The following is a 144,179-nucleotide window of genomic DNA, read 5'->3' as shown; positions in this document are numbered from 1 at the left end:
TTGGCATCTGCTAAAAAAGTGGGTTTAAAATCCTAGTCATTAGCTTCATTCTGAAAATGAACAGTGGTATTAAGTGGACTGAATTATTATCATTACTTAAAAGAAATCTTTTTCATTTTCCACTTTAAATGTACCTAATTTGGCTTCATTAGAAGGCCTAACTCTGGGAACAGGGTACATCAGGGCCCTCCACATCAGTGTCCACTCAATGCTCTCGGCTGTTTTTGAACATTATAATGTTGATCTCAGCACATGCCTGCTGGGCAGTGGAGCGAACAGGTGAGAGAGAAAGAGACGAGTGTGTACGAGTGTGGTGATATAGTGTGTGTATGTGTGAATGCGTGAGTGTGAGGGGAGTGAGAGAAAGAGTGTGAGAGCAAGAGAGTGAGAGAGTTTGCTTACACTGTGCATGCCAGGTTCATAGCGGCCAGTTAGATGACTAAATTGAAAGGGCTTGTAAATTACCTGAGCTTTGAAGCATCTCTGTAAGGTTTACTTTTTAGGTTGTAAATCTGAGAAGCTTTGTGTGGTACTTCTCTTGTTTTCATTATTTGTTTGTTTGCTTTTCTAAATGACGACTGTTTGATCAGAGCTTGGTAACGGGATTTTCCGCAGAGCCGTGAAATGCTGTGTGAGTTGTGTAAGATGAGTGTATTTTACATGTATTATCATAACTAGTGCAGTTTAAATCTCTCAAAACTGCGGATCAAGGCAGGTACAACCATTTTGAACTGTTGTGTTGGTAATGTTCCAAACATCTGTTGCTCACTGTGTTCTGTTGGTAGTTTTTTCACAAGATCTCTGATCATATCATATAATTTTCCCTAACCTTTTTCTTTCTTTTTCTGGCTCTGTGCTCCTCCAGACTGTACTTTCTCCCTAGGCTAGAAATCGTGAAGCATGGGTGACTGGAGCTTTCTTGGGCGGCTGCTGGAGAATGCACAGGAACACTCGACAGTGATCGGCAAAGTCTGGCTGACTGTGGTCTTCATCTTTAGGATCCTGGTGTTGGGAGCAGCGGCGGAGGAAGTGTGGGGCGATGAGCAGTCGGACTTCACCTGCAACACGCAGCAGCCCGGTTGTGAGAATGTCTGCTACGACGAGGCTTTCCCCATCTCACACATCCGCTTCTGGGTCCTGCAGATCATCTTTGTGTCCACGCCCACCCTCATTTACCTGGGTCATGTACTGCATATTGTCCGCATGGAGGAGAAGCGCAAAGAGAGGGAGGAGGAGCTGCGAAAGGCCAGCAGACTTCAGGAGGAGAAAGAACTCCTGTATAGAAATGGAGGGGGAGGGGCCGCAGGTGGAGGAGGAGGAGCAGGAGGAAGAGGAGGAGGTGGGGGAGGAGGTGGCAAAAAGGAAAAACCGCCAATCAGAGACGAGCACGGAAAAATTCGTATCAGGGGAGCCCTGTTGCGCACCTACGTGTTTAACATCATTTTCAAGACCATCTTTGAGGTGGGTTTCATTTTAGGCCAGTATTTTCTCTATGGCTTTCAGCTCAGGCCGCTGTACAAGTGTGCACGGTGGCCCTGTCCCAATACAGTGGACTGCTTCATTTCCAGGCCCACAGAAAAGACCATCTTCATCATATTTATGCTTGTGGTGGCTTGCGTGTCTCTTTTGCTGAACCTGTTAGAGATCTATCATCTTGGATGGAAGAAGGTCAAGCAGGGCATGACCAACGAATGTGTCCCTGACCAAGAGTCGCTAGACCGCACTGAGGAGGTGGAGACAGAGGCTATGACCACTGCACCCAGAACTGTCCCTCCCACCCTTAGCTACCCACCCAACTACAGCGAGGCCACGGCCGAGTTCAAGATGGATCCACTGCATCAGGAGCTTCAGGAGCCCTCCCCTTTCTACATTAGCAACAACAACAACCACAGGCTGGCTGCGGAACAGAACTGGGCCAACCTGGCCACCGAGCAGCAGACTCGGGAGATGAAAGCCACCGCTCCCACTCCCTCCTCTTCCTCATCTTCTTCCTCCTCTTCCTCCTCCTCTCCTTCCTCTGATAACGAGCAGCAGCCCAGAGATGCTGCTCCCCCCACCAGTGTTCCCAGCTCGAGCGGAGTCAGCTTGAATGGCAGAAAAAGCGAGTTGGAGGAAAGGAACGTGACCACTGTGGAGATGCACGAGCCGCCCAACACGCTCACTGACCTCCGGCGGCTGAGCAGGTCTAGCAAAGCAAGCAGCGTAAGAGCAAGGCACAATGATCTGGCTGTCTAGTCACTGACAGCTCAGATTTTTATATATATTTAAAAAATACCAAAAATATAAGAGAGTATATTGAAGGAAATGAGAGGCAGGTTTCTGGATGTACTTGGGCAATTAACAAATACAAAACAATACACTGACAGCTGTGCAATCGGTGAGTTGTAGTGTAGAATTACAGCACTTAACTGATTCAAAGCTGATTGGCTGAATACACAGAACTAATTAAATTGTTACATGTTTGAATGTAATTCACAGTATAACTTATTTATAGTATTTATTTAATATATATATATATATATATATATATATATATATATATACAGTGATGGTATAGTTACTTTGAAAAAGTAATCCGATTACTGATTACTCCTTTAAAAAGTAACTTAGTTACTTTATGGATTACTTGATTTTAAAAGTAACTAAGTTACTTTACAAGTTACTTTATTAGTTACTTTCAGCAGCTGCAGACACCACCTCCCGCCGCCTTAACATAAACATTATAACCAGTTTTGCCAATACTCCCTTTATTGGAAAATGCATTTTTAACAGCAACAATTTATCTCTATTAAGTTGAACTATTTCCTAAAAAAATATTTTTTTTTATAAAAATAAAAAAATTAACTTAACATAAATATTTTTTTATAAAAAATAAAATATGGTCTTTCTTGATTTTACTAAACATAAATACTTGTTTTTATAAAAAATATATAAAATAAAGAAAGTCTTTCTTGACCTGACATATTTAACACTGTAAAACTGAACATTGAACTTGTTGTTCTCTGCAGGGCAGCAAGGACTGGTTTTATAAAACAGAACCGTGTATATGGTCTAGACCAGGGATCACATATTTGCAGACTGCGGTCCGGGTCTGGACCCAGACGTTGTCCAATACGGACCCATACCGGACCCAACTACTGAGAAGGATTTAATTCTGACAGTGTTAATTTAAAGCACCGGAAATTTTCTTGTCTTTACGGTATACGCGCTCTGCGCCACAGTGAACTTCCAATCACGTGTTGTGTAAAATCTTCAAACGCTCTCCTCTGCCAATCAAATTTGTGGCAGACCGCTGCCCTGGCTAGTGAATTGGGACGCGGCCGCAAAAAAACGCCTTTATAAAGAGAAAAACGAAAACGGGCGGAAACGCGAGAGAGAGAGAGAGAGAGACAGGGGAGAAAGCGAGACGCGTCTGATTGGGGAAAAGCGGAGGGGGAATGGGTAAGGGAGCGGTGTGTGTGTGTGTGTGTGTGTGTGGAGGAGATGAGGTGGAGAGAGAGAGAGAGTAACGCACAGTGACTTAAATAAGTAACTTTAATCTGATTACTGGATTAGAATTAGTAACGCGTTAGATTACTCGTTACTGAAAAAAAGGGTCAGATTAGAGTAACGCGTTAATAAGTAACGCGTTACTGACATCACTGTATATATATTAAGTGCCAGAGGGAGTTACCAAATCAAATGAACTAATATGAATCAGTGCTGTTTCAAAAGTTACTAAAAAAGTATCAGTTACAAGTCACACGATAATCAGAGCAAGCTAAAATCCTAATTTGTGTGTCCTGAGAGTGTATTGTCCTACTACTGGTTGTCAGTAGTGCTTATCAGGGTAAGTTGTGTCAGATACAATTTCATGGTACTAAACCATCTATAAAAGGTGCAGTGTTTACATTATGTGCTCGACAATACAAAAGAAAACTCCTGAAAAAATGGTACTGATACACAACTGAATTAATGAAACACAGTTGTATATGTTTTATATCTTTTCAAACATTGTTTAGATTAATATAACTACAAATGATGTGGTTGTAACTTTTGTTAAAGGGTACTCATACTGGAACTACAACTCACTGATTCATAGTTTATTCCTTCAGTTTTGGTTACCCACTGCTAAAAAAACTGAAGCTTTTCAGTTGTAAATTGTAAACACTGTAATTTAAATCTCTTCGAAAAAATTGTAATACATGGCTATTTGGGGTGAGAAAATGGAACAAAAGAGATATTTTATTTTGAAGTAGAGAAGTAGTAAAGTAGCCTTGTTGACACTGTCTGTAGCATTCAGAATTATCTAGGCCTTCTTTAATCAAATTAGATTAAATTATGTTAAACTACTGTTAATTCTAACAGTTGGCATGATTCCAGATCCTGCCTCTATGTTTGAGTAACCCAAGGTGAAAATGGGGAAAATTGCAAAGAGGAAGAACAGTGAAAGGGTTTTTCAACTCAAGTTTACAGCACATTACCAAAGCAGCAACTTCAACATGAAGTATATGGAATTCTCAGAAATAGAGAAACCTAAAAACCTTTTTAATCTCACAGCTTGGCTGATGTAGAGCTTTGTCCATAATCAGAACCTGTTTCCACAGGCCCCTTGATTTAAACTTTTTATGTTCCTAGATTAGAGTTGAGAGTTTTTAATATATGACCATGTTTCATTTTGCCATCAGATACACATGAACACTTTTTAATCAATTTCATGTAGACAGTAATGTGTATAGGGACATACTGACTCTCCTTAAATGTGCTATTTGACAGTTCTATTGGTTGGTTTTATTTCTAAAAGGGCTATTTATTTTTTAAAGAATTGGTTGATGCCAAAAAAATATTGCTTTAATGTTTGTGATTGCCAAAATAATGTATTTGCTTTAAATACATTACAGATGCTACAAATTTCGATATGCCAATTTAATGTCTATCCCATCTTTCCTTCTTGTCCACTTTCAGGTAATTGCTGAAGCCCTTAATAGTTGCTGACTACAGCAGCTGCAATAAGCATTACAATATTCAGACCTCTGTTATAAATTCAACAGAGAATGCCTTATAAATCATACAAAATCAATGCAAAACCCTTAATCCTTTATGGAACCCCTGCACTCCAAAATTGTAAATTAACGCACAGACCAAACAAAAGACACAAGCTTTCCCCTTAAGGCTGAGCAGACTTTTGCTTGTGACAGCACTAAACTTTTATTAAAACACAGTATTTACAGATGTATGTTATTTATTTTCTGCTATTTTAATGTACTCAAACAAAAGTGTGTTGTCATTTTTGGTTCTTAAAGTTTACATTTTAGTAAATAGATAAAGATTTGCACATTTAGGCAAAACATGCTGTTCAGTTATAATTACATATCGGTAGCAAGGAGGAAAAAAAGACTCTGCTTTCATATTTTTGATCCTTAAAGGAATATGTCTTAATGATAAAACAGTGACTCTTTGTGTTAAAGACAGTATTATTTGAATAAATGACATTAAATGTGATTTGTAAACCCACCTTTTAAGGGGTACATGAATAGGCTTCCCATGTTTGGATTTTAAGACTGTTAACTTTTAAGCCTGAAAGAAATGCAGAAAGGTTGTACAAGAATATTTCATCAGTGTTGAAATTATTTTACTTCTAGACCCGTAAGTAATGTTCTCAGTTGCAGACTGTTACTTTACTATAACACTCATCTCTTTAACTACTGATTTATCTCATGCAGAGCAAGACTACTCTGACCAATCAGGGAAACGATCCATCTACATATGCTCAGAACAGCAGCCTGTTTAAATGCTGTCTTAAGAGAAGTGCCTTGTGTATTAAATTTTGTAAGAACACGTTGATGTAAATGTTCATTTACCTCAAATGTTTACAAAACTGTTACTAAATAAACTTTTTGTACCATAAAATGTCTTTTGGTTCTGTCTAAAAGGTTTCTGTTGAATAAAGAAGCATTGCTACCTAGATTATTGCTTTTTCGCACAGAGCTGCGAAGTTCAGGCCGGCTAAAAACCCACTGTCACAGCGAGATAGAACATATCAGCTAACATTTCAGTACATGCAATGTGTGAGATGAACCAAGCCAGGAGAGTCCAAAAAGCACTTGGAGTGGACAAGCAGACAGTTGGCACAATAGATACAAAATTGTTTGAGATATTTTCCATTTTCTCATTGCTATACATATATCAGAAACAACAACACACAGAGACTTGTCAGAATATTTATCCAAAGAGCATTCACTTATTGACCTACAACCTTTAAACTTATCACTCCCTGACACCAAATTCCACAATGAGTTGTGAGGATGTGATAGTGAGTTAGGAGGCCCCAAAAATGACACATCACTTTTACACTCCTCACCTGCAACTCATCACACATAAGCAAATGATAAAACAAAACCAAACAGTGATACTTGCATTCTATTACGATCCCTCATTCAATGCCAAATTTACAGCATCAGTTACTTAATTTGTGTTAACTAAAGTGCACACATATAATGAAGGAAATAATTATTTAATCCCTTACTGATTTTGTAGGTTAGCCCACTGACATGACATGAACAGTCTTTAATTTTAAGAGTAGGTTAATTAGAACAGTGAGAGATAGAATATCAAAAATAAAATTCAGAAAATCTAATTTTATAAATTATATATATTTACATTTTGCAGAGAGAAATAAGTATTTGGTCCCCTACCAACCATTATGAGTTTTGGCTCCTACAGACCAGATCAGGGGTGTCCAAACTTTTTTTGTTGGGGGCCAGAAGGAGAAATATACTTGAAGTCACGGGCCAAAGACTCTGTAATAAAACAAATAATGAAATATACCACTTTAAATAATACTTTTTTCCTGATTATTTCATTTACACACCATTTTACTTGACTTACTATCTGTATCTTTGACAGTGTTGTGTAAACTAAGATTTTTAAAATTGATATTTAATTTCATGATGTCTCTTAATATTAAACTCCTTAATTACGGCAACTTTTAGACTCTTTGGCCCGTTTTTCTGCGCTATAACAGCACACCCTCTCCGCTTTTAGACTCTTTGGCCCGTTTTTCTGCACTAAAACTGCACACCCTCTCCACTTTTAGAATCTTTGCCCCGTTTTTCTGCGCTAGAAATGAGCACTCTCTCCGCTTTTAGACTCTTTGGCCCGTTGTTCTGCGCTAGAAATGCGCACCCTCTCCGCTTTTAGAATCTTTGCCCCGTTTTTCTGCGCTAGAAATGAGCACTCTCTCCGCTTTTAGACTCTCTTGCCCCGTTTTTCTGCGCTAGAAATGCGCACCCTCTCCGCTTTTAGACTCTTTGGCCCATTTTTCTGCACTAAAACTGCGCACCCTCTCCGCTTTTAGAATCTTTGCCCCGTTTTTCTGCCCTAGAAATGCGCACCCTCTCTGCTTTTAGACTCTTTTGCCCCGTTTTTCTGCGCTAGAAATGAGCACTCTCTCCGCTTTTAGACTCTCTTGCCCCGTTTTTCTGCGCTAGAAATGCGCACCCTCTCCACTTTTAGACTCTTTTGGCCCGTTTCTGACACCTAGCGTTCAAACTTTGAATTTCACATTATAAAAAAAAGCGGGCCAACTTTCATTCTATTTCTAAAATACCTCGCGGGCCGCTCCAAAAAAGGAAACGGGCCGCAAATGGCCCGCGGGTCGTAGTTTGAACACCCCTGAGTTAGATGTTCCTACTCAACTTGTTACCTGCATTACAAACAGCTGTCTTAAATTCTCACCTGTAATAAACATTCCGTTCCCAGACTCAATTAATCAAACAGACTCTAAACTCTACAACATGAGCAAGACCAAAGAGATTTCTAAGAATCAGGGACAAGATCATAGACCTGCACAAGGCTGGAATGGACTACAAAACTATAAACCATGACAGTCTACAAGACTGTCAATCCACACCGATCTGGGGCTCCATGCAAAATCTAACCTTGTGGGGTATCATTGATCATGAGGAAGGCGAGAGATCAGTCTTAAACTACACAGAAGGAACTTGTTAATGATCTCAATGCAGCTGGGACCACAGTCAGCAAGAAAAACACATATGTGGTAACAGATGACACTGTAATGGATTTAAATCCTGCAGTGCCTGCAAGGTACCCCTGCTCAGGAAGACACATATGCAGGTCTGTCTAAAATCTGCCAACAAATACCTGGATAATTCTGAAAGTGATTGGGAGAAGGTGCTGTGGTCTGATGAGAAACAAATTAAGCTCTTTGGCATTAACTAAACTCCCCGTGTTTGGAGGAAGAGAAATGCTGGCTTTGACCCCAAAAAACACCGTCCCCACTGTCAAGCATGGAGGTGGGAACATTACGTTTTGGTGGTGTTTCTCTGCTAAGGGCAAAAGACTACTTTACCGCATCAATAGGAGAATGGATGGCGCCATGCACCGTAAATTCCTGAAATTTCAAAATCAGCAAGGGATCAAATAATTATTTTCTTCACTGTATGTAATCTAGTAGAACATATAGTAGTTTTAATTTGAGCTGTAATTTTCTTTTGTATTAATGTTCATTCGTAGGCAGTTATGCCCAGTTATGTCTTCATTTGTAGCTGGTTTGTGGCTCTTTCTGCCTTCAGTTTTGTCTTATGCAGTTGAAATGCTGATGGATCAGGATCAGATGTAGTGATTGACTCAGCCACTACAGAACTGTTCACTTCCCTTGCCTTAAGAACTCCTGGGTTGCTTTCGCAGTATGTTTTGGGTCACTGTTAATTTCTGCTGTAAAGTGAAATACAAATCTACCTTGCTGCATTTGGTTGAATCTGAGCAGAAATTAAATCCCTGTACACTTAAGAATTAATCCTTTTGCTTCTGTCACATCTTTAATAAATACTAGTGACCCAGTGCCACTAAAAAAAGCCATGCACACCCATACAATAAAATACAATAAAATCTGAAAATTTATAGTTTATAATTTATCCCTGAAATAGCATTGATATTTTACTAAAAAATCACATTAACTAGCATTAATATGAAGACAAACTTACAGTAAATATACCATGGATTGGCATAAACATTTTATTTCTATTTGGAAAATAGCAGATAATAACCTTAAAAATGTAAAGTTTTTTTGTAACAATTCAGATTGGTTTTGCTACAGATTGGAACCATGGAATAGGCATAATCTGTGTGCAGGAAACTAGCAGCTATAAAGCAAACCCATGTTTCAAATGGCCTGTGTCTAGACATCTAGGAAAGGACAAGGGTTATTTTCGGAGTGAGGGATTAGGAGAACAATGTCTCTGTGAATCAGGCAAACTTCCTGTTTTACTTACAAATGTTTGCTCTCCTGAAACTCTTCTTGTTTTGAATTCCAGCATTTCACAACAAAAAAGGGAATAGAAGAAAGGATAACTAAAGAAGCAAGGAAGGCAAAAAATGGACATCATTGAAACAAAAGAGGTCAGTGTGGAGGAGAGCTGTGGAGCAGGAAGTGTGGAGGGTGGGTGGTAGTGAAGAGAAGAGCTGTGGAGAGGAGATGATAGGAACTGATAGAAGATGATAGGGAGTTGGTGTTGGATCCACTGGCTGCTGTGTGTCATGAGATGGCCTGTCTCTTGGCACAGGGATTTAGTGCTAGCTGTGAAGGGCATGGTCTGTGTGGGGCCCAGCACCACCGGCTCAGAGAGGAAAATACACAAGCAGTTATTTATAGCCTTTAATCACCTAGCAAATTCACTCTGGCCCCTGAATACCTCTGTCTCCAACAGTATAGTTCAGGGCAGTCTTTCAATATATTTAACCCATTTCCTAATGTATATCAGCAACTTATGGTCAATTCTAATCAAATATGGACAGCTTATTATAGCCTTACGCTTGTTTTATAAAGGAAATGGTCTAATGATTAAGGCGGCCTACATCAGACAGAGGTGGAAAGATTAAATTATGGTAAAAATAGCCGTAAAAATCAATCAAGCTGGGGTAGAGAAAAAAAAAACAATCTTGTGTTTACGACAAGTTCAGCATATCTTCACTGAGTCACTATGGGCAGTAAGTGTCTGTGACAAAAAGGAAAGTCATGTGAGTGAATTGGGTGTGTACCACAGTGACACCAACAGGTCTGGTGGACAGTGTTGCATCTGGTCATGTTCACTAAATATGTCTAATGAACATTTGATGAAATCAGTGTATATACTGTAAAAACATTTGCCATTTGATTAAATACAAAGCAGTCAGTTGTTTAAACACTGTTTAAACATGTTATTTAATGTAACATCTGCCATAAAAGAGCCCAAATGTGTGTTGAAACAAACAAAAATGTAAGAAATGCAGTTGTCATCCATTCTAGTACCTTTCCGTGCTGTGCAGCTGGACACACTGCTCCCCCATGGAACACACACACTGGCACTGGCTCTCCCCCTCCCCCTCCCTCACCCAGCTCACTGTTGTTTTATAATTAAATGGTGACATTAGTTCATATCATGTGATGCTGAAAGGATTCATCAGACATTAGAGAGCCTAATCGCCACCTATAGTCTGCCCCTCGCCTCTGCCACGGCTCGATCCCAGATGACCCTGCTGAGGGCAGCTCTTTCTTTATGTGCCCTGAAAGGCCTGGGGATTGAGCCCAAACAAAAAAAAACCACGAGGGTGAAAAAATGTTTTTACGTCCGCCTGCCCCTCTCGCTAGGCCTGCTGTGTGTGTGCTCAGGGTCGTTTTAGCTTTAGATCAATGGGGCAAGTTATTGGAGTCTGGCCAACTTTAACAGATAGAAAAGAAAGAAAAAAGCTGCCTCTTCAAAAAAAAAGGGTTGTCATACTTTGTACAAATGCCCATAAAACAACCTGCGAATTTCCCCCTCCTAACACCAATTTCAACTTTTTCTACTGTAAATCCTCCAACTTTACAACACCAGAGCAGACAAAATACAAACACATACAGTGAGGTCTAAAGGCACTCTGACACATAGCGAGGTGGGCTCAGCTCTGTGTGCATGTTCGTCAGTCACACTCACACATCCGCACACACACATACATACAGGAAAAACACCCAAGCCACTATCCTGCTCTCCACACCTGCAGTGTGCAGCCCAGCCGTGGTGGGAATGATGGGTAGTTATCATAAGACAGACAAGCAAGCATAAATGTTAATGAATTTAATACCACTGTCCAACCCCAGTCCCACCCCTAGATAATCACAGTGCCCTCTACCACACCCATCAAACAGCTCCCTCTTACGGACACGCTGTGATACAGATTTTGTATTTTCTACGAATGTCGTTCTGAGTCTATGTGGACAATTGATTATGTACAAACTGTTTTATGAGATCTGGGCCAATATTTTTGTACAATACATATCTCACTTATTTTTCTTCTTTTTGCCCATCTTTTTGTAGTTTTTAGAACTCTCTACTAATAACTTCTAGGAAACAAAAAACTAAAGATTAGTTTTAAGGAATGCACTTAATTTTAGTATTTTATACCAGATAGAAATATTTCACTATTTAGTAGTAACTAAATAGTAACTATACTAACCAGTATAGAAAACACTTCAAGTACACATGAATTTATTTATTATTATGATGCTGTATAAATTTACATTATGATTAGAATGAATGTTCTTACCACACTGAGGCTTACCCTCATTTTCCAGATATTGACATAAGCAATGGTGCCTTTAAACAGGGGTCAGAGTGTTTTGGCCACAATTATGTTTTCCTGTATTTACTGTACAAATATTGTTGCATTTTTTTAAAAGCTGTATACAAGCATGCTATCGTAGATCAGGACTGCTGTGCCAGCAATTTGTCAATACTTTAAAAAACGTTTCCAATTTTAGGGAACTGAAAATGAGTGGACAGTTGGATGCTCACTTGTCTCTTGGCCAGCTACAATGTTACATAATGTTTTTAATTAAAAAAAAGACAAAAAAAAGGTTTGCAGTTGATTTAAGGTTGTCTGCTGGGAGCAGTTAATGTTGTCAGTGTCAGAAAAGCAGGTCTAAATGTCACTCAAAGGCTTCTCTAAAACAGAAGGACCCAGTGGTCAAGACAGGGGTTAATCAATCTTGAACTACATATCCTCTTTAATAGATTCTCTATTCGAAATGATGTTGTATGTTAAGTAGTCCAAGCTTAATCCTTGTCTTGGAAACCAACCCTATATGTCAAAATCATATTTGCTGCTTTGTTATTAAAATCAAGAATGCACTGACTATATTTGGAAAAACAAAACTCTGGTACACCATGAACCATCATAGCAACATAGAAGTGAATTAGTATTTTCAGATCAGAAATTTCAATTTTTCATGTTACCTATTACCAGACTGATGGATAGAGAAAAGTGTGGTGAATGTGGAGGTAGTTTCCTAGACATGTCAAACTGCCCAGGAAACAGGATCTCTTTGCCTATTGGTGGTGTGATGGTATAATAAATCAGTAAGACATATTCAGACAGAGTAGGAAGTGAAAGCTCTTAAAACAAACAGGAACTTGTGAAAACTGAAAAGTGAAAACTCTCAAAACAAGGAACTTACAGCAGGATTCTGTCACAGGGTGCCAGTCATAAATTGTAGACTTTCAAGCAGTGTGTTTTTGTGGAATATTTCATTTTGAATATACATTGTTAGCTAAATCCTCCTAAATACTTTATTATTTTTGTTTCTTAAATAATCTAAAAAGGCAGCAGCCCTGGTCATTGCCCCAATAGAAAACCTGCATAAACAAGCAGAGACTAAGAGGACTTACAGCAAGTATCTGCCACCAACTGCTGTTCATGGATGTTGGACTTCCAAGCAGGAACCAAGCACTGAACATCATTTTTTTTCCTCACAACTTGTGCTTTCCAAAATAGTGAATATGTTTTTTTAAATACTTAACAGGTAGAAATTAGGGTTGGGTAATATGTCCCTAAAATAATATCACAATATTTAATTGTATTTTTGCGATAACAATGATATTGTGGTGATATGACAAAACATTGAATTTAAATTTCTTTTTGAAGAATACTCTACTGCAACAAAATGAAAATTCGATTTTATTATTGCATAAGACATTGTATGCCACACCCCTGAGATATTAAAAATACAATAATTTTATCAGATTTGTAACAGAAGTCAATGATCAAGAATGTCATGATACTAATAATGCACTCCAAATATCTCCATATATCCAGGATTAAAGTAAAATTAATGATACTGGACAGATATAATGTCTTTAGTAAATACATGTATATGGGGAATGTACAGAACAGTGTGCATTTTTATTTTTCTGATGCATCATTATACAGGAAGTAGCCATTAGAAGATAAGAAGAATGCCTAAAGAAACACACACACACACACATATATAAATATTATATATATATATAAACAGATTTTCTTACTTTGTGCCGTTTAGCTGAGCCTGTGGTCACTGCGGTCTCAGCTTTCGGTTCTTGGCTGACAGAATTGTTATATAGTTACTTAGGCAGCGGCTGCTAGCGGGCTAGCTAGCGCTGTTGTTCAAATGATTCTTTCTGTTGCTAAATGAGTTTGCAGGTGTGTTTCTGTGGATTATTTTATGAGTAATATTATTATATAACAATATCTTGTGAGCTGTATAAATGGTAATAATGCTGAATAAATGTACTTTATGATTAGGATGCATTAGAATGGTACCTTTAAATCATGGGTGGAAGACAAGGTAGCAAGTAGCAATTAGTTTTTCTTACTTTGTACTGTTTCTGTGAGCCTGTGGTCAGTTTTCTGTTCTTGTCTAGCGAGAAGTGGAAAGATTGGTCTTCTTCTGCTGTAGCTCCTTAACCTCAATGTTTCATGCTGTGTACTCTGATATGCTTTTGTGCTCATCACAGCTGAACATTTTCTGAAAGTCCTAAATATAACAAACCAATAAACACAGTAACTAACATGAAAAAAAGGATCAATTCAACGAGAGCTTGCTAACATTAGTCCAAAATTTAGGGAAAAAGTTAAAAATAGCAGCTACATTTAACTATGAGTTAACTACATTTAACAGTAGTTAACTATGCTTTAGCTATATAAACAGGATACACAAAACCAGCTGTTTCAGTGAAAAATCAAGTCATTAAGTTATATTTTAAATCTATAGTGATTACTAGCTAGGTTTACATTACACTCTAGAAGCTAGCTAGCTTAGCATTTTGGGAGCTGCTGCAGCTGTTTGTGATTCTTGCTCTGTTTTAATGACTTTTAGGACTAACTGAGTGATACCGGCGCCTCCAGGTGAAGAATTAAGATTTCTTCTTTTTTACAAGCGAAAAGGGCCTGTCTAACTTTTATTAGTTTAATTTTTCATTCAAGTTATTTGCAGCTGAAAAACGAATTTATATATTTTTTTTCCCATTGTTTGAAGTAAATAATAATCTGGTTTTGTCCATTTGTCTAGTTTTCAATTTGAACCATTTCTGCATCTAAAAACCTGGAAAAATAAATAAATAAAAACACATGATTGAGTTTTCCATTTTTGCATCTTCTAACAAAACTGATTGTATAATATATCCTACTTTTTTTAAAAGATGTAAAAATACAAAAAAATCTAGTAAAGATTAATTTATCCTGTTTCTTTTAATTTTTCTAAGTTTATGCTTAGTCAGAAAATTAAACTGAATATTTAAAGCCCAGTGTAAATTAGGCCTTCCAGCAGCAATTACAACAGACAACAAACAACAAAATCACCACTGAATAGTTAATTAGCTAGAGAACTGCTAGTTAGCTAGCACTACTGTTCAAATCTTCTTTTCTGTGGCTTAATGTTTTCCGGTTTGTTTTTCTGGAAAATATTTACTACTAATATGTACTAATGTATCACACGTTATAAGCTAAATCTTCCCAAATACTCCATTTTAATGTTTTAGTTTTATATTATCTAAAAAGGAAGCTAGGATAGCCAACAGCCCTTGACACTGCCCTGATAGAAATCCAAAATAAACCAGTTTAAATAAACATTAAATGAATGCTGGTCTAAAATTCAGTCAAGTTTCAGTTGGATGTTTGAACGTTCCATCAATTAAAAGCTTTAATATTTTTTTATACATTGCTTTTGGAAATGCATTTTTTTAGAGTTAAAAAAACAACTAACTAACCCTAGAGTTGTTATCAGAGTTATCGTAGCCTCAATGTGTCACAGACCCTTTTAAAAGATGTGTAAAGTTACTTACAGCACTCTGTCGTTCATTTTAACTCATGAATTCTCTAAATAACATAACCTACTGAACATACTAAAAGTTTTAAGAGTTCAGAAATCAATATTTGGTGGAATAACCCTGGTTGTTAATCACAGTTTTCCTGCATCTTGGTATGTTCTCTCTGAGTCTTACACACTGCTTTTGGATAACTTTATGCCACCCTGGTGCAAAGAAATTAAGCAGTTGAGCTTAGTTTGATGGCTTGTGATCATCCATCTTCCTCTCGATTATAATCCAGAAGGTTTCCAGTTAGGTAAAATCAGACACGCATCATTTTTAAATGGTCTCGTAATTTTTTCAGAGCTGTAGGTTTTAGTGGGGGTTAGTGTTTGAGATAAAACTAGCTCCTTTTAAAAAGGGGGTTCTAGCTTCTACAGATCTGTTCCAGCTAAGAATTTACATGCTTTAAATGTTTTTTGCTGACCTGACTTCTAAAACTAAGTGCTAAAATACAACTTGTATTGTTGTTGTCATACATGTTACATCAGGATTGTAACCTTAAAATATTTAGTCATGTTCCCTCAATAAGAAAAACATGAATGAGCTGCTCAATGAATTTATCCAAATAAATTTGAATTTGGCATTAATTTTTAAAAATGAGTCTGGGCTCTTATGACTTAACAAGGTGCTATTTTCTGCTTAACTACAGATTACTGTAGTGTTTATGACATATTTCTGAGTAAACTCCAGAGATACCGGTGCTGAAAATCACCAACAATCATGACACTCCAAATTAGAGACTGCAGGATTTTAGCTCACAGCTCTCTGACGTGAGTTTTCCAGATGACAGAAGACTTATGTTGGCTTCTACTCATTAAAGAGGCAAAAGTCAAGAGGGACACCAAGGTTACAGACACAGGCAAAACTCCTGTGAAATAAAGAATGGCAGTTGGAAAAGCAACAGAACCAAATTAGGAATCAAGGTGTTCTTACCCTAAAAGATCTGCTTTCTTTTAACAAACAGCTTCAGAGTTCATACAGGTTATAAACAAAGTGAAACAGCTTGCCTTGCTTATTGAACGTACACACGCTAGCCACATTGTTCTTTCAGTGAAGACAGTAAAGTGATAAACTCTTACAATGAGTCTCAAAAGTCACTTACACCACATCAGGGTCACATACCAGCAAAAGCGCTTGCACACCTGCTCCTTTTTCTCACACACACTTCAGCAGACCATGGGGATCTATAAATAACTCAAATATCATAGCACATACATAAACCAATGAGGTGCTGCTAACACTACCCAGAACAATTAATTATAAAACAAAGTCTGAAAAGACAAGTAACAATGATCTCAGAACACAATCCAAATTCCAATTCCAAAGTAAGAAAAGCATTTGCACTCCCTATACCGGCTATAAAACATTAATAATTGTGCTTATGGAAAATAGTGACCAAACATCAGTGAACTCCCAGAAGGTGGACTTTATAAGATGATGAATTTAGCTTTGCATTTATTGGTACAAAAGACAAGATAAAAACAACCAAAAAGAACATGAAAAACAACATAGTCATAAATAAAGCTTCTCCTACTTTGCATAATGCTATTCATACTCAAGTCAGACTGTTTTTCACAGCCACATGATTTTACTTGAAATCATTTCAAATCTGATGTGCTCAAGCAAAATGTAATCGTGGAATCAACAGTGCACTTTTTGAAAAGTGCCTGGTTTATTTTAACTGAAATAAAAAGAAAAGAAAAACAGACAAAACAAAAAGGTAGGAGGGTGACATAAACCAACAAAAAAGTTTTTCCTTAACTGATTGTTCAAAGAAATAGCTTAACACTAGGAAGTTCAATACGAACAATAAACCTGCTTCTTATACGCCACTTCTGCCAGTCACCCAACACCCAAACTTCAAATGTCCAAGAGAGTGAGAGAGACGGACACAAAAGGGCGATCCAGGTCTGCAGCAGGTTTTAATGCTCTTCAAGAGGTGAGAGAAATGGCACAAGGTCCACACACACACACATCCACACACATACATGCGCTCATTGTCCTGTCATAAAAAGAACGCTGACGCAATCACAAACTGCAATAAATAAATATTTTATCTTAAGAAGGCTTTCTTGGGTTCATGGTGAGCAGGATTTTTTTGTTTATTTATAGTATTTCAGCTTGTTTTAAACACACACGCACACAATACTCACTCACTCACTCACTCATACGCGCACACTCACACACTCATACTCTATACACTCACTCACTCAGGCACACACCACTGCTCTCTAACCCACTACTTTCAGAAATATTTACAGACCACAGCAGCCCAATCTGGGCATCGTAAGTAATGCTACATCACATACACACACTTCCTAACAAGTGAAAGAAAGAAAAAGAAAAAAAAAGAAAAAAAGAAAGCAGCAGTCTGTGGGACGCTTTCACGTAAAGCACCACTTTCATCACCCTAGGACTTCTTCTGGAAACACTGGAGTAGAAACCAGCATTGCACAGTCAACCTCTTGAGTCCTGGCGTAGACAGTATTTCTCTTTGCTTATAGCTGTACTGGGATCTGTGTGTTTAAAGGGTCAGTGAATGTATGCAATGCAGAGGGTGCTATGGTGGTGTAGGAGTCCTCAGTTTATCTAGGCTTAAATGCCTTCCTCCTCACGCCCGCTTTCTCGGTAGATGTCTTTCACTAAGAGGACTTGAGTTAGGAGGCTTTCAAGGACGTGCTTTTCTAGAGGAGTTGAGCTGAACCATAGCGGACCATCGGATGTGGAGACCTCTGGCTTCACATAGAAAAAATCTGTCCTCTCCCTCACCGACTCCGGGCTGAAGAAGAAAAGAATAGGAAATGTATTACTTAATAATACAGATATTTTCCTACAGCAAAAAAAAAACTAAAATGTACTTTTCTTCCCACGAAGACAGGAGACTCACCATTTAGACAGGTACAACTCATACAAGCGGCACTCGCGTTTCTTAACAGGACAGCGATCTGAGCCTCCTGAACATTCATCCAGCTCAAAGTTTGAATTACTACCATCCTTACGTCTCCTCTTACTTGCTGTTGGTTCTTTTGAGAGATGGGGATAAAGAGAGAGGGGAGGGGTTACCATGGCAGTGCAATCTTGTAGGGGTGGGAATCGATTACTATCTCACGATTCGATTCGATTCCGATTTTGGGGGCCACGATTCGATTCAAAATCGATTTTTGATTCAAAACGATTTGAATTATAAAAATTTCTGCTTCTGGCTTATGAATCTTATTGAAAAAAAAACCCTCCATAATATACACTGGTCCTGGAGCAAGTAATGTGTTACAAAAACAATAAAATGTGCAGGAATGTGGGTCCTCAGTGACAGAGGAATCACTGGGATATCACAATGTTAATGACGTTAATGAACAATAAATACATAAATAAATAACACTGCTTTATTACCAGGCTACTAGCGGTGGTGTGTAGGTGACGCTGCTGGGCTGATGTGATGATAGCAGTGGAGCGCTAAAGTTCAGGAGCAGCTGCTGATTAACTAGTTAATTTAAGGTGGTTGTATTTCTTCAGAAAGGGGGCAGGAGGTGGAGAAATTAATTCATATTGTCCATTCCTTAATTCCTCTGTGATGAGGAGCTGAAATTAGCTCTGATTAGCTTATTGTTATTTTTCCGTTCCGCCTTAAATGCTGCAGCCCGCTGCCACCTGTAGCGTTATTTAAGGTGGAACTGGAAAGTTAGCTAGTTAGCTAGCTAACAGTTACTGAAACTAACTACTAGCGATCTTTTTTATGCTTGTTATGAAGCATTCTGCCATAAAACATTGAAACTACACGTTAATCTAAGGTAATATAGTGCTTGTTCTGCCATCTTACCGGTGATTCTCAAACACCTACGCTCTGTGTGTGTCTGGAAGATCTCCAAAGGGACAAGCGCTATCCCCAGGGTTGCCAGGTCCAACAAAAATACCCAGCCCAAAATCAGTCTAAAACCCGCCCCTCAGAATCGATTTTGGGACATTTTAAATCGATTCTGAATCGTAGTAAATGAGAATCAAGATTCTTATGTGAATCGATTTTTTGGCACACCTCTACAATCTTGTGTTTTTCAGGTTAAAAATATTTAAATATTTCAACATATATCAACAAATGGTCATTTTAGAAAATAAGCAAGTTTAAAAGCAACTGAACCCTTTTTGTTCCATTTACTTCCAGAGAAACACAAAAAGTAGAGCAGAGTTTTTTTTTTTTTATAAAATATCTAGAACTGGTAATAAAATATTTGATAATACAAATCAGTTTACATGATCAAATTAAGAATGTTAATTGGATAAAGAAAACATACCATGCTGATCCTGCGAGATGGAGGGGATGCGTATACAAACGGTGGTCTCATGGTTGTGAGGTTTGGAAGTGCTGGGGCCATAGACATTGCCAAAAGAGAGGCGCAAGTGCTGCTCAACAGTGCGCAGGCCAAAGTATTTAGTGTTGAGATAGACGAGAGAGCGCAGGAGAACGGAAGGGGAGTGCTCTCCCAGCTGCTTACTACTCCACAGACACAGCTCCTCCACACGGCCCCAAAGAGAACCTACAAGCCGAATGACAAACAATGGCATTTTTGATTATGTGGTCAATTCGCAATCAGCTGGGATTTAGGATTTTGTAATTCTTTAAAAGGCAAGACAAAGAAACAAAATGTTGTGGATGCAATGATGAAAAGTGGAAAAATTTAAACCAAATGTTACATTTTGTTCAGTTTGTCAAAACCACACTTTCTGGTACATTTCTTAATTACCTTGGTGTAACAGACATTAACATTATTAGCAAAAAATGACATCAGATCTCTCTCAGGTCTTTACAAGAAGTTTAAAAATGTCCTCATAATTTTATTAAATCATCACCTTTTGTTCAGGATGTGAACAGCAATAATTATAATCATTGGACACTTTCATAGAAGTACATCAAGTGCAACACTACAACTATAAAACACAAAGCTTTTTACCATCAGGAAGAACACTGGGTTGCCAGTCTTTAAGAATCTTGTTAAGCTCTTCTCCAAACATTTGGTAGGCAGGTTCATTGAAGAGGTCATCTGTTCTTCCTTTGTCCTGCAAATGCTTAAAAACCAAAGCAGTAAAACATTAGTGGGGGGGGTCAGCCCAAGAGGGTGGGTCAGCCCAACCAAAAACTTAACTAAATAATAATAATAATAATAATTTAACTGTGAGTAATCACACTTTTTGGAACGAATACAATTTCACTAGCCATAACCAGGCATGATTACTTTCACACCTGTAGAATCAAGAAATCCCTTAAATAGAACCCATTTTTGGAAGGTTTGTGTCTTAATTCATCTGGCGTGAAACCAACATTGTACTAAAGTAAAACATGGTGTTGGTAGTGTGATGGTCAGGGGCTGCTTTGCTGCTTCAGGAGCTGGAAAACTCAGTTATATATGAAACCAGCAATTCTGATGTTTACGACTTCAAGCTAAGGTGTACTTGGGTTATGCAGCAGGACAATGATCCAAAGCCCATCTCTGAATGGCTTAAACAAGACAAAATAAAGGTTTCTGAGTGGCCTAATCAATTCTGATTAAGATGCTTGAAAACTCTCCCACAAACAAACAAAGAAAACAAAATTTTACTGATCTGATTGGAAAGAAAAAAAAGTGTCCTCATAACTTTGTGGTCAACAACACGTTTCAGGATGTGAACAGCAGTAAGTTATAATCATTGGACACATGCATTTCTGAAAACAAAATCCTCATATTCGTCTCAATCAAATAAACAAAAGTTTTATCTCAATTGACCATTTAAATCTGTCTTTTTTTTCTTTACTTCAGAGTCAACTTGGAGGAATTAATTCTGCTCTTGCACAGGCTAGCTTTCAACTTTCCCAAGTATAGAAGTAAAATCATGTCTATTTGTTATGATAAAATTAATGGTAAAACAGTTTAGGGTAAAAAATTTAATGTTTAAAATGGATGTGAACATCTGCAATGTGTAAAACACAAACACTCAAAACTGACTAACCTTCTGAATGCCAAGGCAAATGTAGAGAACGCTGTCTGGAGCATAGCGCTCCCCATTGGGCCGGCGCACTTCTTTGACGAATCTAGCCAAAGCCTGGTTAAGCTCTGCTGAGCTCAGAGAGAGAAGGCTGCCTTTCAAGCGAGCTGGAGTCACTACATAGGCACACAAAAAAGAAATTACACTGGCAGTTCAAAACACTCCAAAACAATAAGCGTACCATGTCCCATATCAATAATAAAGCACATAACACTAGAAATTAACAAACACATTGTTAAAGGAGCATTTAGCAGGAAATGAGAGTGAGCATGTGAAATAGCTACAGCAGTCCAATTTCAAACCACCACAGAAAGTTATCTGCCCCGCCCACCCGTTCCAGACACGAAGCTCCCTCAGGTTGCCAAGTTGAGGAGGCTGAATCTACACAGTCCAGTGTAAAAAGAGTTTAGTAACTTCTACCATGGCAAGCAACAACGAGTCATCTTCTGAAAGTTAATCAGCTAATGAGTAGGTTTGGAGTGTTTTTAATTGTTTTCACATTATAAACCGGCTCATGTGAACTTTATCCGTAGTTAGCTAACCTAGCTTTATGCACCGCTATCTGTGTTAACCTAAGCCTGTTATACCGGAAAAATCCCACTGCTCCAAAAATACACACCCTAGAGTTGGAGTTACTATATTACAGGTCCTAGAAATAAACTGCTTAGTTTAGCAAATTACATACATCTATATTTGAGTAGCCTACAATTGTATCTTGTTGCCACCTGATCTAGACCTCAGTTTTGACCTGCCCTCACTGCTGTCAAGTGAAGCCAGTGAATACTGGGCAGGTACCACTGGTAGGAGAGGCAGAGAAACTTTCAAACAAACCACCAATATTTACACTTATTTTAGTCTTTTTTTTGGTCACTGAGCTTTTTTGTGACATGCCGAGGATTTTTAGGCTGTGAAGCAGCTAGAATTTGTGTGCTAGCTTCCATGCTGTAGCACCGCTTGCTATTGTGTATTGGCCACCTCGGGGGTGGAGTTACCGTTGGGGAACGAGCAGCAGGTGAAATCAGAGCACAAAATAACCACAAATACCGTAACACACTGCACACTCCAATAGGAATATACTGGCTAAAGCGCTGCTGACAAGAGCTGCCAGTGCTTTAACACAGCATGTTTTCTTAATATCTGATGATACACCCTGATCATTTTATCATTTACTATTGAAAATAGTAAATAATAGTCCCCCACTGGATAACTGTGATAGAATATTGGGGGGCAGAAAGCACAGGGGGAGAAAAGGGACTTTCACTAGGAGTAAAGCCACGTTTATTTGAGCAAATAAGAAAATAAGAAAAATGTGTCCTCATAACTTCATGTGATCAACACTTTTTTTCAGGATGTGAACAGCAGATAAGTTATAATCATTGGACACATACATTTAATACTGAAATCTTCTGAAAAATTATGTACACTCCTATGCTCATTTAATGAACAATCTTATATATATATATATATATATATATATAAAAACAATAAAAAAATAATAAAAAAAAAAACACTTGATCAGAGAAGCTTTTCTTACCTTGTTTAAGCAGATCTTTTTCTTCTGAATCCGTGGGTTGTGTAGATGAAGATACTGTCCAGCTCCTCCATGCATTAAGGCCATACCTCGAAGTGAGCAGGAAAGAGCCATCGGCTGCAGTGGGGTCTGTTGATGAGGAAGAGGCTGGAGAGGACTCCTCTTCCACTGCCCGTCTCTTGTTGCCCTAAACAAAAACATCAAATGCTACAGTTAATAGGACAGAAGGTATATTAAAAAAAGATCACAGTTCGAACTTTTTAAATTTTGTTTTAAGTGCAGCAACCATGACTATTCTTGTGATGTCCTCATATAAATCCTTAGCAATCATGCTGCATCAGAATGTGAACAGCAAGGTGTTTATAATCACAGGACAGATTCTAAGATTGAGGTTTATAAGAATTTACATAATTTTGAGTACCCTTCTTCTGGTTCGAGGCCGGGGAGTCTCCTCTTTCTCCTCAGTCAGGACAGGGGGTAGTGAGAACCCCATCTCTGCATCCAGTCCCTCCAAAACAGGCACAGGTTCAGAGGCTGTAGGCACACATGCAACACAAAAAAGCAGCCCATGCTTAAAAGAGATGACAATTCCTGGCTTGCTATTTAACATATAAATTGAGGAGTAATTGCTCACTGGTTCCTCAAAGGGTATTAATGATGCTTATATAAGCTTGTTTGAAACCCTAATTACATAAGAATACCACTCTCCTCACCACTTACACACACTTCCCTATGCCCGACAGACAAAGTAACAACTGGAAATAGCCAAAGAAGAATTTTAATCTGAGCTGCTATGCTCTGTAGTTCTCAATATACACTACATGTCAGGACGTGATCAAAACACATTATGCAACATTTAGCAATGAACAAAAAAAATAAAAAATAGCAACAGAAGCTACACGAGTGAAGAAGACACCAATCCAAAATGGAATGGAAACAGCTACCCAACTCGACAGTAATCCTTCATACTAAGTTACAGGTCTGTCAGTGAGGACATGATGAGAATGTCACACGCCTGCCTTTTATATTGATTATGCTCAATGTTTGGTCTGGTTTTATTTTCTGACAAATATATCAAGCAAACATGAAAAGAAAGTGTTTGTACATTGAAAATATGGGTCCAATGCAAATTTAGGGTCATCTAACCCCTATGCCTACAGTTACCGCATGCCTACAGTACTATAAAATAGAAAGCAAAATTATATTTACTGTCTGTGGCATTTTAAGACCTTTGGGTGATTGATTTAAGACCTAAAGAATAAAGAAGGCCTTATTTTTTAGATAAACAAAGACTTTAGATTAATGATCTACAGATAGCCCATACATGCAAAAATGTGTCCTCATAACTTCATGTGGTCAACAACACTTGGTTCAGGATGTGAACAGCAGATAGGTTATAATCATTGGACACATGCACTATGATTATATGCTCAATGATTGAATTGCTTACAGTACCTAGAGGCAAGTCGATTTCCAGGTCAAGCTCTGGCTCATATTTATCTTCCTCCTCTTCCTCCTCTTCTGAACTGCTAGCACTGCTCTCACTCTTTACTCTCTCCGTTTTCACTGCACCAATCTTCTTTTCACATTTAATAGCTGAAATGAAAAAAAGAGAAAAAAGTTACAGTCGTCAAATAAAAGAGTGAAACTGACACACTAAACTATACCAACATTCCAAGGAAGTAAAAAAAAAAAAAAAAACACAAACAAAACATATAGATGTATTACACACAGTGATCCATTTTAAGTGTTCATTTCTTTTACTGTTGTTGATTATGGTTTACAGCTAATAAAAACCCCAAAAATAGTATGCAGTATATTAGAATATTCTAAAAGATTATTTGGTGCTTTTGTCAGTGTGGGCAGTGTACCAAGTCCTGCTGGAAAATGGAATTCATTTCATTTTCCAGCAGAACTTGGCACACTGCCAAAAGTACCAACCGGTCTTATAAAATATACACATTTACTCTTTAATTATATTCTAATATTTTTAATCATTATTATCATTATCCAACAAAAATGTATATATATATGTGACACACACACACACACACACACACAAAACACAAATATATATATATATATATATATATATATATATATATATATATATTAAATGTGTCCTCATAACTTCATGTCAACATTTAGTTCAGGATGTGAACAGCAGTTAAGTTATAATCACTGGACACATTTTTTGTTCATACAGGGTCACAAGGTTTGTTCATTTTTTTTAAGTAAACATGAAAGAAAGACCTATAGGCAAAAGGATGTTCGCACCAGAGCAGTCAGGTTTCTTCTCGTCCTCTGTGCTCGTTTCAGCCATAGACAACAGGTCAACCTCGAGAGGTATATCAGGAATCTTGGATTTGAGCTCTTCAATGGCCTTGACAATCTGCTCAGCATTCTGCAGTGTAGTGGGCAGGAACACTGGCACAGGTACCTAAAAACCACAGAGGGGTGACAAAGTTCCTCTTCCTTTAATCAGCCATCATAGCATAGCAAGTACTGTCAGGAATCCCACTATGACAGTACTAAACAAGTGAATTTTAAAAAGGCTTCACCAGCAGTTGTAGTACTGACTGAAACAGATATAGAGAGAACCTCTTACTGGTACAGGTATTGCAACAGGTGAGGGTGTGGCCTGAGCATAGAGGTTCATCGGCATTGGGACATACACAGGAACAGGTATTGGGACTGGGACATATTCCTTGACCAAGCCCTCCAAGCCTTCCTCTTCTGTAAACACAAAATGAAGAACCCGTGCATTAGTCAGATTCTGTCACCGATACACATTACAGGTCTCAGTTTAGATTTACCAACTACTAGCTGCAGATCATTTGTATTTCTCTCAGTAAATGCTTTTTTTTACCTGTCTGCAGTAGTTTGCTCTGCATATGAGGTTTGCAATAGGTAGCCTTGGTCATGGTGAGGGGTTTACAAAGCACAGCTTTGTTCTTCACATCCTTAAGGACTCCTCCTCCTCCAGCATATGACACAGGACCCTGATTCATCAACTGCATGGAATAGAGAACATGAGACAAGCTTAGAGTAATAATATTAAAAAAAAAAAAAAAAAGGTAAATTACACTTACATCATTCTGGTTGTGATTTGTACTAATTATAGGTATATACAGGCTATTCATGGTATTTATAATACGTAATAAAATGAGAACACACTCACTGCAAGTTTAGATGCCGGGGTCTGTCCAAGTCCTATAATATTAGATTAAATGATAATTATACATAAATAGATCCAAAATGCAATGGAATATAATTGTTGTACATATTCTTAGAGCTGGTTAAAATGTCAACCAAACCTGTGTTTTCTGGGCCTTTCTGTGTTGCCATATTGGGCTCATTTTGTTGGCAATAGAAACGGAGAAGACACTGTTCATCACAAAATTGCTTTGTCTCTGCTCGCCACTGCACAGACTCAGTCAGGTTTCCCTGCACCTTACAGCAGTCACAGCGCGCCGCCTAGTGGACAAACGACAAAACAAGTATTAAAACATTATTTTTTTTCAGTTCTGGGGAAAAAATAAAAAATAAGACTTTGTTTATAGGTATAAGTTTGAGTAAAATTCAAATGTTGTTTATTCTATAAACTACAGACAACATTTCTCCCAAATTAAAAAGAAATAGTCATTTAGAGCATTTATGCAGAAATAAAGAAATTGCTGAAATAACAAAAAAGATGCAGAGCTTTCAGATTCAGAAATCAATATTAAGTGGAGTAACCCTGGTTTTTAATTACAGTTTGATGCATTTTTGCATGTTCTCCTCCACCAGTATATTGTTTATAAGCAAAAACTCAAGCCACAGACAATATAATGATTTGAACATCAAGATGCTTTTAGGAAACTGTGTTTGAAATAGTAAAACTTCTTAACCATCTTAATAGTATGCATCATAATGTCTACAAAATCTGTGATAAGATTAATGTTTTAGAGTAATATTAAAACCAGCTACAATCAAAGCAGGGACAAGAAAGTGATTCTAATGTTAAGGCCGACCAGTGTAACGTATAGACAGAGATGTTTTTAATGTTGTGGCTGACATGTTTGATCTGCGCTTTTTGTTTATCTCAGGGTAGTTTTTTTAAATAGAGAATATTGTAATGTGCTGAGGTACTAAGTTTAACAGAGCTTTAATGGATGAAATAAATGCAATAAAGTGTAGTTCTATATTCTAACCTACCATAGAAAGAGAAATCGCAGCATCAGCTGCATGTGTGTGTGATAGAGAGAGAGTAAGCAAGTGAGCAATCAAGATCCTGAGATTCTTCAGCACAGCAACACTGCTGCGACAGTTTGTAAAGTAGCGGATGGCTCAATAGTTCGTTCGCTGGATTAGAGTTTGTGCTGAACAAGAACAGCATGAATGGCCGCGAGAATGCACACGCATGTGCCCACACAAATTTAGGACAACATGAGAAAAATGCGAGATCAAACAATATTGGTTTTACAGAACATGGAATCGTACAAGCGTAATAGGAGGTCTGAATGCGTGATTGTAATGCAAAATGCGCACATGCTGGTAGATCTGAATAAATTTTTGCCATTTGTGAATCGATTCCCGCATCTGAATCGAGATGTTAAGAATCTAAATTTTCCCCCACCCCATACTATATATGTAATAATGCACTACATAGTGCAGCCCTAATATCATGACATGTTCCATCCTTGATTTAATTTTTTATAATTAAATACATATCACTTTACATTTTAAATTACTACATTACTTTTTTTTCTTCAATATTATGCAGTCCCAGTCTTAGATTGTGTCCTCATATAAAAAGGGATCAACACTCTGTTTCAGAATGTGAACAGCAATAAAGTTATAATCACTGGACACAAAGCAATCCAAAGAAACCATGCTACCACTATCACACTAAAAGAGATTAAACACACCTTATAGTACCAGTCGTGAAACTTCTTTGCACAGGTCTCACTGCAGAAGTCTCTGCTGACCCCGTCTATTTGTTTTGTGATAGACTTCTTACACATCTGGGTACAGTGGTTGCAGGTAACACACTTTAGGCCCAGACGGCGTATAAAGTCCTGCTTGAACAACAACTTGCAACCTGTGCAGAGAAGGAAGGTAATGTACCAATGTCGGTTAGATTTTTACTCCATTAACTTCAACTCACCAGTCTGTTGCTATATTCCAGAAATGCATAGTTAGTTGGTCATTCATTACAGTCAATTACAAAACCTAATACAGGTGAATATCATGCACCAAAGATGTAGTAGACAAACACAATAAGAAAAATAAGGGAAGTACCTTCACTACAGAAGGGTCTCTTGACCCCTGAGAATCTGACAGTTTCATGAAGTGTCTTCTCCTCCTGGCAAAACTCGCAGAAGGTGACAATACAGTGGAGTTTCTTATAATCATCACAACACGTCTTACTGCAGAACTGGTATACTTTATCCTGAAGAGAATAAACGTGAAGAGTGAGATAAATAAGTTGGATAAAATGGAGACTGATTCCTTCACATAGTGTGTAATTTTATGGGAAAAGTAAATCCTATAGTAATCAATGCCTTTATTTAATTCATCAGCTGCTCCAAGAGAGCCAAAACACAAAAGTGAAATATATTTCGCTGAACAATAAAATGCATGTGTGTGTGTGTGTGTGTGTGTGTGTGTATATATATATATATATATTTTTTTTTTATATATAATTATATTTCTAATATTTCCCATTTTCTCCCCAATTTACACAGCCAATTACCCAACTTACTCATTAGGACTCCCCCCATCACTAGTAATGCCCCAACACTCCAGGAGGGTAAAGACTAACACTTGCTTCTTCCGATACATGTGAAGTCAGCCAATGCCTCTTTTCGAGCTGCTGCAGCATTTTCAAGTAGCATCACAGCACACTCGGAGGAAAGCGCAGCAACTCTGTTCTGATACATCAGCTCACAGACGCCCTGTGCTGCGGACATCACCCTTTATTGATGTGAGGAGAGAACGCCATCTACCCACCCGGAGGGAGCAGGGCCAATTGTGCTCCCTCTAAGTGTCAGCAGCTTGATGGCAAAGCTGCATGAGCTGGTGTTCGAACCTGCAACCTCCCACTCATAGTGGCAGCGCTTTAGACCGCTGGACCACTCAGCTGCCCAAGAAAACATAAATTTTACAGTATTAGGTTGTGTCCTCATATAAAAAAGGGTCAACACTCTATTTCAGAATGTGAACAGCAATAGTTATAATCACAGGACACGTTTCCATTACTACTTTAAAAGGATTAATCGCAAACCTTGTAGTACCATTCGTAAAACTTCCTGCAGGAATCTCTGCTGACAACCCTATATATACACACACACTACTAAACACAATGTTCTCAATGTTCTTTAGTCCTTACCTCCCACTCAAGAATCTCTGGTTTTAGACTAAAGGAGCCTCGGCAATAGTTGCATTTTAACTGGATGTTGCTGGAAGCTGAGGAAGGAAGCTGACCATTGGCTGAAGTCTGGATGGTGGCACTCTAAAACAAAAAATGTGTGGAAATTGGAACTTGTCAAACTCCAATTGTGCTCTCTTCATAGCAAATAGAAACTTTATTTTCAAGTCTTCGTGATAAAGCGTATGTACCTGGAACTTTGTGACACACTGAGAGCTGCAGAAGTTTAAGACTTTTCCTTCAGGCAGTGTCGCCTGATACTGAGGTAACGAATTTCTCTTACAGAAATGACACGAGGGCTCAGCAACTACAAAAACAGAGGTAAAGAGTGTTAATCATATTTCAAACATGCCAGTTGTGCAGCCATAGACACAATGAATTGTTGTTACCATTTAATAAACGTTGATGTGCCTAAAATAAACAGACTGTGTAGTGTTTAACAAGATATGCCACTGTATATAACAAGAAAAAAAGATGCATAGTTTAAGGCTTAAATCACTACCTGCTGTTTTCAGGTCATGTACAAACAGTGAGTCTGTGCATGGATCACTCCACTGCATTAGAAGAAAGGGTAAATAAAGCATTTATAAAGGCTTCTTTTTCAGCAATGATTCCATAACCAAGATCTAGACTGGACCATTCTGAGACGTGCAGGTACTGATGTCCAGATACACAAATATTTGTTAAATGATATAGTTGGGGAAACTCAACTGAATAATGCATTATTCACAGAGGTTAAAACAAAATTAACACAAACAAAAAAACCTTCAGAATAACACATTTCACAAACATCTCTGCAAACTAAACCCTGCAACTTTAACAGAAACTGCAATGGAATGTAACTAATAATAAAAAAAAAAACATGAATAAATAAATCATTTTAAAATAAATTAAAACTGTGACTCCTATTTAGATTAGCCAAGTATTTAAAGGGAGGTATGGACTAAGGGGCTGTGTAGTCCAAGACTAGGCTCAATTCTGGTCATCTTCAGCTGGGCCTGAACTGGTAACAGGTGAAAAGTATTTAAGTCTTAAAAAAGTATTAAATAAACCCTTTAAATGAAAAGTTCATAAACAGCTAGTTTCAATCCTCCCATCTATACATGCTGATGCGAATGAAGGTTTAACGTCTACAATAAGTGGTGACAAAAAAGCAACCTTAAGGTTCCTTCCAGTTGAATATTGTTGGTATTGCTAGCATAATCTTAGTGGGCACGGACCAATAAAAAGATAACACAATGTAAACAGTTATCCCATTTCATAGTACAGCCCTCTCTTATTTCCACATAGACAGCATTTTATTTACCTAACTGAACAGCCTCTAATTTGAGAGGTACGATTACAATAGAATTTACAGAAGTACATAAATTACAGAAGTACATAATGCCAAAACACAAACCACTGTCTTATCACAATCATAGGGCTGCTCTGTACACAATGGAATTTCTGTGTTCTAACTGGGAGACTGAGTTAGCTCTAATATCAAGTACTTACTCTGTGCAACAGCAGAGACTTTGCTCTTAGTCAGACAAGATGTAGAACAGTAAGGCTCCATGACACCATTAGGTCCAATGCCGTGAGTGACATCAAACGATCTGCACATCACCTTACAACCGCAACATTGGGTCATCTTTCCATGAGCCTGCATGTAAATATATTATAAATAATAAGGTGTAGCAATCAAATTTAAGGGCTTCAGTCAAACATTGCTCCAATCATACAGGCTATGTTCATTCCAAGCCATTCCAATCAATTCTATTTTTTACTCAGATTTTAACTGATTGTCTCTAATTATATACCCTTTTTCTCCCCCGTTTGAAAAGCCAATTAACCCACCCCAATGCTATTTTTTTCCAGTATTGGTTATTAGGTTGTGTCCTCATATAAAAAGGGATCAACACTCTGTTTCAGAATGTGAACAGCAAGAGTTATAATCACTGGACACTTAAACATATAAAATGGTACCAGTACAACAAAAACAGATTTGCAGTTAATTAACAGTGTCATTTACTTAATTCACAAGTGTATCCTCTCATTCATGTATACTGGAACTAGACAAGACATGTAAATGCCTCACATTTAAGAGGCACTGCGATGACAAGGTTGTTTTATTTACTTATTAATTCAATTATTTTTTCATTTTTAAGAAAAGTTATTGGTATAAAGGCTATAAATAATGCAAAAAGGAATACAGAATCTCTGGTTTTAGACTGAAGGGGTCTCTGCAATAGTTGCATTTCAACTGAGACAGGAAGCTGATCATTGGCTGATTTTTTTTTTTTTTTTTAACAATTTCTTTCTAATTGTATCCCAATTTGGAAGGCCAATTATCACACACTCACTCCTTAATCCTCCCCCAATCACTAGCCAGGCTTCCAGCAATAAAGGGTAAAGACAAGCCCATACCTCCACCGATACAAGTCAGCCACCACCTTTTTTTTTTTTTTTTTTTTTTTAACTGCTTCTGATGAAGCATCATTATGTAGCACACCCAGAGTACAGCAATACATCAACAAGCAGAGCAAGACCAATTGTGCTCAGAGGGTCTGGCTACTGACGGGGCAAGCAGCATGACCCCGGGATTCAAACCAGTGATCCTCCTATCACAGCAGAACCTTAGTCCACTGGACCACCGGGAGCCCAGTTATGGCTTTATAACGGTTGCCATTCATAAATGTAAGTGACCTGTACCTGTCTTAACAAACCTGTTCCTGAATGGACATATATTGGCATATTGATGGATTTAAAATGGATCTTTAATGGATCTTTAAAATTGTGCTGAGTGATCTGATCTTACTTGGCGGTTCACAAACATTACATGCTCACAATCTAACTAGATGTGACCCAATTAAAAAAAAAAAAAAAAGTCACTTTTTAAGTCACTTTAGCCTGATAACATTGACAAAATAAGGAGAAAGACCTGCATGCACCATAAGGAGATTAATAAACTAGTGATAAACTGCTTCTTCCATGTTGTTTAAATACTTGCAGGAATATCAAATTGCATGATTCAAAAAGCACCTTAAGAGGCTTTCTTACCTGCTTGTATTCCCTGACACAGTTCTGACAGCAGAAACGCTTCTGCTGCCCGTCAACAAGTAAAAAGTGATTTGCTGTGGCACGACTTGGCAAGTAGTTCCCACATTGCTCACAGCAGTTCATGATGAGCCCATTGGCCATACGATAACGGTTAAAGCAGGCGTCACTGCAGATCTTATGGGTGACATTCTTGAAGCTAACCTCATGCCGGATCTAAGGATGAGACAAAATGAGACAAGGTGAAGATCTGACAAGATAAAAAAAAAAAGGTAAAACAAGTGGACAAGCAATAAAAATGTATACATACAACTGCTAACTAAAAAACTGATTTAAAACAGGTGAGTGGTGTGGGTTCAGAATACATCAGGGTTTGTGTAAATTTGTATTTAAGATAACAATTCCAGGATTTATTGGGCTCAGATTGTGAAAGAGTGCAGAGTTCAAGGAGCATGAGATTATCATTTTCACACATGGATTGGCCACCACAGATTCCAGACCTTAACCCCATTAAGAATATTTAGGATGTGCTGGAGAAAGCTTTGCGCATTGCTCCAAATCTCCCATTAATAATACAAGACCTTGAGGAAAAATTAAAGCAATTCTGGACAGAAATAAATAGTGTGACATTGCAGAAGCTTGTGGACATTAAGCCACAGCAAATGTGTGCTGTAATCAAAGCTAAATGTGCTCCAACAAAATATTAAATATTCAAATTTAAATAAAGTTAATAATCTACTAAGCATCTATACTGTTAAAATATACACATTAAAAGAGTAACCCTAAAACGTTACTATTTATTATGACCCCCTCTTGTAACTGATGTGTTGAAGTAAAACAGTAAAACAAGCATAAAATTATATTATACCAAAGTACAACATCCTGCCAAAAATGACTCTCAAAACAACAGAACTGACCTCTGTGAGCTTTCCACAAACGGTACACTTGGTTTTGAGACTGTTCTTGGGGGGATTCTGTTTGTTTTCATATGCACCCAGACATCCAGTACTGCAAAACTCCTGAAACGATTCACTCGAGTCCACCTGAGCCACAATTGTTCCTTTCATACTAGTAATGTCCCTGGTTTAAAGAAAAACACAGTGAACTAAGCATATGTGCATCACAGCAATCTTGCAAAAGAATATACCAAAGCACAAAACAAACCACATTTGCAGCCTTACTTTTTGCACATGGTGCAACTCTTTTTGGGTGTGGGCTTGTGGGAGAAGGCAGAAAGGCAGGTTGTGGAGCAGAACAGGTGGGAGGAGCCTTTGCGCTGATAGGCTGTCTGGCCTTTCTTTAAAGGCTTCTTACAGTTGGCGCAGGTGACCTTCATGGTGCGTGTGGGTTGTTGGGACCCTGAAGAGGACTGACCAGGAGGTTTGGGAAGAGAAGCTGCTGGAGAAGGAGAGTCCACTCCTGGCTGTTTCTGATTGCGGGGGAAAGATGCTGATTGAGAAATCCAGGAGTCTAAGGGGGGAAAAATGGGTTTAACACATTTAACCAAAACCCCAAAAGACAAAGCCAATAAAATAAGGGAGCCAATAATAAAGAGAGAAATACTACATTCAAAATCAGTATTTAATTGAGCTGCTTTAGAAATGCTAAGATGAGGGTAGACACATTCAGTTCAAAGAAATTATATTCAAAAAATGTCAAACCATATTCTGCTCATCTATATATTACAGCATTATGTTGAATCTCTTACTAAATTTAGAAAAATTAAATAGCTATTAAACATCAAAATCACAAGTAATTAACACAGGAATATCTTCAAGCTACTGTATACTTGTAAATTTGTACAAGTTGGGACAGTATGTAAAATGCATATTAAATTTCTTCACATTTATTTGACTTATTCCCTTGCAGGCAACATAAAAATAACGAGTTTGGTTAACTTCACTTTCTAAATATTTGTCCATTACTGTATTTCTGGGCCTTAATATTTTCTGGCTTTTACAAAACCTTTGTCAAGCACTACAATAAAGAAGCATGTTCACAAAGGCCACTTCAAACTTCATGCTGTGTGCTCTGGACCAACGATAAAAACGTCCAACCAGATTGTTGTCAGAAACAAGTGTAAAACCCAGAGTCCTTAATGGTTTGGGGTTGTGTATGGGGTCTGTATGGCTCTATGATGGGAGCATTAATGCAGAAACGTACATTTAGATCTTGTGGCAGCACATAGTGCCTTCAACACAGTATCTTTTCCAGGGACCTTCAACAAGAGAGTAAAGGTACTGGACTGACCTGCCTGCAATCCCAACCTGACAATGACAACCTGTTGCAAATTTTAAGAGTTGTCTGCAGGTAAAATGGGGTGAATAAAACCCATGAAAATCTTAACATTTAACCGCCTGCAATTCTCAGTTTTCAAAGAAGGAAGAAAAAAATGGGAACAAACCTTTACCTCCCAACCTTTAAAAAAAAAAGATAATACAAGAATATATATATATATATATATATATATATATATATATATTAACAAATGAAATTAACTTGTAATACAGAAATATATATATAGGGTTCATACTGTCTGCAATTAAATAACAGTAATGTAAGAAAGATATTTTTAATTTGCCCAACCTATTCTGATTTGCGAATGAGAAAAATGCAGCAGCATTACCAGATCTCTGGTGATTTCCCGTCTCTCCATTTTGAACAGGCTGGGAAGCTGAGCTAACACGTCCTGGGTTGAAAGTGGGTGAAGGTCTACCGGCAGATCCTTGGCTCTGCTGGGCTTCTGGGTTCAAGCTGAACGCACTGCTGATCTGTAACCCGTTTTCTGCTGCCTCTACCTCCTCCACGGCAGAACCTGGTCCACTGTCCCCAGTCAATGATGTCACACTTGTGATTTTAAGGTTCATATCCTCTTGGGCACTCTGAGTTTCGGATGTTTCCGCTGACGTTGAAATGGCAACGTCTGACGTCCCTCCTAACGTGGTAACGCTGGCAATTTTGATTTCTGAGTCTGGTTCAGTGCTGCTCAAGGCATTCCTGGCCGGACCGACTGCCAGTGAGGAAGACGATGATCCTCTGTGTTCAGAATCTTCCTCATCGTCTATAACAATAGGTTCACTCTGGCTTTGGAGCGTTGTGGTTACGGCTGCCGCAGAGGCAGCAGCAGCTGCAGAGGTGGGAGGAGTGGGTGCTTCGGAGGATGCTGTTGCTGTGGTAGCTGACTCCACACAGTCTGTGGTTTTGGCAGCATCGAGGGCCTCGACAGGTGTGGGGGAGTCTGAGGGGGTTGGCGGCTGTGTTCCCCCCTGAGAGAGAGCAGGAGGCCCCTCTACTAGCACAACATCATCATCATTATCCTCTGGAGCTTTGGGCAGGTCTGTTGTCATGGCACCAGCTTCACCTTGATGCTGCCCATCTGAGGAAAGATCCGTTGCAGGTGTGGCTTCCATGGGCTCCTCCTCCTGAATCGAGACCTCCTCCCCATCTGCCACAGGCTCCAAGTCTCCATCCATCACTTCAACCACCTGTTGACAGCGATGTCAGGAAAGAGAAGAGAAATAGCTCACATATGCTTATTAAATAGTAAAGCAATGCCCGAACCCTACCTAGGGCTGGACAATATTGCCAAAATGTTTATCATGATATGTTTATTTTGTTTAGTTGATATAATATCATTCAATATATCCAATATCTCCTGTGGTATACATCACACACTGACACTGCCAGGCTACGGAAGTCTAGTGTTCTTGTGCTTTCTGCTCGGCTTTGAAAGAAATAAACTAACAGCAGTGCCGTGCAATAACTTAAATTAAATGTACTTCATTTCAAAAATATACACATCATAAAAACCTGGATCTCCTTTATTATTAGGACTCTTATCTTGAAAAGGTTTACTTTTGTTTGATTCAATCGCACTCAGCTGGGTGAACAAGCATTTTAAAACCTAGAACTTCAGGTAAGTCACCATGATAGCAGCCGGAGTCAGCCGGTTGAAGCCATGATGCTACCAGACAAGTCAGTGTGGTTTAGCAGTGAAACTAACCGCTGGCCTTGGCAGGCTTTAAATGTGTTAAATGTTTCCCTGAACTGGAATACTTGCTGATATTTGAATGACAGAATACTGGGTTTGCTGTGATGCCAAGAGCTTCCCACAACGTCTACTGTTTAGTGAGTCTAAATTTGTTTATGAGAAAAGTGTCACACTGCATACGATATTGGAACCATTACTGTAAAATTTTGGTCCACCTAAAAAAAACTTGCCATATTTTTAATGAGCACTTTGTTGCTCTGTTTGGTGTGCACCAAAGGAAAATTAGATCTTCAACTGTCCAGCTTTGGTCATCATGCACTCACAGCTTTCTGTCCTAAGCTAAAAGAAATGGAACCCATCATGGTTTGATGTGCACTCATGTTTTTCTGCATCAGATGGAGGTTATCTGAGTTTCTTTAATGTTGTGGTGAAAAATCCTATATCAGCAGTTACAGAAATCCTCAACCTGCCCATCTAAAACCAACAATTAAGCAACGCTTTTTTTTTTTTGCATTTGGATGTTTAATTCGAACATTACCTGAAGCAGCATGAGTTCATGCATTGCAGTGGCCATCTGCCCAAAAGAAACACTGTGCAATGCAGGTGCAGCTTTTGTTTAATATGTTGCCAGAGAGATTAAACAACCCCTTACATACATGCATACATACATATATATCAAAAGCTAATGAACAAAGAAACTGATGCTCACTGTATCCAAGGCCTGCTGCTATATTATTACGTAAAATGTCATCATGGATGTCCCCAAAACAGGACAATACAATCAGTACTGACGCTATCAAAAATCAAGGAACCAACCAGTGATCTCCTAAACAGTAAAGCTACTGTATTGTGTGCTACCAGATTATATGGACAAAAACAACAAAGCTCACTTCTTAATGCCATACACATCCATGTTATGCTTCTCTCACAGCATGAATTTTATTGTGATACACAGTATACTTTTCTCATCATATCAGGGCTGTCTTCAGTGCAAATTCTAAACATGCCTGTTCAAATATTTATGGACAGCAATTTTACTGCATGCATACAGATGCAATAATTTGCACTCATTACGGACACAGATGTACAAATGTACACTTAGTTTTGTCTAGGTGCTGTAGAGAAGCATAGTCAGATGAACAGATGAACATGGCAGATGAACATGACACTACTGGCACCATGCCTAATGCCAGGTGTGGGGCAGAGGGGTATAAAGTCCCCTAGTATTAAGCTGTGGAGCAGTGGAACTGTATTTTTTGCAATTACGGTGTTCCATACTATATTTCTGGATAGTATTGTGGATGAGGTGTGGTGGTTATTATCCAACATTGTGATCAGATAAATGCTCTCGTCTGTGAATCAAATCCGCAACAATGCTCTAAAATCTAGCAGAATGTCTTCAACAAACAGCAAAGACGGTTACTTCAATATAATTAGAATAAAACTAATGCCCTTGATTTGGGAAGAAACGAATGAGCAGGTGTCCCACTCCTTTTGCCAAGTTAAGTGTATATACAGTCATATGAAAAAGTTTGGGCACCCCTATTAATCATTTTTAGTTCTATATATTTGGGTGTTTGCAACAGCCATTTCAGTTTGATATCTCTAATAACTGATGGACACAGTAATATTTCAGGATTGAAATGAGGTTTATTGTACCAACAGAAAATGTGCAATATGCACTAAACCAAAATTTGCAAAAGTATGGGCACCCTTATCCTTTTATTGATTTGAATACTCCTATTTTTTCTGACTTACTGAAGCACAAAATTGGTTTGGTAACCTCAGAGCTTTGAACTTCATAGCCAGGTGTATCCAATCATGAGAAAAGGTAGGATACAAAGGGAAGGATACAAAAAGTTGTCTCAGAGATTTAACCTGTCAGTTTCCACTGTAAGGAACATATTAAGGAAATGGAAGACCACAGGGACATTTCTTGTTAAGCCCAGAAGTGGCAGGCCAAGAAAAATATCAGAAAGGCAGAGAAGAAGAATGGTGAGAACAGTCAAGGACAATCCACAGACCATATCCAAACAGCTGCAGCATCATCTTGCTGCAGATGGTGTCATTGTGCATCAGTCAACAATGCAGCGCACTTTGCACAAGGAGAAGCTGTATGGGAGAGTGATGCGAAAGAAGCCATTTCTGCAAGCACGCCACAAACAGAGTCGCCTGAGGTGTGCTTTTGCATTTGCATACCTCAGGCGACTCTGTTTGTGGCATGCTTGCAGAAATGGCTTCTTTCGAATCACTCTCCCATACATAGTGGATTGTCCTTGACTGTTCTCACCATTCTTCTTCTCTGCCTTTCTGATATTTTTCTTGGCCTGCCACTTTTGGGCTTAACAAGAACTGTCCCTGTGGTCTTCCATTTCCTCACTATCTTCCTCACAGTGGAAACTGACACGTTAAATCTCTGAGACAACTTTTTGTATCCTTCCCCTGAACAACTATGTTGAACAATCTTTGTTTTTAGATCATTTGAGAGTTATTTTGATGAGCCCATGATGCCACTCTTCAGAGGAGATTCAAATAGGAGAAGAACTTGCAATATGCCACCTTAAATACCTTTTCTCATGATTGGATACACCTGGCTATGAAGTTCAAAGCTCAATGAGGTTAACAAACCAATTTGTGCTTCAGTAAGTCAGTAAAAAGTAGTTAGGAATATTCAAATCAATAAAATGATAAGGGTGCCCTTACTTTTGCACAGGTCAAATTTTGGTTTAATGCATATTGCACATTTTCTGTTAGTACAATAAACCTCATTTCAATCCTGAAATATTACTGCGTCCATCAGTTATTAGATATATCAAACTGAAATGGCTGTTGCAAACACCCAAATATTTAGAACTAAAAATTATTAAGATTATTAGGGGTGCCCAAACTTTTTCATATGACTGTATGACAGTACTAAGCATAGGATAATATTTAAATATTAGTTTGTAATGGATAAACGATGATAAGTGCCATTTTATTTAAGAATTATTGGTGATTATGGCCAATATTTTAAACAGATACTTACTGATGTAATTACTGGATGCTGGAAAAGGACCAAGCGACACAGGCCGCACTACTACAATTGGCCACACTGGCTGTGTTACTTTAAAATTTATTGATTTAAGCTATTTTCTCTCCTTTCTCTCCTTAAGTTATGAATGTGTATATAGCACTGGCAGATAGGTACATGTGTAATATCAGATATAGGCCCAAATTTCTCACACTAGTGCATCTCTATATGCCACTATTGATGCATGATGTCTATGGATCAAAATATCACAATAATTATTGTGCATCGAAACATCTTTACATTTTGAAACTATTTCTACCATATCACTCACTCATACTGTACACTTGTGGGTCTTTTCTGTAGGTTGTGCATCAAGCCATATAACAGGATACAGATCATTGCAGATACAGCTCTGAAAAAAAATCAAGAGACCACAAACAGTTTTTTTAATTAGTTTCTCTGATTTTTCGAGTGTTTCTCTGAGTGTTCGAGTAAAATTTACATTGTTGTTTTATTCTTTACACCACGGACAACCTTTCTTGCATATATTCATATACATAAAATTTTAAGAGTTCAAATATCAATATTTGGTGGAATAACCCCGTTTTTAATCAGTTTTCATGCATCTTGGTATGTTCTCCTCCACCAGTCTTACACACTGCTTTTGGATAACTTTATGCCACTTCTGGTACAAGAATTCAAGCAGTTTATCTTGGTTTGATGGCTTGTGATCATCCATCTTCCTCTTGATTATATTCCAGAGTTTTTGAAATTGATCAAATCAAAGAAACTCATTTTTATGTTGGTCAAATTGCCAGCTACTCCTTTACAATTTCTGGAATCCCCAGCCTTCCCATTTTTAACTCAATTACCCAAAGATCCTTTAGCTAGCCTACATCTGGATGCAGCATAAGCAACTACTCCTTGGGCCAAAGGTGTTGTCTTGTACAAACAGACCCACTTTAAAAAATATCAAAATATCATGAAATCATAAAACAATTTAAGCTTTGTGGTCCTTGGCTTCTCACACATCCTCAGTGTAAATGGATGAGAAGATCTAACTTACTGGTCCTGTTAGCAGGGAGCCACAGCCTCATGGAGTCTTTATGAGCACATGCGCCATGCGCTCACACAGCCTCCATGCATGTGCTAATGGAAGATACTGGCAGGCAACCCAGAATGAGCCCACCACAGCTCACCAGAGAAATGCATTAAGCTCCACAGTCTGCAGACGCTATGGTAGTTTGGCCATCATATAAAACCGTCTTCAACACAAATTCTCAGGTTGAACAGGGCCATTTAACAGAACGTAGAGTAATTCCAGAAATGCTATAAAGCTACCACCTTTTCTACTGGGGTGCTACACGGAATCAGACAGCCCAGATCTGTGTCCTTGAATCCTGGACACTGGAATAAAACTTGCACAATTTCTTACTGAACCTTAGGCTCCTCACATAAGCTGGCTAGGTTAGTTAGTAAGCTAGCTACCATGCAGGCAACTGGAGCACGTAGTTAAGCTATTTAACTTCAAACTTGGCGCTAACTTACTGCGCACAAAACGCACAAACTGCGACACACATGCAGCAGATACATACAAATATACAGCTTAATATAGAGATACATTTCTAGGCAAAACCTGAAAACGTGCTTCAGAAATTCAGTGTGCTCCCTGTTCCCACCCCTGGCCTCTCTTTGCGCATGCAGCCATTGGATTAGCGTCGAAGTGGAGGGAGGAGAGCCTACAAGACTGCGCCATTGTTAGCTATTTCATGGTAGAAATGTCGCAAGTTGTGCACAAACAATCATCGCGCCAATTTCACCACGAACTCCACAAAATCATTATAAAACAACGAGAACAGAGACCAACAGCTTCACCAACTATTACGCATATAAACTCACTCTTTTTCAGGGCACACTAATCAATATTAACTAACCTGGCTAGCTACAAATCCACTACAGCTCTGGCTAACTAACTAGCAACCCACCTTTTAATTCAGCTATCTGCCCATATAATCTATATAGATAACATTTTACAACTTCTAATTAAGTTACTGGTGTTCTTATACTCGTGCAAGCAAACGTTTCATTGGGAAGTTAACTAGTTAACTAGCTGGCTAACCTAGCTAATGGCTAGCTAGCTAACTACCCCAGAGCATTTACCCCAGGCAATCAAAGGCGATACACGTGGCTTCCTGCAGGGGCGCTATAGACACTTTAGAGCATCAACTATAATAATAACGCCTAGCTACAAATTTACCAAACTACCAGCCCGTCCGTTTACTTACTGACTCGAGCAGACTCAGAACAGCACACACCTAAATGAACAACAGAGATAAATATCACGCGGGGTGAGAGGTATCACAGTATCAATCTACCCCTCAGTGAGGAGCAGCGGCAGCACTGCCTCACGTCCGCCATTAGAGAGCGAGCGAAACAATACGCGAAGCAGAGGCAACAGCACCCTGCCACGGCGGAGAGGGGGAGAAATCTCAGGCGGGGTAAAATTGCCTGCCTCTCCTCCCCGGTTAAATTAGACCACACAACAAACGCAGGTGACTCAAAACATTCAAACCACTCCTTCAGCTCGAGCTACACAGCACAAGCAGCAGTTGTAGAAACTTTGGCCAATTAAGCTCAGAACAGCATCAAAACGCCTGTGAATTTCTTACCGGAGTAGAGCTGGAAACGGTAGAGCGCCAGTTTTGTGCCTTGACATAAATTCAGAGGCGCATGCGCGGAAACGTACAGACGTTCCAGGCGCGTGGGAGGATGAGGAGGGGGAGGACCATGCCCGCGAGGCCCTGACTATCGCGCATGCGCACTTTGTCCGGTCAATTTAGCTAGCTAAATAAAATGTAATCCCTGAACTGGATCCTGGAGCAGCCAGTAAAAGATCAGTATCAACTGTATTATCAAAGTCTTGATCACTATATAGGCCACATTCAGAATATATTATTTATTTATTTATTTTTTTGGTTTATTTTATTATAATTACATAAAGTTAAGTTATAAGTTAAGTATATATATATATATATCAATGACAAATCAGCACTGCAATTATTAATAAGGTATTCATTATTACTTGGCACCTCTTTTAAAAAGAGATATATAGAGGTAGAAAATTATATAACATTACACGGAATGAACAATGATATATATTATCCATATCAAATGCTTTCCACAATTAATGAACCAGCTGACCTAGCTTAGGTCTAACAGAGTTACAAGCAGCTCATATTTAGAAGCTATGCCTTTGCACAAATAACTAAGTTAGTTAAACTAACTATAACATAAAGCCCTAAAGCAGCAGTGCAGTGTTTTTTTTTTTTAGGAAAAAAAAAATCTTTGAAATGCACCAATAGTCCACACACATCCTGACTAACCACTAACTAAACATAATTAAAAAAAAATATATGTTAATATAATAAAATGCACAGAAGAAAAAAAAAACAACGTGCACGTGCAGAGAACCACAGAACTGTAAGGGAGGGGGTATCAGAACATGGCGACTAAACAGCAGAACTGTAACAATTGCTACATAAATTATTTCAACGAGTCATTTGTGTTATACACACGCATACTTTACCTCATTATCCATTGTTGGCTGCAAAGCAGATGGGAGTTCCTTCAGGATGAGAGCTCACGTTCAACAGGCTGTAGGACTTTCAATCCAGACTGAACCAATGCTATATTCCTCAAGCCTAACAATTAGAAATGTCGAGGTACTTACTTACTTTGTAGCTATAAGGCAGTTCAGTTCAAAGAGATGCAGTGTCGTGTTTTGATGGTAGTAAGACGTACCAACTATCTGTATCAGATTTTTAAAAATTCTAAATTGCACACTTTTGTTTAGTGTTATTGTATAGTGTTAACTACCTATAATTATTTGGTAAGCCTTTTTACTTCATTAGAATATATTACATATATTGTGTATTTATTAGCCTATATGCGTATAAAGGCTATGATAATCCGCCAACTAAACATCCTAACCATTTAATCACAAAGCTATATATCTAATGACTTTTATTTTGACAGTGCAACGGCTCTTTTACGGAATGAATCAATGATGTTTTTGAACGGCTCCTTTGAGTGAACAGAGGGAGTCGGTTCATCTGTTAGGGAAAAACAGAACTCGGTTATACGTTCACAAATGTGAACGCACCAATCCAAAACCTGAATGTATTGTATTTGAAGGAAAACCTAAACAATAACTAGTATTCCCTTACAAAAATAAAAATCTAATAAAAAATGTTTATGGTTGCTGTCCAACGAAAAGCATATATCTCCAAAACATTAACCTTACAGGAGAGATATAAAACCTTCTTAACCAATGTAAAAAGAGTTAATTTTAGTTCTTTTTGAAGAATTTATAGTGGTTCTTTCATTAAGATTGACAGTGTTAGAGACAGTGTTGGAGAGTGCTCAAATTATTTAATTAAAATGTAGACAAAAATGGAGATACGTTTTTATTTGATAGTGAAGATTAAATTTTTTTGTAAATAGTAGAGATATATTCTCCCAGCTTCTTATCCACATTTTTCTTAACGTCTTAACATTTGTATCATTTTAATATTGTGTATTCTGGTATATGTGTATTTGTTCTGATATGCAATAAATAATAATAAATGCACTTGCAACAAAACAGGGTATTTTCCTTGAAGTCTGTTGTTAAAAAAAGTCTAGATTAATAGGCCTTTTGTGAAACAAGTTTATTTTAGAACATCATGTGTATGATTTTGTATATTAAGGCACATGAACTTTATTAATGCTTAATAAATGGCAACTTAAAGGTGATCTATACACAGGATATAAAAAGCCAGATTAAAGGCCATTAATATGCTCAGAAAGTTTAGACGAGTGTTAATGATGTAATTGATGTGAACGATCTGAATAGAATCCAAAGATCCACCAACAGAACCAAATCTTCTGAGTAATCAGGGAAAAGAGCCGAGTCCTCCACCAATAAACCTCACTGCTGCACGGAGCAGTGCAGCCTGTTCTTCTTCTCTACAGCAGAATGAGTGTAATGAGCACTACTGCTTCCACCTACAGGACCGACTGATCAACCACATGGCGACCCAACACGAGCTCCTGCTCCTGTACAGAGCAGTGATGAGGATAACTCAGTACAGAGAGCAGTGATGAGGATAACTTAGTACAGCGAGCAGTGATGAGAGAGCAGTGATGAGAGAGCAGTGATGAGGATAACTCAGTACAGAGAGCAGTGATGAGGATAACTCAGTACAGAGAGCAGTGATGAGGATAACTCAGTACAGAGAGCAGTGATGAGGATAACTCAGTACAGAGAGCAGTGATGAGGATAACTTAGTACAGCGAGCAGTGATGAGAGAGCAGTGATGAGAGAGCAGTGATGAGGATAACTTAGTACAGCGAGCAGTGATGAGAGAGCAGTGATGAGGATAACTCAGTACAGAGAGCAGTGATGAGGATAACTCAGTACCGAGAGCAGTGATGAGAGAGCAGTGATGAGGATAACTCAGTACAGAGAGCAGTGATGAGGATAACTCAGTACAGAGAGCAGTGATGAGGATAACTCAGTACAGAGAGCAGTGATGAGGATAAGTTCAGTACAGAGAGCAGTGATGAGAGAGCAGTGATGAGGATAACTCAGTACAGAGAGCAGTGATGATAAGTTCAGTACAGAGAGCAGTGATGAGAGAGCAGTGATGAGGATAACTCAGTACAGAGAGCAGTGATGATAAGTTCAGTACAGAGAGCAGTGATGAGAGAGCAGTGATGAGGATAACTCAGTACAGAGAGCAGTGATGAGGATAAGTTCAGTACAGAGAGATTTGATGAGAGAGCAGTGATGAGGATAAGTTCAGTACAGAGAGCAGTAATGAGGATAAGTTCAGTACAGAGAGCTGTGATGAGGATAAGTTCAGTACAGAGAGCAGTGATGAGGATAACTCAGTACAGAGAGCAGTGATGAGGATAAGTTCAGTACAGAGAGCTGTGATGAGGATAAGTTCAGTACAGAGAGCAGTGATGAGGATAACTCAGTACAGAGAGCAGTGATGAGGATAAGTTCAGTACAGAGAGCTGTGATGAGGATAAGTTCAGTACAGAGAGCTGTGATGAGAGAGCAGTGATGAGGATAACTCAGTACAGAGAGCAGTGATGAGGATAAGTTCAGTACAGAGAGCAGTAATGAGGGTAAGTTCAGTACAGAGAGCAGTAATGAGGATAAGTTCAGTACAAAGAGCTGTGATGAGGATAAGTTCGGTACAGAGAGCAGTAATGAGGATAAGTTCAGTAAAGAGAGCTGTGATGAGGATAACTTAGTACAGAGAGCAGTGATGAGAGAGCAGTGATGAAGTTAGGCTCAGTACAGAGAGCAGTGATGAGAGAGCAGTGATGAAGTTAGGCTCAGTACAGAGAGCAGTGATGAGAGAGCAGTGATGAGGATAACTCAGTACAGAGAGCAGTGATGAGAGAGCAGTGATGAGGATAACTCAGTACAGAGAGCAGTGATGAGGATAACTCAGTACAGAGAGCAGTGATGAGGATAACTCAGTACAGAGAGCAGTGATGAGGATAAGTTCAGTACAGAGAGCAGTGATGAGAGAGCAGTGATGAGGATAACTCAGTACAGAGAGCAGTGATGAGGATAACTCAGTACAGAGAGCAGTGATGAGAGAGCAGTGATGAGGATAACTCAGTACAGAGAGCAGTGATGAGGATAACTCAGTACAGAGAGCAGTGATGAGGATAACTCAGTACAGAGAGCAGTGATGAGGATAAGTTCAGTACAGAGAGCAGTGATGAGAGAGCAGTGATGAGGATAACTCAGTACAGAGAGCAGTGATGAGGATAACTCAGTACAGAGAGCAGTGATGAGAGAGCAGTGATGAGGATAACTCAGTACAGAGAGCAGTGTTGAGGATAACTCAGTACAGAGAGCAGTGATGAGAGAGCAGTGATGAGGATAAGTTCAGTACAGAGAGCTGTGATGAGGATAACTCAGTACAGAAAGCTGTGATGAGAGAGCAGTGATGAGGATAATTTCAGTACAGAGAGCTATGATGAGGATAACTCAGTACAGAAAGCTGTGATGAGAGAGCAGTGATGAGGATAAGTTCAGTACAGAGAGCTGTGATGAGGATAACTCAGTACAGAAAGCTGTGATGAGAGAGCAGTGATGAGGATAATTTCAGTACAGAGAGCTATGATGAGGATAACTCAGTACAGAGAGCAGTGATGAGGATAACTCAGTATAGAGAGCAGTGGTGAGGATAAGTTCAGTACAGAGAGCTGTGATGAGGATAAGTTCAGTACAGAGAGCTGTGATGAGGATAACTCAGTACAGAGAGCTGTGATGAGAGAGCAGTGATGAGGATAAGTTCAGTACAGAGAGCAGTGATGAGGATAACTCAGTATAGAGAGCTGTGATGAGAGAGCAGTGATGAAGTTAGGCTCAGTACAGAGAGCAGTGATGAGGATAACTCAGTACAGAGAGCTGTGATGAGGATAACTCAGTACAGAGAGCTGTGATGAGACAGCAGTGATGAGGATAAGTTCAGTACAGAGAGCAGTGATGAAGTTAGGCTCAGTACAGAGAGCAGTGATGAGGATAACTCAGTACAGAGAGCTGTGATGAGGATAAGTTCAGTACAGAGAGCAGTGATGAGGATAAGTTCAGTACAGAGAGCAGTGATGAGAGAGCAGTGATGAGGATAACTCAGTACAGAGAGCAGTGATGAGGATAACTCAGTACAGAGAGCAGTGATGGGAGAGCAGTGATGAGGATAACTCAGTACAGAGAGCAGTGATGAGGATAAGTTCAGTACAGAGAGCAGTGATGAGAATAAGTTCAGTACAAAGCTGTGGATGTTGTCCAGCAGTCTCGAAGCTGACGAGAAAGTGGTGACAGTCTTCTGGATGTAGAAAGGCTGGGTTTTTGTGGAATAGGACCAGACATGGCTTTGCTACCTGTAATGACCTACATGAGCAAAGGATGTATGTTGGCTGATCTTTTGCATATTTGTTAATTTTATTTTATTAGTAACCCATTCCATCATATTCTTCCAGCTTTCCAGTGAGTGAATGTTTGAATGTCTAGAATTTATGAGTTTAAAAGCTAGTCTAAAAGGCTACAATTATGATCAGATTAAATTACAGAGTACTACCAATAAAACACAATATATTATTAAAAAAATTCTTTAAAATAATAAAGTGAAGCAAAAATAATTATAAAACATTTTTGCAACATCTGAAAAACTCAATAAAGCCTATTACATCATAGTCATTTAAGTACTAATAACGACTATGTAATGATTACATATACACAATAATATGCTACCACCAAACATAAAATTGTTTATATATTTTTTCTAAATTATCCGTTAATATTGTTCTCCATGTTTACAATATTAGGGGTGTGCCATTTTGTATCGTACAAAATATACATTTTTGAATTGACAAAAATAATCATAGTGATGGAGATATCCTATCTTGCATTAGATGTTACTACAATCTATGATTGTTAGGATTAACAAAGCCCTTTTGTTTGTGCTTTCTTTTCCTAGTAATTGTTATCACACACAGCAAAATTATTTTTTTGTACAAATTGTATGCATTTCACAGTGAATCGATCCTTCCACATCAATAGATCAGTTTGTGCTTTCAGTATTGAGAGACAACAGACTTATCAATTTTATTAATGTTTGTTGAAACCCACTTAAATACCAGGTGGATTAGGCTCTGGTAAAAATAGAACAAAATACATGCCCCATAGAAAGGATTCATGAATGAATATGTGAAAGGTTAAAACTGATATCAGCACTGGATTTCACTGGACTGGATAAACCTTACATTCTAACATGAACCTCAGTTCTAACCAATCTTTTAATACAAACCCTAATACTAATGTCTCAAGATCTAAAACAACTGTCTGCAACACAAGGTTCAGTTTATTAAAAGAAAGGTCAGAGACAGATCTGCACTATTCAAGTAGTAACTGGGAGGAAAATCAAGTTTTATGGACATTTTTGATTATTATTCTAATAAATTAAGCAACAAAATCTGGAAATTTATGTACAGTTTATTTGAAGTGAAAGCCAAGCTACGTGCATTCTCTCACTCCTTTACTCTACCACACACGGTCCACACTGAAAAAGACTCATGAAAAGTGTTAAACAATAACCACAGTGGAATAAAGTTACTGTACGGTCAAGGGAAAATAAGTTCAACTCGTGCCCTGTAGTGGACTTCTTGACGCCCAGCCTGCTCTTAACTGTTTATGATGAATGTCTGTGAAAATGGAAATGAGAAGTAGGGTGGAGTGGGGAAAAACAAAATTAAATAATAATAATAAAAAATATATACCACTTAAACCCAAAGCAATGTTCAGTCGATGACACACTCAGAAACTGTGCATGAAAGAGTGGAGAAAAAAAAGAAAATTACTTTATAAAATCATCACCAGTGGATTTTAGAATTAGAGATGAAGTTTCTAAATTTAAATTGTCAAACACTGCTGACAAGCTCTGAGCAGATCCTAGCCCTTAAAATAGATCTCGCACTTTACCCATACAGTTCCTGAACAAATCCAGAATTCATAAGTATAGTAATATCCTACACAAATTTTACACTTATTTACTGTCCAAGATATGTATATTAGGTTTTGTATAAAATCCAGAAAAGGGCAAAACAATGGGCTGGACTAAAGAATCAGCTTTAATGATTAAAAGAGCTTGGGTCCTGTATTCTCCTGGTCCTAAAAGTTGAAATCATCAGAGGGGCGTGACCCAGCCACTTTTTCTCCTGCTGTCCTTCTCCTCCTCTCTCTGACATACACGTAGCACAATAGGCAAAATAAGATTGATAAGCGCCAAAAAGAAAAACAGAACTATAGGAAAATCTGGAGTGATAAATTATCTATTTAAAAGAAGAAAAACCTTTACAAACATAATTTCCAAAGACCATTTAATCAATGATCAATATCCACTCCTCTCACCTGTATTTTTAGAGCTGCAAAAGCCATCCAAAATATTTTGAACAAAAACAAATGCTCTTTTTTTAAAAAGACTAATAAAACACTAATAATGACACTTTGCAGGTTTTGTGTGATAGACCAGGTAGTGTCCTTGGGCCTTCATGTCCAGGAAGGCAATTTAAACAGAACAGTATTTGAACATACATTGCCCCTTCCACTTGGCAATCCTGGTGGCATAGAGAGTACAGGTTTGAGTAATGGCTCTCTTTAGTTCTTAGAGTGGCTGAGATTCTGGATGAACCAGCAAATGTGGCCTGAGCATCACTGTTGCTGGACTTTGTATGCACAGATGAGAAGCTTCACCTGTGGAGAAACAGAAAAACCTATTATTATAGACCTCCTGGTTAGACCTACAGCAAGGAGAACTCGCTCGAGTCACCTTAGAATTTAATTAAATTTAAATTTAAAATTGAATTAAATTAAATTAACATTCAAGGTCATAAGACAGGACATAACTATGTATTTTTAGGGGCTGGATCAGTTAACAAGTTTATACACTTGGAATAGATTCCCCGTCATTCCCCCCCTTATTTCACAAAAATGAGTCACAACAAGCCATTTGAGAATGTTCTCACCATCTCTAGTCTGTGTTTCTGCACAATTAAACTTGGAGCAACAGCAGAGATGATATTTGTGCATAACTTTAGTAATGATCTGATTAATATACCAGGTCACAGACATTAGTTTAGTATATATTGTCTTTACAAAAAAAAAAAAAAAAAAAAACGGAACGGAACTGAAACCATATCCATACCCGGGTCTTGTTACGGTCGTCTAGATCTACAGCAGAATGCAATTACTATACTCATACTTGCCTCAATTAATCATATCAAGGGTGAAAACAAACCTAAGTCTGATTTAGTCAGACAAAAACTGTATAGTAAACACCATATGGCCCATTTGATATGCACATGTGGCTTTTTTCACATTATTATTATACTTTTAGATATATATTTTTGTCCATGCCCCAGACCCAGTTGCTGGTCTTGAATGTAGTAATTAACTATAAGTTACATAAAACTTAAGAGACTGTGTTTATGCGCCATTTATTACAGGACAATTTATATCTATACCTAGTTCACTCACCTTAGCTGTGGGCGACTCAGCAAGGCGAATAAACAGTTTGTTGGCTCCTGGAACAGGACTAAAGGAATAAATAAAGTGGCTATCCTGTTAAGAAAAGAGCACAGACAGAAATGAGTAAAGATATACAAGCAGTTCACAACAATTGCCATAGTGTCTACCAGAGAAAGTACAAGCGGGAGCCACGCAAAAGGGCCCCCTTTATAAACAATAATAAAACAAATGTGGTTAAAGTCTCACAAGGAAGATGGGCAGCTGAAACTTGTCATTAAGGATGACAGCGTGGACGCTACAGGGCCCGCAGAGTCTGGCTGTGATCTCACTCATGAAGTTAGCATGGAAGATGAAGAGCAAGATTCCTGATCCTAGGACACGAAAGACATAATACTTGCATTTAGGGGTACACAATGCATCAGTGGAAGACTTACTCTTCACTAACAAATCAATTTCTTATTTGTACAATTACACTGACATGCCAGAAGTTAAGGGACAGGAACCTAATACTATGTTTCACGACTTCAGTTATGTCCCATAGACATTAGTGAAGCAATGGCTGGCAGACATGTGTGCGGTAACTCCAGTGTTTAATGTAGATGTGATTTCTGCCAGTCACTTGCCTGTTTATATGAACAAATTAAGATTGATGCTACACGTAATGATTATTACCACACACTGCGCTGTCCACTGAGGATGGTAATACCCTCTATAGAATATATTTTTAACACACACATGAACACTTTGGATTGAGAAATGTTAAATGGCACCTATTATCAGGTCTGCAGCCTTAAAATGATAAAATTATGTATATCCGGTGTGTCTTACCCTCTCCAGGTGGATGTGGGGGAGGTTTGTAATTAAATTCCAGGGAGAAATCTGGCCCCTCACACAGACGATGGCAGGCCAGAGGAAACACAGACTCCAGCAGGGCTAACCGTGACTCAAAATACGCTCTGATCGTCTCCTCTGCTACTGTTGATAACCTGCAGATGATTACATTCATGACTGGCTAAACATGGTGATATTTATTTGAAATCAAAATAAATTTAAAAAAGGATTTATTGCACTTGAGATTCTTTTAAATCACTCACGTCTGGATATGGTCTTTGATGAGGTCATTTACAACGAGGTTGTTGCTGAGCTTGGCAAAGTACAAGGCTGTGTTTTTGTGCTTGGAGAGGATGTTGCAGTCAGCTCCATACTCCAGCAGGAGGCGAACTACATCAGCATTACCTCTTTTACATGCCTAAAACATAAAAGCAGAATATTCAAATACACTGATCGGGAACTTTTTTTTTTTTTTTAAATATATGTATGTATGGTTTTTTCAATTAATTTAATTTTTTTTTCTTTGCCTTCCTCACCCTCATAAGGGCCGTCTCCCCGCCTATTGTCTGTGCATTCAGGCAAGATCCTGCCTCAAGGAGAATGGCCACTGTGGTCAGGAAATTCTGGATAGGGAGAGTGCAGTGCATTCTTTTACAACCATTACAAGGTAATAATCAGTGACAGACAAACAGATGTTTTCTCTTAGGGGAGTCTGGAATAGCAGAACAGCTGCAGAGACAGAGCTCCAGCATGGTGATAATTACCTTTTCAGCAGCGTGCATAAGGGCAGTGGTTCCATTCTTCTGCCGGCCGTTCACCTTTACTCCTTTCTTAATCAGCAGCCGGAGGATGTCGTCCTGCCCGCCTGCCGCAGCCAGCATAGAGAGGGACATACCGCTGGAGTCCTGCAGGGGGCAGAGTGTTGTCACACAGACACACAGCACAGAAAGATGCTCAGTGGACTGAAATGCAAAAAGACACTGACCATTCTGTATTAAGGCCTATTCAAAATATATTGTTTTTCACACACAACTACATACAACACTACACTACCACACCAACTGATAGAAAACCTATTGACCATGATTTCTCAGCCATGTTTTCTTTGCATTTTTAGAGTCATGGTGTTGCTCGTAAAGTTCTTCTGCCAGCATTGTTAAATCTTATGTGTTTTAGATAAAACCATAGCTGATCATTAATTTTCTATTAATCACTAATTTTAACGCATCTGATCAATCAAGCAATCAAACTGGTGTGAACTTGAGTTGGATGATTTGGTCCAACTCAAATCACAAACTTAATGACTCCAGACTCTTGACAGATAAATGACTGCTTGACAGATAAAAGAAAAATACAGGAGACTCTAACTGGAACATAAACCTAACGTGGGGACTTAAGATAATACAGAAGTAAGTGTAGAGCCAGCAACGATCTCTCAGTCTGTCCCAGTCTCCCTATTGCATTCACACAAGCTCTATTTTAAGTGTAGTTGCACTGCATGTCATTAATTTCACATAAGTAATAAAATGAATATTGGTGGAAATTTGACAATTACTCAATACTTCTGACTCAATAGCTTGTTTATACCCCCTTTCACACAAGTCCCTATAAATATGTATACACATCTGTAAAGTTCTAAAGCAGCCATGATGACTGTGATTAGAAGTAAATCCAATCTTGCTAAAACATGGTTATATTTGGGTGATATTAAAATTATTATATTAAAATAGGGAGTTTAATGTATTACAGTTGTCATGGCTGGATATGGCTTTGATGAGGTCATACATCTAAGGTTGTTGCTGAGTATGGCAAAGTGCATGGCTGTGATGTTCTGCTTGGAGTGGATGTTGCAGTCAGCTCCATACTTCAACAGCATGTCACAGTGTTGCTTGTCATGTAAGCTTTTTTGCTAAAGCAAAACAAGTTACTCTGCAAGCATCTTGGTTCTAATGTGTTTGAGATAAATTCATGGCAACTGAGCCCTGACTGATTTTGATGCATCTGATAAATTTATCAATTAAACAGGTGTGAACCTGGGTTGTATGATTTGGTCCAAGTCCAACTTAAGTCCTCTGCAATGTATTTCGGATTTCTTTTTGCTTTTCTTGTCATACAGACATTTTTCTGATTATAAAACAAACTTTAATATCAGACAAAAACAGCCTATACACAGACAGCAAAATATATATCCAAACCAATCTAGCCCTGTGTAAAGAAGAATTTACCCCCTAAACTTAACTTGATTTTTTCAAGCTTCAGTGAAAACTGGCACTGAGTCTTTCACATCTCTGTGGAGAAATTTTATTCCCCTCTTCTTTAAAGAATTGTTTTAATTCAGCCACATTGGAGGGTCCAGCATGAACAGCCTGTTTAAGATGAGGCCAAAGCATCACAATCGATTGACTAGGCCACTCCAAAACCTTTATTTATTTATATTTTTTAAGCTATTCTGAGTTGGACTTGATTGTGTGCTTTAGATCGTTGTCCTCCTGCAGGAACCAAGTACACCTGAGCTTGAGGTAATGAACAGATGGCCGGATTTTCTCCTTCAGGATTGTCTAGTAAACAGCTGAATTACTGATTCTATCTATTACAGCACATTATTCAAACCCTGAAGCAGCCCCAGACCATCACACTACCACCAACAAGTTTTACGTTCAGTATGATGTTCTTTTTCTGAAAATATTTGTACGTTTTATGTCAGATGTAATGGGATAACACCTTCCAAAAAGTTGGAAAACAACTCAGTCCAAAGAACATTTACCCTGGGGATGAAGATGTTTTTGCCAAAAGTGAGATGGGCTGTTGTGTTCTTTTTGGTCAGCGGTGGTTTTTGCCTTGGAACCCTTCCATGAATACCATTTTCATTCAGTCTCTTTTTTATTATTACATCATCACAACTGGCCTTAACTGAGGCAAGTGAGACGTGCAGTACTTTAAAAATGTTGTGTTCTGACCTCTTGGATAAGTTGTCCATGCCCTTTTAGAATAATATTAGTCGGTCAGCCACTCTTGAGAAGGTTCCCTAGTGTTCAATGTGTTTACCATTTGTGATTAGTAGCCCTCACTGTGATCCGCTGGAGTCCCAAAGCCTTAGAAATGAGTTTTCCAGACAATCAAGGACTTTCTTTTCTCATCTGTTTTTTAATTTCTTTTGATCTTGTACAATGTGTTGCTTTTGAAATAATTAGGCTGCTTTATTTTGTCAGGCAGGTTCTATCTATTAAAGTATTTTTTTGATTTTACAGGTCTGACAGTAATCATGCTTGTTTGTGGCAGATGAAATTGAACTCAGCTTTCCAAAAAGTGTGATTACTCACAACACATTTATAGGAGTTTATGGGTAGTTTTTCCCCCCTTAATAAATTAAATCATCATTTAAAAAGTGCTTTTTATATTTACACAGGTTTTAATTGTCTGATATTAAGGTTTGTTTAATAATCTGGAAAATGTAAGCGCAAAAAAAAAAAAAAAAAAAAAAAATCTTTAAGGGGCAAATAATTTTACACCACTGTATATCTGTACAAAACACCAGTTCTGAAGCAGCTATGATTGATTGTTTTATTAGCTATTGATTAAGATTCTGAGAAAAAAGTAAACCTTATCATCCAGCACTAAAATGCAGCAACCTGAGAGAGATGATGCTTACCTCTTGATCCAGATTGTAGTCTTCTTTGGAACTCAGTGCACGTTTTACAGCCATATAATTGCCATTTTTTACAGCTTCCCGCAGCTCACCTGCATGTGTGAAAAAAGGAATATAGGGGCAAGTTTAGTTCATGTTATTGAATGTTACATGAGATATTGCATTGTTATTACTGGAACTTACCAGGAGTTAAGGCTAAGGGGGAGAGATTCTCATCCTCTCCATTCAAGTGTTTTTGGAAATCCTCCAGTGTCATCCAGTCCAGTTTCAGCTCCACACCAAGGTTTAAAGAAGGAGGCCCCCTGTCTGTTAAGATACAAAGCCACAGTTTTTGGGGGTGTTTATAACTGATTTCCTGCACTTCCCTATTTTATATTTCTGTGGCTTGACTGCAGTTCTGCATTGTCATACTAGGATCATGTACATGAGAAATCATCAGACTAACTTTGAAGCAGTTTGATTTAGAGTTTCCCCAGTGTGCTTTTGGTTCGACAGAATAACAATTTATTAGGGGATTTATATTAGAGCTGCATGATATTGGCCCTGCTCCCTCCGGGTGGGTAGATGGCGCTCTCTCCCCACATCACTCCTAGGGTGATGTCCACAACACAGGGCGTCTGTGAGCTGATGTACCGAAACCGAGCCGCTGTGCTTTCCTCCAAGCGCGCTGGCTGGTCGGCAATGCTGAATCACCCGCAGCTCGAAAAGAAGCGGTAGATGACTTCACATGTATCAGAGGAAGCATGTGTTAGTCTTCACCCTCCTGGTGTGTTGGGGCATTACTAGTGATAGGAGGAGTCCTAATGAGTGGGTAGGGTAATTGGCCATGTAAACTGGGGAGAAAATGGGAAACTTTTGAAATAAAAAAAATAATCAAAAAAAAGAATCAAAACGTTGCAACATGACGTGTTTGATTTAATTGCCGTAAGTGACATTGCATGTCCTGTGATGAGTCTATCGTGCATGTGCACTTGGCGATGACGATACTTAAACGATTTATCATGTAGCCCTAATACACACACATATATATATACATATATATATATATATACGTATATATACGTATATATATATATATATATATGTATATATATATGTATATATATATATGTATATATATATATATATATATATATATATATATATATATATATACATATACATATACATATATATATATATATATATATATATATATATATATATGTATATATATATATATATATATATATACACACAAACACTACATATAAACTGCGAACTTTATGTGAAAAGTATATCTGCTGAACACAATACAAACCAGGAGTTTTGTCAGAGCGTTCCAGGGGGTCCTGAGAGTCCTGATTGTCATCACAGGCAATGAGGAGGCGTGACTCACTGTCCTCTCGCCTTCTCCTTCTCCTGTCCTTCCACCTAGTGTCCTCTGTAGACTCTGGAGACGCCATGACCTCCGACATAGACCTCCGGTCCACGCGATCTAACCGTGCCTCCTCTGCCAATCTCTGTCTCTCTCTTTGTGCCTCTTCCATCCTCGCCTTTCTATCTCTTTGGGCCTCTTCAACCCTCTCTTTCCTCTTTCTCTCCTCTTCTTCCATCCTCTCTTTTCTTCTTCGCTGTTCCTCTTCTTTTTGTTCACGCTGAATCTCCTCCTTTGTCTTTGGGGGTGGTTCATCCATCCGGTCACTCTTCTCAGACTCTGTAGTTTTCTCTTCTGCATCCATGGACACAGGACTCTGGCCAGGTCTTGATCCTGTAAATAAATAAGAAATCTGTTAAAAATAACAGTTTAACTAGCTCACAAAACAAATACACATTCACAAGTCACCTGTAGACACCTGCTCATAATACAAGAATTTAAGGGTATTATTAAGAGGTTTGTCCCAACTTCCTTACAGTAACTGATTACTGTTTAAAGAAGGCTTTACACCACATTAGATTACATTGCTGGAAGAAATCAACTGTATCCACACTAGAAACACCACACTGCACCAACATATGAGGTCACTCTTATTGCGCTGTTTGATGGACTGCAGAGTTGGCACCTAATTCGTGTCATTTAATTCAGTGAAGATACTGGGGGATCATTTTCCTCAAAAGGTTTTTTTGTCCAGATCATCCACCATCAGCTTAATGTTTTGAATTTAATTTATTTACCAAGTCTTAATATTTATAAAATGTATTTGGAGCATTCCTATGTTTTTTTCCCAGTTCCATTCATACTTAAGTGTGTTAATATTGTATGCATTATGTTATGAAGTCAGTTAAGAAACCTCCAGCACTAATCTTGCGTAATTAATAATTAATGTCCAAGAATTTTACAAACAAAAAAGCAGAGGATGCATCATCAGATATTAAGGAAAGTGTAAAGTTTAAGCACTGGCAGCTCTAATCACCAGAGCTTCAGCCATTCCCCCAAGTCCTATTTCCACACCCGGGGTTGCCAGGTATAGACAACCTGTGTGTCAATCTAGCAACCCGCAAAAGGGGAGGAGTGGATTGGACAGAAAACTGATTTTTTTGAAATTGGACTTTTGTAGCCATTTACAGACTCATTTGCAGTTACTACTGTACTTGCTTATTTAGAACATTTACATGATGCGTGCTCACATTTGTTGTATTGAGCTTCTCATGAAGCAAAATGACTAACACCTCCCACATCTGCCCCAATGTCCATCATTCATCTGCATTTGAATGATGTGTCTACAAGTTCTAACTATCTAACTATTGTCTTAGCTATAAGTAATAAAAATAGAAAATATAGGAACAGCTTGGAAATTATAAATTGGAGATAGTATTAGTCAACGGAATAACACACGTATTTATAGAAATTATATTTTATTCAAAACCAGAAAATAAAACATTCATGTTAAAAGAATGCACCATATAAAATTTAAAAAGATAATGCAACAATGTCCAAAAAGGTCAAACAAACACTTAGTGCTATTCGTCTGAATTTTTGCTTACTAGCAAAAATTAACGACTATTTTTTTCATACAGTACTTGCCAGAAACACTGATACCAATATGAAAAAATAAACAAAATGACTGAAAATGAACATAATATAATGAACATTTCTTTGTCCGTTTTAATATATTAAAGAGTTCACGGTGAACTATGCATGAGAGAAATTTGGTCTTTTTGGTTTAATTTACATAGGATAAATGTACATTGATATTTACAGTTTCTTTTACTCCTGCAAGCAGTCACATAACTCGTACGGTTTTGCATTATGCTCAATTATGACAAGACATGAATTGTACATTTGCAGATCAGCTTAGGTCAAGTTTTCCAATAGCAAATTGTACTCATGCCTCTAGTGCTTAATTAACAATCAAAGCACAATTTTGGTGTCCATTTGGAGCATTTGCCACACACAAAGCGCCTACATTTCTCACACATGTTAAAAGTTTTGTTCTTGGAACATTTGCCGATTTGACACTGTTTCCTTTTTACAGGCAGGGTCAGAACTTCAGGGAGAACTCTCAGACCCCAACCTGCCTTTGCTATTTGTTGCACTTTGCACAGCTCCTTCACTAGCTCAATGATAAATTTCCTTCTGCTGATCTTGACCTTCATGCACCGTTTGTACAGAATATGCGCATTAATTGCAGCCAGGTCTAGGATGTTATAAAATACAGCCACAGGCCAACGCCGCGTGCCATTCTTTACCGTATAGAGGTGTGCCATGCGATCCAGAACATCAACAGTGAATTTAGTGTTGTAGTAGTGGGAAATGCTGTTGGGCAGTTTTTGTTCACTATTATCAACAGAAACTGTCTGGTGCATCGTGCTCAGGACGCACACGTTTTCTTTTGGCTTTGCCTGGTAAATAGTGAGTGTTGTGTTTCCAGTCCTGAGCACTTTGGTGTTAAAGATTTCAGACTGGGTCTGTGTACACTGCGGGGTTTCTTGCTTGCTTTTTCGTACTGTGCCAACAACGGTGGTTTTGTTCACCAAAAGATGGCTCGCCAGTGCCAACGAAGGGAAGAAACCAGACGTCGTAATATTTCTTCCTTTGTCTAGGAAAGGCTCCACCAAGCGCGTCACTACACTGTCCTTTACTCGCTGCCCGGACAGCTTCCCTTCATCTTTCCCTAGATAGGGAAATATGTTCAAAACATACTTTGTGTCAACATCAGCCGCCACCCAGAACTTAAGTCCAAATTTGTCCTTATTGAGCACGTACTGTGCAAAGCGACAGCGAGCTTTGGTGGGAAACAGCTGTTCACCAACGGTTATGTTCTCACCGGGTACGTAAGAAGCAATGCTGTTCTGCACAAATTTATAGAACAGCTCGGAAATCATGGCAAATTTATCTGTCTCAAGGCGAGCAGCCCTTGTGTTTTTGTCGTCAAAGCGTAGATGGCGCATGATATCTCTGAATCTCTGTCGAGTCAACGTCTTCAGAAAAATAGGGTTTCCTAAATCAGAAGACCAATAGTCATCGAGTTTCATGGTTTTACCGCCTGTAATACCCCTCATATAAGTGAGAGCCACAAATGCTTTTAGTTCTGCTGCTGTTAGTTTGAACCCATCAGTATCGCTTCGATCAATTTCAGCTTGAGTGTGTTTTTGAATCATTTCCCACATTTCTTCATCAATCAAACACATCAAACTACTCAATGGACTCGTTATTTTGTCCATGGCGTATTTCGTGGGCCCTGGAGTTTCTCTCAATACGCCAAACTCCACATTCCACGCTCCAACCCAAGGCTCGCCAGCAGATTGTTCAACCCACACTGTGCCATCTCTTGCCTCTTGCGATGATTCCACAGCACTCCTAATTTCGCACTCTGAATCTGAGCCTGAATGAGGTTCAAAACTCGAATCACTTTCATCATCTCTTTCATCATCCGCCACCTCACACTGTTCGCCCTCTGATTCCATCTCATCAATATTACACAGAAAGTCCAGCATTTTCTTTGCGGTACACTGCCTTTTCGGACGCAACATTACATTTAGCCGGTCTGCGAAAAAAAACAAAACAAAACAAAAAATAATGCATTTTAATGTTGCAATTTAATGCTTTGTATGCTGCAACAGCATTTCTAAAAAGCTGCCATAGCTTCTTTTTTTTTTTTTAAAGAAGCTGACTAGCCTTAAAGTTAAAAAACAAAACAAAACAAAACAAAAAAAAAACGTAAATGCCATGTCCCAACATACATTTCTTATGAATAGGGATTTACCCATGTGTAAATTCTGGGCCAAAGCATTTATTTGATATAATACTTCTTATCAGCTGATTAAACAGTTATATGCCTTGAATTTTAGTTTTCGACCAACTGGATGCGGACAATAAAACGTAAGGTGTCTCCTAAGAAAGCTTCACATTTTAAAGGTTTTTAGTTCTGTCTTACAGTTTAGTATATAAGTGTATGGGGGCACTCTTCAATCACCTGCTTATAGAAAAGGAAATCACAGAAAGGCAGAAAACATATTGACATGTTGCAACTTCATAAGAACAGGAGCAAAACATACTTTTAGTAACCTTGTGCTGATGTGTGATTTAGGGAGAAAAAAAAATAATGCTAATTAATGTTATTTTTAAAAAATCACATAAAAGGGGGTTCTGGCATTTAACTTAGAGTGCAAAAAATATTTTTACTTTTTTACAGATGCTTCTAGGGGCACGTAGGATAAACAGGAGCTGCACTTTCAGCAAGACACCACCGGTGGATAAATGACCGGCACTTGGTACTTCTAGTGTTAAGCCACAAACGCATTAGTGAAATCAGGTACAGTTATTGGAAAACTACTTCTCAACATACACCATTATATCTAGTGAACACAGCTTGACTGCTCCACAGTCCAAAGTTGGGAGCTTTTTACCCCTCTAGCAGATATCTGAGAAAGGTGACCTTGAAGCTTATTCGCAGCTGCTCCAATGATTGTATGGATCTCATGCAAGCAGTGCATACATGTGTCAGGAATGAGTGCTCTTTAAAAGAGCCAAAATGACTAACAAACAATCTAAATGAACAAAGGTAAGGATATTCATGTTATGGATGTGTGTATAATTAATATCCGAGTTATGCTTACCCTCCTTTGCCTTTTCTGACTGCACTGGAGACTCCTTGGTCGGTTTTACCTTTTTGTCAGTCTTCCCCGAATTCTGAAAAATAAACACATTGTTCATACGTTCAAATGCCCAGAAATATTAATAAACAAACAAACAGATCAGGTACTGATGCACAGTGACCTGTACCTTTGGTGTTGTATGAGGAGCTGGCTTCCTGGGGACACGATCCTTGGCCTCACAGGTCAGCAGGAACTTTTCAAACAGATTATTTGGGGTTCCACCTTTCTCCCCAGCCTCTTCCCTTGTCTCATCTTCTCTGGACTTATTGGATGATGCTACAGCTGAAGAAGTAGTAGAAGAAGAAGATAGAGAATCCTTCTGATGAGTGAGATTTGATTCCTGGCTTTTGCCTTTGCTTTTTGGTTTTGCTGTGGCTGCTGTATCACCGGAGTCAGGGTCTTCCTCGCTGCGGGATGACTTGCTACTGCTTTTACTGCTAGTTAAACTCTTTAGTTTGCTCAGGCCGCTCTCTTTAAGCACAGGAGCCGGTCTCTCTGATTTTTTGGGCTTCTTCTCCTGAACGAGATCTTTAAAACTTTGCAGCTTCAGTTCCGTTTTTTTGTTCTTTTGCTTGGCCTTGGAATGATCTACCCCAGAAGACCTCTCTGTTGATTTGGGAGATACAGTTTTTACTGGAGTGCTGCTGAGGTTGTCTGTAGCAGTTGTGTCATCAGTGTGTGACTCTGATGGTACGTCGCTCTTGTCCGTCTCGTCCTCTGAGGACTCAAGCTCCTTTCTTGACTTTACCTTTTTTTTCTTTCGCTCCTCAACCTCCTTTTTTTGTTTTCCACCATCTTTAAGTTTGTCCTTTTTATGTTTCTTGGCTGCAGACGGACCATCATCGTCGTCGTCATCTTCGTCATCAGATTCAATGACTCTCTTCTTAACATCTGTAGTTTTCTCTTTCTTTGGAGATGGTGGTGTGGAAACCTTGTCTTCCTCTTCATCGGATTCAGGAGCAGGCAATGGTTTGTCCTCCTTCCATTTCTCTTTTTTCTTCTTTTTCTTCTTATCTTTAACTGATTTTTCATCCTCTGAATCCTCTTCTATGTGCTTCTTTTTTTTCTTCTTCTTAACAGGTGACTCTCTTGGCCTTTCTTTATCGCTGTCGCTCTCAGAGTTCGCATTGAACAGGTCACTCTTCATGGGGAGCTTTGGGGTGTCAAGAAAAACAGCAATTAAATGTCAAGCTAATCATACAACATGTAAGTAAAGTAGCAACTTTCTCCTTTACCATTAAGGCTGAGCAATACTGAAGAAAAAAAAATAATCATTTGCTGTCCCATACTTAGAACAGTGATTATTTTCAATTGCTAAACTTTGCCCAGTTAAACAGGATTAATTATACCGTCTGTGAGAAAATCACAATAACAAATCTTTATCACAATACAATAAATATTGTCAAAACATTATACAAGCTTAAGGTTAAATTTGCGAACATCTGCTGCTGACTAAAAGTAACTTTACCAGCTCAGAACGTAAGAGTCTCACCATTCCAGGGTCCTTCTTAGGAGATTTTCTCTCAGCCAGGACCCTCTCGTAGGCCAGCAGCACCTCCGTACAGTCCTCCAAGTGGGCCTTTGGTTCCCATGTGTCATCGTCGGATGAATAGTTCTTCCACCGCACACGGTACAGAATCTCTCCCTAAAAGACACCAAACGACAGGCTTAATTTACTGATACTCATAGATCTATTTTACACCCTCTTCCCCAAAAAAGTGATTCTTTTTCTGTTCTGATTTCTCGTCTCAAAATCTTGATCCTGTATTTTATCTCTTTAATAAAACACTGGCTTTTAAAATGAGCTATTTTTAAATCGAAGCACTTTGCTGAGTATAAATATCTAAAAGTGGGTTATCACTCTCAAACTACTCAAACACTCTTCTCTCCCACAGGATGAAACACGCAGCTGATGATATGACTATGCGCTAACAGAGAGATGTGTGCGCTGTTTCAGGCTAGATTTCTTACAGTAAAGGATTTAATCTATATTTTTGCCCAATATCTAATCCAATAGTTTCTGCTGATATTGGTCAGACCTGGATACCTACAATCAGTCTCTATTACTGATGTACTTGTTGTGTTTTAAGTGATATGATCAGAACATGGACATGGATCTGAACAAGTGAAAGGTATCAGAAAACATCAATAAAAGAGTACTTAGGTGCTGCACCATTGATAAGCACTCTGAGCATTGGTGGAACTAAAACTCTGCAGAGGCACAGGTGAATTTTGCGTATATTAATCATTTACCATGTTGCTAAGTAACAGCAACCAATGGTACTGCCTGCATTTCTGTTTTCCTTGGCAGCATTGAATAATCACAGGCTCTACACAATGATCAGCATTCATCTGGTTCAGAGTGGGCGGGTCTTCTTCCCTGTCAGTCGCACCACTGCTTCCTTTTTCTGCTTATCGCTCTCCAGCCCTGTCTGTTCAAACTGTGATCCAAATCTTTGCCTCAATAATACCCGTCATAATCTTGTCCTTTTATATGAAAGGTAAGCTCTGGCATCTGCCATAAACTGAAACTGAAATAAATATGCTTACAGATCAGGTCTGTGTGCGTGAGGAGTGCATCTGCTGGTTAGAGTTCCTTCACCTAATGCACAGCAAAATGACTGAGAGCCAGCGAACGACTAGGTTTTTGTAAACATGACAGGTCATTGAGGAGTGTGTGTGTGTGTGTGTGTGTGTGTGTGTGCATTAAGCTCTCTGTCAGAGTGTGCCAAAGTCAAATACTATGCACAAGCCTTCTGTTGAACTCAAGAGTGACTAAACTGGCTCACAGCCCTCACCTGTCTCCTATTTCATCACTCAACACACACACACAAAGCAGATATGCTACACAGGGAATCCAGTGCTACTCTCCCATGTAAGGCCTTTACAGAGTCACTGTGATCATCGTATCTGAGACAGAGGAGTCTATGTTTATGTGCTCTCAGTACATATCTGATTATTATAAGCTTTGACTGCATATCTGTAAGACTTAGGTAGAGTAGCCATACTTTGTCAGATATATGGGCCTTATGTTTCCCAGTAAAATAATACAAAAATAAATAAAAACAAGAGAAAATTAAAGTAGGCTTCATACGGCCATATGAATTACAGTCCTATCAATACCTGGCTCTTTTTAATAGCAAGGTTTATGAAAGCACAGAAACGTACAGAGGCATATGTTGAAAACAGAACAACCCCTAAAATTGACATGCTGTCAAGAAAAAGCTGAGTGTTTTCTTTTCTGCATATTAATCATAGTTCCTGCTACATTCTGTTAGCCCAAATTAACATCATAGTGACAACAAACACAGACAGACGCATTCTAAAATGCACAAGCATGCATGAACACACACAGAGCCAACAGCTCAGTCGATGCTTGGGAATGCACACTGGTTCCAAAAGGGGCGAGAGTTCATTGACTATTAGTACAGCTGTGGGTGGACTATTGGATTTTTCACTGTCACTATGTCTTATCTGCCAACAGCACACAATGCTAAAACATGAGTGCTGCTGCTGCAGGAGGATTTAGAGGACCTGAAGCCTGCACAAGATAAGCTGAATGTATCACCTTTATCTGTAACAAATGCTAATTTCTCATTTGCACTCCTCTTGTTTTCAATGCCATTCACTCCTAAGCTTCTAAACTTCTGACTGCATCCACCTGTATACAGCTGTCCTCCTACACAACCAGGTTAACACAGTGCAGCTATCGCAGCACACAAGCCTGCTCAAACAGCAGCATCTGCACTCTGCTGCCACAGGGGAAAACATGGAAACGGAGTCATATGACAATAGTCAGACAGCAAAGCTAAACATTATCATGCTGTTTACTGTTAACAGGCTGGAGGGACAAGGGCAAGAACGAGTGTGCTTCAAAGCTGCACACAGACCCACTGCAATCAGTCTGCATTAAGCACCGCAGTAGTAACATAGCACTTCAGGTCTGAACGATGATGTCATCAAACTGTAATGCAACAGCCCTACAAACCAGACACCATTCAAACAGCTCCTCGGCAAGAAAGAGAAATATTAACAACACAATCCTCAAGCAAAGCAACAAAACCGAAGAGGCTCCTAAAACTGTTTACAGTTCTGCACTCCTCAATGAACACACATACACTCCTGAACATGCCTAAATGCAAATGTTTGTTTCTCCAAGCTGCTAAACTGCTGATTCACTGTGATGCGATTAAGTTTACTTTGTTTTCTAAATCTGAAATAATCTGAGGTCATGATGTATTTGCATCATGAAAGAACACAGCAAGCTTAGATAAACACTTTACATGGGTACACTGCTTTTGTTTTTTTCAGAGACAATAAAGTAGCTATGGAACATGGAAGAAAAAAAAACATTTATATACAATAACATGTCCACCATAACAAATACTTTCTCCTAGTTTTCTAACAAATTGCTCTGATTAAATCGTCTGCTCACTTTGGAGCGATTCCAGATAAATATATGGAATTATTTGGTTTAAAACTGCTGTAAAACAGTATTTTCTTACTTTGTCACCTACAAAACCTATAGTGTTTTCACGCCTACCGTGTTTGGTTCGGACTTTTGTACTTTTCAAGTTAGTCTCAATTCGGACTTTTGGACCAATTACATCAAGTTGGGGCAGTCTTTAAACAAACCAGGGAAAACAACAGAAAAGGGTGTTGTGCCGAAATCCGACTACTCCTGGTGTGGAGGCGCGTCACGCAGCAGTATGGACACCAACCAACACTTAGACTGAAAAGTCATTTATTTACTCTAACAGTAAATTTAACTTTAACCATTTCAGTGCACAATAAAGTGCGTAACCGATCGTGGAAGAAAAAATATTTACAGACATAAACATGTCCCCCCCTAAATACTTTCACCAAGTGATCTAGTTATTTAGCATATCGCTGTGGTTAAATAGTCCCCACGGTTTTTGGAGAGATTCCAGTTAAATCATAGGAACATTTTTTGCTTACATCCCGGATAAAGACGGGGGCTAGAAAAAAAACATGACCAGGCACAGTCCACTTAAGGAACATTTAGTGAGGGAAGGCGGACATGTTTACCCACACGTCAGTCTGAACTCATGATACACTCTGCACATGTATACCAGCGAGTAGCTCCTCCTGACTGCTATTTAAAAATTAAATTTAGCTATGCTGACATTTCAACAGACTAGCTAGATAACTAACAATATGGCTGGTGCTTCTGTCTGAACAGAGATCTGTTTATTTAAGTTACTTTGGTTAACGGCGTTCTTCTCTGTTGTGTTAACAGGCTGGTAAATCTACATTTTTTAATTATTTCTTGTTTTTTTTTATTATAATACATTGTTTCTTTTTGCATTAAACAACATGGATTCACGGTCATTGCATACACATGTAAATTGAAACTAATAATAATTAATATAATTATTATTATTTTGTCTGAAATGTTTACATCAGTTTGTAATGACCTCTCATTGCAATAACTTTGCCATGACAGTAATTTATGCTATCCAAATATACTAACCTACATCTACAGTGAACATGCTCTAATATGGTGCTTCTTTTGTATTTGTACAGATAGACACACTACGGTGGACGAGGCTGAAGTTGGTTTGATATTCGCAGCTCCAGATTCGTTTGGCTCGATATTCGCAGCCTCGTATTCCCCGGCTGAAGTTGGTTTGATATTCGCAGCTGCCGCTTCACTGAACCACCGTGAACTAAAGGGAGCGTTCACAAACACCCGCTGTTTATATTAAACACCTCACAGATCAACACTGAAGGAGATAGAATGAAGAAAAGCAGTACAGCTGTTTATTAACAATGTAAATATACAATATATTATTAAATATAATTTTGTATATTGTAAAATATTTATTTTAATTACTGAATTTATAATTATATATATTACAATAAATAATTAAATATATATTTAATAAAATTATATTTCAAAAGCCATTGCGCTCAAAAAATATGAGGCAGATGTTCAAGTGTGATTTTGAAGAACTTTTTCATGTTGGGCCAGAACAAATACACATGATCTGAAGAGTACTAGTCTTCTACTTTAAGAAAAACCTGGAATTAGCCTGGCCCAAGCTGATTTTATACTTTAAAATGAACCGGCAAAGTTTGAAAGACTTTTTCATCTTGGGCCAGAACACATACACATCAGATGAAGAGAACTACTCTCCCACTTTGAGGAAAACCTGGAATTAGCCTGGCCCGAGCTGATTTTATACTTTAAAATGAACTGGCAACATAGCATACCAATCCATAATGCACAATTTTTTTATGTAAAGCTGATGTTCTAGTGTAATTATGAAGGACTTTTTCATCTTGGGCCAGACCAAATACACATGATCTGAAGAGTACTAGTCTTCTACTTTAGGGAAAGCCTAGAATTAGCCTGGCCCAAGCTGATTTTATACTTTAAAATTAACTGGCAACATGGCCTACCGATCCATAATGCACAAAAAAATTGAATATAAAGCTGATGTTCTAGTGTGATTTTGAAGGACTTTTTAATCTTGGGCCAGACCAAATACACATGATCTAAAGAGTACTAGTCTTCTACTTTAAGGAAAACCTGGAAATAGCTTGGCCCAAGCTGATTTTATACTTTAAAATGAACTGGCAACATGGAATACCGATCCATAATGCACAATTTTTTTTATGTAAAGCTGATGTTCCAGTGTGATTTTGAAGGACTTTTTCATATTGTGCCAGACCAAATACACATGATCTAAAGAGTACTAGTCTTCTACTTTAGGGAAAGCCTGGAACTAGCCTGGCCCAAGCTGATTTTATACTTTAAAATTAACTGGCAACATGGCCTACCGATCCATAATGCACAAAAAAATTGAATATAAAGCTGATGTTCTAGTGTGATTTTGAAGGACTTTTTAATCTTGGGCCAGACCAAATACACATGATCTAAAGAGTACTAGTCTTCTACTTTAAGGAAAACCTGGAATTAGCCTGGCCCAAGCTGATTTTATACTTTAAAATGAACTGGCAACATGTAATAACGATCCATAATGCACAATTTTTTTATGTAAAGCTGATGTTCCAGTGTGATTTTGAAGGACTTTTTCATATTGTGCCAGACCAAATACACATGATCTAAAGAGTACTAGTCTTCTTCTTCAAGGAAAACCTGGAATTAGCCTGGCCCAAGCTGATTTTATACTTTAAAATTAACTGGCAACATGGCATACCGATCCATAAGGCACAAAAAAGTTTAATTTAAAGCTGATGTTCTAGTGTGATTTTGAAGGACTTTTTAATCTTGGGCCAGACCAAATACACATGATCTGAAGAGTACTAGTCTTCTACTTTAAGAAAAACCTGGAATTAGCCTGGCCCAAGCTGATTTTATACTTTAAAATGAACTGGCAACATGGAATAACGATCCATAATGCACAAAGAAGTTGAATATAAAGCTGATGTTCTAGTGTGATTTTGAAGGACTTTTTAATCTTGGGCCAGAACAAATACACATGATCTGAAGAGAACTCGTCTTCTACTTTAAGGAAAACCTGGAATTAGCCTGGCCCGAGCTGATTTTATACTTTAAAATGAACTGGCAACATAGCATACCGATCCATAATGCACAATTTTTTTTATGTAAAGCTGATGTTCCAGTGTGATTTTGAAGGACTTTTTCATCTTGGGCCAGACCAAATACACATGATCTAAAGAGTACTAGTCTTCTACTTTAGGGAAAGCCTGGAATTAGCCTGGCCCAAGCTGATTTTATACTTTAAAATTAACTGGCAACATGGCATACCGATCCATAAGGCACAAAAAAGTTTAATTTAAAGCTGATGTTCTAGTGTGATTTTGAAGGACTTTTTAATCTTGGGCCAGACCAAATACACATGATCTGAAGAGTACTAGTCTTCTACTTTAAGAAAAACCTGGAATTAGCCTGGCCCAAGCTGATTTTATACTTTAAAATGAACTGCCAACATGGAATACCGATCCATAAAGCACAATTTTTTTATGTAAAGCTGATGTTCCAGTGTGATTTTGAAGGACTTTTTCATCTTGGGCCAGAACAAATACACATGATCTGAAGAGTACTAGTCTTCTACTTTAGGGAAAGCCTGGAATTAGCCTGGCCCGAGCTGATTTTATACTTTAAAATGAACTGGCAACATGGCCTACCGATCCATAATGCACAAAAAAATTGAATATAAAGCTGATGTTCTAGTGTGATTTTGAAGGACTTTTTCATCTTGGGCCAGAACAAATACACATGATCTAAAGAGTACTAGTCTTCTTCTTTAAGGAAAACCTGGAATTAGCCTGGCCCGAGCTGATTTTATACTTTACAATTAACTGGCAACATGGAATACCGATCCATAATGCACAATTGTTTTTATGTAAAGCTGATGTTCTAGTGTGATTTTGAAGGACTTTTTAATCTTGGGCCAGACCAAATAGACATGATCTGAAGAGTACTAGTCTTCTACTTTAAGAAAAATCTGGAATTAGCCTGGCCCAAGCTGATTTTTTACTTTAAAATGAATTGGCAACATGGTATAACGAGCCATTTTGCACAAAAAAGCCACTGTTCCAGTACAATTTTGAAGAATTTTTTAATCTTGGGCCAGAACAAATACACATGATCTGAAGAGTACTAGTCTTCTACTTTAGGGAAAGCCTGGAATTAGCCTGGCCCGAGCTGATTTTATACTTTAAAATTAACTGGCAACATGGCCTACCGATCCATAATGCACAAAAAATGTAATATAAAGCTGATATTCTAGTGTGATTTTGAAGGACTTTTTAATCTTGGGCCAGACCAAATACACATGATCTAAAGAGTACTAGTCTTCTACTTTAAGGAAAACCTGGAATTAGCCTGGCCCGAGCTGATTTTATACTTTAAAATTAACTGGCAACATGGCATACCGATCCATAAGGCACAAAAAAGTTTAATTTAAAGCTGATGTTCTAGTGTGATTTTGAAGGACTTTTTAATCTTGGGCCAGACCAAATACACATGATCTGAAGAGTACTAGTCTTCTACTTTAAGAAAAACCTGGAATTAGCCTGGCCCAAGCTGATTTTATAATTTAAAATGAACTGGCAACATGGAATACCGATCCATAAAGCACAATTTTTTTATGTAAAGCTGATGTTCCAGTGTGATTTTGAAGGACTTTTTCATCTTGGGCCAGACCAAATACACATGATCTGAAGAGTACTAGTCTTCTTCTTCAAGGAAAACCTGGAATTAGCCTGGCCTGAGCTGATTTTATACTTTAAAATTAACTGGCAACATGGCCTACCGATCCATAATGCACAAAAAATGTAATATAAAGCTGATATTCTAGTGTGATTTTGAAGGACTTTTTAATCTTGGGCCAGACCAAATACACATGATCTAAAGAGTACTAGTCTTCTACTTTAAGGAAAACCTGGAATTAGCCTGGCCCGAGCTGATTTTATACTTTAAAATTAACTGGCAACATGGCATACCGATCCATAAGGCACAAAAAAGTTTAATTTAAAGCTGATGTTCTAGTGTGATTTTGAAGGACTTTTTAATCTTGGGCCAGACCAAATACACATGATCTGAAGAGTACTAGTCTTCTACTTTAAGAAAAACCTGGAATTAGCCTGGCCCAAGCTGATTTTATACTTTAAAATGAACTGCCAACATGGAATACCGATCCATAAAGCACAATTTTTTTATGTAAAGCTGATGTTCCAGTGTGATTTTGAAGGACTTTTTCATCTTGGGCCAGAACAAATACACATGATCTGAAGAGTACTAGTCTTCTACTTTAGGGAAAGCCTGGAATTAGCCTGGCCCGAGCTGATTTTATACTTTAAAATGAACTGGCAACATGGCCTACCGATCCATAATGCACAAAAAAATTGAATATAAAGCTGATGTTCTAGTGTGATTTTGAAGGACTTTTTCATCTTGGGCCAGAACAAATACACATGATCTGAAGAGTACTAGTCTTCTTCTTTAAGGAAAACCAGGAATTAGCCTGGCCCGAGCTGATTTTATACTTTAAAATGAATTGGCAACATAGCATACCGATCCATAATGCACAATTTTTTTTTTATGTATAGCAGATTTTCAAATGTGATTTTGAAGAACTTTTTCATGTTGGGCCAGACCAAATACACATGATCTAAAGAGTACTAATCTTCTACTTTAAGGAAATTTTGGGATTTGCCTGGCCCGAGCTGATTTTAGACTGCACAATTAATTGGCAACATGGCAGCACAAAAAAAATATTATTTAAAGCTGATATTCCAGTATGATTTTGGACTTTTTTTTTCAGACCAAATACACATCAGATGAAGAGTTCTGGTATTCTCAAAATCAATGCTTTATATTCATTATTTCTGTGCAAAATGGCTTTCATGTCATGTTGCCAATTCATTTTAAAGTATAAAATCAGCTCGGGCCAGGCTAATTCCAGGTTTTCCTTAAAGTAGAAGACTAGTACTCTTTAGATCATGTGTATTTGGTCTGGCCCAAGATTTAAAAGTCCTTCAAAATCACACTAGAACATCAGCTTTATATTCAATTTTTTTGTGCATTATGGATCAGTAGGCCATGTTGCCAGTTAATTTTAAAGTATAAAATCAGCTTGGGCCAGGCTAATTCCAGGCTTCCCCTAAAGTAGAAGACTAGTACTCTTTAGATCATGTGTATTTGGTCTGGCACAATATGAAAAAGTCCTTCAAAATCACACTGGAACATCAGCTTTACATAAAAAAAATTGTGCATTATGGATCGGTATGCTATGTTGCCAGTTCATTTTAAAGTATAAAATCAGCTTGGGCCAGGCTAATTCCAGGTTTTTCTTAAAGTAGAAGACTAGTACTCTTCAGATCATGTGTACTTGGTCTGGCCCAAGATTAAAAAGTCCTTCAAAATCACACTAGAACATCAGCTTTATATTCAATTTTTTTGTGCATTATGGATCGGTAGGCCATGTTGCCAGTTAATTTTAAAGTATAAAATCAGCTCGGGCCAGGCTAATTCCAGGTTTTCCTTAAAGTAGAAGACTAGTACTCTTTAGATCATGTGTATTTGGTCTGGCCCAAGATTAAAAAGTCCTTCAAAATCACACTAGAACATCAGCTTTATATTCAATTTTTTTGTGCATTATGGATCGGTAGGCCATGTTGCCAGTTAATTTTAAAGTATAAAATCAGCTTGGGCCAGGCTAATTCTAGGCTTTCCCTAAAGTAGAAGACTAGTACTCTTTAGATCATGTGTATTTGGTCTGGCCCAATATGAAAAAGTCCTTCAAAATCACACTGGAACATCAGCTTTACATAAAAAAAATTGTGCATTATGGATCGGTATGCTATGTTGCCAGTTCATTTTAAAGTATAAAATCAGCTTGGGCCAAGCTATTTCCAGGTTTTCCTTAAAGTAGAAGACTAGTACTCTTCAGATCATGTGTATTTGGTCTGGCCCAAGATTTAAAAGTCCTTCAAAATCACACTAGAACATCAGCTTTATATTCAATTTTTTTGTGCATTATGGATCGGTAGGCCATGTTGCCAGTTAATTTTAAAGTATAAAATCAGCTTGGGCCAGGCTAATTCCAGGTTCTCCTTAAAGTAGAAGACTAGTACTCTTTAGATCATGTGTATTTGGTCTGGCCCAAGATGAAAAAGTCCGTCAAAATCACACTGGAACATCAGCTTTACATAAAAAAATTGTGCTTTATGGATCGGTATTCCATGTTGCCAGTTCATTTTAAAGTATAAAATCATCTTGGGCCAGGCTAATTCCAGGCTTTCCTTAAAGAAGAAGACTAGTACTCTTTAGATCATGTGTATTTGGTCTGGCCCAAGATGAAAAAGTCCTTCAAAATCACACTGGAACATCAGCTTTACATAAAAAAATTGTGCTTTATGGATCGGTATTCCATGTTGCCAGTTCATTTTAAAGTATAAAATCAGCTTGGGCCAGGCTAATTCCAGGTTTTTCTTAAAGTAGAAGACTAGTACTCTTCAGATCATGTGTATTTGGTCTGGCCCAAGATTAAAAAGTCCTTCAAAATCACACTAGAACATCAGCTTTAAATTAAACTTTTTTGTGCCTTATGGATCGGTATGCCATGTTGCCAGTTAATTTTAAAGTATAAAATCAGCTTGGGCCAGGCTAATTCCAGGTTTTCCTTGAAGAAGAAGACTAGTACTCTTTAGATCATGTGTATTTGGTCTGGCCCAATATGAAAAAGTCCTTCAAAATCACACTGGAACATCAGCTTTACATAAAAAAAATTGTGCATTATGGATCGGTATGCTATGTTGCCAGTTCATTTTAAAGTATAAAATCAGCTTGGGCCAAGCTATTTCCAGGTTTTCCTTAAAGTAGAAGACTAGTACTCTTCAGATCATGTGTATTTGGTCTGGCCCAAGATTTAAAAGTCCTTCAAAATCACACTAGAACATCAGCTTTATATTCAATTTTTTTGTGCATTATGGATCGGTAGGCCATGTTGCCAGTTAATTTTAAAGTATAAAATCAGCTTGGGCCAGGCTAATTCCAGGTTCTCCTTAAAGTAGAAGACTAGTACTCTTTAGATCATGTGTATTTGGTCTGGCCCAAGATGAAAAAGTCCGTCAAAATCACACTGGAACATCAGCTTTACATAAAAAAATTGTGCTTTATGGATCGGTATTCCATGTTGCCAGTTCATTTTAAAGTATAAAATCATCTTGGGCCAGGCTAATTCCAGGCTTTCCTTAAAGAAGAAGACTAGTACTCTTTAGATCATGTGTATTTGGTCTGGCCCAAGATGAAAAAGTCCTTCAAAATCACACTGGAACATCAGCTTTACATAAAAAAATTGTGCTTTATGGATCGGTATTCCATGTTGCCAGTTCATTTTAAAGTATAAAATCAGCTTGGGCCAGGCTATTTCCAGGTTTTTCTTAAAGTAGAAGACTAGTACTCTTCAGATCATGTGTATTTGGTCTGGCCCAAGATGAAAAAGTCCTTCAAAATCACACTAGAACATCAGCTTTACATAAAAAAAATTTTGCATTATGGATTGGTATGCTATGTTGCCAGTTCATTTTAAAGTATAAAATCAGCTCGGGCCAGGCTAATTCCAGGTTTTCCTCAAAGTGGGAGAGTAGTTCTCTTCATCTGATGTGTTTGTGTTCTGGCCCAAGATGAAAAAGTCTTTCAAACTTTGCCAGTTCATTTTAAAGTATAAAATCAGCTTGGGCCAGGCTACTTCCAGGTTTTTCTTAAAGTAGAAGACTAGTACTCTTCAGATCATGTGTATTTGTTCTGGCCCAACATGAAAAAGTTCTTCAAAATCACACTTGAACATCTGCCTCATATTTTTTGAGCGCAATGGCTTTTAAAATATAATTGTATTATATATATTTATTATTTATTATAATATATAATTATAAATTCAGTAGTTAAAATAAATATTTTACAATATACAATTAGCTCCGGACAGGATAATGCCAGGTTTTCTTGAAAGTGGGAGGCTAAATCTCTATTTCAGATATTTTTTACTCAGGAAATGAATGAATTACACTAGAACAGCAAATTCATGTTGTAAGTAAAACTGGAGAAAATAATTGATGAAAGGTCGTGTATATAAAATTATATTTAATAATATATTGTATATTTACATTGTTCATTAACAGCTGTACTGCTTTTCTTCATTCTATCTCCTTCAGTGTTGATCTGTGAGGTGTTTAATATAAACAGCGGGTGTTTGTGAACACTCCCTTTAGTTCACGGTGGTTCAGTGAAGCGGCAGCTGCGAATATCAAACCAACTTCAGCCGGGGAATACGAGGCTGCGAATATCGAGCCAAACGAATCTGGAGCTGCGAATATCAAACCAACTTCAGCCTCGTCTACGGTGGCACGGTTTAACAAGGTAGCACAACTCGACAGAACACTGGAGCTTTTTAAAAGAGCAGTTAACCTAACGCTAACTATAAATACAGACTCTCTTCTGCGTGCCAAAATCCATTAAACTTAGGTTAGCTAACTCCAGAAACAGCGACACAACTGGCTCCATAGCATCAGCGGGAGCCCTTCGCTAACCTGCTTTGCCAGCGTTAGCTAGCAGAGACGTGACCCATAGCTAGCCGGCGGCGGCTAACGAGGGAAAGTTAGCTATTAGCTAGCAAACCTTTCTGCAGATAACTTGTAAGATAGCTAACGGTAAGTTAACTAATGTTAGTTAACTTTAAGTGCAGTAAGATTAAGAAAGCTGGCTTGTTAAATAGTGTTCAACATAGTGTTTTAGCATTTTAGCAGCTTCCTCTCAGGAAAACACGTCGGTAAAACAACCGAGGAGACTTTATCCACTGTTGTTTTCAAACAGGCTAAGCTAGCGTATAGGTGGGTAACCCAGGTACAGTAAGTAAAAATACATTACAGGGTTTTGTACCAACTGCCTGGGCTCTGTTGCAGTTAAGCCCAAGCAGTTGGTACACAAACCTGGGATGGATTTTTACTTTCTGGACCTGGGTTACCCACCTCTAGATTTGCTTAGCTAAGGTTAGCCAACAAGATGGCATCCCAGGCAGCCTCTCACTCACACAGCGACCCAGCACTTACATCCTCCACTCTCATGTCAATAATCCTCTCCACTTCGTACACGTCCTCCTCCTCATCCTGCTCACTGTCCCCGGGCTCCGCTCTCTCCGCGCCCTCAGCCATTATCTGTGAATCCTCTCCGTTCGGCTCTTTGTTGCTAAATTCCGGGAGATCTCTCGCTCTGCTCCGCAGGCCTGACACTACTGGAAGTCCTGTGGAGGAGCGGGAGCGGCAGCGGCGTGCTGTTCTAGCCGAGGCGGAGCAGCACTGGGCGGGTCGCGGGAGGCGGAGACACGTGAGGGCGCCTCCACTGGCTAATCAAAGGTTACAGAGGGACGACCCCCAACCTGACACCCCCTCCTTCTCCTGGTAAATTTACGCTGTCCAAACACTACACGATTTTAAAAAGATTTAAATACCTTTTAATAGACTAAAGTCTGACACCCTCTCACATCTAAAGACTCGTCACAGACTTTTTAGTCACAGGCTAAGATTTTGCCAAGACTGGGAATCACTAACTGCAAGACTGCAACAACATTCTTTCTGAGATTATTTCCCATCATGCTCTTGGTGGAGTTTATATACAGTAGATTTACACACAATTACATATTAACACACAACTTTTGTCCCTGTCAACAGTTTATTTTTCTGTCACACTGTTATTTAAATATTATACTGTTAATATATATATTTTTTAATAGAATACATTTTGTGTTCAACTCTACCTATTCATCCCCTTTTTTTCTGCTACAACCTTGTATAGCAAATAATCAGTTTCACTGATATACATTTGCCTTTGTTTTAGATAGAATTAATGCAATAAAGGATTATTTATCTTCTTGCTTTAGTCCATATGTGTCCACTCTTCCTTATGTAAGCAAGTTTACTGTGCAGGTAGCCCAACTAATTTACTACTAAGCTGAACTAGCTAACATGCTAATTAATAGGGCTGTTTTTTCAAGATCAGCAACATTGGTAACAGTTTTGGGTTAGAAGAATTTTTAAGAAACTTTAAGGTTTTTGTTTCTTAAAGGAAGTTTGGACCAATGCTAAAAAGTTTTATTTAACATTTAATAAAACATTTCAGTGTCATTTTCCATTACTTCTTACAATTTAATAAACTGATGTTTTTTTTAGTTGTGGGACAGTAAGTTTTCCCCCTCTTTTTTATACCTTATTCTATGTTTAAACAAATGTTTAAATTATTTAGTCTGGAAAACATTTTGTCACATTCAATACATATGGATATCACTGTGATTGTGTATCCTTTGTGTCAATGTTTATTTTTTTTTTGTTGCAAATGACATGCAGACTAGACTGCAGTTTGTCAAACTCATTAGCACAACATTAGGCTGCACTTGCAAAAGAGCTTCTGCATAGGTTGCACCATTGCACAGACAAAAAATGACAAAAGAGACCTAGCTGCACAAAAACCTTTATAAAAAATCATTCTTAAAAAAACACACAATGATCACATTTACAATGCCTTTAAAATACAATACAAATGCACTGACAACATTTTACAAAAATATGAAAACTTAAACAAGAGTCCTGGTCACATTGGTGTTATCTGTATGAGAGCTACCCAAAAATAAAACACTTCACTATTTAAAGCCACATCAGTCAACATGGTACAATACCATGCTGTTTGAAGTATAAAAATGAATAATTATTTACTATAAAAATGTGGCACATTTGGCAAAGTTCCTTTTGTACAAAAGTACAAATGTGTAGAAAACGGAGAGACACATTATTTTTAATGCCTTCTTTACTTAAATACAGAAAATGAAATCTGTGAAAGAGCCTGCACACTTCAAAAGATTCCCTAATGTCTCTTACCTGTAGTAAGGAAAAGTTAGCAAGACCAGCTTTCTCAACCTGTAGCTCTCTTGCACTCTCCCCCAGAGTCCCTGAAGTCTTTTATTATAGTGTTTCCCAGATTCGTCCATTAGTTTTATGTTTCATCTGCATCTGAGTCACATTTATAGTTCAATAGGAAGTCCTGCCTAGGCTGAATCAGTTCAAGCAGGTAAATTATAAAACTGCGCTGGGCCTTCAGGAGGGGAGCTGGGAAACACTGCTCTATCATACTATGCGTATGGGACTGTTGTTGAAAGATATGCCAATGTGGATGTTAAAGCTTTATGAATAGAAAACTGAACTGGATTTGCAGCAAAGAGTGGGAGATAAAATTGACCGGAGGGAATAGTCCAGGTTAGGGAACATAGTAGGTTCAAGTCCAGGGATTCTGTGTCAGAGCAGAGGCTGAGTGTTAAAGTTAGGACAAGTTGGCACTAATCCGTATCCACTGTAGTCCCTGTCTGGTGTACTGGACTATATGGGCCATGCTGCTGTGCAGAGTCAGTGGTCCAGTGAGGGTGTTCAAGTAGTTAAAGAACTCTGGAGAGAGGGAGAGAAATGGAGAGATAGAGGGAGGTGTTAAATAAATCTTACAAGAAATGTATGCGCTGATGTTAAATACAAAAAGGTTTAATACAAACATGTTTAACAGATACAGCCAGTGCACAATGACCCAACACTACACTCTTTTTTAATTCAGGCAAAAATTTGGGTGGTTCTTTGTGTGTTTAAAAATCTCAATATTGCACCAAAGTATTCCATTATTATTATAAATCAACAATCATTTTCAAGCATTGCAATGCTGGAAGTTTATACAGTCATGGAATAAAAACTGACAGGTCAAAAGAACCAATTCAAAATGAGGAGATGGACTTTAAAGAGCAGTGTGAAGAAAGTAACATTTTACAACAGTAAATGAGGCAGAACATTCTAAATCAATGTGAAATGAGGTACACATTTGTAACAGTGTGAAAGGAGCTGAACATTATTGCATAGAGAGAATCAAGGAGAATTTCAGAACAGAATGAACGAGGAGAATATTCTATGATAGTTTGAATTGGAAAAACATTTGAAAAGTATTGTTAAAGTGCAGACACCTCCAGAAAACTGTAAAGCTGTGATTTTGTATCTGTTAATGAAAGTGAACATTTTATAACAGTTCTAATAGAAAGAATATTACAGAATGTTTTCAAAGTTGGGACTTTAGGCTGGGAGTAAAAGCTTTTAGTAAATGCTGTGGAACCAAATGCTATTTTCAATGTGATTTATATAAATTATATAATTTGCAAATAATACAAAATCCATATTACAACACGGATAAAAACCCAAACCAGTGTTAATAAAGAGATCATTCTAATGCATGACATTACAAAAACAATGTTGATAAAGGGACAATTCTATAAGACTGTGAATTTGTAGAACATTCTAGAACAATGTGGGACCATTAACCATTCAAAAACAATGCAAGCAGATGATCATTATAGACTCTGTGAAAGAAGGTGACCATTATGGAACAGCCAGGTGGGGAAACACATTTCAGAAGGAGGGGGGCTCATAAAACAGTGTGAATGGGAGTAGAACATTCCCAAACACTGTTGACAAGAACAGAACACTCTGGAGCCATGTAAGAGAGGGTAGAACAGTTATATATATATATATATATATATATATATATATATATATATATATATATATATATATATATATATATATATATATATATATATGATATACAGCTCTGGAAAAAAATAAGAGACCACTTAAAAATTACGAGTTTTTTTTATTTTACCAAATTGAAAACCTCTGGAATATAATCAAGAGGAAGATGGATGATCACAAGGCATCAAACCAAGCTGAACTGCTTGAATTTATGCACCAGGAGTGGCATAAAGAAGTGTATAAGACTGGTGGAATATTAATTATAAATTATAAAATAAATTATTTGGAATTTGTCTGTAGTTTATAAAATAAAACAGCAATGTTAATTTTACTCAAACATATACCTATAAATAGCAAAATCAGAGAAACAGATTTAAAAACTGAAGTGGCCTCTTAATTTTTTCCAGAGCTGTATATATCTAGATCTATATATACAGTCTCGCACAGATGGAAACATGGAAAGAAATATGATCTGTGTTTGGAGAATACCAGATCAGTGAGCAGTGTTTTTTACAGACAGCAGAAACTGATAATCGCAATGGTCCCCTCCCCCACCGCCCCCATATTTGACTCACCTTTGTTTTCCTTGGCCAAGGTGTCAGCCACCTCCCAGTACTCGTAACTGTAAAGCACGCTGTTGGTAATATTGAGGTGGTTTGCTGCCATCTGGTGGATACGGTGGGGAATGTTAATGAAAGGGGAGGGGGGAGAGCTGCCTGGTTGGGACCCTATTAAACCAACAGGGGACTTGCAAGTAGGAGGTACAATTCCCCTGTAGAAATACACACACAAACACACACACACACACACACACACAGTGCGTTTAGGCATAGCATTATTTTTTCATAAGCATTTGTTCAGTTTTCAGATGCATTTAGGCCTTACTTTGTAGCATCATTCCAGGTAGGTCCTGTGTGAGGCACTTTTGGAGAACTCTACAGGAGCACAAAAGAGTAAATGATGTCAATGCAAAAAAATCAACCTCTACCTAGAAGAATTTAAAAATGTAAGTGTAAATTAATTTTAAAAAATTATTGGGACACCTAAACAGTTATTGTGTCTTCTGATATGAATGCTGTTTTTGTCTACTGTTTAATTTGATTGCATTCAGTGAACAATGTTAGTGAGGTCACAAAATTGGACGATCCCCACCCCACCTCACCCCAACTCATCTGAAAAGCATTGGACAGAGCACCATCAGTTTCACCGCTCCACAGTTTAATGCAAGGGGTTACACTCCTCTTACCCACACCTGGCATTAGGCTTAGTGCCAATAGATTCATGTTTATTTTCTTCAGAGAGTCATATTCTATAGGTAATGCTTCACTGTAGGGAATAGAAAAGCTGTGTGTGTGTATTTGTATCTGTGACTTTAATGTGTGCAGCTCAAAGAAACGGAATGCATTTGTTAGAAAGACATTTGGACATATTGGTTTGGTTTCCTGGGATTCATAAACTATATTTTTCTTTCAGTGAAAAATCTCAGTTCAAAATGTTGTGTAGTACAAGACTACGCTTAATCCCTGACTGAGAAACTATCCCACAGTGTATCTCTCCTCAGTGAATTTACAGAAGAACTGACTGTTAAGACTTGTGTTTCCCAAAAAAGGTATAAAAAAATATTGTAACTCTTTTGTTTAATACAAAAACATGACAAACGTCAAAATCCCCAGTAGGTAACCACAGCCAGTCAATAAGTGTTTATTTCTATTTCATGTGACATTTTAGCTAAAACTGGAAGCATCAAAATAGCTGTTTTTTATAAAGTGGATGACAAACAGACAACTCTTTGATGGCACAATGAAAATGGTAAATAAAGTGTTTGCCTGGTTTGTAGAACTTAAGTAAGAATATGAACAGGATTACACATTTCTAGCAAGTTAAAGAGTATGCTTCAATATAGTAGAGCAGTCAGTATTATTTTTATTAGTAATTATATAACTTTGTAGCTGAACACTTTCTCTAATTATTTGAATAATTTAAGCTTTAAGTAAGATTAAGTAAGATTAAGGAATAAAAATAGGCTTGTGCAAGTTTGAACACAGGCACATTTTCTGCGCAAATGTGTGCTGCATTTCATGAATATCTTTTTTATATTTGAAAGTTTCCATGTGTAAGATCTTACCTTGAAGTAGTCTAGCAGGGCTTTGGAGTATTTCAGGGCGTTGTCTTTTTTCAGTCGGAACATTTGCCAGTACAGTAGAGCAAGACAACGGAAACTACAACACAGATACACAAAACACAGATACTGTACTTAAAGGTGTGAATGAGTCAGGGGTCAGTGATGCTCTGCAATGAAAGTGCTTAAAAGAGTGTGTAAGCCTGTAATGTTAGATAGGTGGTGCTGTTGTGTAGAAGATTAACCACACTGATGGCTCTGATATAAACCACAACTACCACTATAAATGGATATTTTAATGGAAAGTCAGTTGAAGGAATGGTTCACCAAAATAATAATAATAAAAAAAAACTGTTCATAGATTTCCCTGTAAACCCAAATACAGTAGATCAGCCAAGACACTTTTGGAATCTAAGAAGTTAACAGGCGCTAAACTAATGAAACTGACACTTGGACACTTAAACGTACCAGAGCCTTTCTGTTCATTAAAATCAAATCAAATCAAATCAAATTAAATGTATTTGTATAGTGCTTTTTACAACTTGTGTTGTCACAAAGCAGCTTTACAGAAACATGATCACAGGACAAAGAATCAGGCAAAACATTAAACATGGAAAATACATGAATATACATATACATATCTGCATACAAAATACATAAAAAAGCATACAAATACAGATGGTTGGGAAGTGACTTTTACCAAAGTACAGCAAGCTGCTTGTCCTCCTGCCTGGCTCCAGGGCCTGTGTGACTCTTTAGCCTCATAGCGTATCTACCAAAACACACAGTGTATCAATGTTAGACCAGTATCTGTGTATTATGTGTACAGTGCATTGCATGTGGGTGTGTTTCTGAAAGAAAAAGACTACAAAATGCATAAAAATAAATTCAAATAAATTGATATGAGAGAGAAAGAACACATACACACCTTATTAACTCCACAGTTTCTGCATACATGGTATAAGGGGACTTAGCCTCCAGAGGGCCTTCCTCCATGGCTTTACCACACTCCATAAACGAAAGAGCAGCATCCACGTAATTCACAGCCTTCCCCAGTTTATCCACCTGAGAGCAGGCAGGGGAAGTGAGAGAAAACATGGATCAAACTGCGAATGGTGTGAATCTGTGTAGAGAAGACTGTTCTTCTTAAAATATGTAACTACATTATTAATAAATAATGATGCCATGTTTCCCTTGTGGAACCACTTTTGGTAAAACACAGAACTAAGTGTTTTATAACTCAATGTCCAAATCCTTATGCTTACTAAATCAGTAACTCGATGAAAAACAATGCAAATTTATGTTATTCTGGAATGAGACATAGGAATGGAAGGATTAAAGTGATTGAGTTCAAGAGTTTTTAAAGTGATCATTCGTGGACATAAATAATTGGTGCAATATTATATAATAAGTATAAATTAAGTATTACAGTATAACCTTGTTGAGGGTAATTGTGGCATAATGATAATGACACACATAATCATAACCATTTTACATAGTGACTTCACTACTCACTGTTTACCTCATTTACATTCACTTATTCACTAAGCTCATCTATTTAGCAGATATTATACGAGTGTTTTAGTTTAAGACAAATTAGTGGGTAGTCAAACAGAAGAGAGCTCATTTATCTTACACAGCAAAGCTTTTATTCCAAATTACAATGTTTAGTATTACATTATCCGCAACAGTGCAGGGCGAAATGACTCTAAAGCAATATCACAATTAATTGAACAATTGAACTATTACGATTAATTAACAATATATAACAGTATTTTAATCAATGACAGACAAAGCATTCTTCTTTGACTGTTAAAGCTTCTTCGTTGCAGATGGGACTGGGTGGACCCTGGCTGTGACTACACACATGACAGTATATTTTAAGGGGATAGTAAAGCAGAGGCAAAGACTAATTTTTTCTTTCAGTACAAAATCTCAGTTCAAAATGCTGTGTAGTCCAAGACTAGGCTTAATCCCTGACTGGGAAACTGTCAGTGTATCTCTCTTCAGTGAACTAAGTGTTAAGACTTGCATTTCCCAAAAAAGACGATTAAATTATTATTAAAAAAGAAAAAAAATATTGCAACTCTTTTGTTAATTACAAAACATAAATATCAAAATCCCTAGTAGATAACCACAGCCCGGTTCACTTCCAAACAAACTGTAGTTCAGTTTGCTGCTGGTGAGAATGTGTTCTAATGATGGTCTACACCAAATGATGGATTTCAACTACCGGTACAGAGCAAGCTCGCCTCAGTGCAATTAAACTCTTTTAACTCACTTTTTAACTTTTACAGACATACATTTGTTAACCTTAAATAAACTATATATATTTTTAAAGTTAAAAAACATACCATAGCATCTGCTCGATGTTTCAGCCTCTTGGCCTCGTGCATGTAGTATTCAGCATGGTGTGAACTGAAGTGAGAAAAGAAGCAGACTGTGGGTTAGATGTTCCATATACTTGAGGATGCATATGTTTTGTACTCAGATAAACACTGTTATAGATACTGGTGTGAATACAGAAGCTCTCACGGATAACTCACACATCAGTGTAAGGCACGGTTCCTCTGTAGTAAGCTGGCTGGTTTGTAGATGGCACCCATGAGCCAGATGGAGGCTGCATATTTCCTGGTGCTCCAGTACACTCAGCCTCTATCTTTGGCTGAGCCCTTGGCATCTAGCAGAGATAAAGGTAGCCGATAGAATAAAAAACATAACATCATGATACTTGTTCACAATGCACTTGTATGAACACACTAGTGATGCACAGAATATTTGGCAACTAAAAATATTTGTCGAAAACAAAAAAAAAGCATGTTCACTGTTTGGTGAAAATGCCAAATAATTTATATCAAACAGTGACTTAGTGGTTATTTTGGGTCATATTTAGGTTACAGTTCTTATGAGCAGCACACAATGTGTACACGGACATACACTGTGCTTAATGACTTCATTAGGCCTGTCACAATATGTATTTCTGTTTAGATTATTTTAAAAAAATCTACTTTCAGTATAATATAAAAGCATAATAATGCAAATACACCCTTTGAAAGAGCTATGACATTTAAATTAAGAAGAATATTCAGACACTGGAACATATATATATGTATATATTTCTATATATTTCCCAAATAAATAAAAACAAATAAAAGAAAACCACTGTGTTTAAAAAGGGTTGGTATACCAACAAGACCAAAAAAAATATTCCAAACAATGACTTGGTTATTTTAGATCATATTTCAGTGTTTTTTCTAACAAAGGAGTGGAGGATATTTTAAGTGGCAGTCCCACACGTCACCCCCTTCCCTGGCCCTGGCAAACATCAGGTTTAAGTTTATTTTTATCACTCTCCTTGCATAAATTAAACAAAATAAAGCGTTTCATATCACTTATCTTGCATAGTATCTTTACAAACCTGAAAGATACAAGCTGGAGCTTGGATATATCTAAGCAATCTTAGCCTTTGCATTACCAAAAGATTGTCTGTATTTCTCTGTATTTCACTCACATTAAATTCAAGTAGCACTGTTGAGGTACATTTATGACTAAAATAGCGGACTGGAAAGCACTGCTCTGTTTCACTGTGTGTGCTATTACTAGCAACAACAGCACAGCCATGATGCACAAAATCAACTCTCAAACTGCTGAAGTGTGTAGCATGTAAAAATCCCATGTCCTCTGCAGCATCTTTCATTAAAATTATATTCTTTATAACGCATTGAACTTTAAATATCCTAAATAAATAAAACATAGAATGAAACCGCTAAGTCAGCATACCAGCATTTATATTAATGTGCTCTTCATGCTAAGAAAAATACAATTGATAATATTAAGATGAGCAAAAATGAGGGTGTGTCCACATATTGTCAACAAGTCCTAAAGGTAATTAAATGAAATTAAATGAAAATTGGTCACATAAAATAATATTATTGTTCCTGCACTAAAAAAAATGATGAGTAAAATTTACATTAAAAAAGTTTCGCAACTTTCTGCATTTGCTTTTTTTAAATTGAAGTAACTTCAAATCGGTTTCAAAACTTAATTTTACATAGAGTAAATAAGTTCACTGAACTTCAGTCAATCCTTTCTTTTTGTAAACTTTACTTAATTTATTTTTGCTGAATCAATCCTTTCTTTTAGTAAAGTTTACTTAATTTCTGCATACAATATTACCTAATTACACTTACTTCATTTATACAATATTATTATATATAGTTTCAGTTGAAACACACATTCAAATATTTACATATCTTAAAGATTTATTTTGTTAACAGACCAAGTCTGTATACTGAAAAGTATACTAAAAAGAATGTATAACATGCCATCCATGTGTTGAGACAGTGTAATATGTGTTTTAACTAAAAATATTTCAATTTCAGACATTATATTATGTATCATAAATTATTTGAGTAATATAAATTAAGTAATTGTAATTTGTTACTACTGTATGCAGAAATTAAGTAAATGTTACTAAAAGAAAGGATTGATTCAGCAAAAATAAATGAAGTAAAGTTTAATAAAAGAAAGAATTGACTGAAGTTCAGTTCTCTTATTTACTCTATGCAACATCAAAGTCTTGAAACCGAGTTGAAGATACTTAAATTGACATGAAATTAAATTTACTTAAAAAAAGCAAATGCAGAAAATCGCAAAACTTTTTTTTAAAGTAAATTTTACTCATCATTTATTTCCGTGTGTGTACCTTATGTACCTGCTATGTATCTTGTATACTAAAGCACTACATACTTGACCAGCTTAGTTGGTGATAGGATATGTTGTTGTTTTAATTTGATATTTTAGTATACCAGCAACATACCGTAACACAATAACTTGATCAATTTATCTGCACAGGTTTGCCATCACTACAGAAATGTTGCTTCTTTGTTGTTTTATCAATTAAACAGACTTGTACAATTTGTATACTTGTAAGAGTGTGGAACAATGATTCATATGTGTGTAATAATACCACAACAGCTATGAGCAAACTGTAAAAAAACTCATAACTCCAGTTCAGAGTGCAGACAGCGGTCAAGTCAGTAAAAGCCAAAACCTCAAACTAATGAAATGAAGCTTTAGTGAAGAGTGTGGTTAAAACAATGAAAGTGTCTGGTCGTTTATTGTTTCTGCTTAAAATGTTCTGTCCTGCAGTCCACAGAGGTTTCTGCTTGTTTACATGGATCTGCTTCTTAAAAGCATAGAGTGCATAGTGTACCTGTGATTTTTTTACTGTGGAGTCTCTCTGGGGGTGTGTGGTCTGCTGATCTGCATGCTGCGTCTTCACAGCAGATGGAGGAGAGAGTGGCGACAGTGGCCTCTTGGTGTAAAAATAGTCCTCATGATGTCTGTATAGAAAAAAACAAAAAGATCTGTCAACCCCTTTATGAAAAAGACCACAAATACGGTAACTCTACTCATACCATAGTAATGGTAACTGTGCTACATATATTGTTTTACTGTTAATCAGAAGCAGAGTGATGAGAAAATTGTGACTAGAACAAGTGCAGCTGACTGCATATGCTAAATTGCATATATATTAGGCTGTTCTTCTACTAAATATACAATTGTAAAAAAATTAGACTAATTTTGAACATATTTAATCAAACTGACATTTAAGCTTCATTTAAACAGATAAGAGATAGCTCATATAACTAAACAAATTACTTATCTTACTTAACATAAGACGTCAAATGTAATGCAGAAAAATAACTTTCTTGTGAGGATAAAATTAGGACACTTTATGCCATAATAGCTGGTATTTGGCTGAATAATCACCTATCAGCCTCTAAAATCATCTGGAAGAAAATGTGTTTTCCACTCCTCTATGCAGGATTCTTTCAGCCTTATTTATCTTCAATGTTTGTATGGATGGTCCCAAAATTAAATCTCACCCACCCTATGATGAGATAAAAAAGCCCATTGTTTCAGAAATCCTGGTCTTTTTCTAGGTGGTTTCTAAAAATATTTGTGTGTATTCGTGCTTTGATGTTTTTTTTTTTCAGCAACTGTTTGGTCACTTTCTGATGGTAGATGGTATACTTTGACATTTTAGAAGTGTTGGATACTCCTTTACTCATCCTGCAGTCTGGTCCTGAGCTAAACCTGCTAATACAGCCTGATCAGGTCATGCTGACAGTTGTTTAAATGTTCTTACACTTAGTAAATCATTTTCTGGATGGTGGAACAAATCATTTCTAATTTCTAAGATCTATTTAAAACCCCTAGCTCTTGGATCTGGCAGTGGTGATCTTCTTACTTCAACAATTAAGATCAAAACAAACTAATGTCTGGGGTTTGAATTAGACAGCTTCCTGGTTCAATCATTTGCTGCTGATGTTCTGCATCTGAATTTAATTTTAGACATTTTAAGTAGTAATATATGGAAATTGAAATGGAAATGTCCTTAACTTTCTTCACAGGACATTGACATTTTTGTTATTAATGTTCAAAAATGTATAGAAGCTCCATTTCTTAATATTGTTCAAATGAGGCCCAAATGTGTATATGATTAAATATGTTAAAAAAAGACAATATTTTCCATGGGTAGTCTTAGTTTTTCACATGACAGTATGAGAGATGTGTAAAAAGTCAGACAACATATTTACAGTTCAAATAGTCAGTGTTCACAAACTTATATAAACCACCATGTAATATTTCAGTAAGACACTTTTGCTGAAACCTTTGAGGCACAGAGCTGAACAAACCAAAGAAAACATGCCATCTTATTTACTTCTTCTTATATGCCTTCTTAAAAACAGTAATAACACCACATGAACACAGAATAGTCTCAGGTTTTGCGTTGAATCATACCCATTTTGCTTGCTGCTGGATCGGCTCTCTTGGTGTTCACCGCTGGCTGAGTGTGAGGGAGCTGGGGGTTTGTCTGTGTGAAAATGGCTTCTCTTACTGTCTCTTTGAGCCTCTCCATTCTCAGCCTGATGAAACACAAAGGCCACACATCAGAGAGCCAGAAAAAAATACTGCAGCAACATCTCTGAATTTTTATATTCTTACCTTCCGTTTACACCTGGCATCTCCAGGCTCCTGCTCCTGCTGGTACAGATGTCTCATGGATGCTTTTTCTTTCATTTTAGCTGGCAAAGAAGAGGAGGATGAAGATGAAGAACGTCTTTGCGAGACTTCACTAGCACTGGGAACTCTGGCTAAAAGTGAGAGGTCTATCTTCACTACTAGATTCCTCAGTCCTCGGTGTGAGTAAGCAGTGGACTTCTCTGTGCGGCCAAATGGCACCAAGGTGTAAAGTTTATGTTTTCTCCGACGCTGCTGACCTTCGTCAGGAGATGTTTCACTTGTCCTGGAGGGGTCTGCTACACTGGACCTCGTCTCTGAGGGTCTCGAGTCGTGATGTCTCCGTTTTTTTTCCGCTGGTCGCTTGCTGGATGTAGAGTCTGCAGGGACTTTGGCGACATTCTGGGGCAAACTTGGCTCAGAGTCTGATTCTGAAGAAGACGACGAAGAAGAAGAGGAGGAAGAAGAAGAGGACGAAGAGGAAGAAGGTGGCCGTGGAGGGCGGACGACCTGTGAGGGGGAGGGTGGAGAGAGTGGAGGAGAAGGGTTGGAGTCTATGACTCCTGCGTGGGAGGACTCCTCACTGCTTCTCCTCCTCTTCTTCGTCCTCTGCTCCTCACGCTCTTGTCCGTTGCTGCGTTCGCTTTGCTGGTGATGCTGGCTGTTGGTGTGAGGTCTCTGCTTGGGCTGTACCGCCTTCCATTCAGCATTTGGCTCCTTCCTCCTCCTCCTCTTTCTCTCCCTCTCTTCACCTTCTCTTCTTCTTCTACTCCTCTCCTCGTCCTCCTCTTCTTCGTCCTCAGAGCTGCGGACCCAGCGGCGCCGGATCAACTGCTCCTCCGCCAGCCTACCCTGTCTCTGAGCTTCTGCAGCCTGGGCCTGGGGACCACCCTGTGCCTTCCCGTGACCGTGACCCTCCTGCTCTCTCTCTCTGCTCTTATGCTCCTTCTGAGATGGCCTGGCGTTGGGCGCTGGTGCCTCTCTGGACTTTGGATTGGGTTTTGGACTAGGGCTGCGTCTAGAGTTAGGCTTTGAGTTTGGCCTAGCTGAAGTCTGTGGGTCAGGTCTAGGTGGAGGCCTAGAGCTGGAACTGTGGAAAGAGCCACTGCTTGACTCAGAGGGGACTAAGTGCTTGGATTTGGATGCAGGGCTGTGTTTTGGCTTGGAGTTTGAACTCTGGTTAAATTTGCTCCTGGGATCACCAGGTCTATGGCTATGGCTACGCTCAGTATTGGGGTCAGTGGAAGACAATTGCCTAGCTTTTGGTTTAGGACTGTGGTGTGGCTTGGAGCTGGCCTGAGAGTGATGCTGTGGATCTGAGTTTGGAACGGGACTTGACCTGGATTTGATTCTAGAGTCAATGCTCTGGGTTTTGGGCCTGTGTGGAGTCTCTTTATGTTTGGAATGATGGTGCTGGAGAGCAGATAGTCTAGAGTCAGTAATACGTTCAGTGTTATGGTCTGGAGGCACCCATGGCCTAACTTTAGGCTGACGCACAGGACTGGAGGTATGCGTTGGTTGTGTAGGACGCCTGGGGCTTTCCTGGTGATGAGTAGAACCCTGAGGATAAGAGTTTAGTCTTTGAGGGGCAGGAGCAGAAACAACAGTAGGACTAGGGCTTTTCGGCGGGTGAGGGGGTAAAGGGCTAGGGCTTCTGCTTCCTCTTAGGCTGGCACCTGGGCTGGGGCAAACACTTGGTACTGGGCTTGGCACTGGACTGTTTCCTGGACTTGGACAAGGGCTATATCCAGGGCTGGAACGAGGACTGTGCCTCGGGCTGTAGTCAAACCTGGGGCTGGGGACAGGGCTTTGGCTTGGGCTGCGGTCCCGTCTTGCCACAGGGTTGGAGTCTCTCTCCCAGTACCTTCCTGGAGATGGTCCTCGACCAGAGTCAAAAGTCACACTGGAGCTCTGACCTCCTCCCAGGTCGTGGTCAACTGAGTGTCGGTTCCTTTGAACTTTCTCAAGCCACGTATTCAGTTGCCAGTGTGTGAAGGATGGGTCCTGGTTGAGGAATGACAAAGACAGATTAGGATAGTACATCACTCTGACACTGTACTTTCACACCAGTTTTGGTAGAAGGCAAGTCTTATTATACAATTATTGTGTTAAAAACTTATTGTACAATATATGGATCTAAGTGTCAACTGTTTTTGCAGACCTCAGCATTGCCAATTGCATTTATTTAGTGAGAAGAGCCCAAGAACTGTTATATTAAATCTGTTTTAAATCTGCCTAAGACCTTTCCTTTCCTCCTGCACCTGCAAATGACTGATCACAAGACACCTCCCAGACCACAATCACTCGAGTATTGATTTCACCTGGTCCCCTCACTCTATAAACACCTGCACTTCATTCAACCCCCACAGAGTATTAGATCTGGTTCTGTCCGTCTATACAAAGCTTATCTTGCCCATGTACTGATTATTTTGAATTTGACCCATATTGTTTTTTGTATTTTCGGCTATGATTATGCTTTGCCCTTCTGTACTAACTACCTGATTATCGACCTGAACTGTCTCACCATTTGTGGTACGTTGTCTGCTTGTTTTTGACTATGCTTTTAAATTATCTTTATTTAATGAATCCATGATTGTCGCTTCTCTGCCTTGCCCTAAAATAGTCTAATTCGGAGGGATCCAATATTTTCCTATTACTTAATATTACAGTATTATTATAACAGTGGCTTACATCAGCAATCTGAAAATGACAATACCATTTTTTAAACAGTTCAGGAATGGCATGAATGTGTTATGATGCTAAATGTTGTCACAAACATACTAGAGACTATAATGAAGTTTATGACAACAAATGGCACCATAGGCTTTATATTGCTATTTATATAGTTGCCTTTTCAAAATATTTATTTATATATATTGTGATATTAATAAATCTGTTACATTTGACTTTTGGCAAAACAGCATAGACTATATGATTTAACAATACTCTACAGTCAATAAGTAACATATAAAAGATTACGGTAATTATGAGGCATTTGGGAAAGCTGAGTAAACAGTTTGAAAGGTAAAGAGTGAGAGAGCATGAGAGAGCAAGAGAGAAAAAGAGAGAGTCTTGGGAATACACCATGACATAAACATCACTCATCCTTTCACACCCCGATCATCCCCCTGTTTAAGTAGCACATCAAAACAAGGCCTTAACACTAACACAACAACATTCATCACACCACATTCCAACCATCAGCTTTTCAAAAGTATGTCTGAAGATCCACACACTATACAAAAAACATTTCTTTCATAATATTAAATCATTATTCTAGATTTAAGTGTTAAATATCAAAACATGTGTGAAAAATAATAAAAAAAAATGACTTAAAATGACTAAAATAGACAATATTGTATGAAAATAATGGAAGAATACTCACTTTCAGGCCAGTCTACTTTTCCCTGCTTTCCTCTCTGCTAGCTGACCGGTGCTAATTTAAACTTCTACTCCTCTACTCAAACACCCCCCCCCCCCTCTTCCTTATCCCTCTCTCCCCTTCCAGAGAAGACACTGCATCTCTTGTGCCCTCTCTCACTCCCTCCCCTCCTCTCTAACACCCCCTGTCTACCTGGAACTGTGCGCTGTTTCCAAGCCTTCCTCCTCAGAGACACTCCTCGACTGCATAGATGAAAAACACATGGTGATCCCTCCTCCCAGCTCCACACACTGCCATATACTGCACACTCAGTAGTAAAGCTCGCTAGGTCACACAGGCACCTTCATTCATACAGTAGAGCAGCTCTGTGCAACCACAGCATGCGGAAAAGCCCCCCTCCCCACCCCATCCATCCCACTTTCTCTGACAATTACCTCCAATTACATTCCACACTTCAACCCTACACCTCACCTTAAAGAGTCCATACCACACAAAACTAATTTAACTGAAATACACAGAAAACTAGACACTGTTAAATGAACATAATGAGGGTTCAAATATAAACACACACAGTGTTAAACGAACACTAACAGTGTTGATTTATCACTGGAAAATTTACTGTTTAAAAAGTTTGGTGTAGATAGAAATCATTGTTTCAAATTGAGAAAATGCATTCAACTCTGCAGTCCATATATGGAGATTAAAATGGCAAAACAGTGCTTTTATATTTGTTTTTGTGAGTTCACAAAAGCAATGCATGTCTAGTGTAACTGTCTAGTGTAACTAGTGTAACTGAGTGTAAAACTCAAAACAAAACAAATATATACATTTTTCCATTTAGTATAGTGAAGAAAAATGGATTTACATTGATATTTCCTTTTTTCAAGTTTTTTATTTCTACCTCTCACAGTCAAGAATTTCAGAAAAAATGTAAAACCTAAACCTTTACTTGATTATCTAATTTTAGATGTTTGCATCTTGTAACATAAGTAGATTGAATTATACCAACAGATTGGTTGAGAAAATCAATTTTTTTTCCTGGAACTGAAAAATGAAAAAATAAAAAATTAAGAAATAAGTGTATTTTTAAATAATTAAGTTTTACACATAATTTTTTATTTTTAAATTTAGCCACAAAGTCAGATATCTAATAAACATTACACTGACTGACAAGAACCTGTAAAGAACCTTTTAATGTTTTAAACATAATACCATTTAAAATAAATCAGATTTGGTAACACTGTATAAGAATACATCAATTAACAGTACGTATGACAGTAAAAAACAATATTAAATGGTTAATTAATGTCTCAACTTGTAATGGGTTGGGGAGCAGTAGCTCTCCAGCCCAGAAGGTTGTAGGAACCAAGTGCAGAGCAGCAGATCTCAAAGCAGGTAAACCCAAGAAAAAGGGGAAAATAATAATAATAATAATAATAAGAATAATAAGAATTAATATATAATAGTATATATATATCTATTAATAGGATCTATAATATTATAGATATAATTATTATTATTAAACCCCGCTCCACGCGGGGATTGAACCCAGGCTGTCGCGGTCGCAGCCCAATGCTCTAACCGCTGAACCAGCGAGCGGATTGGGATGCGGCCGCTTTAATCGCCCTTTAGAGCTTCCACCGAAAGGGGCGGAGCAACGAAAACGGGTGGAGAGGGAAAACAGGCGGAAAACAAAATTCACGCCGAGCGTGAGTGAGAGAAAGGGGGAGAATTGTAAACGAGACTCGCCGTGGAAGCTACGGCTACCTCTTATAAAACGAGGTGAAGGAGTAACTGAACAAGAGGGGCTTCCAAAGAAAACAAAACTGAACTGAGGTGTTTGTGGATTTAAACGCTGCTCTACCAGAGAGGGGAGGAACAGCGCGGGAGAGAGAAGGTAAACAAACCGCGCCTCGCGGTGAGAAACACAGACTCGAGAGGGGCGGCAGAACAGAGCACACCGCTCTGCTCCACCAGACTAGAGAGGGAGAGGAAAGGGATAGAGGAAGATACTTATGCGGGAGAGGCACGCCAGCGATGCTGATCAATGCTCTCTCCAAAGGGGATAGCAGGGAAGAAAAGAGAAAAAGAGCCGAGGCTCGCTCGAAAATCGGGCATAGATTCGCTCTCACGAGCTTCAAAGATCCAGCGCCGAGTGGCTAGTTGGCGTTGCTTATAAGCTGTTGAAAGCAGGTGTTGATAATTAGCCAACTAACCCTCGGCGCTGGCCTGGCGCGCCCTCCGATGCTCTGGAGGACGCCTCGGTTGGCCACCAGCCCTTACAGGACCCCCTCCCCGAGGGGCGGCACCCGACGGCCCCAAACCCGCCGCACGGTCCCGCCGAAAAGCCCTGATCAGTTCTGGGTCCAGGATGTGCCTGGCGGGCACCCAGGACCGCTCCTCCGGCCCGTACCCCTCCCAGTCTACCAGATACTGGAGACCCCCGCGTACCCTTCGGGAGTCCAGCAGCCGTCGGACGGTGTAGGCGGGGGCACCATCAATGGTACGGGGACCCGGAGGAGCAGCAGGACCCACAGAACAGAGGTAGGGCCTAAGGCGGGAGACGTGAAAGGTCGGGTGGATCCTTTTAAGGGCAGGTGGCAGGGCGAGTCGGTATGACACCGGATTGATTCGGCGAAGGACCTTGAAAGGCCCCAGGTACCTAGGGGCCAGCTTGCGCGGGGTACCCCGCAATGGAATATCCTTCGCCGACAGCCAGACCCGTTGGCCGATCCGATAAGAGGGGGCGGGCTGCCGTCTCCTGTCAGCATGCCGTTTTTGGGTCGCCCTGGCAGACAGGAGGGCAGCCCGGGCCCTCCTCCAGGCCCTGCGGCAACGGCGGACCATCTGGTCAGCTGAGGAGACTCCGGTGACCGTCTCCCGTCCGGGGAAAGCAGGCGGAGCATACCCAAACTGGCACTCAAAGGGTGACATCCCTAGAGATGAGTGCCAGAGGGTATTATGGGCATACTCCGCCCACTTTAGCTGTTCGGACCAGGTGGATGGAGCCGAAGAGGCCAGACAGCGGAGGGTACGTTCGAGGTCCTGGTTAACCCTCTCTGTCTGGCCGTTGGACTGGGGGTGGAACCCTGATGACAAGCTGGCTTCTGCCCCCAGCAACCGACAGAAAGCACCCCAGAACCGACTGGTGAAGTGTGCCCCACGGTCCGACACGATGTCAGAAGGCAGTCCGTGGACACGTACCACCTGGTCGAGCACCACTTCGGCTGTCCCCTGCGCGCTCGGGAGCTTGGGCAAGGCTACAAAGCGCCCCGCCTTGGAGAACCTGTCCACTATGACTAGTATCACGGTGTTGCCCCGAGACGGGGGCAGCCCCGTGATAAAATCTAGGGACAGGTGGGACCAGGGACGCAAGGGGACTGCCAGAGGGTGCAGCAGGCCCGAGGGTTTGGTTCTGGGGTCTTTGTTTTTTGCGCATATTGCGCAGGCGGTCACATGTTTGCGCACGTCCTGTTCCATGCGGGGCCACCAGAACTGACGCCGCAGGAGCTCGAAGGTCCGAGTGACCCCTGGATGCGCAGCTTGGGGTGACGAATGCCCCCAGGTAAGTACCCGTCCCCTGAGGGGAGCGGGTACGAACTCTCGGCCCGGAGGGCCGTCTCCCGGACCCGGATCAATCCCTTGGGCCTGCCTCACAGCATCCAAGAGGCCCCAGCGGAGAGGTGCCAGAATCCTGGCCGGAGGCACGATGGTGGAGGGATCGCCTGGAAGAGGGAGGGGCTCCCACTGTCGAGAGAGGGCATCCGGTTTGACATTTTTTGACCCGGGACGATATGACAAGGTAAAGTCAAACCGGGTGAAGAACAGTCCCCATCTGGCCTGGCGTGGGTTCAGGCGCTTGGCCTGCTGAATGTACGCCAGATTTTTGTGGTCCGTCCAGACCAGAAAGGGATGTTCTGCCCCCTCCAGCCAGTGCCTCCACTCCTCCAGGGCGAGCTTCACTGCCAGTAGCTCTCGGTCTCCCACATCATACCTCTGCTCCGCAGGGGTTAGCCGGTGGGAGTAGTAGGCGCATGGGTGCAGTCGGCCATCCGGTCCCGCCCGCTGGGACAAGACCGCACCCACGCCTACTTCCGAGGCGTCCACCTCAACGACAAACGGGAGTCCGGGGTCAGGCAGCCGTAGAACCGGAGCCCTGGTCAGTAGATGCTTGATAGCATCGAACGCTTCCTGGGCTTCTGTGGACCAGCTGAACCGCCCTGACGTCTTCCTCGTCAGAGCGGTTAGCGGGGCGGCCACAGTGCTAAAATTCCTGACGAATCTCCGGAAGAAGTTAGCGAAGCCCAGAAAGCGTTGGACCAGGCGCACAGATGTGGGCCGGGGCCAGTTCTCGACTGCCTTGACCTTGGTGGGGTCCATGCGCAGGGTGTTATGGGACACCACAAAGCCCAAAAACGAGATGGACTGCGCATGGAACTCGGACTTCTCCAGTTTGACGTAGAGGTGGTTTTCCAGGAGTAGTTGGAGAACCCGTCGGACATGGGTAACGTGTTCATCTGCCGAGCGACTGTATATAAGAATGTCGTCTAGGTAGACGAACACGTACCGGTCCAACGCCTCCCGGAGCACCTCGTTGATATACCCCTGGAAGACTGAGGGGGCGTTCATCAACCCGAACGGCATAACCAGGTATTCATAGTGCCCGGACGGGGTGATGAACGCCGTCTTCCATTCGTCACCCGCCTTTATCCTAACCAGGTTGTAGGCACTGCGCAGGTCCAGTTTGGTAAAAATGGTAGCCTGCTGCAGTGCCTCAAAGGCGGATGACATCAGGGGTAGGGGATAACGGTTCTTTACCGTTATTTTGTTGAGACCCCGATAGTCTATGCAGGGCCTCAACCCGCCATCCTTCTTGCCCACAAAAAAGAACCCGGCACCAGCCGGGGAGGAAGAAGGTCGGATGAATCCCAGGGCGAGGGCCTCCTGAATGTACTCCTCCATCGCCCGGCGCTCAGGGCCAGAGAGAGAAAATAACCTTCCCCTGGGAGGACTAGTCCCAGGGAGAAGGTCAATGGCCATGTCACAGGGGCGGTGGGGGGGCAGGATTTGGGCCTTTTGTTTACTAAAGACCTCTCGGAGGTCCAGGTAGTCGGAGGGTACCCGGGAAAGGTCAGGACCCCCGGGATCAGGATCCACACCCTGAAAAGCCCTGGGAGGTTTGAGGCAGGACGATCGACAAGCGGGCCCCCATGTTACCACCGAACGAGACAGCCAGTCAACATGGGGGTTATGTCTCTGGAGCCAAGGGAATCCCAAAATCAGCTGCAAGTCAGGAGCACTGATGACGTACAGCGTGATCTGCTCAGAATGTGGCCCGACTCGCAGCATGACAGGGCGTGTTTGGTGGGTCACCTCCCCTGGCTCCAGGGAGCGCCCGTCGATCGCTGCTATTGGTAAAGGTTCCCCTAGGGGAACCAGCGGCAACGCAAGCCTCCTAGCCAAGGCTGCGTCTAGGAAGTTGCCTGCCGCTCCTGAGTCCAAAAAAGCTGGGATGCGAACCTCAGAATGCCCACACCCCAGTGTGGCATTCAGGAACACTCCCGTAGTGTGAGGGGACCCTGGCCGGTCCGTTAAGGGGCCCTCCTCCCCTAACGGACGTTGGCGTTTAATGCCAGCTCGGGACAGGAGGCGCGCTGGTGCCCTGGAACCCCGCAGTAGAGGCATCTCCCTTCACGCATGCGTGCCTCACGCTCTTGACGGGGAAGGCGAGTGTGCCCCAACTGCATGGGCTGGACCCCGTGGTCAGTTGGGCCTTCAGTGGCCCCTGATGGCCCACTACCTGCGAAGTGGCCACGGGGCCCCCGGGGGATGGTACCTGAGCCCCGCACCCTGCGCCTCTCCCTCAAGCGGTTGTCCAGCCTCTGGGTGAGCTCAATGAGGTCATCAAGCGATGCTGGAGTGTCACGATGAGCAAGCTCATCCTTGAGTTCCTCATTGAGCCCATGGTGGAACGCGCTTGCCAGAGCGCTGGGGTTCCACCCGCTTTCAGCCGAGAGCGTGCGAAACTCTATGGCGTACTCTGACACCGACCTCCTACCCTGTCGTAGGTTCAGGAGGCGGGTCCCTGCCTCCTCTCCTCGGACTGGAAGGTCGAACGTCCGCGTGAGGGCTGCCGCAAACAGTTCAGCGGTAGCGCAGACGTCCGGTTGGTGTTGCCATACAGGGGTGGCCCATGCCAACGCCCTTCCAGAGAGGAGGGAGACAATGTACGCCACTTTGGCACGCTCTGACTGGAAGCGGGACGGCTGAAGCTCGAACGCGAGGGAGCACTGCAAAAGAAACCCCCTGCAGCCTCCTGGCTCCCCCTCATACCGCACTGGGGCTGGTAGCGGGGGCTCTACTCGAGGCACCACAGAGGGTGCAGCAGCCAGGTGTTCCACCTCAGGCCCAGGCTGGGCTTGCTGTACAGGTAGGGGGGGATTAGGAGCGAGTACAGCAGTCAGGCCCTGCAGCTGGGCCAAGATCTGCTGCAGGACCTGCTCATGTCGCCCTATGACAGCTCCCTGGTTGCCCAGGGCGAGCTTTACCTGCTCGAGATCCGACTGCTCCGCTGGATCCATGTTTGGGCTGGATCTTTCTGTAATGGGTTGGGGAGCAGTAGCTCTCCAGCCCAGAAGGTTGTAGGAACCAAGTGCAGAGCAGCAGATCTCAAAGCAGGTAAACCCAAGAAAAAGGGGAAAATAATAATAATAATAATAATAAGAATAATAAGAATTAATATATAATAGTATATATATATCTATTAATAGGATCTATAATATTATAGATATAATTATTATTATTAAACCCCGCTCCACGCGGGGATTGAACCCAGGCTGTCGCGGTCGCAGCCCAATGCTCTAACCGCTGAACCAGCGAGCGGATTGGGATGCGGCCGCTTTAATCGCCCTTTAGAGCTTCCACCGAAAGGGGCGGAGCAACGAAAACGGGTGGAGAGGGAAAACAGGCGGAAAACAAAATTCACGCCGAGCGTGAGTGAGAGAAAGGGGGAGAATTGTAAACGAGACTCGCCGTGGAAGCTACGGCTACCTCTTATAAAACGAGGTGAAGGAGTAACTGAACAAGAGGGGCTTCCAAAGAAAACAAAACTGAACTGAGGTGTTTGTGGATTTAAACGCTGCTCTACCAGAGAGGGGAGGAACAGCGCGGGAGAGAGAAGGTAAACAAACCGCGCCTCGCGGTGAGAAACACAGACTCGAGAGGGGCGGCAGAACAGAGCACACCGCTCTGCTCCACCAGACTAGAGAGGGAGAGGAAAGGGATAGAGGAAGATACTTATGCGGGAGAGGCACGCCAGCGATGCTGATCAATGCTCTCTCCAAAGGGGATAGCAGGGAAGAAAAGAGAAAAAGAGCCGAGGCTCGCTCGAAAATCGGGCATAGATTCGCTCTCACGAGCTTCAAAGATCCAGCGCCGAGTGGCTAGTTGGCGTTGCTTATAAGCTGTTGAAAGCAGGTGTTGATAATTAGCCAACTAACCCTCGGCGCTGGCCTGGCGCGCCCTCCGATGCTCTGGAGGACGCCTCGGTTGGCCACCAGCCCTTACACAACTTACAAGTATTGTACATTTTTACAGTTTTTTTTCTTCTCCTGTAAAGCTTTGTTATTTTGGAAAAACAATGTTTTTGTATTCGTCTATACAGCGGTTTAACTAATTAATTAATATTGAGGTTATAAGAAGTGTTTTACCCTGGAATGAGACAAAACACAAATCAGCCAATCATAACAAATGTACTTAAGGTAAAAGGATACAATTATACAATATGTGGAACTGACCTCAAACATTTTTGCTGACCTTAATATCGCCAATTAGTGAGAACAGCATGAATAAATCTGTATGTGATATGTTCGTTCAAAAACATTGATTTTATTTTATGTATGTTTTACTTCAAATATATAATATTTGGTCATGTTTATCACAATACCTTCTGAAATAAAATATTGTCCTCAAACATTGTTACACGACAAAATACAGGCCAATTAAAAATGCTGGATATGGCCCCTTATTATTACAATATTATTAGGCAACTACTAGGAATTACTGGCTAAATAATCCTAATACAAGTTATGCAGTAATTAGACATATTAAAGTAAGAGTCAGTCCTAATGTTTTAAGGTTTCAGGAGTTAATCAGATCATGTCATGTAAATTTATAGTAAGCAATAGCTGCAGATCAAATACAGACATTCTCCAGTTTGATCTTGTTTCATGTTCTGAAATCAATGAGGCCTACTACTGTTTCCTATCTATTCGGTCCGCAGGGAGTCCACATGTTGACGTGACACTGAAACTCTAAATTCTCAGTGGCCTGCAAACCCTAACCCACCCCCCCTCACCCACATTCCTCATCCCCCACCCACTCACCCACCCACTCCTCCTCCTCCTCCTCCTGCTGCTGCTTCCTCCTGCACGCTCCACTACTCTCCACTAAACCTCTACACCTCCTACTGAACACCAACAAGCACTACTGAGGAGTTCCCACAACAGTCCAGAGGAGAGACACGTGAAAGACATGATGAGACAGAGGAACAGACGTGCACAGGTGAAGATGTACCTCTTTGCTGCAGGTGCCAGGCTGTGCTTGGCTGGCTGCTCCAGGCTGGCTGTGCGCTCGTGGGCTCGGGCTGAGCGACCGCTGGCTACTGCTCTCTGACTCACTGGAGGAATCAGATCCTGAGGAGCCCGAGCTGGAATGTCTCGCCCTCCCGCCATGTATGTGTGTGCGCTGCCCCGACAGGCTGTCAGTCAACGCCCGAGTACACACACGCACGTACATATAGAGAAACACATAAACACATCAGTTATAGATCAACATACACAACAGCACGTGTACATGAGCTGCATATGTACGTGTGAGTGAGATATACACTAATGCATTTAAAAACAACACCAGGTGAGGTGAGGTAGTGTGCAACTGAATAAACACAAACATTAACTAATTCTGTTCATAGAACTCGATCAAATTACAATGAACTCAATAAACACTACAGTGTTGTCTAAATGTCTCATCCCACATCATTTAATGTTCTTCATTTACAGCTGGTAATACACAAAAGAGCATTTATAATGAAAGAAAAAAGCAAGAAACAATGTGCTTCAATGCACTGTTTAGATGCCTTTGTCATATATACAGGTACAGTGAGTCCAAGAAGTATTTGATCCCTTGCTGATTTTCTTTGTTTGCCCACTAATAAAGACACTATCCTTCTGCACTTTTAATGGTAGATATATTCTAACATGGAGAGACAGAATATCAAGACAAAAATCCAGAATATAATTTTAAAGAATATATTTTAATTAATTAGTATTTCAATGAGGAAAATAAGTATTTGATCCCTCTTGCCAAACACACTCAATACTTAGTGGCAAAGCCTTTGTTTGCAAGCACAGCGGTGAGACGTTTGTTGTAGTTAACCACAAGTTTAGCACACACACCAGGGGGAATTTTGGCCCACTCTTCTTTGCAGATCCTCTCTAAATCATGAAGGTTGGTGGGCTGTCGCTTGGCAACTCTGACCTTCAGCTCCCTCCATAGATTTTCGATTGGATTGAGGTCTGGCGACTGGCTGGGCCACTCCATGACCTTAATGTGATTTTTCTTGAGCCAATCCTTTGTTGCTTTTGCTGTATGTTTAGGGTCGTTATCATGTTGGAAGACCCAACCACGGCCCATTTTCAGATCCCTGGCAGAGGGGAGGAGGTTGTCCCTCAGGATTGTGCGGTACATTGTGCGGCTCCATCCATCTTCCCAGTGATGCGGTGAAGTAGCCCTGTACCCTTGGCAGAAAAACACCCCCAAAACATTATGCTTCCACCTCCATGCTTGACGGTGGGCACAGTGTTCTTGGGGTCATAGGCAGCATTTTTCTTCCTCCACACATGGCGGGTGGAGTTGAGGCCAAAAAGTTCAATTTTGGTCTCGTCTGACCACAAAACCTTCTCCCAATAACTTGGTTCATCTTTCAAATGATCATTGGCATACTTGAGGCGCGCCTCCACATGTGCTCTCTTCAGCAGTACCTTTCGGGCACTGCAGGATGAGAATCCATTGTTGCGCAAAGTGTTGCCAATTGTTTCCTTGCAAACTGTGGTCCCAGCTGCCTTCAGGTCATTTGCTAACTCCTGCCGAGTGGTTGCAGGACGATTTCTGACCGTTCTCAGCATCATTGCCACCCCACGAGGCGAAATCTTCTTTGGAGCACCGGGCCGAGGTCTGTTGTCATGTTATACTCTTTAAACTTTCTGATAATTGCACCAATAGTTGTTACTTTCACATCCAACACCTTACTAATCTTTTTGTAGCCCATTCCAGCTTTGTGAAGGTCAACAATTCTGACTCTGAGGTCCTGTGACAGCTCTTTGGTTTTACCCATGTTGGAGACTTGAAATCTGTGTGATCTGTCTGATTCTGTGGACAGGTGTTTTTCACACAAGTGATTAGTGAGAACAGGTGGCTTCAGGTCAGGTAACAAGTTGATTGGGAGTGTCTAACTGGTCTGTAAAAGCCAGAACTGCTAATGAATACTAAGGGATCAAATACTTATTTCACTCCATGAAATACAAATCAATTAATATATATTCCTTAGATTTATTTTCTGGATTTTCTTTTTAATATTCTGTCTCTCCATGTAAGAATACATCTACCATTAAAAGTATAGAATGATCATGTCTTTATTAGTGGGCCAACGAAGAAAATCAGCAAGGGATCAAATACTTCTTGGACTCACTGTATATCAGATGAAGGCCTTGAAGCATGGGGCGAAACGTCACGTTTTTAATAAAATAATTGAACCAACAAAGGTGACACTCCTAAAACAAACTGGTGAAATCCAGGTTTAAGTAAACATTCCGAAATTCAATTATATGTAAAAAATGGATTCTTTATAATTGGGAGTATGGATGGCAACATTAGGTTTGGATGGCAACATTAGTTATTATCTTTGTCTGTGAAACTGTGAAACAGTGATAAGTCTCTAATTGCAGAATGATTGAAATGCGCTTTTTACATTACAAGGTTCAGTTAATGCTGAACATTATGATATCAAATCATGTCACCCAGACATTAAACATTGAGATCATGATTAATAAATGATTATTTTATTGAACAACGGATATGGCGTATTTCTTTGGTGCAAGCTGCCTTAATTGCTAAGGTAGCTCTGTGTTTGAGGTCTTGTCAAGGTTGCTTCCTTATCACAGACTGGACTACAGTAGTATGTTTTTAAGGGGGCAGTACTTGAACAAACACATTGGTTATAGGTTCTGAATGTTGGTTTGAGTTAATTTTTGATGAATTGCCCAGCCTTAAGTTTAGACATTTTATTTTTTAGCTTTAATATTTAAAAAACCTGAATGAGTCATGCATGTTTAATGTGACATTTTATACTATACTGCCAAAAGTATCCGCTCACCCATAAAACAATTCAACTTAGGTTCCATTCACTTCCATGACCACTGGTGTATAAAACCAAGCATTTATAGACATGCAGACTGCTTTTACAAACATTAGTGGAAGAATGGCTGACTTTTTATGATAAAACTTTACTTTTTCTAAATGTGTCCTAGGAGTCGATATTTCTGCAATAAATCTGTACTTCAGTGAAAATATGTTTTTTTCTGTGATGAACTTTTATGTGTTAAAATGATACTTTAGTGTAGGTAAAAGAACTTTAACAGTTGATGCTTGCAGCAATAAGAGTTTTTACCAGTTTATGTACACTCCTCAACATGAATGTGATGCTAAATCAATATTTTAATCACACTTTTAGTATGTTTTTATTGTTCAGTTAAGGAGCTTACACAAATATACTTAAATTGTATTAAATAAAGGCAAAAAAACACATATGACACAATGTATATAATGTTAATTACAAACAAGTAGTAATTAAGTACAAATTAGTGGTACCAAAATAGCGTAATTTAAGTATAGACCTAATTCAGCACAATTTGAGTATTTTTTATTTTCATAAAGCAGGACAGAGAGCAGAGTGAGCGGAGCAGAGTGAGGCATGTTGTCATATCTTGTCACATTGCAGCGCACTGTAGTCACAGTTTACATCATGTGTATTCCAGCATCCTCATCTCAAAACAACTTCCCGTATCCCTGATACCCTTTCACACTTAAACTAGTCAACATCTGTCACGCATACTCTGTGAATGTGAATGTAAAAATCATTTACGTTTATGCTTAAATTAACAGAGTAGTCTATTCCATACACACATAAACCACATGGGTATTGCATAAAGATGCTATACACAGACACACAGACTCATCCAATCATAAACAGGCCTACTTACTTGTGATGATCAGCCCAGGAAGAAATCTGCTGATGCCCCTTTTGAGAAGATAAAAATAAATAATTGTGTTTTTTCAAGGTTTTCGTCCGGACATCCATTATAAACAACAAATGAGATGTTCACAGCAGCACAGTAACTTCAGTAATAGTGATCATGAAAGGTCATGAGCTTAGAGCATAATACTGCAGTGAGTCAACCTGCTATGACTCATAAACACAAAGCTAGACGGTCAGTAAAAGACAGGCACATATTGTGTAGATACACACACACACACACACACATTCTTCACCCACAACTGTTTTCCTTCTTACAGCTTCAGCAGTCTGAGCCAACTATTAGACTTGTCTAACTACCTCAAGATGGCCAGTTGACACACACATACACACACACACACACACACACACACACCCAAGTAATGAATATCACACACCCCAGAAGTGCAGTGGATGTAATAGCTCTACTTTAAAACTAATCAGCCATGTCGTTACACACTGAAAGGACCTTTAAAGAGAAATGAGAGGAAGTCATGTAGGCACTCTCCACGATCTAGGTCAAGCAAGAGACGTGAACATGTGTGTGTGAAAGTGTGTTTGTGCCAGGTCATACGCACGTCTGCACAATGGACTACAACATTTCTGTGTCTCACACACACACGGTCCTGCAGCTGAACTTCTGCTGACCTCATGTAGACTGAGAGGAGGCACGAACTCTTCACGTCTTACTCACTCACACACTCACACACGCCACAGTTAACCTTTGTGAGCAGAAGATCGACTACAGCACAAGCCATCACAAATAACCGTGCACAAAACAGCAGGAAAGAGAGGGTGGGCAGCCACAAACATAAATAATACTTGACATGGGCCCTGTAGATTCTGTTTATATATCGTTGCTGTCGAAACACTACCATGTAGCTCAGTTTTTGCCATTTGATATTTTCTTGCCTCAGTAAAAAAAACTGCATTTTACCACAATGATCCAAAAATTGCTTAAAATAAAATACTTTTATATTTACTTTTATTGCAACTTTTATTGTTTTTTTCTCTCTCTCTCTACTGTAATATTTCCAGTTTAGTGATGTAAGGTTTGATGTGGTGTAGCTAAAAAGTTTCCAATACCTGAACTCAGAATTCTGGCTGATATTATGGCTGCACAATATATCGTTTCAGCAGCATCACAATGTGGGAATTTACAATAGTCACATCACAGGACATGCAATATTACGTGGTTAAGATTTTTATATACAGTACCAGTAAAAAGTATAGACGAACTTTAAATTCAATGAAAAAAAGAAACAGTTTTTCATTATTTACTTTTTCCGGTAGATTAACGTAAAAGTGATCCAACTTATGAAGAAAAATATCTGTATCAGAATATGTTTTATATTATTATTATTTTCTAGTTGATATACAGTGAAAAGCCCTACTTAAGTAATGTTCTAATCCATATTATGGCAAGAACTACTTAACTAAGTAAAGAAAAAATGACTTTAAGGAATGACATTTTCAAGAACTTTCAAATTATCCTCAAGTGCAGTGGCAAAGACCATCAAAAACGTTATGATGAAACTGGCTCTCATCAGGACTGCCCCATGAAAGGAAGAGCAAGATTTTTGTCTGTTGCACAGCATATGTTCATCAGAACAGCATCCCAGAAAACACTTTTAAGCTACTAAATGATTCCTTATGTGTTCCTTTATAGTCTGGATGATTTCAGTATAAATTTAAAAATATAGGGAAAAAAAAGAAAAAAACTGAATGAGACTGGTGTGTTCAAACTTGTGACTGGTACTGTATATACATTAAATAAGTAAACTGATACAAAATAAACTAAATTATTGTCATAAAATATGTAAGACAATATTTTAATATTTCAATATATATATATTTATATATTTATATATATAAATATATATATATTGCAGAAGACAATATAGAGAAAAAAGAAGTGTATATACAGCTGTGGAAGTGGTCTCTTATTTTTTACAGAGCTGTATATTTTTATTTTTTAATCCACAGATTCATAATCAACAGAATACAGAAGCTGTGTGATTCTATAATATTATCCTGAAAATCTAAAATAGAAACAAAATCTAATGTTAAGATTTTAGATTTAATCAGTAAATTACTCTACTCTACTTTAGTCTTCACTGCAGTAAAAAAAACAGAAAACACAAAAGCCAATTTCACCAGAGGCTTAAAACTGATTGAAACTAGAAAATTCGAAACTAGAAGGATCTAAAAAGTGTTCTTACCTTGTCACCGTCATCCTCGTCACTGCTGAGCTTCAGGTCATCAGCGAGCATGCTGGGAAAGGAAAACAGAAAGAAAAGGTGAGAATGTGAGACTATGCAGAGCACCTCTATACATGTGTGTGCACATGTCTGTGTGGGTGTGTGTGAGTGTATGTGTTTATGATGGTGAAGAGAAAAGTGTGTGCCTGGTCAGTTCCTTAGCACCAAAACACACTCATAAACACACCCTTCAGATATGTAACGGCACTGTGGTTTGATTGTTGTGCGGATCCTCGCTCTCTCTCTGTTTCTCTGGCTGTGTTAATTTCCTCTTTAATTGGATGCTAAGTCCACAAAGTTTATGAGTTTAATGAAGTGTGTATAGAGGGAGGGAGGATGGAGCCATAGAGAATACCCCAACCTTCCACATGAAGCCAGCTTTAAAACAGCAGTGGCGCAGAAGCTGTAAAATTCTAGCTCTTCTCCCACCTCTCCTCCCATGTCTCTCGCTTCCTTTTTCTCTGTCAGGTTCATTCTGTTATTCTCCTACTGTTTTTCTGTCCGTAAATATCAAGGGTTATGTATAACAGTGGTGGGTTTGACTGGTCAGCATGATATGGGGGTGCACTCCTAAACATCGGACTCTGAAAACGATTATTGGAAAACAATTTAGAGTAGATCTGTTTAATAAGATTCAATAACCAACCACAATAAAGTATCATATGATGCTGTTTTATACTACTTCTAGATTTCATAATCATTTCTTAGATAATCATCCGCAACTGCCCAAACTATCCCAAAAATACTGGATGGAGAACCATCATTCAGAGAACACAGCTCAAAAATGGGGATATTTATAACCCTCTAACCCAGGGGTGTTCAAACTTTTTTTGTTGGGGGCCAGAAGGAGAAATATATTTGAAGTCACGGGCCACAGACTCTGTAATAAAACAAATAATAAAATATACCACTTTAAATAATATTTTTTTCCTGATTATTTCATTTACACTCCATTTTACTTGACTTACTATCTTTATCTTTGACAGTATTGTGTAAACTAAGATTTTTAAAATTGATGTTTAATTTCATGATGTCTCTTAATATTAAACTCCTTAATTACAGCAACTTTTAGACTCTTTGCCCTTTTTCTGCACTAAAACTGCGCACCCTCTCCGCTTTTAGACTCTTTTACCCTGTTTTTCTGCGCTAGAAATGCGCACCCTCTCCGCTTTTAGACTCTTTGCCCCGTTTTTCTGCGCTAGAAATGCGCACCCTCTCCGCTTTTAGACTCTTTTACCCTGTTTTTCTGCGCTAGAAATGCGCACCCTCTCCGCTTTTAGACTCTTTGCCCCGTTTTTCTGCGCTAGAAATGCACACCCTCTCCGCTTTTAGACTCTTTGCCCCGTTTTTCTGCGCTAGAAATGCACACTCTCTCCGCTTTTAGATTCTTTGGCCCATTTTTCTGCGCTAGAAATGCGCACTCTCTCCGCTTTCAGACTCTTTGGCCTGTTTTTCTGCACTAGAAATGCGCACTCTCTCCGCTTTTAGACTCTTTTGCCCTGTTTTTCTGCGCTAGAAATGCGCACTCTCTCCGCTTTTAGACTTTTTTACCCTGTTTTTCTGCGCTAGAAATGCTCACCCTCACCGCTTTTAGACTTTTTTGCCCCGTTTTTCTGCACTAGAAATGCACACTCTCTCCGCTTTTAGACTCTTTAGCCCATTTTTCTGCGCTAGAAATGCGCACTCTCTCCGCTTTTAGACTCTTTGGCCTGTTTTTCTGCACTAGAAATGCGCACTCTCTCCGCTTTTAGACTCTTTGGCCCATTTCTTAACAGCGGGCCAACATTCATTCTATTTCTAAAATACGGGCCGTAGTTTGGACACCCCTGCTCTAACCCATACCTGGTATTGGGCTTGGGGTCATAAAACAAATTTTTATCTTCTTCAGTGTCCTATTTGATGGACAGCATGTCTTTACAGAAACTAAGCAAGCTGTTTGTGTGCATTTGCACATGTTTGTCAGCAATGGGTGCGACCTATGGATCGGATACATATCTGATTTGGTACCACATATGAAAGTGACTCAAATATGATTAAAAAAAAAATTGGATTTGGCATGTTCACACAGCCATGATCAGATCTAAGCTAAATTGTGCAAAAAAAATCTGATTTGAGTAACTTCAGCCTGGTAATGAGAATGTAGCCTTTGATATAACGATATTTGGATGGTCCATTATAGATGCCTCACATATGCTCAAGTAACAGTCAATGTACATTCAACTAAAGTAGCTGAAATTAGGGGTTTGTTTCTCAGACAGGGACTAATGCTGTGTAGTCCAAGACTAGGCTTAATCCCTGTATGGGAATCTAAGAAACTACATTTAATGTCAGTCCTGATGCAGTAAGTGCCTGATTTAGGACAATGAACTTCACAACAAAGACTCCATTTCCCTGCATTCTCACTCACAGGACTTCCCTGACTCTCCTGATCACGTGACGCTACACGAAGCTACACGCTCGCCGAGCTTCTGATTGCTCACACCTGGACTGCCTTGTATAAATACACCTCTGTTTCCTTTGTTCCCTTGCTGAGTATTGAATCTAGCTTGCTAGCTCCTTTACGAAGCATTTCTTTCGATCGTTCTTTCTTTGCTGTTTTTTACACCACTCACTTGCCTTGTCCTTTTTACAGTTATTTAGACTACCTCTTTTTTCCATGCCCTCTGCCTGTTTTAATTTAACCTGTATGACCCTTTTACCTGCTCCTCTGGTACGTTGTTTGTTTTCGCTGCCATTTTGATACTGACCATGCCTGTCTCTGACTACCTATTTACGCCTTTCCTCTGTGCTAATAAATTGTTTGATTGGTAACTGCATTTGTTTGTCTGTTTTGGTTTGGCCCATGTGACATTCAGAATGCATAGTGATAGTCCAGGACTATGCTCAGTTACTTAGTCTTGGAAACTGCCGCATAGTGTAATATATTTTTATGGTGCTGTATATGGTATACAGTGCATGTATAATGGGGCTATTAAGGCATATTAACTGACAATTTAAGCCATATTGTATTGTTGGTCTTCATCCACTCAGCAAACAGCATTACAATCACTTGTATTCTTTGCTTCTGTTCTCCCCTGTAGCCAATAAGTGTAATTCGCACTTTGAGCCACCGCTATAGAACATGCTGAAACACATGCAGTTCTGGACAAGCTGAGAGAAGTGAAAGACTCGTGGACTGAGGGGGTAGAGTAATATTATGGGATGTTACAAAAATATGACTCTGCTTACAGAATTACACTGTTCTTCCAAGTGTTGCCCTGACCACTTCGACAAAGTTTTACATGCATTAAAATTATTTTAAAACTGTGAAAATGCTGTTTTGATTTAGTAAAATAAAAAAATAAAACACTGAATATAAACTGAAAATACATGTCAATTTCCACATTAATAAAACAGAAAACGGTATTAAAGACAAAAACTGTCTGAGACTAAACTATAAGCAAATAAACAGTTTTATTAATATTGCATTATATGAACTGAATTGGCATTCTTTATCAAATATATCTAAGATATAAGCCACTGAATTCAGAATGGTGTGTGTGTAGGCACATATGTGTGTGTATCCATATGCATCTGTCTAAGCTCTATAATAAAGCTCACAGTCAGAAGCAGTTCAGGCACGTACTGCTGGTGCCTGGTTACCGTGAGCAGATCAGGGGTCATGTGTTCCACTTACGATTTGTGAGGGGCCACACGTGGCATCCTGAAAGATGCATTATCCCTCACTGAGAACCAGAAAACAGAGAAAGAACAAGAGAATTAGAACCAGCAAGAACAAAAGAAACAGCCTTCATGTTCACACAAGTGTAGAGTCAGATTTTTTTTAAAGAAAGATGCTTTCCAGGAACATGCGCATGCACACCCACAGAGATATATAAACATAAAAACAAAGCAAGAGCACACACACTTTATTTTGACAAAAAAATCTGTGTGCAGCATTACCGTGTTTATGCTGAGAGCTGTGTCGTTTCCCCTCCTGCAGCAGACACACAGAATCAAAGCCATCAATCACTCTCCAGGCAGCTAAATAAACACCATTTCTTCTGGGTTAAAAACGAGCTGAGTTTTGCACCCTCTGGTGCCGGCTCATTTGTTGTGCTAGTGACAGGCCGTCATGTCCCTCGTACTCACCTTGGAATCCGAATACAGAAATCGCTCAGTGCCCCCTCCCCCTGGGGGCTGCTGGGAAGGCCAGGAGTGGGTCATGTTCTGAAGGGAGCGAGAGAAAAGATCGGAGGTTAAGGGTGAAAGGTCAGAAAGATTTAAGGACTCTGTTTGGGATACATGCAGAGTGGAAATGCAGGGGTTTCACTGCGTAAGCCGAGGGGCTGTGATGCCCTCTGACTCTGCATGTTGCTTTTATGGTTTGCTTGTCTCAGGTCATGTTCACTCACACCGTGTCATTATGGGTGTTGTCCGCTAGAGGCCACACCAGGTGGTTTGAATTACTGTCCAGAGTTTTTCACAGGCTCGATTTGTGTAGAGCGACTGTGATTAGGTTTGAATTACAGGGAGACTTGACTTGGTCAATGCTGCAGAGCAATGCTAAACAATATCACAGGCTAATCCTGAGCCACATTGCTCAAATCCAATTTTTTGCTCAGATCGGATTTGGCTATATTGACGGTTCACTTTCACAATGGTAAGTGACCTGTATCTGTGTGTAATATGAACGAATCTTTCCTGAAAAGCCGTCGCTTTCTTTACCAACTACAAAGTAAACGTCATATTTAAGACACAATTTGGAGTTTTAAATACATGCTCAGGTCAAGGAAGTGAAAAAAGGCCACGTGGTTTGCTTTTGCTGTTTTTGCAGCTATAGCTGCACAGCTGCATCAAGAGATGTGTTGGTACGAGAGAGAAGCACGTAGCGCATGGTAAAAGCAAAAAGACGCATGGATTCCAATTTGATCGTTCACATTCACGTCTCATGTCCATAGATCGGATACATTTCCAATTTAGGACCACATATGAAAGTGACTCAAATCTGATTTGAAAAAAAAAAAAATAATAAATTTGATTTGGCATGTTCACACAGCCATGATCAGATCTAAGCTAAATTGAGCAAAAAAAATCTGATTTGAGTAACTTTAGCCTGGTAATGTTAACGTAGCCTTTGATATCACTTTATTTGGATGGTCCATTATAGATGCCTCACAGATGCTCACCTAACATTTAACTTACATTTAACTGCATGTCTATTTAAATGCATCTGAACTCTTCAAAAGTGAAATTAAATTATTCTCTTTATTGAATGTAACCCTACACCTTACTCTAACAGGAACTCTAATATTAACAATTTAGGGTTATGTTTAGGGTGAGATTTACCGATTAGCTTAAGGTTTGGTTTAGTTCTAGGGTTCATTAATGGTTAAGGTTAGGTTTAGTGTCAGCGTGTAGAGGGTGTAGAGTTTACACTTAATCAGTGGTGTGCAGTGAGGCACTTCTAACCCTTAGAGAAGGAGTGACAATAAATTCATGTAAATAATTACATCATTTTTAAGCAGGAAATATATATCATAGATATTGTAAGATATTGTAAGATTTTTTAAAATTAACTAAAATAAAAAACAGTGACTAATTAAAAAGCATTAGTCTGTGTTTTTTTAGTTGCTACAGGACTCTTATCTGACTGACAGCAGTTCTAACCAATCAAAGGTTGCAGAAGGGGTACCCTCTATATTCACTGGAACGCCACTGCATTTAACAGATATTCAGTTGAATGTTAGTTGAGCATCAACGAGGCATTGATAATGGACCATCGAAATATTGTTAGTGTTACCCTCACACTTTTACCTAGTGCTTTTCAATCCTATGAATCCACAGATGCATTCACCTATCCATTATATATCATTCACACCCACAGTAATTGCAGTAACAGTATCAATTTTATGGAAAAAAGAATCTACTTTGATCACTGAGATAGTGATGATATCAGAGATTACAGAGTGTGCACATCTGCAGACAATTTTTTTTTATTTAATTACATATCCTAAAATTATTTAAATAATTTAACAAGCTCTTTTCTAATTGAAAAAAATCTATATGAATGAATTGTCATACTCCATCATTTTCCTGGCAGTTAAACTAACGCAACGAGTAAAATCACAACAGGAGAGACTCATTATCAGGAGAGGTCTACAAGGTACTGTATGATATCGTGTATCTGTGTGTTCTGGCATGCATCTGCATGTGTGCCTAAGCAGATTATCCTAAAAGAGTTTACTGTGTCATCTATGACTGATGCTTTGCTCTGTGTGTGTGTGCATGTGTGTGTGTGTATAATGAACAGGAAGCAGTCTGCAGTAAAGGTCACATGTTATCTGCAGTGACGGTTGTAGGCTGTCAGAGGAACAGATGAGGATGTGTGATAGGGCAGACTGGGATGGAATTCTGTCTGTGGCAAATGCCTGAAATCTAATCAGTCACTACACGAGGGAAGCTCACTATGACGAGCAGCAGGCCAGTAGCATGTTACAGGAACACACGTAAAAACACTGTGCACACGCACGCACGAGCGTATACGCATTGTTCTGTACGTGCTCAATCACTCAATAATACAAAAGTGTAGACTAGTTTGCACATGACCTCAAAAATATTTGCACTGAAGCCACCATTCCATGTAAGTATCATACAGCACAATGCTGTCTCTTGACTAACTAAAACCTAAATCAAATTATATTTTTTATGTCACAGTAGTCGAAATATTGAAATCAGAATAAGACTGCTAGATGAAAAAGCAAGTTGCAAAAAATAATAAAACTAAACTAAGCTAAATTTGAATTAGATTTAAACGTTTGCCAGCCTGGCATGTTTAACTGTGAAAACTTGCTCTTAAATGTTCTGTGTTTGTCCTATATTTTTATATTTTTCAATTAAGAGTTTTATTTTTCTATAAAACTTTTTCTATGACTTGCTCTGAGAGTAACTTGCTCTTATTAACATGATGTTCTTAACAAACCAGTTTGGTGACTGTATACATTAACTTTCATTTTCATTTCTGTTTGGTTCCTTGTCAGAATGAATCCTGACTCCAGCAAGTGCAGCCAGAAAACTGGAAGAACTGTAAAGCTTTAAACATCAGATATGAACCCATACATCATTTCTTTCATGAGGGACTTCAGAGTTTCACTGGCAAGATAATTAGATTAACCTGTTGTTCTTCACATTCTGAAAAGGGCAAGAAAAAATTAGTTAAAGAGTATTGTTTTCTGTGTCTCTTACTGTACTTACAGTAAACTTACTGTAAATTTCACAGCACATTTTCACAGTCAGGGACTAGGAACTTCTTTATTAGACTGTCAGTCCAAGATGATAAAAAAAAAAACTAGCTTGACAGTAAACAGTGACACTGATGTTGCTGCAGCTTTAGTTACGGGTCCTAACAGGCCTGTACTGTGATGTTTTCTGGGTTGTTTTGGGATGTTTCTGAATAATTATACCAGAGGTTCTCCAACTGTGGTACGCCTACCACTGGTAGACCATCCCAGCTACCAGATGACTGGAGAAAATGTGCTGCATGCAGTAAAACATTGATCTATACATTTTTAACGTTTTTCTTTTGTAATATTACATTTGTTTGTATTTTAGTGCTTTACCAATTTGAGCCTGTATGTAAGTTCTTCACTCTCATTACTACAGTATTATTGTTATTACCTGCACTTTCATATGTCCTACTGTAGAATCCTGTGGGACTCCATGAGATATGCCAAACCAACTTTGGTTAACAAGCAATTAACCATAGTCTCTTCATTAGGATTATTAGCTAAAAAATAGACTTATGGTTTAAGGGGATGCCATTTAGACATGCAGACTCCTGTTGATTTTCCTCTGTCTTCAACTTTCCAAAATGCCCCAGCAAGCATTCTGCATTGACCAGAAACAATAATCAATCTAATAATAGAAATTTCAGCTGATAAGTCACGTGAACACTCACATTAGTTTTGGACTGGAATAGGTGCAACAGGAGTTGGCACATACTGCAAGGATGGCAGAATATAAAAGTTTATACATTTAACCAGTGGCGTGCACAGACATTTTGGGGGGCAAGTGCTCAGGGGGGAAAAAGGGCACTTTTTAGCACACATGGAACACTTCATTATATAAAAAAAATTACTCCAACATGAATATCAACATGCCCACTTAATTGTACTGCCCCCCCAAGCAAATCAGTCCAGAACCGGGGCTGTATGTGGTCGTCCTCACGTTATCTATCATTGATTTGGGCTAGATCGGCTGGTTTATCTGGCGACCAGTCCGCTAAAGATGCTTAGTAGTTTGGTGCTGTATGAGACATTTTACTGCACAACAAAATGATTTCACGTTGGGCATAGAGGGCTTAGAACGGTAGGATTTTACTTGATGTGTATGTTACCTGGCTGGTGGGACACGGGGAAGGTGGAGCCTATCTGTTGCCGTGCGTGCTGTGCTGAAGACTCGCTGAACTGAACTGCTGCTGCAGCATCTAGTGTGCCTTGCACGCGACAGCGCAGGGTCATGTGACAGAGGAAGAGAGAGGTCGGGTGTGTGCGAGCTGATTTCAGGGCATTCTGTTTTCACTCGTTTTTAATCGCTCAGGTTTTCAAAAGATCATTTCAAATCGGCCTCAGTAAAATCTTAATAATAATATAAGAAAAAAAAAAGTTTCAAAAGGGCACTTTGGTTGATAAAGGGCAGAGTTGGTGGTGCTTTAACACCATCTGATGTCTATGTCTGTACGTCTCTGCATTTAACAATCTGTTCCCCTATCCTATCTATTCGTTTGTGCTCATCAGTTGGGTTATCGTGACCTTATTTCAAGATGGCAGAGCCTGGAGAACTGCCTTAAGGTACTGTGTTTATAAACACAATCTTTTCTAATAAACTACTTGTGCCCTTTCAAAGCTCTCAGTGCCTCATTTTAAATGTAAATGGCCTCAAAATTATAACAATGAAGTGTGGAGCAGACATTAATAAAGCACTAGAGACCCAGACTTAAGTAAAAGTACAAGTACTCTATCAAAAAAGTGACATGAGTAGAAGTTGCAGTGTTTAGAAGTTGCAAGTAGTTGAGTCTAAACTGTAATACTCAAGTACTCAAATTAAAAGTACAAGTACTGTGTTATGTAGTTTTTACAGAAAGCAGAGTGAAAGGCCGAATGTGATTAGCTTAATCTCTTTATCAAACCCGGTGACAGTGCAGAGCATCTTAAGTGATTATGTGGGTTTGGATTCCTAATATTTTTACAATTGCTGTCACACCCTAGCCGGTGTCTGTCTTGTGTTTTTCCTTTATGTATCCTTCCTGTTCTTGTCTTCCTTTTCAGCTTGTTTTGTTTTCCTCCCCCATGTGCTCTTCAAGCACATGGCTCTGTTTTGTTATTATCTTGTCTCCGCCTTAGCCCCGCCCTGTCATCAGTGTTCCACCTGTCTCGTTTGTAAACCTGCCCCCTAGTTTCCTTCTCCAGGTGTTCCCAACCATCAACGTCTATATAGAGCCCTTTAATTATTCTTCTTAGTCTTTATTCTTTTGTATGGTTTGTGTTGCTTGGTGATTTTTTAAATGTTTGTGAAATAGTTTTCTTAATGTTTGTTCATCGTTGTAGTTCTTTCCATTGTGAGTTTAGTATTCTTAGTTTTATTGTCTCAGATTCGTTTTCTCAGTTTGGTTTCTCTGCCCTAGTTTTCTCAATTTGATTTCCTTAATCTTGTTTTAATAGTTTTGTCTTATTACTTCCCGTGTTTGTTTTCTGTTTTGCTTTTGTTTACTTCTTAAAATAATCATATATATATCTCTCATCGTTACCTATGACAACTGCAGCAAGAATAATGATGCAGTACATAAAAAATATATCAGAGTAAAAGTAATCCGAGTAATAATCTTAAAGAAAATATGCAGTGAAGTTATAGTGTAAGTTGGAGAAATAAATAACATTCCAGTAGATACGGATACATCATTTTATCACCTAAGTATGTAGTAGTTAAGTAGTTTTACTTCGTTACTATACATCTCTGGTGTGGAGCTACTTTGAGCTTTGTTAATTAGTGATTTCTTTGCATGGCAAACACTATGTCCTATCACAGCATTGTAAGCCTGTTGGGAGCATCATATAAAAGCACTATATTTCTGATTACTGGAGGGGCGAAAGGAGATGGGCTATTTGACAAAAGTTCATACTAGTTCCTGTTTCCCTACAAGTGCATTTTACATTGGATTTCTCCTTTAACATGTATCAAAGGCATCAGAGACTCCCTTGTCTTGTGGACAATGCTAGTAATGGGGGGATTTATATGATGGTAACTGGCCTTTTGAAAAGAGGCAAAAATAGAAATAACATTACAAATAATAAATAATGACAATTAAATAAAAAAAACACAAAAGGTTACCATATACTTCACATCCTGTGAATTTGTGTATCATCTAGAATCCTGAGTTTCTCGTATGTTAATATGATTCACTGACATCACTGATTTAGCACTGATTCACATCATCATACTCAGTGTTTACATTGTATAATCAGTAACCTGGATCCTCTTGAAAGAAACCAAAGTACAATACACCACTTTACAATATTACTCCTGTTTATGACAATACATTTCACCCCTTTAACAATCTCTGTCTTATACCCTCCATCTCTATCTTTCAGTATCCTCCGGCCATTGATTTCTCATACAAACACACCTCTCCCTACGGAGTGCAAGCTTCCCTCTTTCCACTTGTCCTCTGGCTTCATTATATCTCTCTCCCTTCACAGTCACTAAGGACCTGGGCTCATCCCAACAACAAGGCTTCCCAGGTGAGCCTGCTGCTATCTGCTGTGTCGACTACTCTCTCTCTCTCTCTCATAACATCTCTCTCTTTGCCAATTGCACAAACAACACTCCTAGCATGCATTGCACATCTGTATGGCCTACTTATTGTCCAGACTTTTAGCCTTTTACCTAATGAATTTAAGTGATCTAAGCCAGAGGAGTGTTTAGCAATTCATATTAAACTATACAGCTCTGGAAAAAATTTAAAGATTCTCTGATTTTGCTATATATAGGTTTATGTTTGAGTAAAATGGACATTGCTGTTTTATTCTACAAACTACGGACCACATTTCTCCCAAATTACAAATAAAAATATTGTCAGTTAGAGCATTTATTTGCAGAAAATGAGAAATGGCTGAAATGACAAAAAAGATGCAGAGCTTTCAGACCTCAAATAGTGCAAAGAAAACAAGTTCATATTCATAAAGTTTTAAGAGTTCAGAAATTAATATTTGGTGAAATAACCCTGGTTTTTAATCACAGTTTTCATGCATCTTGGCATCATGTTCTCCTCCCCCAGTCGTACATACTGCTTTGTGATTTATGAACTTTATGCCACTTCTGGTACAAAAATTCAAGCCGTTCAGCTTGATTTGATGGCTTGTGATCATCTAAAAAAAACATAATTTTTAAATGGTCTCTTATTTTTTCCAGAGCTGTAACTTTCTATGGTCATGTGTGTAATAAATAAACCCTTAAAAAGGCTGGTAATCCCATGATGTGATAAATTAATAATCAAATTTTAGCACCAAAAACAACCAACTACAACACGATCATATAATATGTAGGTAAATCAACAACATAGATGATGCAAATAACATTATTTCATTTATTAAAATAACTATAAGGTAAAAAACTAAAATCCTGAATCCAGTATCGCAAATTTAATATTTTGTGGGTTGAGGGTATTGTTACACCCCTAACAGAGAACAGGGGTATTTTCACATTTAAAAGTCCAGATTCTGCATCAGGGTCTGTGTGTTTGTTACTTTGTTGTAATATTGTGTATATTTGATCTGGTTACTTCTGGTTTCAGACTTGAAAGTTGCTTTTCCAGGTGTTGTGCTGAATTCTGCCAGAATTTGCCAGAATGTGCATCACACCAAAGAATGAGTGTCAAACAGATTGGGCTTGGGTTAACCATATGAGTTAAATATGGGAATCACCAGTGTAAGCATTTGTATTCATACTGCTGAGTGACGTGTGTAGGTGAAGGGGCTTCAGATTTTGATCAAACACCGGTTCTGTTTTTCTTTTGCATTGTTTAGAGGCTGATGATAGTCTGCATCAACTTCCTGTAACTGGTTCAAAAGTGTGAACCATACTGAAAAGTGCTTTCACACTGCAGACGAACTGGACCATGGTACAGCAGACCCAGATTGAGACCACTTTTTTGATTGGGCCATGGTCCACAGCACATTTTACACCTGCTATTTTGCATTGGACCGAACTGAAAAGACCAAAAATCCAGACCCAACCATGTAGACGTAAAAGTCCCCTAAAACATCAACAAGTACATAATCTGAATAAACTAACAATGAGCAGTTTTGATTAAAGTCAGTATCACAGTACCAGTTTAAATATAATTCACATTAGTAAAGTTAATGAATCCATACTTCCTAAATGCTGTGATAATAATGTCTTGGAATGTTTTTTTTTGTTTTACTATACATAACTACACAAAAGCAACATTTCTGGAGTCTATTTTTTTTTTACACTTTTACAGATTTTAAATAATGAAGCAACCAAAGTACTAATCAGCCAAACCAGGTATTAGATGATAACAGGAAATCCTGGGCTTCCTGGGTTTAGGAAATGTTTAAACAAATGGGGGGAGGTTCCTGAAAACTATCAATCTTGGCGAAAAACCAACAAACTAATTAAAATCAGGAGAAAAGAGTGAATCAGTTATTCAAGTAAAAGACGAGTTCAAATGACATATGTGTGGCCACATGTAATATCCTTTCATGAGACGTCACATGACTTTGTACAGTGTGTTTATTAAACAAACAAAAATGAACTAATAAAAAGTTATAATATATAATAAAAGTAAGATAGAAAAATTAGTGTGTACGTGTTTAAAAAAAACGGAATCTGGGTTTTAAATGCTCAGCTGTATCTGTATCTACCTCAAGGAAGTGCACTTAAATCTTTCATGTTAGACAGATAGAAGAATTTGCCATTAGAAATCTTGCCTAAGAAGTCTCACTGGTGTAACATGGTGTTTTTGCTCAGCTAGGGAGTCAAACTCTACTCTGCCATGTGGAAAGTGGTCTTGTAACACACCCAGCTTAACATTCCCATCTATGAGAACTACCTTCCTAAAAATGAATGTACTTCAAGTGGTTATTTGAGCAATAAAATCAGAAACTTCTGGGAAAATAAAGAACCACAGGCCTTATTCACCAATATCTTCCTCCTAACAGTTCATTTTTAATTTGTTGACAAAATGTCTCTGCCAGATTTCTTATTTGATTTTCTTATTTTACAATTTTGGAAGGCCAATTTCCCAATCATAATTCATATGATCTTCTCCCATCACTACTAACGGTCACAATACTAGGATGTTGAAGACAGACAAGAACATGCCTCCTTTGCTAAACGGGAAGTCACCCACCACCTCTTTTTGACTTGCCATTTATGTAGTATCACTGAATAGCCAGCGCACTCAGAAGAAAAGCACAGCTAACAGATGCCTGTTCTGACCAACATCACATCATTGATGATGATTGACGTAGGGAAGAAATATCATCAACCCACCCCAGAGGGAGAATGCTCTCTCAGAGTCCGGCTGCTGATGGCAACACTGAGTGTGGGATGTGGGATTTAGGAAGAAATTCCTACAGTGGACTGGGGAATAAGACCCATGTTTGTAATTTGCAATAATTAGCTAGTTTAGATTGTTATAAGTTTTTTAAAAATTAATAAAAATGTTCATTTGATGTAACTGTTTTGGAATGATTCATTCTTGTTCAGTATAAACATATATTACATAGCTTTAAGAGCATTAGTACATAACTTACGAATGGACATTATATCATGGATATTAGAACTGAGAACTATATCGCTATTTTATTGTGATATATTTTCTTATCGTATCGAGGATTTCATCAGTGCTTAAAAAAAAATAATTCCAGAGCGTGTAAACTACATTCTGTTCAACTGGATGAATGGCACTTAAAATGTAATAAGAATCACTGTGCAATGCATGAAACAACAGGGGTTGGACAATGAAACTGAAACACCTGTTATTTTAGTGTGGGAGGTTTAATGGCTAAATTAGACCAAGCTGCTAGCAGAGTGTGAAGGTTCAATTAGCAGGGTAAGAGCACAGTTTTGCTCAAAATATTGCAATGCACACAACATTATGGGTGACATACCAGAGTTTAAAAGAGGACAAATTGTTGGTGTACGTCTTACTGGAGCATCTGTGACCGAGACAGCAAGTCTTTGTGATGTATCAAGAGCCACGGTATCCAGGGTAATGTCAGCACACCACCAAGAAGGACCAACCACATCCAACAGGATTAACTGTGGACGCTGTAAGAGGAAGCTGTCTGAAAGGGATGTTTGGGTTCTAACACGGATTGTATCCAAAAAACATAAAACCACGGCTGCCCAAATCACGGCAGATTTCAATGTGCAGCTTAACTCTCCTGTTTCCACCAGAACTGTCCGTCACCACAATAAACTATTGTGGTCTAAAACCAGGTGCTCCAGTTTCATTTTCCAACCCCTGTAGTGTTTGAATGACAGTTTTTAAGAACCATGCTTTTTATTTGCATGTCAAAATATTGCAACAAATTGTGTATTGTGAAAATTTGTTGTAATACAGTGTTTTTACTATATTGCCCAGCTCTGTCAGAGCATTATTACATACAACACCGGCAGTGTCTTTTATACTATACTATTCATGTTGATATATTGGAAATATATTGTACCGACTGAAAATAAGAAATCAAGAAATGTTGGCCATATTGTCCAGCACTAATGGATATAATGGTCATTGTCATTATCAAGCAATAAAATATTGATTAAATAATCACTAATATAATTGCATGCCATTATAACAATATATGGATATAAGCAGTAAAGCAGCCAGCACTTACCCACCACACACACTTAACACACAGACACACACACACACACAGACACACAGGCAGCATGAAAGAAGTTTTGCTCTTACCCCCAGAATATTTTGAGCGGAGAGGAAATGCTCTTGCTTTACCTGCAAAGGAGAGAACAACACAGTAGAGCCTTATTTAGACAACACAGACATGCAAACACAATTTGAACAAAAACCACACGCCCCCAATCATGCATCTGAAAAAAAGCATGAATGTGTGTGCAAGGTGAGTGAGAATTGCTTAGCTGTAGCAGTGTGTCTGTGTGTGTGTGTGTGTTTGAGACGAGGGTGATAAGCACTTGTGTACAGTACCACTGCAGCACCCACGCAACCTGAAACCACATCCCGCACACTTCCAGCTCAGCACCTTGCCACCACACAACTCTCGCTCTTTCTCTCTCTCACTGTTTAAATAGACTGAGAGAGTGAGTTTGCAGTGCAGCTAGAAGATCCTGATCACACTGTTTCCCCTGCTAGACTAGATCTGACTGGGCTTACATTCAGAAGGAGCATCACAGCAGCTGCTACTATACACTGTATTACGCTGCATGTGTAAAATTGCTTTATGAATGTCAACACAAGCATTGATTCACACAGCTGGATTCATGCTAATAATCTTAAACATGATCATTTAAATAAAATAAAGCAAAATGATGACCAGCAATGATCCAGCTGTTTAATAATCTACTAATGATAAACCTGAACTGGGAGGAGTTAGGATTATTGTGTAGAGCAGAACTGTGCAGAAGAAGGTTGAAAGGCCTAAATTAATGGAACATCTATTTTACATGATGAACAAAGTTTGTTTCACTGCCAAATTGAGCAGTTAATAAACTGCTGTATTATACAGTAATAGTATTTATGAGAGTAATAAAAATAGTTAATAGTCAAATAGTTAACTTACATCTCAAATCTAAACTAAATATAAAGATTAGTTTAAAATGTGTAATTTAATACTAATGTCTTATACCATAAAAAATATGTTGAAAAAGTCTGTCGTAAGTACTGTAAATTAATGTATACTTATTGTAAAGAGTGTTACAGTGTATTTGAACTTTTCTTGGCTTGCTCTGTAGGAGCTAAATAGTGTTTCTTTTACAAAGTCTAGCTGCACTAAGAAATGCACTTGATGCATTAATATAAAGAATTATTTAGTATGTTAGTGTAGTTAATATAGAAATAAGGCCAAAAAGGCTAATGTCTAATGCTAAGCTGACCGGAGAAAAGAGAAGCATTTCATTTTAAGGCAAAATAACAAAGATTATAAATAGGTTTGTAGAACCATATCTGGGCAGCCTTACTATTTATAATGCAATATATTATATATTGTAATTTAATAGTTCTGGTAATTTTGCTTTTATATGTTACTTTAATGTGTTAGTGATCTTTTTCTGAAAAAAAAAAAAAGCTGTCATACCCAACAATGCACACTATTATGTTCTTATATTGCAATATCATGATACTACATGATAATAGCATTGATACTACAGACTGTTTAGCACATAGCATTGTGCTATCTGTGCAGTGGAACCTTTCAAATACAGAACAGGGTAATTTACCTGGTTCACATGGTTTTAAAGTTCAAAAAGCTCTAAAACATATATTGGCATATCACTAATATGATTTATATCTTAATTTGCATTTGCAAATTCAGCAGATTATTCATTACATTTTTGATAGAAAATGCTGAACTATATCCAGTCTAAATGTATCAAACATATGCCTAAATATAAGATATAAAAAAAAACTTGTTGCAATATTATATATGCTTGGGCTGTTTGTGTGGAAATTATACTGCCAGTACTTGGCTACATGGCTTAGACAAGCAGTGTGTGTGTGTGTGTGTGTGTGTGTGTGCATTTGCACACCTGTGTCAGCTAAGGGCACAACTTTCAGTAAAAGGGGTGTCCCCAGACATCTGGACATGTAGTGTAGATGTAGTGTAGATGTTTGTGATTTGGTACTTTGCTACTTGCCACATTGTATAAATAGCCCCGTATCTACCACCATCATCTGTTCACTAGGGCAATCTGTGCTTATCTACTACAAACATGCTTCAGCGATTCGCACACACGAGAGCTGTGGTGTGTGTTCTGTATGTACACACTGACTGCTATTCAAGCAATAACAACAGATGATGAGGCTCATAAGGAGGAAGTTATTCATAATATGTTCAGGCATGGTGGTGTCTCTTGCCACAGCTCACCACTAACTGTCTATGTGACATACACTCATCATCCCGTTCCCTCTTTCTAACACACCTTCAACAGCTGTCTTCATCCTTCTCACTGTCTCTTTTCCTGTCTGAAAGAATGACTCATCTGTGTTGTGCTGTGCTGTAGCTAGAATAGTATGTGTGTGTGTGTGTTTGAGAGAGAGAGAGAGAGAGAGAGAGAGAAAGAGAGAAAGTGTGTGAATAAAGAGAGAGAGGAACTGCAATACATTTAGACTAGGCCTGAAACAATAACTATTTTTTCAACATATCATATAATATACAGACAATGACCTTCTGTATGAACGTCTGTATATTATGACGTTAATTATTATTATTATCTTAATATTGTCCATAATGTTTTTTAATTTTTTTCTAAACAATGAAAGACTGTTAATGTAATTAAATGTTTAAGTAATTTAGGGATTTACTGAATGTGCAGCCAGCAAAATTATTTGGCTAAAAAAAAGCAAATTAAGCATTTTCAGTGTTTGGCCAAATAAGTGAAAAGACCAAATCATATACACATATATTGTATATATTATATTGTATGTGTTCTCTGTTCAGTTTTCAGTCTTTAATCATATGTTTTACCTTGTTAGGTTTTTAGTTTTGATTTTATGTAGGGTGGAGTAAGGTCAAATGGGCCAGAACATATTGTGGTGTCATAGCTGTTCAAAATATTACAGCCAATCACAATAAGTGCATTGTTGGAACAACACAACTTTATGTGTAACAATAGTTTTGATTGGTCTGAGGATGGGTGGAGTAGAGCATCATAGGTAGAAATCATACAGTAGGTGAGGACAATATAGCAAACTATACTTAGTGTTAAAACAAGTGATGTTTTGAGCTGCTCTTTCAGATTAAAAAGAACCTTTGATTTGTGCAAGTCATTTTAGGTACTGCCCCATTTTAACTAAACATTGTGTAATAGCTCAGACGGGAACTTACTGATATTATAACTATAACTAACAATTACTTATTCACATTTTTAACTAATAATTGTTAAGATTGTTTAGACCATGTAAACTTATCAAAATATCATACAATATCACACAAAGCTTGTTTGATGGCTTTTAAGTCGTTTACCAAAACATGGCCCATTTTAGACTCCACATTAGGGGTGTGCCATATCATATTGTATGCAATAATATTGCCATCATTTTTGAATATCGTGAAAAATATTACCTTGAAATATTGTGCCATATTTTTTTTTGCTTTTTTTAGCAAAAGAAAAATTCACACTGTTCTCATTTTCCATTATATATCTACTAGAGACAGATTATATCTGTCCAGTATCATTAATTTAACTTTAATCCTGGATATATGGAGATATTTAAATTGTTTCTGGATCATTGAATTCTGTTACAAATCTTGTATTACAGTAATTTTTTTTATATCTCAGTTAGGGGTGTGCCATATCATATTGTATGCAATAATTGACATTTATTTTAATTTCGTTGCTGTAGTGTATTCCTGATTTTTTTTTTATTCAGTGTTTTGTCATATCGCCAAGAGTATCGTTATCACGAAAATACCATGAAATATTGTAATATTATTTTAGGGCCTACTCCACACTATGTTTTATTTATTTGGAATATTTTTTGAATGATATTCCAATTCCATTGTCTGAATATTCTTACTAATTAAAAGTTAATTTCTCTTTAAAAGAGTGTAACTGCATTATTATGCTGTTATCACTGTATGAGTGCCATAAAATTAGATAATAATATAATTATGAAGCGCAATTATGTATGGGACAATATATTGTTCAAACTAAAACTGTTGTTGTTGTGACATCCCTATATAGGTTTGCTGCATTAAGGAATCTGACTAGGGAAGAAATTGGATTAAGAGTGGGTTCCAAATTTTGGAAAAAAGCAAAACTGTAATAATAAAGTTTCTTTGTGTACAATAACAACATTCACTCACTAAAAATCTCTTTTCATATCTGAACAAAACATGTAGTTGTAACAGAATAATATCCAGGAACAATTAAGTGGGACCTTGTGAATCTGAATTAAATCAATTCAGAAAATCAGAAGACGATACTCACTCATTCATGCAGGTCCTCTTCAGCAGTGATAATGATGATGATGATGTGATGAAATCACTCCAGTCAGAGTCTGTCTGCATGTCCAGCTGTTCAGTCCAGCCTGAGCTGCTCTGTGCTTCTCTGCTCTCTCAGTTCTGCTCTGTGGTCCAGGCTGTTGTAGGGAAGGTCCAGACTGGGTCAGGCCTGGCCTCTAGAGAGCTGCTCCTCTGCTCATAGTGTAACGACCCCTCGAGCTGGGGCTCATAACGGCGCACACTGAAGCAGCAGCAGCCCTGCGCACAGCACAGCACAGCCCAGCACAGCCCAGCCGAGCGGAGCGGAGGAAGTCTCAGTTTGAATATTTTGATTTGAATACATGGCGCTGAGAGCGCTGCGCGTGGCCACAAAAACAAAACCGAGAAGATCGAGAAGCTGCTGAGACCGGAAAACGGTTCAACTGACAAAACCAGCAGCCCTCAACCACCCTCACACTCACACACACGCTCGCGCGCGCGCACAGCCCATTCAAACCCAGAGAGCAGACAATCCAAACACTGAAGAAACTGCAAGAACTTTACGCAAGTCTTCAAATGAAGCAACCACGACAACTCTTATTACTCTTTTACTGCTGCAGAGGGAGTCCGTGTTGCATCAGTCAGTGATCTGCTGTCAGTGCTGTTTAACACTGAACTACTGCTGAACTGTGCAAGATCAAGCGATGAATAACCTGATACACAATTTTTAAAGGTCTCCCTGCTGAAAATACAACACGATAAGTCAAAACTGGTGTACCAATTTAGATACTGACCAGAATTGGAGATGTTCTAGTTTGAGTTTGATGGTTTATCTGGTTAACCAGCACGACCAACAAGGCCAAGATAGTTGACCAGCAAGACCAATCATGACCAAAATCAAATACAACAGGTACCACTTTAAAATAAGACTACCTTTATAAAGGGTTTATAAATGGTTTGCAATTAGTTTATTAATGGTTACTAATTGGGTTGTAAATGCCTTAAAATTCCTTAATAATCAGTTATAACACATACGTAGAAAGGGCAACAATATAGAAGGCTGTGGGTTCACTATCTGGCAAACAACAGGGCATTGTTGTCTTTCTCTGTATGTGTTATAACTAATTATTAATGATTTTTAAGGCATTTACTACCTTATTAGTAACCATTAATAAACTAATTGTAAACCATTTATAAACCCTTCATAAAGGTAGTCTTATTTTAAAGTGGTACCACAACATGTTGCTCAAAGGCAGGGTAATCAGCTAGTTTACCAGTATAAAGTATGTTTTCGACTGGATGACCATCTCCTCAACCACTTTGACCATTAAAGAATAGAATACAAAATACTAAAATACACCATGATCATTCCAAGCTGGTTGGATGTAGATATTGCTATATATCAGCGTGAGGTATGTTTTTTGTTTAAGTTTGATGCTTTATCTGGTATACAAGCATGATCAGTATAGCCTGACCACGAAAGATCACCAGCATAATAACCATGCTTGACGATGCTGGTTGACCAGCTAGATCAAATGACCCAAAATCAAATCCAACATACACTCTATTGTTCAAAAGCAGGGTAAAAGCAGCTAGTTTACCAGTATAAAGTAAGTTTTCATCTGAATGAACATCCCCTCAATCACTTTGACCAACAAAGACCATTCAAAACCTGGTTTTGATCTGAATTCTCAGCATGTTGCTCTAGTGTCAATACTATTTAACACTGATTTACAGTACTAATAAACTGCTACTAAACTGTGCAAGATCAAACAATGAATGACCTGATGCTCACTTCTTCTTTTTCTTCTTCATTAGCCAAATTATAAAGCTAAATAAAACGAAATAAAAGATACACAAATTCATAAGTTCTTTTCTTACCTGGTTTGCGCCTGAAAACATGTAAAACAGTGTTGCTATACACAGCTATTCCCATTCTTCCAGAAGCTTCAGGCATTATGAGTTTTTTCTAATTCTTTTCCATCACGGTGCGTAAACGCGCTCCATCCGGGAGTTTGCAGTGGAAAAAGCAGCAGTAGCAGCAGTAGTAGCAGAGCGCACGAGGGAGCACGAGCGCGCGCGAGAGGCGGGCGGGGGCAAATCACATTAACTCCAATCAACTCCAGCCACCTCCTGCGCGCTCCTCACTTCCAGCAGCCTCTGCTTGCTATCAGCTCCTCCTTTCTCCAGCCCTGCGAGAAATGCTCTCCAGTATCTGCTCTCTTAGAGCTTCTAGTCTGTAGCAAATGAGCCTGAAGGGGAGGAGGCAAGGGAGAGTCACTGGGATCTGATGAAGAACCTCCACCCACCCACCCCCATGTTTATATTAGGAGCAAAACAAAATACAGTAAATCTGTGCAATAGAGTGAAGAACTACATGTTATCTCTTTTTGTAGATGTAGATACATTAGTAGGACCTAAGGCCTTAATTAAATTGAATATTTTTTACACTATTAACAATCTTATTCCAATTAAATTATCATTATTTGTATTTGTGTGTGAATGTAAATATGATCAATGTAAGTAGTAATTACAATTTTAGAGTGAAAGGATACTGGTAAAAACTGTACTGTACTCTCTAGTACCCTCTAGCCTGGATACAAGATGAGATATTGAGTATGTAAGCATACAGGTTCTGTACCGGACCTTGCTGCATATCGTTGCTGTCCAATGAAAAACAAGTATTTTTAGTTTACTACATATTTTAAACACAAAAAATGTCCCTTACACTGTGCCAAAAAATCTTGATGAATAGACAGAAAACGTAAAAAATAATCTGAAATAAACTCTTCTTACATTGACCTCCGTTGAAAGTTTTTTTTACTAAGTTACTGTTTTGGGGCTACTTGTTTTTCATTAAACAGGGACGTTATTTGGGCTTGTAAATCCTGCACAATCCTATAGGTTGCTAATTTGTTGCCCCAGCTGGTCTCGTAAATGTTCAATTGCTAATAAATGTGGTGACCACACAAGTCAAAGAAGTGTTGCAATCTGGCTGAAACATTCCTGTGAAGTTGTGGAAGTTTGTTGGCGAGTATTATCTTACTGAAAAATGCTAGATGAAAGTCCTGCCACGAGAGGCAACACATCCCTGTAGAGTTGTGGTAGAGCCAATCTGGCATTCCAAATGTTTTAAAACTCAAGAATGCGGCTCTTATCTTTCTGATATGGCTGGGTAAGAAATTAAAAACAAACCTGAAGACCAGATTTAGGCAGGAATGTATCTTCTATATATATATCTGTGGAGAATGTTTTATACCCGTATTTATGTCCAAAGATATCCAGGTAATCCAATTGACTCCAGTGAATGAGTTTAGTTTGTGATGTGTCCATAGAAAAGCACCACCAAAAGAATGCGACACTCAGGAGCCCAATGTCAAAGGTCAGCTTTAGGGGTATAAAGTTTCCTGGCATTGAGCAGCATCCTCTAGAACATTACCATTCAACACTTTTTCAAGACAGTATTTGAGTGTGTTATGTAATCCAGAACTAAGCAATCATTGTCAGTAACTCTTGTGTCTCTTGTGGCTGAATGGCATTAACTCCTCTCGCAGCAATGTTCCAGCATCCACTGTCAAGCCTTTCTGGAGGAGAAGACTGTTACTCTATAGCAAAGAGAGACAAACACCCTATTACTACCATTGATTTCAGATGCAATGCTGTTTGAGCAGATGTCCACAAACCTTAGGAAATACGGTGTATATTAACAAAGCACTGCAGAGTCTTCTGATCTAAAGGATGTCGTTTGACATTAACACTTTATATATGCTGTAAGTCAAATGAAAAGGAAAACAAGCAGCAAACAGAATACTAATGCCTGGAGCACATAAATGTGTCAGGAGGAGCAGGAGAAGATTTACAGAGATACTGTCTCAGACACAACTTGCTTGTCTGTGTATTGATTTTGCACTGACTCACACTGAAGCCGGAGAGCAGTGGGACAGTGTGAGATCAGTGTGTTTCTGGGAGGGTTGGGAAAAAGTCAGTATAACATCTATCATCACTTCAAAATTCACCACTGAACTTAATTTCACCTTTGTCTTAATTAAGGCAATGAGTAAACATTCAGTTTAGATAAATGTTATATATATATATATATATATATATATATATATATATATATATATATATATATATATATATATATATATATTTATATATATAATGATCATAAGTGTGCTAAATCTTTATTGCACCTATTCTTTAAGAGCCCAGACTTTTACTTAGTGCTAATATAATGTGCTTAATGTGCTTAGCGCTTAATGCTATATGTACACACCCTGACACTGAACTAGCATTTTACACAAAGTTTCAAGGAAGCTAAAGAACACTGTACTGACCTGCGGGTCACTGTGTAAACCCTCAAATAAATTAAGTTTGTTTTACAAAAAAAATGGATATTTTCAAATATAGATCTTTGAGTTGAATTAACATAATCACAAGGTTTAGTCTGTTGACACTGAACACTTCTTCTCTATTGTTTTTTGACACAGTCTATTTGTATATAGGGTGTGTAACTCCAGTTTTTGACACTTATCGTCAGTGTATATTGATTACACCCAGGCTACCTAGGTAAACGTCTACATCGAAGTTTGTGATTACCTGCCTGGTCTCTATAGACTGTTAGAGCAAAACTGATTGTCTGAGCTTCTAATTCTGTGTTTGCTGTGTGCTGTACTGTACTTGTCACGTCTGGTGCTGTTAGCTCCTCTGTCCCTTCCACACCCAGCTCTAACGGAGGTTCTCAGGTTAACAACTACACTACCCAGAATGCACCACCCGCTGACATCACGCACTCACCTGATCACGTGACACCTCACCTGCTTCCACCAGGAAGCCCCGAATACTAATTACTGGCACTATAAAGGTGCACGCCAAACAGACTTCATCGCCGCGTATTGTAGGTTATCCTCATACAAAGCGTTACTTATCTCTTGTCTCAGTTTACTTGTGTATGACCTTGCTTTTTGTTTCTCGACGCCGATTTTTGCCTCTGCCTTTGATATTGGATTGTTTGTGTATGACCTGGACTGTGCTTTCACCACCGCCTCTTGGATTACCTCTGATTTTGGATTGCTTGTGTATGAACTCTGGACTGTCTCTCGTTTATGGTATGGTTTTGTCTTCATTGCTCTGTCTACTGGTGATCAACCTTATTTCTGTATCAACCCTGATTATATCTGTTTATTATCATAATAAACATACTTTGTTTTTATCAGTATCTGCGCTTGTCTGCTTTTCTGTTCTGACCATGACAGAATACGCGGCCGAACTAAATCAGATAGCAGATACTGAGGCTATTAGATCTGGTTTAGCCAACCAGGGGAGGCTACTCGGTCAGCACCAGCAAACGCTCGCTGGTGTGACCCAAGCTGTTTCTGAGCTAGCCCGCCAGCAAACCACGCAGCAGCAACAACTAGCTGAGCTGCTAGCTCACCTCAGAGGCGTAACTGAGCCTAGCCCTAGCCCGTTAGCTGCCCCCAGTATGCCTAACGCTAACTCTTCTGTGTCTGGATTTTCTGTCTCTAAACCGGAGTTGTTTGATGGGGATCCGGAAAAATGCAGCGGTTTTCTTTTACAATGCTCCGTGTTTTTCAGTAATTCACCGCCTACAACCGATAAAGCTAAGATCGGTTTTATTATCTCACGGCTTTCTGGTAAGGCACTCGAGTGGGCTACAGCTATTTGGGAAGACCTTTCTGGGGCTAGTTACACTGACTTTTTGGCTACTTTCCGCTCAGTTTTTGATCATTCGCGTTATGGACAGTCTAATGGAGAACTTTTGCTGGCTCTCAAGCAAGGTCAGAAGCCGGTGGCTTCCTACGCTTTGGAGTTTCGCACTCTCGCAGCTGGTAGTGGGTGGAATAACGCTGCTTTAATCAACGTGTTTAGATGCGGACTTAACCCAGATGTACAGAGGGAATTAGCCTGCAGAGATGATTCACTGACCCTGGATCAGCTCATCTCACTGTCGATCCGGTTGGATCAACTTCTCTCGCGCCGACCCAAGACCAGTCCTCGCACTCAACACACTCCTGTGTCTCTGCCCCGCGCTCCCACTCCAGAGAAAGCTGCGCTGCCTGCCCCAGAGCCCATGGATATCCAGAAAACCCGGCTAACTCCAGAGGAGCGGCAGCGTCGAATCCGGCTTCGCCTATGCCTTTATTGTGGAGAGGCCGGGCATTTCAAGGCTGAGTGTGGTCTCCTGACCCGACCTGTGAAAGCTCCAGCCCTGGGACAGCGCGTGGAGTGCTCTCCACGCGCTAACGTGGTACGTAAGCACAACACAATACTTCGCTCTAAATGTTTTTCTTTGCCTGTAAATATTATGTTACCTACTGGTATGCTCTCTGTCCCAGCGCTTATAGATTCCGGGTCGGAGGGGAACTTCATCAGCCAGGACCTAGTTAAGGAGCATGGAGTGCCCACCAGAGAACTTCTACGTCCTTTAGCCATCCATGCTGTTGATGGAAAGACTGTCCGCTCCAAGCCGGTTACTCTGCAGACTCTGCCCATCACTCTACAAGCCAGCGCTCTCCATTTTGAGGAACTACCGCTTTTCGTGCTTCCCTGCACCGAGCATCCAGTTATCCTGGGCATGCCATGGCTGAAGACCCACGATCCCACTGTCTCCTGGCGCGATGGGGATATCACGGTTTGGTCTGCTCATTGTCATGAACATTGTCTAGCTTTGGATAGTTTAATCATTCAGTCTACTTCAGTAGAAAGTCCTGATGTTTCTGATCACGTTGTTGTACCCGCTGAGTATTCAGATTTTTTGGAAGTGTTTAGCAAAGATAACGCTACTAAATTGCCTCCGCATCGTCCCTATGACTGTGCTATTGACCTAGTGGAGGGTGCCACCTTACCCAAAGCTAGAGTCTACCCCCTTACGCTCGATGAGGAAAAGGCTATGCGTGATTATGTTACTGAAGCTTTGGCGCAGGGTTTCATTCGGCCGTCAAAGTCCCCCGTCGGTTCTGGATTCTTCTTTGTAAAGAAAAAGGACGGGGGACTGAGACCATGTATTGATTATAGAGGTTTGAATGCCATTACCAAGAAATTCGCTTACCCATTACCCCTCATTCCATGTGCCCTTGAACAACTGCGTTCAGCTACCTACTTTACTAAGCTTGATTTGCGTAGCGCTTACAATTTGATCCGCATTAGGGAGGGGGACGAATGGAAAACCGCGTTCACCACTACTAATGGCCACTACGAGTACCTAGTCATGAGTTATGGTCTCGCTAACGCACCCGCAGTATTTCAGTCGTTTATGAACGATGTTTTTAGAGACATGATTGGCAAATATGTGACACTTTTTATAGACGACATTTTGATCTATTCCTCAGACTTAGATTCCCACGTGCAGCACGTGCGCTCAGTTCTCCAGAGACTGTTAGAAAACAATCTTTACGCTAAAGCCGAGAAATGCGAGTTCCACCTTCAAAGAGTCGCATTTCTCGGCTATGTCATCAGCTCCCAGGGAGTTCTGATGGATGACTCTAAAGTTGATGCCGTCACTAGCTGGCCCGTTCCCCAGTCTATCAAAGATCTTCAACGTTTCTTAGGATTCGCAAACTTTTACAGACGTTTCATACGTAACTTTAGTAGCATAGCTGCCCCCCTTACGGCGCTCACTAAAAATGCCACCAAAATTCTGAAGTGGTCCCCTGAAGCTGACCAAGCTTTTCAGAAATTGAAAGCCGCTTTTGTCTCTGCCCCCATCCTGACACATCCTAATCCAGACTTACCCTTTGTTGTAGAAGTCGATGCTTCTAATACCGGCATCGGAGCAGTTCTCTCCCAACGCAGTGGTTCACCGCCTAAGCTTCATCCCGTAGCCTTTTTCTCAAAGAAAATGTCGCCTGCGGAGCGTAATTATGGGATAGGGGATAGAGAGCTGCTGGCTGTCAAACTAGCTCTTGAGGAGTGGCGTCACTGGCTGGAAGGTGCTGCACATCCATTCACCGTTCTAACTGATCACAAGAACTTAGAGTATCTCCGAACAGCTAAACGTTTAAACCCCCGTCAAGCTCGTTGGTCATTGTTTTTCTCACGTTTCAACTTCTCAATCTCGTTTCGTCCAGGCAACCGTAATACTAAAGCTGATGCCTTATCCCGTGTTTTCAGTTCCCCAGATGACACATGCCACGTTTCTGAACCCGAACACATTCTGCCACCCACAGTTAAAGTAGCTGCCATTAGATGGGAACTAGATGATCTTATCCAGCGGAGTCTGGTTAACACACGACCTCCGGAGGGTTGCCCTCCTCACAAGACTTATGTACCTGAACAATTTCGTGATCAACTTATTGGCTGGGCACATGCTGCTCTTACTTCCGGTCATCCAGGCGTTACACGTACATTGCAACTCATCTCAGCTCGGTATTGGTGGGAAACCATGCGAGCTGATGTTCAAACGTTCGTAGTTTCATGTTCTGTCTGCGCACAATGCAAAACACCAAAAACCCTTCCAGCCGGTAAGTTATGTCCTCTGCCTGTGCCTGAACGTCCATGGTCACATATTGCTGTAGACTTTGTTACTGATTTGCCTGAATCTGAAGGTTACACAACTGTCCTTACTGTTGTAGACAGATTTTCTAGAGGAGTTAAGTTTATCCCTTTTCCTGCACTTCCTACTGCTCTTCAGACCGCCCAAGCTATATACACACACATTTTCAGACATTATGGGGTTCCGGAGGACATTTTGTCAGACAGAGGTCCTCAATTTACTTCTCGGGTATGGAAATCATTTTTTGAACATTTGGGTGTACACGTAAGTCTCACTTCTGGGTTTCACCCCACTAGTAATGGTCAGTGTGAGAGAGTCAACCAAGAGTTAGGAAAGTTTCTAAGGTTATATTGTTTCAAGCATGCGTCTGAGTGGTCACAATATCTTATTTGGGCTGAAATAGCTCAAAACTCCTTAACTAACTCCACGTCTGGTCTCACTCCCTTTCAGTGCATTCTGGGTTATCAGCCTCCGTTAGCTCCGTGGACAGCGTCGTCCACTGAGATTCCCGCTGTTGACGACTGGATGAAGCGGAGTGAGCAGGTGTGGGAGGAGACGCATCAGCAGATCTCGGAGGTCTTACGGAAATATAAGGAGCAGTCCGACAGACACCGTGGTACCACCCCCCAATACCAACCCGGAGACAGGGTGTGGTTGTCGACCCGGGACTTGAGGTTTGAGGGGGCCTGTAGGAAACTGCTGCCTAAGTATATTGGCCCATTTAAGGTGTTGTCTCAGGTTAACGAGGTGACTTATAAGATTGAGTTGCCTGCTCAGTACAGGGTGCATAACTCGTTCCATGTTTCTCTGCTCAAGCCTCTTGTCCCAGGTCCGCTTGCTGAGGGTGTTCCAGATGACGTGCCGCCCGCGGCAGTGGAGGGGGAGGATTCGTCTACCTATGCGGTTCGAGAGGTGTTGGATTCACGCAGGCGTGGCGGTGTGCTCCAGTACCTCATAGACTGGGAGGGTTACGGCCCTGAGGAGCGTTGCTGGGTTGCCGCCGGTGACGTGCTGGATCCTGCTCTACTGGCCGAATTTCATGCCCGTCACCCTGGTAAGCCTGCTCCTAGACCCCGTGGGCGTCCCAAGCGCTCACTCTCTTCTTCGGCTCCGGTGCGTAGGGGTTCCCAGTCTCGCAACCCCCGCCTGCCCGTCACCTCTGAGGCTACGCCTGGTCCTCCCGCCGGTACTCCCTGCCCGTCGGGTGGACGTCGTCGTGGTCGTCCCCGTTCCGGCTCCGTTCCGACTCCCTTGGGGGGAGGTACTGTCACGTCTGGTGCTGTTAGCTCCTCTGTCCCTTCCACACCCAGCTCTAACGGAGGTTCTCAGGTTAACAACTACACTACCCAGAATGCACCACCCGCTGACATCACGCACTCACCTGATCACGTGACACCTCACCTGCTTCCACCAGGAAGCCCCGAATACTAATTACTGGCACTATAAAGGTGCACGCCAAACAGACTTCATCGCCGCGTATTGTAGGTTATCCTCATACAAAGCGTTACTTATCTCTTGTCTCAGTTTACTTGTGTATGACCTTGCTTTTTGTTTCTCGACGCCGATTTTTGCCTCTGCCTTTGATATTGGATTGTTTGTGTATGACCTGGACTGTGCTTTCACCACCGCCTCTTGGATTACCTCTGATTTTGGATTGCTTGTGTATGAACTCTGGACTGTCTCTCGTTTATGGTATGGTTTTGTCTTCATTGCTCTGTCTACTGGTGATCAACCTTATTTCTGTATCAACCCTGATTATATCTGTTTATTATCATAATAAACATACTTTGTTTTTATCAGTATCTGCGCTTGTCTGCTATTCTGTTCTGACCATGACAGTACTCTATAGATTTATTTTCTCCTTCTAATTTCTTAGTATTTCAAATCTATATTTTACATGAAATCCAGAAAAATACAAATCTATTTTATTCACCTGTGTAACACATTTGGAGAAGGTATTTGGAGGCAAAAGAAGACATGTTTAATAGCAAAATCGTAAGGCAATAATTGAGTCAAAACAACAGGAAAAGATAAAATTAACAGGAAAGCATATTTATAGAGCCACAAATTAACAAAAAGATCTAGGTCAGCTGTGAGTGAGGGTGAAGTCTGCCTTAATTGCCTGGGGAGGCTGATCCCTGAACTGTGGAAACGCGTCTAGGTGTGACAACCTGTTAATAACATTTAAAGAAGAATTATTGTGCAAAACAAAATAAATAAACTTATAATTTAGGCATAGTAACTAATAAGTCTAATTAACTCAAGATTTTAGTAAACACAGTAAAAAAAAATTGAGGCAACTAATTACCACTAATTATTTTAGTCAATTCAACTTATCCAGACTTACAGTGTGTAGTCTCCTACATTAGATGTGTGTGCGAGTCGCATGTCTGTTCATGTGTACTATGAAATATTCCCGAAACACATGTGACCTTGTGGAATGAGTACTGTTAAATCCCCGCATTTTGGAAACAACTTTAGAAATCTGGCACCTCCCATCAGGCCTTGCTCGAACTCTGATAATTTACACCGCCTTGCTATGTACAGCTATATACACTTGCTATGAACATGCTGGCCAGTATTCAGCCTCACTTATAAGATAACACCTAACAATGTATACGGCCATTCACTCATATGTAACTCCTCATGATCAGTTTACATACTAGTATCACATGGCATTTGGCATATCAGTGTAAAAGTCCAAATAAAATAAAGAAACAAGTTTACTTGCATTGTATTAATGATAGGGTTGTGGCTCCAGTACCCAGGTTTGGCAAATATGATTGCTTTGCCTTGTTGTCTTCTCTTAAATCCTAATCTGAAAATTAAACCAAATTTTAGGTAATAATTAAGATATTATTGGAAGCTAAGTTTATTAGATTGATTGAGATACTTTAGGCCGTATACACAAGTTGGAGGAGGCAAGATTTTCTAGTCCTCTCTTTCTACATATGTAAAGCTAGTTGCTGCATGCCCCCTTTTGTTTGTCAAGGTTTCATAATTCAAATAGAGCATGTGCTGTTTTTGACCTGATGGATTACTCATGCCACTGAGCAAAAGGGAGAACAACACCTGGTGAGAAAAAACAATCACATCCTGAAACTCAGAAACTGTGGCCAAGAACGATTAAAGATACAACAGAGAGAAAGAAAGCGAGAGAAAGAGAGAATGCTCTCAGAGAGGCCATAAGAACTTCAGAAGAGACGTGAGACATGAGTAACGAAGCTTATTTGGATGCAAAGTGAGTTTGCAGGGTGACACATCCCCACCAGAGAGACTGCATCAAGCCCCCGATGCTATGTTAGTGGTGTGTTTAATGGTGCATGCGAATTTATATGTGAATTTGTTTATGGAAGTCAGTTGTAGGTTCTGAGTTATGGTGTTATTAGATCTCCTACACGCGAGGGTGCAGAAGTGGAGCACATGCAGACTGCATTATGATAAATCAGGAGAGAAGAGCAGTCATCAAGTAGTGATAAAATCAATAATAATACTCACACCCTCTCTCTTTTACAAATGGGCATACACAAACACAAACACACACACACACACACTATGTTTTATCACACACTCAAAGAAGTACATTCTATTCTCGAAAATGAAGTTTCCCAAAAACACTGAAAAAATAAGGGTTGATTAAAACGTGTCAAACAGCTACACATCTATCAAATGTGTCATATCAACTCAAATCTCGATAAAGGAAGTGAGCAGAAATACAGCATTTGTGTTGATGTGAAGATATTCATGCTCAATCTTGGACAAATCTGAATCATGTGCTCTGAATCAGGTTCTTCTATGCCTCTACAACATTATAAAATAACACTATTATAACAGATCTGAAGCAATCAAGTTTTCACATTCACAATGTGTAGACATTCATGTAGACTATTATTGAAGGGGTTTAACTGAACTATTGTACTAACTTAGGAATAACAGTAGCAAAAACGTTTTCTTAACATAGTCAATCCATTTTCATAGGTTCATTAGTACATAAAAGTACATAACTTTTAAAACATGGATGCAACATCTTTGCAAAGACTGCCTGTAGTGTGGATGGACTTGAGGAAGTTATCGTTTTGTTGTTTCAGATGTATTGCTAGGCCTCTCAGTCTACTGCAGCTGCCCTCAGTTGCCGCTTGTTTATTGTTTTTTCTGCCTTCAGATTTGTCTTCATTAAGTAAAAAGCTGGATAATTAGGTTAAGGTCAGGTGACTGACCTCAGCCACTTAAAACATGCCGTTTGCACTCTGTAAAGTGCCATTGAAACAGTTTTGCTGTATCTGACTAAATCTAAGCAGAAACTTGAACAAATGTGTACAAATTACACTGCTGTTTCCGTCAGCATCAGCAATAAACATACATGTCTATGCCATGACACTGCCTCCACCATGTTTGACAGATAACGCAGTATAGGGATCAGGTTACAAACCCCTTCATACACTTTACTTCCCATTATTGTGGAACAGGTCACAGACGTTTTATTTGTCCATGGATTTTGTTCCAGAACTGGGTACTTTTCAAAATGCTTTGTAGTATTGCCTAATTGAGCCTTTCTGTTTTTGAGTGTAACCAGTGGTTTACATCTTGAGGTGAGGGTGTTTCTGTGTGGCTTTCCAGTGCATGCCTTCTTTTTCCGAATGTTTTCCAAAAGTTTTACTTTGGATTGCATCTTATGAGTTAACCTGAAGATACAAACTTTAAATCAACTCCAGATCTTTTTTCTGCTAAATGTGTTGTGAAAATCTGAACTTTACTGTACGTATAAGTTAACTTTCCAATTATGTTTGAGCCTGTAAAAATAGAAGGACTATGAAAAATAGTGGGAATTATTTAAAGTGGAACACGCAAACTACATTCACCTCAAGATAGCTAAATACATATTGGTGACACTGTCCAAATCAAATACTTATGGATTTTACTGTATAAAGAACTACCATTTGAATGCTTAAATACTTTTTTGATGATTAATTGGTTTCTCTTTATAATTCTTATAAATAATGTTGTATGCGGTTTATATATAGGACAAAGGGTCAATAAACTTAGTACAACAGAGAACACTATAGGCAGTATTAAAAAGGGCATTGTCACGAAGTGACCCAGGCAGGGAGACGAGGAGGCGGACGCAAGTGCAGGTAGGGTGAAATAAATAATAATTTAATAACTAAATAACAAATAAGCAAAGAAACAAGGAACGAGTAACACTAAACAAAGAAACACAAAGCAGGGGTATATACAAGGAACTAGGGAACACGGAAATAAACAAGAAACTAGAAACATTAAACAAGAGATAAACAAAGGACAAGGGAAAAATGAATGATTTAATAAATAAATAACAAGTAAACAATGAAACAAGTAACGTAAACATGTAACCAAGATAAACGAATAATCAAAAACCAAAACAACGAGTGAAACTACAGAACATAAACCTAAACAAACAAGAAGTACTTATGATAAACTAACAGAATAAATACAAGTAGCTAATCTAGAAAATAAACACAAAGCAGGGATATATACAAGGAGCTTAGGGAGACGGAAATAAGCAGGAAACTAGAAACATAAAACTAGAGATAAACACAGAGACTAAGGCGTGAGGAACAGAGGCAATGAAACACAGAGAAAGACGAACGACAGGGGAAGGTGCAAAGACCGACGGAGACAAAGTGGCAGTGGAGGGCTATTTAAAGAAACAGGAAACACTATAATTAGAAACACCTGGGGAAGGGGCGGAGCAACAAATGAGAAACAGGTGGAAAAGTACTGAGACGGGAGACACAGAGGAGCACAGGTCACGTGGGGAAGACACACAGACAAGAGACGAGACCAGGATGTGACAGGCATCAACATCTGAACAAATGCTTTACTTTCTTTAGAGGTTCTTCAAACATGCACATCTGATTGACCAATATGGTTCTTTAGTGACTATCCATTAAAAGCTTATTTGTGCAACCAGAAGGTGTTCTTCTGGGATAACTCCAAAGAAACATTTCTGGTAGCTTTATTTTATATTTAGGCCAGTGGATTTCTACTTTACACACACAGTTAATGCATTTATATCCCAAATGAAGTATCAGAACATGGGAAAGGTCTTTAAGAGCCAGGCAGAGGTATGTTGATGACAGTTAGGAGACAAGGTTAAACACTAAATAAGCCAGGGAGCACCTCGAGCATGCACTGAGAGGAAGTCTTTGCAGGAGCTTCTCTTGGTTACAGCTCCTGGAGATGATTGACCTGGGGGACTAAAGGCAGTCCCGTGGCAGGCATGTTAACACAAGATATTCTGTACAGGCAGCCTCAAGAGTGCTGGCTCTCCCACCTCAACACCCCAGAGATGCTCCTTGAACCTCCACCGGTATCCATGGTGACCCGCTGGGACAGTAGATTCCTCTAGGTAGCTGGTCAGGTGATGCTGCGCACTGAGAAAAGCACATAATTTTCACATGTACAATGTATTACATCAACACAGTTCTGGCTTCCAGTCAGCAAATGTTGATGCAATGTTTTATTTAAGTGGAAAAAATCCACTACACGTTTTAAATCAATTAATCTAATTCAGAAAAGGACTGATCTGATCCGATTCCTCATTGGTACCCCTTCCCATTCTTTTCCAATGTCACCCTTTGTGTTACATAAGGAAGTAGTTGAAATCCTTCCCCTGACAAACGAAACAACCCTAATTAGTCATCAAAATGAATAAATAAAAAAAGAACAATGCTTTGTTATCAGGCTACTATCAGTGCTTTATTGACAATCTTGCCTGATACTGGAAATATTTAGGGAGGGATGATGTGACAAATTTTATTATTTTCCTTGGTGACAGCAAGTTAGGTTAGTTATTCTTTAGCTTTCTTTCAGATTTTCCAAATTAAATTGGTTATTGTAATTTTTATGCGCAGCCATCTTGCTGGTGATTTCTCAAAAGCCTCCGTCTGGAGTGTAACTCCACTCCGTCAGAGTGGAGTTTAAAAAAAAAATCTCTGTTTAGAGGGACATATAGCACTAACACTATTCTTTAAATTTGTCTGTAACCAGTGACCTTAATAAATATACACAGATGTGCCAAAAGTCATGAAAGTTGATCGTGTAGTGCTTTTAATATTTAACATATAGTGAATTTAATATTTCTTGATTCAAAGTGTCACATATAAAAAGTGAATATGGCAGAAATCCCATCCATTTTAAAATTCAGAAGAACTCAAACACATATCACACAAGTCAGTGCGGATTGTTTTTATATTCCATGGGACATGGCAAAAATCATAGGACATGATGCTAGTTCTTTTCCCATGACATTTGGCATGTCAGTGTATAAAGAGCACTGTCTGACATATAGATCAACAGGGCTATCAGATTTGACAAAATAAAGAAGATAGGACAGAAAGTTTCATTCTATTATTTGGACGCAGTCCAAACCTAACCCTAGCTCTCAGAAAGAAGGTCTAATTCTAGGACTGGTCATTTAACAATGTGAAACCTCTCAATTTCTTCTTATACCTATAATTTAATCCCACAATAGTGGTTGAATAGTGTGAATTGCTGCATTGTTAAGAAAATGGCTGAGTCTTTACTGGATTACTGATTTCCTCACAGTGATGGGAACCAGTGGTCACAACACAATCAATCGTGGGATGTGTACGTAATGGTGATGAGAGGGAATACAGGACCCTGGTTGAGGATTTTGTGGTGTGGTGCAAAACGAACCATCTACAGCTGAACATCTCCAAAACCAAGGAGATGTGCATAGACTTCAGGAGGTCCAGGCCCTCTGCTCAGCAGCCAATCTCCATCGAGGGGGTCGATGTGGAAGTGGTCAAGTCCTACAGATACCTTGGTGTGCACCTGGACGATAGGCTGGACTGGTCAGTGAACACTGACTCCCTCTACAGGAAGGCACAGAGCAGACTGTACTTCCTCAGAAGGCTTGGGTCCTTTAACATCTGCCAGAAACTCCTGCTGATGTTCTACCAGTCTGTGGTAGCCAGCGTCCTCTTTTACACTGTTGTGTGTTGGGGAGGCAGCATCAGCAAGAGGGACGCTGGACGACTGAACAGGCTGGTGAGGAAAGCTGGTTCTGTGCTGGGATTAGAGCTGGAGTCCTTAACACCACTGGTGGAGAGGAGAGCCCTCAACAAGCAGCTGAACATCATGGACAATGTTCACCATCCTCTGCACAGCACCATCACCAGGCAGAGGAGCTCATTCAGCGGCAGACTGCTGTCCCAGTCCTGCTCCACAGACAGACTCCGAAAGTCTTTTGTCCCTCAGGCCATAAGACTTTTCAACTCTTCTCATAACAGCAAACTGAAGACTCTGTGACACCTTTTCTTTCCAGCAATTCTGGCCACACCATGGACATACCCCCATCTATGGTCACACTCTCAGTCTTGCTGATGCCTAGAACACTATTTTTATAGTTCTACCCTATTTTGCACTAGTAGTTCTTTCACTAGATCATTCATCTACTGTTTACGGATCTTTTGCACTGCTAAATTTAAATTATTATATAACTGTATTTGCACTTTCTGTATGGCTGACATTAGTTATCCTTACTTTTTGCACATCAACTGGTGTTCACTGTCTATTGTGGTTAACTGCACTACCTCCATTTTACATCACACACACACACACACTAAAGACTGTACTTTTATACTTTTAATTTAATTTTTTATTTTGTTATATTTATATGTATCATCATATTTTATCTTTTTGTAACTTTGTGTACTATACATACCTGCTGCTGGATGTCAAGAATTTCCCCTCGGGGATCAATAAAGTATCTGTCTATCTATCATACAATACAAAAGTTACCTTTTTATTCATTTTTCATCTAATCCACTTCTTTTAGTTAAAGTCACAGTGGGTATAGAGCCTACCAGAAAACCCCAGTCCTTTATAGGGTGCTACAATCACCCATTCTCTCACCCACTCACACTTATGTGGGCAATTTATCATAGCCAACTTTTTACTGTGTGTTTTAAGGTAGTCAGAGAAGACACCAGAGACCTGGAAAAAACCCACACATATATTAGGAGAACATAGCAGCATCTTTAAAGACAGACTGGAGAAAGTCCACAACATAAGGCCTCTGGAATACTCACAGTGCCACCCAGCTGGGTGGCAAAGCAGGGTTTTGTGTGTGGTTAAGTTGACAGGACATACTACTTTGCCTTGCAATTTAGGTCCAAACTGTGTATTAAATTAATAAATCTATTAACCTTATATTTCATTCTGTGATTGTGAATTGGAATGCTACTGTACAACAAAGCATTTACACCACACCACTCTGTTTTCATATTGTGGTGACCGTTGCTGTGGACTTCCAGAAACTGTGAGTAAATGCAGCAGTGTGTGTGTGAGTGCGGAGGCACAGGTAGGAGGGTGCACCGCTGGCCAACTCTACGAACTAGACTGGGTTATAATTGTAAACGCTGTTCTGAATCTAGCAAGAGTGTGATATTGTTGACTGAAATTTTGTTGTGGCTGTTTACATTGTTAAGTGGAAATTGTTACTTACCTTCCATGAAGCTGGTTTGTAGCCATGGTTTTGCCTGCCCACTGATTGTACGCGCCTTAGGCAAACGATAAACCTAATTAAAGAGCCTTTCCTTAAAAGATCCATGCTACCTCTCCTCCTTCCTCTCACACGCCACAATACTAAGACATGAATTATGCAGAAAAAGTGAACAATCTTTGGAGTTCTCAATTACATTGGTTTACCCTAATGAAAATGGGCATAGTCAGCTAAAACAGGTCAAGGTGGTTTGATGGATTTGAAAATCAGAGGCAAAATTTTAATTCTTGTTAGATGGTTTAGCAGCTCAAACAGCATAATAAACCTGACCAAGTGTTAAAAACAGTGTGACATATAAATAAAGAAACAACAATAATATTTAATTGCTGCACCACCTGACCCTTTCTGAAAACATACAATGCCCTAAATTTAACAAGTTAACCAGCAGCTAGGTTGCTGAAATTTAGCACTCCACTGTTATATCTATTTTTGTATCAGGTGCCTTAAGGTTTGTCCCAATTCTTAGGGGGAGGATTTCAAACATTCTCCCTTTCCCCTTGTAACTCTGTTGCAAGGGAAAGGCTTACACTCAAAAATGTGGTGAAAACAAGTGGTATGGGTATAAAAGAAAAATGGGATTGGGCCTATATTTCCACCTGGATGACCAGTTTTTCAACCATCGAAGACAAGCTAAAACCACCTAAAACTAGCCACCAGACAATAAGAACTTAAACTGAATTATTTCTTCAGCACTGTAGCCATGTTTGCTAACTAGCTGTTTAGCACCATTAAGCTAATACATTTATGCAGGTGTTAACCTGTAAACTCACGGCTAGAAATTGGGTTATTTTTTCAGGAACATAATTATGCAAAATCCTTCGGTCTTACATCTTCCTAAAATGCACTCAGCTCTAAATAAGTAAACAAATTACTCTGCTGTCCATCAGTACGCGAGGCTAACTGCGTGAATGTTTATAACGTTCATACCTGCCT

General features: G+C 39.3%; 4 protein-coding genes across 10 annotated transcripts in view; 1 reads left to right on the top strand and 3 right to left on the bottom strand.

The window, feature by feature from the left end:
- The window catches only part of gja3 (gap junction protein, alpha 3), a 3,308-nt gene extending 743 nt beyond the window's left edge, over positions 1-2,565 (top strand). The window contains 3 exon segments of the mRNA XM_022680444.2: positions 866-1,257; positions 1,259-1,352; positions 1,355-2,565. Of these exon segments, the coding sequence (XP_022536165.1) occupies positions 901-1,257; positions 1,259-1,352; positions 1,355-2,235 (1,332 nt within the window). The 5' untranslated portion in view covers positions 866-900 and the 3' untranslated portion in view covers positions 2,236-2,565.
- A 13,998-nt stretch (positions 2,566-16,563) lies between these two features.
- On the bottom strand, positions 16,564-42,919 carry zmym2 (zinc finger, MYM-type 2). Of its 6 annotated transcripts, none has more exons than XM_022680437.2 (24): positions 42,719-42,737; positions 39,464-39,544; positions 34,758-35,616; positions 33,313-33,601; positions 33,049-33,211; positions 32,135-32,347; positions 30,590-30,737; positions 29,287-29,402; positions 29,057-29,179; positions 27,967-28,117; positions 27,594-27,766; positions 26,001-26,160; positions 25,865-25,896; positions 25,553-25,697; positions 25,292-25,419; positions 24,961-25,123; positions 24,139-24,279; positions 23,105-23,217; positions 22,687-22,870; positions 21,117-21,268; positions 20,084-20,198; positions 19,427-19,669; positions 18,028-18,163; positions 16,564-17,919 (listed from the first exon to the last, which is right to left on the bottom strand). In XM_022680437.2, the coding sequence occupies exons 3-24, from the start codon at positions 35,602-35,604 to the stop codon at positions 17,736-17,738; spliced, it is 4,119 nt and encodes a 1,372-aa protein (XP_022536158.2). In that variant the 5' UTR covers positions 35,605-35,616; positions 39,464-39,544; positions 42,719-42,737; the 3' UTR covers positions 16,564-17,735. The 6 variants fall into 6 exon arrangements, with proteins under 6 accessions (XP_022536158.2, XP_022536157.2, XP_022536156.2 ...); XM_022680436.2 differs by lacking the exon at positions 42,719-42,737 and adding an exon at positions 41,802-41,895; XM_022680435.2 differs by lacking the exon at positions 42,719-42,737 and adding an exon at positions 40,199-41,779.
- Positions 42,920-48,178: 5,259 nt separating this feature from the next.
- mphosph8 (M-phase phosphoprotein 8) lies at positions 48,179-75,776 on the bottom strand. Of its 2 annotated transcripts, XM_049485401.1 has the most exons (14): positions 75,345-75,613; positions 62,275-62,427; positions 60,910-61,935; positions 60,744-60,816; positions 56,005-56,454; positions 54,888-55,010; positions 54,708-54,796; positions 51,823-51,963; positions 51,595-51,681; positions 51,322-51,476; positions 51,056-51,213; positions 50,474-50,598; positions 50,237-50,320; positions 48,179-49,453 (listed from the first exon to the last, which is right to left on the bottom strand). In XM_049485401.1, exons 1-14 carry the CDS (start codon positions 75,444-75,446, stop codon positions 49,412-49,414), a joined length of 2,808 nt encoding a protein of 935 aa, XP_049341358.1. In that variant the 5' UTR covers positions 75,447-75,613; the 3' UTR covers positions 48,179-49,411. The 2 variants fall into 2 exon arrangements, with proteins under 2 accessions (XP_049341358.1, XP_007255641.3); XM_007255579.4 differs by lacking the exons at positions 48,179-49,453; positions 50,237-50,320; positions 50,474-50,598; ... (5 more) ...; positions 54,888-55,010; positions 56,005-56,454 and adding an exon at positions 57,786-59,671 and having other exon boundaries at positions 75,345-75,776.
- A 970-nt stretch (positions 75,777-76,746) lies between these two features.
- Positions 76,747-127,346, bottom strand: aff3 (AF4/FMR2 family, member 3). Its single transcript, XM_007255576.4, has 20 exons — positions 127,045-127,346; positions 125,171-125,442; positions 120,960-121,001; positions 110,114-110,191; positions 109,925-109,958; positions 109,659-109,707; positions 105,944-105,995; positions 103,690-103,727; positions 99,947-100,130; positions 87,976-89,994; positions 87,772-87,896; positions 86,177-86,306; positions 83,508-83,641; positions 83,316-83,379; positions 81,890-82,026; positions 81,662-81,733; positions 80,968-81,061; positions 79,728-79,777; positions 79,418-79,614; positions 76,747-77,723 (listed from the first exon to the last, which is right to left on the bottom strand). Exons 4-20 carry the CDS (start codon positions 110,186-110,188, stop codon positions 77,602-77,604), a joined length of 3,576 nt encoding a protein of 1,191 aa, XP_007255638.3. The 5' UTR covers positions 110,189-110,191; positions 120,960-121,001; positions 125,171-125,442; positions 127,045-127,346; the 3' UTR covers positions 76,747-77,601.
- Positions 127,347-144,179: the final 16,833 nt, after the last annotated feature.

This window comes from Astyanax mexicanus, chromosome 11 (assembly GCF_023375975.1).
Source record: "Astyanax mexicanus isolate ESR-SI-001 chromosome 11, AstMex3_surface, whole genome shotgun sequence".
NCBI lineage: Eukaryota > Metazoa > Chordata > Actinopteri > Characiformes > Acestrorhamphidae > Astyanax > Astyanax mexicanus.
Note: the sequence above shows the minus strand (reverse complement) of the source record. Positions and strands in the feature narration are given on the sequence as shown.

Excerpts from the sequence above, each read along its gene's own strand:
- zmym2 (XM_022680433.2), bottom strand. The coding sequence starts at position 36,696 with ATGGCCACTGCAATGCATGAACTCATGCTGCTTCAG. Across the intron at positions 32,348-33,048 it reads TTTGTGGAAAGCTCACAGAG|ATCCGGCATGAGGTTAGCTT; the intron begins GTCAGTTCTGTT and ends TCTCATCCTTAG. Across the intron at positions 26,161-27,593 it reads TTCACGACTGGTACTATAAG|GCGGCGCGCTGTGACTGCTG; the intron begins GTGTGTTTAATC and ends TTTGTCCACTAG.
- mphosph8 (XM_007255579.4), bottom strand. The coding sequence starts at position 75,446 with ATGGCTGAGGGCGCGGAGAGAGCGGAGCCCGGGGACAGTGAGCAGGAT. Across the intron at positions 60,817-60,909 it reads CTCCTCATACAACACCAAAG|AATTCGGGGAAGACTGACAA; the intron begins GTACAGGTCACT and ends TTTATTTTTCAG. Across the intron at positions 59,672-60,743 it reads GTCAGAAAAGGCAAAGGAGG|ACCGGCTAAATGTAATGTTG; the intron begins GTAAGCATAACT and ends TTTTTTTCGCAG.
- aff3 (XM_007255576.4), bottom strand. The coding sequence starts at position 110,188 with ATGACCCACTCCTGGCCTTCCCAGCAGCCCCCAGGGGGAGGGGGCACT. Across the intron at positions 83,642-86,176 it reads CCACAGTAAAAAAATCACAG|ATGCCAAGGGCTCAGCCAAA; the intron begins GTACACTATGCA and ends TATCTCTGCTAG. Across the intron at positions 79,615-79,727 it reads ACCTGGAATGATGCTACAAA|GGGAATTGTACCTCCTACTT; the intron begins GTAAGGCCTAAA and ends GTATTTCTACAG.